The following is a 144,179-nucleotide window of genomic DNA, read 5'->3' as shown; positions in this document are numbered from 1 at the left end:
CACCACAGGTGCGGCTTATCCGAATGAAGGGTTGAACACCGACAGACACCAACCACCCTTACCGACTTCTCAGGATCCTGTGCTCCAGAAGCAGCCACTCTGAGCTCTAAATCTTTTTCTCTAGAAACAAAGAAAGGAAGTAAAAAAAAACTTAAATTTATATATTAAAAAGTTACAATAATAGCTATCAAAATTATCATCATCAATAAGAAAAACTCACAAACTCTATAAAGGCATCTCCAAATATGATTAATTCCTCTAACTGATATGGAAGACGCGAACAATACCAAAAAACAAATTTTCTAGCTTGATGCAAATCAAACTAAATTCATACACCTAATCAATGTAGACTAAGAATCTCTAAAGCAAAACCTAGAGGACTGAAGTAATGAAGTCCACAGAGACTAAAAGAAGAAAATAAAACAATCAAAGTCTCTTTTAGGGTACCTGCATATTTTCACTTTAAACGGGTAGTGATTTAAATATAACTACATATTTCTAAGAGCATTGAATAAAATGAGGCTCACGATGGATAAAGTCACAATTAACAGCTTCAAAACAAAAGGGAAAGGCACAACTCAACAATGACAGTCTCAAAATTCTGCCAAAGCTAGATACCTATTCCTAATTTAAACTGTAACATGAGGAGTACTTCTCCAAGGAAGATTATAAATACTGAGACTAGTATGCATCATAAACGCCTATGATTTACAATGGTTACTTTTTTCATGTACGTATGTTATTCCGATTCCAGCTTTAAAACGATACAAAAGTTTATGTGATACCATATACAGGATAGTCCAACTGGCATGTTGATAAAATTAAATGCTATTCAAAAGTGAGGAAGTCAGTACAGCAAAAGGCCTGTTATAGGAAAATGGAATGAAAACACAAATTTATTTTGCTGTAAAAAGCAAATAAACCCAAACACACAAACAGCTGTCAAAAAACTCATGAAATAAACTATGAAAAACCAACTATATATTTCCCAATTTTTACAGCCAAATAAAATATTCTCTAATTTTTAAAAAATATTTATGTGAAAGGCAGAGTTACCAAGAGAAAAGAGAAAGAGACAGAGAGAGATCTTCCATTCACTGACTCATAGAGTTCGGTGAGACCATATACAGAAGAATGGAAGTCTACTGGGTCATGCACTTGAATGGCAAGAGCCCAGATACTTGAGCCACCTCCACTGCTTTGCAGGGTGCATTAGCAGTGAACTGATTCAGAAGCAGAGAAGCAGAGACTGGCACACTGTTCATACGGGATGCTGGTGTGCAGACAGCAAGTTAACCCACAGCACCACATTGCCAGACCCTAAACTTACTTTCATTCCCTCTTTCCACAAATTTCATGTAGTTTCACCCACCACCTACTACAAGTAAACACTTCCATAGTATTTATTTTCCCTGTTTCATAATGTTGAAACCAAAATATAAATAATTCATAAATCAAAATCATGGGAGAAAAAAATAATCACTCATGATATTTTTATATAGGTGTACTTTAAATTCCAATTCCAGAAAACTGAAAACCTTTCATTACCGTTTCTTATTCTTCTGTTGCTCAGCCATTTGCTCCAACAGCTCCAGTCTATATTTCTCTTTTCTTTTCTGAATAACTTCTCGATCTTCACCTCCTACATAGTGATTAAGTTAAAAAAAAAAAAACTCTGAAATTTTAAGTATCATATGAAGGTAGAAACTCAAGAAAAGTTTAAGATTCATTTTTATTGGAAAGTCAGATATACGGAGAGGAGGAGAGACAGGGAGAAAGACCTTCCATTCGATTATTCACCCCTCAAGTAGTTGCAACGGCCATAACTGAGCCAGTCTGAAGACAGGAACCTGGAGTTTCCTCTAGATTTCCCATATGGGTGCAGGGTCCCAAGGCTTTGGGCTGTCCTCGACTGCTTTCCAATGCCACAAGTAGGAAGCTGGACAGGAAGTGGGGCTGTGGGATATGGGTGAGGCCAAAGCCAAGCTAGCCTGGAACTCAATGCAGGTTTCCCACTTGGATGCCAGGGGCCCAAGGACTTAAGCTATCTTATGCTGATTTCCCATGTACATTAGCCAAAGAGCTAGATGGAACACTCAGGACTTGAACCAACAGTCAGATGGGATGCCAGCATTGCAGGCTATGGCTTAACTTGCTGTTGTCACAAAACTCACCCCAGAATTCCATTTTCAACTTTATCAAAAAGTAATTACTGAACACACAAAGAAATACAGATTTAAAAAAATTCACATGCGGGCCTGGCACAATAGCCTAGTGGCCAAAGTCTTCTGCTTGCTTGTTCCAGGATTCCATATGGGCACCCATTCATATTCCAGCTGCCCCACTTCCCATCCAGCTCCCTGCTTGTGGCCTGGGAAAGAAGTAGAAGAAGGCCCAAATCCTTGGGACCTTGCACCCATTATTTTTTTAATGTAATTGAGACAGTATTTTCTCCACAACCTAAATAACTGGTCTCCCAACCATCAATGGCTATACAGCTGATCAGGTGGGCACGAAGGCAACACAAATTATATAAAACAGTGTTTTTTAGAATCAATGTAGCTATCTCAACTCCACTTCTAACCATGTAATACCAAGACATAATGTTTCATAATGAGCAAAACACACAAAATAACTGTTTTCTAGATAGTGCAAATTTACAAGGCATAAAGAAGGCAAACTCAAACACAGTCAAGAATCTAGCCTAAATTGAACAAATAGAAAAACAACAGTTTCCTCAGGTCAGTGCAGAGGTATAGTGGATAAAGCTACCACCTGAAACACCAGCATTCCTTCTGGGCACCCAGTCTGAGATCTGGCTGCTACACTTCTGATCCATCTCCCAGCTAATGTGCCGGAGAAAGCATCAAGTGATGACCCAAGGATTTGGGTCCCTGCACCCACATGGGAGACATCAAGAAGGTCATGCTTCCCGGCCTCTATCTAGTCCATTTCTAGTCAATGTAGTCATTTTGGAGAATAAACCAGTATATGGAAAATTTCTCTCTCTCTCATTGCAAGTCTACCTTTCAAGTAAATAAATTTTTTTTAAGATATATTTATTTTTATTGCAGAGTCAGATATATACAAAGACGAGGAGAGACAGAAACAAATATCTAACATCCGATGATCCACTCCCCAAGTGACCACAATGGCTGGTGCAGCGCCAATCCGAAGCCAGGAGCCCAGATCCTCTTCCGGGTCTCCCTTACAGGTGCAGAGTCCCAAAGCTCTGGGCCATCTTCGACTGCCTTCCCAGGCCACAAACAGGGAGTTGGATGGGAAGTAGAGCTGGCGGGACCAGAACCGGCGTCCATATGGGATCCTGGGGCTTTCAAGGCGAGGACTTTAGCTGCTAGGTCACGCTGCCATTTTAATCTTACAGAATTTTTACTTCTATCTGCTCAAGAAAACATTTTTAAAGATTTATTCATTTTTGGGCCCAGTGTCGTGGCCTAGTGGCTTAAGTCCTTGCCTTGAACGTGCCAGGATTCCATATGGACGCTGGTTCTAATCCCGGCAACCCTGCTTCCCATCCAGCTCCCTGCTTGTGGCCTGGGAAAGCAGTTGAGGACGGCCCAATGCATTGGGACCCTGCACCCGCGTGGGAGACCTGGAGGAGGTTCCGGGTTCCTGGCTTCGGATCGGCGCGCATTGGCCCGTTGTGGCTCACTTGGGGAGTGAATTATCGGACGGAAGATCTTCCTCTCTGTCTCTCCTCCTCTGTGTATATCTGGCTGTAATGAAATGAATAAATCTTTAAAAAAAAAAAAAAATTAAAATGGCTGAAAGTTAGAAAAGCATAAAAAATTTTGGAAATCCAGAGAGATCCCACTATACTTTACTGTGCACAAGTCAATGCATTCACAGAGAAAAGTCCATTCAGCAAACTAAGCAGGAAAGGTAACAATTGAAAATATAACTAAAGGCATCATATAAATTAACTGAATTAATCAAAATGGGGATTATTTTGAATAGGTCTATAGAATCAGATGAAAACTCTTGGAAAAAGAGCTTGTCCTCTGTGATTCTGGATTCTCTTGGCTGGAACTATAAAACAAGCAGATGAGAAAGTCTACACAGCAAGAGATGGCAGAGAGCCTCTAGGAGCTGTGGGTAGCTTCCACTCAGCATCCAGTAAGTCAGGGCCTCGATCACACAGTCAAAAATGCATCAACTAAGACGGGCAAGGCTGAGCCATGCCAACATGCATGAAAACCCGGGCCTGGGGGTGGGCACAGTGGAGGTTATTCGAGGTTGCCCTGTCTAGATGATGATATCTTCTGGTGTATGTGAGGCCTGAGCCTGTGGCGAGCTGGGCTGATCTAAGCAGCAATATCACCTGTCAGTTTGCATGAGCTATGGGCAGGGAGTAGAAATGACCAGGCAGCTGTATCAACTGTTATACATTTTGGACGGTACAAGTGACAAAACAAACCTGACCTTGTACTGGCTAGAGTCACGTCTGAGGTCACCCCAAGCAAGATTTCTTGGGAGATACCCCAAGGGGACACCCAAATTACAGCACTGGACTTAAAACCTGGCCACAGGGGAAACCCACGATATGTGGTCCAATCTGAAGTGCATGTACTGGGACTGGGCCTCCACAGTTACTGATGCCTGTGCAGTGGCCAGCATGCCCAGATGCTCACAGGACATATGACAGCCAGCTCATCTAGACCAGTAAGTGACATCAACCGCCTTGTCAGAAGATGGAAAGCAAAACAGGTTGGACAATTCTCCTGGCCAAGCTTGGTAGCAAATGTCTGGATCTGTGGATGCACTAAGATGGACTCTGTTAACCAACGGACCTTGGAAAGATTTTTCTCAACCCTGGAATAAGGAAACCAACAACTTCCCTCGGCTATCAACACTACTCAAGCGACACCACCACAACATTCCTCATCACATTAGGGTCTCTAAGGAGTTACCACATGACCATCCTCTATACCTGAGTGCCGATGCATTTAGACAGCAAGAAGCAGTCCTCTTCTCCTCCCCTGTAGACACAGGAGAAGAAGAAGAAGGAAAAAAAAAAAAACAGAAACAGAAACATCCGTCCCACCCACTTTCCTAGGTACCTGAACCTTCCCACCCTAATCACAGACCCACACAGACATGCATCCATCTCAACTATGTATATAATATTTTAAAAAGAACACTACTTGGGACAGAGACATTTCATACTCGAGTGCCTGATTTGAAACCCAGACACTCCATTTCAGATCTAACTTCATGGTAAAATGCAACCAAGGAGGCAGCAAGTAATGGTTCAAGTACCTGAGTCTCTATTATACACTTGAGACCCAAATTAAATTCTGGGCTCCTGGCTTCAGCCTGACCCAACTGAGGTTTTCGCAGGAATTTGGGAAGTGAACCAATGGAAAGAAAAATCTATCTCTGTCTCTCTGTTGGCTTTAAAATAAAATGAAAATAAATTTTTAAAAGCTCTTTAAAAAGCATCCAGGCCCAGAACCATAGCCTAGTGGCTTAAGTCCTCACACTGCACATGCCAGTGTCCCATATGGGCGCTAGTTCTAATCCCTGCAGCCCTGCTTCCCATCCAGCTCCCTGCTTGTGGCCTGGGAAGGCAGTCGAAGATGGCCCAAAGCTTTGGGACTCTGCACCTGTAAAGGAGACCTGGAACAAACTCCTGGCTTCGGATCAGCTCAGCTCCAGCTGGTCCGGCCACTTGGGGAATGAACCAGTGGACGGAAGATCTCTGTCTCTGTCTCTCCTTCTCTCTGTGTGTCTGCCTTTCCAGCAAATATAAATCTTAAAAAAAAAAAGTAACCATCCAGTAAGTGTTTAGTGTTTTCTACTAGCATTAAAAGAGGTAATAATTAAAACTCAGTTCTCATTGAAGGCTTTTATAAGACATTCTGCAAAAATTCAATAGAGTACTCTAAAAACAAAAATTCTGCCACAATGTGTTCAAATTGCTTACATACCAAACAGCATCCCCGCAAAAGGACTACAGATCTCTCGATTGGATTTGGATGGTGCATTATCTTGAGCACTAAAATCAAAGACAGAGACAGAGTCAACAAATCACATCATTTTCTGGAAGCAAAACTTAAATAGTTAAATGTAGATTTGAGTTATAGGACTTCAAAAGTTCTATGGACTCCATTATTCCTATATTAATATACATTAAGACTAGCAGCATATTCAAGACTACAAAAACCACAGCTTTAGAGCAGGCAGTCGGGGGTGAGGCAGCTGGGACAGTCCCGTCACAGGACCTGAGATGAAGTTCCACCTCCACTTTGTCAGCTTCCGGCTAATGCACCTGGCAAGGCACAGATATGAACTCAGTAACTGGGGTCTCGGCCTACTCAAATGGAGTCTCTGACACCAGCTTCAGGCTAACCCGGCCCCAGCTTCTATAGCAACTGGAGTGAGTGAGACAGAGAGGGAGAGAGAGAGGAAAAGAAAGAGGGAGAGACGGCCTTTGTGTCTCATTTGGCTCTTCAAGTTCTCTCGATTCTCAAAACTCCTTTTCAAATATGTAAGTCCAGTAAGGAAAACAAATTTAGAAAACATATTCTCTTATTTAAGCACTGTTTATACAATATCAAAGAAAACGAATTCTTTTCTTGACAAATAACAATATTATCATTACTTTATACTATAGATTCAGAAATTTTTATCATGAAATGTAAGTTACCAAATGATAAAAACTATAAAAAGGAACATTCAAAATAAAATATATGCAATTCCTATTTGACAGAAATACCAATGAGCACTAATTTTTCAAGTAAGCATAAGAATTATCCAAATAATAATGAATAACAAATAAGCCAAAATTTAAGAAGTTCTGAGAGAAAAAAAAATTGTAACAAGCGAGGCATAATGGCTCAATTGGCTAATCCTCTGCCTCCGAGTGCTGGGAACCTTAACGGGCGCCAGTTCATGTCCCAGCTCTTCCACTTCCCATCCAGCTCCCTGCTTATGACCAAGGAAAGTACCAGAGGATGGTCCAAAGCCTTGGGACCCTGCTCCTGCTTGGGAGACCGGAAGAGGCTCCTGGTTTGACTCAGCTCAACTCTGACCATTGTGGCCCTTTGGGCAGTGAACCAGCAGGTGGAACTTTCTGTCTGTTCTCTCTGTAAATCTGACTTTCCATTAAAAATAAAATGTTTTCAAAAATTCACATCACATGCCTATTTTTTGTTTATTTCCAGTCAAGGTATATCACAGTGACACCAAATATCCTGAAAACTATTTAAAGTCCATTAAACTGATTGAATTTCCTTTCCTTGTTTCAAATACATTTACATTCTTTATATAATAGGGACTTGCTGAGATCCTTTTAGCACACATCATAATCAAAAAAATGTCTTCAAAAGAATGCCATGAACTAAAGTTCTAAATTTTCATTTACCACTACTGCATTTTTTTAACATTTATTTTATTGGAAAGTCAGATATCAGAGAGGAGGAGAGACAGAGAGAAAGATCTTCCATCTGATGATTCACTCCCCAAGTGGTTGTAGCAAATGATGCTAAATTAGTCTAAAGCCAGGAGCCAAAGCTTCTTCCAGGTGCAGAGTTCCAAGGCTTTGAGCCATTCCCTACTGCTGTCCGAGGTCACAAGCAGGGATCTGGATGGGAAGTGGAGCAGCCAGAATTAGAACCGGCGCCCATATGGGATCCCAGCAGATGCAAGGCAAGAATTTAAGCCACCAGGCTATGGCACTAGACCCTACATTTTTATCTCATTTCTCACTAATAAGGAAAGCTGTTAATATGGCCTTTCTTCTTTCCAGTAAACCAGTTTTAGGCAGGTGCATAACTCACACAACATACTATACCTTTTATTGCCAGCAGATGAAATGCGTGTGTTTAACTGTTTTGTGACATCACCGTCATACTCCACAGGTGACCCAGTCCCTCGTCTGCTCCCGTGCATCCTTAAAAACACATCAGCTTATAGAGCCTGCCCCCCACACAGCAGACCCTCTCACAACAGTGCTGGGATTTTAACATTCCAGGTCAGAATATTAAAGAGAAAAAAGCATTGTAATGAGGTTATATAAATGCATTCAAAAACTAAAACGAGAGGTTCCAAATGTATGTGACTTGCTGGCTACAACAAATAAAAGTATGATTTCATTTTTTTCCCATTTTTTCCAAAACTTCTGAAAACTACGGAATTTCAAAATTTCAAAGTTGAAACATTTAAAAATGAAAGCAAGTTAATGAAATACATTTTATCATTCACTTAATAAGTGAATAATTGAACACTTACTATATGTCAAGGAATATTTTAAGCACTGATTATTCAAGCATCATCTTAAGTACTCACAAGTATTATAGCTGAAATTAAAAATTCATGGATAAACTTATGCAATTATCCCACTTTACAGATCAACATTTTTAACCATCAAATGAAATATAATATCATAACATTTGCTATATCACAAATAATTATCAACAGATGAATGGGAAACCTTTTAAACACCCTGTTAACATGAATATAAATTAATTCACTTTACTCACAAAATTATAAAAAACAATAATGAAGATTAAAGCAGCTCTTTAAAAAAAAAATTTTTTTTTAGAAAACAATGGCCAAAATGTTTCACTACACTGACCTTTCTTTTCCATTTGGCAAACATTGATTTTTTTTTTTTAATCTTAATTTCTCACACAGGCAAAACCAACATGACTTTCACACCAGCATTTATTAGCATCCACGAATATCAGCATTTCAAAAGTCAAATTTCTTTACATGGTTAACAGACTATATTGTTTTTCTCAAAAGAAAGTTACCAGGAAAAAAAAAAACTGCTGTTAAAGTACTATTGAATATTTTAGGTGAATCTCATCGTCAGATTAACAAATTGGTAATTTTTAGCTTTACAAGCAAAGGAATTTTTCACTCCTCATAAACAGGAACATAAAATTCTTTCTTGTTTCCACCACTTAAGGCACTGACAATAAAAACTGTCAAAAAAATTTTACCTGATTTTCATCGTAATAACAAGGACTTGCTATGACAAATAACATTTATACTTTTAAGGTCTTTTAAATAGAACTTTCAAATTTATTTCATCATAAAGCAGCGTGTTTTAACTTACCTGAAACCTACGTGTTCAGATTTCCCTTTAAGTGACATACTGGGTACCAGCACTGTGGCAAACCGGTAAAGCTGCCACCTATAACACTGGCATCCCATTCAGACATCAGCTCATGCCCTACCTGCCTAATGTCTCACCCAGCCAACAACATGGGAAAAGCAGTGGAAAATAATTCAAGTGTTTAGGCCCTGCTATGCATATGGGAGACTTGGATAAAGTTGTTGGCTCACAACTTCAGCCTGATCCAGCCCTAGCCATCTTGGCATATGGGAAGTGAACCTGCAGACAGATCTGTCTCTCCCTCCCTATTAACTCTTACAAACAAATCTGCAAAAAAAAAGTGGGGTTGGAACTATGGAATAGCAAGCTAAGTCGGCCTGTGATGTGGGCATCCTATATGGTCACCAATTCAAGTCCTAGCATCTCCACTTGAACTCCACCAGTTCAAGTTCTGGCTTACGGCCTGCAAAAGAAGCAGAGGATAGCCCAAGTCCTTGCAGCCCTACACTCACATGGAAGACCAGAGGCTACTAGCTCCTGGTTTGTGGTTTCAGACCAGTTTCAGCCCTGGCTGTTGCAGTCATTTGGGGAGCAAATCAGAAGATGAAAGCTCTCTCTCCCTCTTTCTCTGCAACTCTGCCTTCCAAATACAATTTTTTAAATGACATAAGTTCAGTGTCATTCTCTATTTCTACTACTGAAAAAAAGTTAAATATAAACTCAAATGCAAATCTGCAACTAACCATGATGGTATTCTGACACAGAAGGTTGAGCCACTTCCTGTGATGCCAACATCTCACGAGGCATGGTTAGAACGCCAGCTGGTGGCACAGCAAGCTATTCTTATTCCTGTGGTGCCAACATCCCATATGAGTGCTGGTTCATGTCCTGCTGGCTCCACTTTTGATTCTACTACCTGTTTATCACCTGGGAAGGCAGCAGATGACGGCCCAAGTCCTTGCACCTCTGCAGTCACCAGGGAGACCCACAAGAGAAGCTCCTGGCTTCAGACAGACTCGGCTCCAGCCACTGCATCCACTTAGAAAGTGAACATGAAATGGAGGACCGCTCTCTATAAATATCTGCCTTTCAAGTAAAAAATAGGTTTAAATTAAAAAAAAAATTGTGGTTTGCTTAGGACTTTGCCCCATAAACTTTTTCCTTTGCTGATTCTGCACTGGACTCTTCTTCTGTAAGAAATCACAGCTATGAATACAAACACACAGTGCTCTGAGCCCTCCCAGTGAATTACCAACTTGGGAATGATCCTGTGAACCCATCCATAACACAACATACAAAACCTAAATCTGCTAATGTAGTAAACAGGTATTTATATAAATGAAAATTTTAACAAGACAGACATTCCAGGTTACAACTTCATAAAAGCATAACTTGGATACTAGAAGTAAATTTAACATTGACAAAAATTTGTTTTAAAATTTACCCAAGACCTTGTAGCTTCCTGCATTTTCAGTTAGTTGTCAGAGGATAATACCTAAATTCTTTTTCATCTTTCTTTAGTTGTACCTCAAGTACCCACATTAAAAGGTTTTTAGGCTCTGTAAATAACTTAATAAAGCAAAGTTCACTCTAAATTTTTCAAAGTTCACTCTAGAGTTTAAAAATTTAGGTTATTTTTGTATAATATGAAGGTCTAAAATCTACAGTAAAACTACAGGTTTCCTATGAAAAGCCAATATGAAATATATTCTACGGTACATCTTCTACTGAGGAAAAAAAAAGTTATAAAGGTCTCCTATAACTGATAATTACAACAGAATCATGACTAACAAGATGTTCAAAAAGTTACAGAAAACCAGAGATATGCATCACACCAAAACATTTTTTAGAAACAGGAAGGCATCATCTTTAGTCTGATGAAATGACTGACATGATTAGGTTTACCTCCATGAAATGAGAATTACTGTTTACAAGTTCAGATTTCATAGGTATTTTTTCAAAAGTATTTTCTTTTTTGCATTAGTAAATTCAAGACCTACGGGCCAAGCACAACGGCTCAACTGGCTAATCCTGCAGAGGGCCTCTAGTACCATGGCAGAGGATGGAGTGCAGGACAAATTGGACAACCCTCCTGGCCAAGCTTTGACAAGCGAGTATCTCGGCAAATGGAGACTCTAAGGTGGAATACACCAGCCAATGGACCTTGGAAGGATTTCCTCAACCTTTGAGTAACAAAATCAACAGCATCTCAGAACTATCAAAACCACTTAAGCCCTGCCTTTGGAACAAGCTGGACATTCAGGATCCTAGCAGTACCTCACCCCCAGGTACTGAAGCCAACAGGCTGCTGGGACCATTCCTCTCCCTGCCTCCCTCTCCTCCCCCAGACAACGGAAGGAAAAAAGAAAAGTGGAAGCAACTGCCTCATCCACTTACCCCTATCCCTCAACCTTCCCACCCTAATCAGTGGTCCACATGGTCGTGCTATTATTCTCCCCTATGTAAACATCAAAATAAAATTTTTTTCAAAATAAATGGTATAAGAAAAAAATATATTTTTTTGCATTGGTAAATGCAAGACCTGAGTCCAGCATTATGGTTCAATTGCTAGTCCTCAACTTCGCAAGGATCCTAAATGGGCACCAGCTCCTGTCCCTGCTGATCCTCTTCCCATCTAGCTTCCTGCTTCCAGCCTAGGAAAGCAGTAAACACAATGTGTTTTAGAAACCTCTACTGGGGCAAATGAGCCTTCCCTGAAGAAAGGCACTGCAGAATGCAACAGTTTAATTATTGCTACTTCTCTCTTCACTCCCTTCAATGTTAAGGGAAACTGACAGAAAATACTACCCAGAAGAAATGTGCTCACTGAACATCTAAGAACAACCCAATTGTAATCAAATCCCAGGAGTTCAGTTGCGGTCCAGTTCATACCTGGGAAGTCCCTTCTCTAACTGTGGTTTTAGAGTCGATCTCAGCTTAAGCCTATTCCTGTGATCCAGAGCAGTCTAAACATTCCATGGTTTGAATATGTATGTACACTCACCACACTTCAACATACTCAGTTTTATGTGAAAGAGAATTTGCTTCCTTGACATGCAAATCATGTATGACTAAAGGAATAAATGTTTAAGTAATGTTAGTACTTATTATAGAAAAAGGTTACACAACATGTAAAAATGTTTTCCCTGCTTAGTTCCTTGAACACATTGATCAAGAGCCCCAACTGATTAGATATATATATACTTAAAATTGTGTATGTAAAATTTACATGTTTATACATTTATATGTGGATATATTAAAAACTGTATTTATCTGAAAGGTAGATTTACAAAGACAGAAACAGAAAGAGCTTTTCTATCTGCTAATTCACTCCCCCAAAATAGTCACAATGCCTAGACCTAGGGCAGTGGGAGGAGCTTCTTTCAAGGTCTCCCGCATGAGTGCAGGGAGTACTTGGGTGCCAGATCAGAAGTGGAACAGCCAGGAGTTGAACCAGTGCCCATAAAAGATGCCAGCCCCACAGCGGTTACCAGCTATGCCACAGTGACATCCTCCAGGTAAAAACCTTAATGGAGAGACACTAGAGGTCAAGTTTACACAACAAGCACATTACTCTTCAAAAGAAAAAAAAAAGGCAATTGTTTAAAAGCAGATATTCCCAGGTAATTTAAATGCACAATTTTTGAATGATAAATGAATAACCTCTCCTTAAGTGAGTCACAGAAGCAAACTATCTCAGAAATAATTTACAAAGTCTATATTATCAATAACACCACATTATAAAAATACGTTAACCATCTATTAGTCCTTACTTAAAAGAAATCACCGGAGCCAGCAATAAGATGCAGAAGGCTAAGCGGCAACATGTAGTGTCAGCATCCTATTTGGGTGCTAGTTCGCATCCCAGCTGCTCCATTTATAATCCAGCTATCTGCTAACATGCCTGAGAAAGCAGCAGAGAACGTCCAAGTGCTTGTGTCCCTGCCACCTGTGTGGGAGACCTGAAACTCATAGCTCCTTACTGACCTGGCCCAGCCATGGCCACTGCAGCTCTTGAAGGAGTGTATCAGCAGATGGAAGACCCCTCCTCTTTTTCAACATCTCTCTTTCTGTAACTCCGCCTTTCAAATAAATAAGTCTTTAAGAGAAAAAAAGAAACCACCTAATTTATAATAATGATATTTCACACTGTTTCATATCCAGAATTCCTCTCTTGTGAATGAACTGACCTATTCAGGAAAGGATCACTACCGAAAGTGACAAAAGAGCCCAACACTATGGCACAGAGGGGTTAAGCAACTACCTTTAATCTCAGCAACCTATATGGGCAGTGATTCAATTCCTGGCTTCCTAGCTTTTCATTTTTCATTTCTTTCCTAATTTTTATATTTGCCTTAACCTTATCTTCTACCGTCAACTCCCATCTTTTAAGGTGGGACAATTAAGTGTTAAAATGGTGCTTATAAAAACAAATGAAACAAATGAAGCTGCTAAAACCAAAAAAAAAAAAAAAAAAATCAATGTCAAACTAATCAACTTAATGTTCTAATAGGTCATTTCCCTTCATATGTCTCTTCAACATTAAACATGCATAACTGTTAGAAAGTATTCTAGAGGGCCCGGCACAGCAGCCTAGTGGCTAAAGTCCCCGCCTTGCATACTCCAGAATCCCATATGGGCATCAGTTCGTATCCTGGCTAGACCACTTCCCATTCAGCTCCCTGCTTGTGGCCTAGGAAAGCAGTAGAGGATGGCCCAAAAACTCAGGGCCCTGCACCTGTGTAGGAGACCCAGAAGAAGCTCCTGGCTCCTGGCTTTGGATCAGCTCAGCTTCAGCCATTTGTCGAGTGAATCAACAAATGGGAAGACTTTTGTCTCTCCTTCTCTCTGTAAATCTGACATTCCAATAAAATTAATATTTAAAAATTACTCTAGAATGCATCCTACATTAAGAAAGTACTTGATCTATGTGGCTAATATATGTTCTAATTTTGTATATAGCGATACATTAGAATATTAAATGATTACTAATTACAAACTACCAAATGCAACATTTAAGTGCAATGAGTGATAAATAGATCACAAAAACTAGAAAACAGCCATTTTTCATGTCAAGAAAGTTTTACTCATTAACTTCGATTAAAACATAATAAGCTGTATTAACCATTAACTTCTAAAATTAGGTTAATGAGTAATAAAGAACAGGTTGACTATGTTTAAAAGATCTGGTCAATTTCCAAATACCTAAGAATTATTATCACTCAACTTTAGAAAGCTCTTGAACATTCGCAATTTTCTCACCTTGATATATATGTATAAATACAAACACATATACACAGAGAGAATGCAGCAGTCTCATAGCTAATCACCTCAAGTATTTAAGAACACTGCCGGTGGTTCATGATATGAGTTTGGGAAAGTAAAATCATTTCCTAGGGAAATTTTAACTTTCCCCTTTCAAAGTGGACAAAATATTGCATTAATACACTGTGGGGCCTGGAGTTGTAGTGCAGAGGGTTAAGCTACTACCTGCACCCGGATCCCAAATCAAGCGCCAAGTAGATAGAGTCTTGGCTGCTTTGTTTCCAGCCCAGCTTCCTGTCAGTGCACCATGGAAGAAGCTAATGATAGCTCAACTGCTTGGAGCCCTGCCACCCACATGGAGCCCCAGAAGATGTCGCAGGCTCCTGGCTTCAACGTAGCCCAGCCCCAGCCGCTGTAGGCATTTAGGGAGTAAATGAGCAGATGGAAGATCTTTAGGTCTCTTCCTCTAATGCTAATTTCCAAATAAATAAAATAAATCTTCAAACACATAAATACACTCTAGCATATGAGGAGGTTTATAGAGTAATTAAACAGGAGCTAAGATCACAATTATAAAAAGAGGGGCAGACACTTGCAGTAGTAGCTAGAATGCTGCTTGGGATGCCTGTATTGAATCTCTGAGTTCCTGGGTTTCAGTCCCCACTTCATTCCCAATTCCAGCTTCGTACTAAAGCACTCTGCGAGGCAGTACATGACTGCTCAAGTAGCTGGGTCCCTGACACCCACAGGGGAGACCTGGCTTGGGTTTCTACTTCCAGAAGCATCTGCAGGCACTTAGGGATTATGTCAACAGATTAAGCCAATCTCTCTCTCAAATAAATACAGATACTACAATTTATCACACACCGATTTTAAAGAGAGAAAAATTAGAGAAATTTAGAAAAATGAAAGAAAATTAATTTTGTACTTCTCACAATATTTTACAATTATTTTGTCAAGAATTTATGTCTAAAGGTTAAATTAAAAAAGCAATATGTTGATAAAGGTATTTGAGCATATTTGAATAATAAAATAAATCATTTAATCTATTTGAAGAAGCCCTTTTTTCCCATATTTTAACATCTGAAACTGCCGTCTTTCACCTACCTAGGGACACAATGAATCAGTTAACTTTATAATGTCTTCTCTCCGGGGTTTTCTGAAACCTGTTAGCAAGCAGTAAAAACTCCGACTGTGAACCTTCGTAAGCACTAGCTGCTGCTTCATTCTCAGTGAGACGTTTTTACTGCCTTCACTCGGTGCCAACATTGAGACACGAGAGTCGTTCCCTTCTGTGGCTGTGTTCACTTACCACTTACTTTGACATGAACAGTACAACCTTTCAGTTCCACTTCCACAACACAGTACCTTCAAGTATTTTAGTTTTTCCCTCAGTGGCAACTTAAAAAATGATGCATCAGAAAATTCATAGCATTTTAAAAGTCATCAAATTTAGTGAATCAAATGAAATCGTTTCTCCCAATATAATCATAAAAGTAACAGTCATATTATACAAAGAAAACAGAAATGAAGTTATAAATACCTGTCATCTGGATACACTCTCAAAAGTCTTCTATCAAAATCACTCTCAAATCTAAACCTCTCATCCATTTCTTCACTTACTTCCGGATCTTGGTGTGGTCTATAATAGTGTCTATCAAATAAGTGATTGTCATTAAACCTGCGAAGACTTCTGACTGGAACGTCAGCCTTCTTAGACAAACTTGGGTGCTCTGTGTTACGGATGCCCACTTCTTCACGTGTTTTTTTTATATTTCTTCTATTCCTTAATTCAATTTCATCATCTAGTTGCCGATATCTGTCCTCTTCCAGTCGTCTTTGGTTTAGAAGTTGTTCATATGCCTCTGAAGGAATTAAAACATCTGTTGCGGGACCCTCTGAATTTTCGTAAGATGTGTGTAGCTGTGAAGGTGTATCAGGCTTAACTTGACTAAAAGCTTTTTTAATCCCTTCACTGTTGGGCTATTTAAAGAGAAAAAAGAAAATCTTAGACACTATCTCTTAAAAGGTAGCTAAATCCTCAAATTGTGCTTAGTTTATCACTGTTTACAATTACTTGTAGTAACTTTCTTTAAAAGAAAAACAAAGCAAATTTTATCTTGCAAAAAACTTACTAACTATATACACAGATAGCAATAACACCTGGCTATAAAAGAATAAGCTAAACTCAAATTCCTACCCAAGAGGTTCTAGGTACATTTTGACAACTAAGAATTTCTTCAAAATATTACAAATTAAATTCTTCTCAACAAAAAGAATTGAGAGGCGGTAAATATTTTGGTCCCAGAAATACCGTCTATCCTTAAGTTTCAGAAAGAAATGTTACTAGAAATAGTCAACATTTTTAAAAAAAAACATTAAAAAATAAACACTTAACAAAACAATTATCCAACACCCTATCACCCCAGTAAGGATACATTTTTCTTGGCTTGCTGGTTTGAAATGCAGAGTTAGAGAGAAGGTGAGACAGAGACGTCTTCCCCCCACTGGTTCACTCCCCAAGATGACAGCAACAGCCACGGTTGAGCCGACCTGCCAGGAGCCAGGAGCTTCTTTCAGTTCTCGCGCTTGGGTGGGCAGGGGCCCAAGGACCTGAGACATCCTCCACCACCCTCCCCGACATAAGAAGGGAGGTGGAACAGAAGTAGACCAGCTGGGACTACAATCGTGCCCTTATGGAATGCTGGTGTAATAAGCAGTGAATAAGACCACTATGCCACAGCCCCAGTCCCAAGGATATGTTTTTTAAAAGCAGGGTAAGTTCTTTTCAAAAATAACGTATTAAAATTCTTGTGTTTTGCTAATTAAGGTTTAATTTTTTGGCTGTCTTGGTGGCTCAACAGGCTAATCCTCCACCTACAAACACCAATATCCCATTTGGGCAATGGTTCATGTCCTGGCTGCTCCACCTCTAATGGGAAAGCAGGAAGAGCACGGCCCAAGTCCTTGTGTCCCTGCACTCACATGGGAGGCAGGAAGAAGGTCCTGGCTTCAAACAGGATCAGCTCGGTCACTGCAACCAGTGGGTGGGAGACCTTTCTCTCTTTCTCTCCTCCTCTATGTAAATCTGCCTTCCAAATAACAAAAAAATTTTTTTTTTTAAAAGTTCATTTTCCAAATATTTATATAACAAAGTAATACATCTAAAACACAAAAATGTTCATGTAAGTAAAAAATATATATATTCATCCTACATATTTACTTGCCTCAGTACTCTTTTCAATGTGCCTGGACTTCTCACTGGATTCTTCCTTAACCCTGAGAAACTGATTGTATTCTCTGTTGCGCTCAAGTTTCAATCTTTCCTTAAAGTAGAAATCAAAAGGCAATGTTAAAATCAACTACAGTAAAAAGTACCTTAACCTAAAGTCAAAATCACACAAGTCAGAGCTTTTTACCCAGAATCAAGCCATCACTAACAAAGAAGTCGTTGTCAGGAATGGGAGAAGCAGGAAAGCTTTGACAATGCCAACGTATCTCCCGGGTCTTTTTGCCACGAGAGGGTATACAAATCTACGTGCACTGGTCCATTACTACATCAAGGGTCTAACAGGAGTGAGCTGCTCGGGTAGGAAACATTTCCATTCCATACCACAGTAGCTGCAGAACTTAGACAGCATTTTCCAAAGAGCCACACCCAGTACATCTATCCAGGTCTGTTTGCCAACAGCAATCCTAAACAAACCAGGTGCATTCTGGCAAAAGCATCCATAGTTAAATCTCGCCAATTCATAAACATTACAGGTTTGCCAGATCTGTTACTCATGTTTCCCAAGAGAAATGACTGGACTGTGTTTCTTCTGGCTTTCAGGAACATCCCTCATCTCTAATGAACACCCCCAAACACTTGATGCTTATCATTTCCCTTCTGAGGTGAAAGAACAATCTTCACTATTCTTTTTAAACATCAAAAATTATCATAAATACTGCATATGTAAAAATATGATTAATAAAATACTGCAACATAAATGGTCCATTGAAACACACATTAGGAAATATTCTTAAATCTAATAGCTTCAATGTCACTGAAACAATACAATCTACAAAAGTATGTCTTTTGAAACACACAAACTGTCTCTTATCTTTATAAGAAGTGGATGGCACTTTACTGCTCTTCCTCTAATGAGTAAGGAAATTAGAACTGACAAAAACATACAGTCACACCCTCATTCTACGTAAGACCTCAGATCCACTCAGTTCACTGGTAACTTCATGACACAGCATAAACTTTACAGCTCAGAAACCAGTGCTAAAAAATGCAATTGTGCTGGACTCTATGTTTGGTATACGCTTGCAATGGGGGAATCTCAACTGAACTTGAACTGTGGTTATGCAACAAGGTGGAGGAATCCACCATGGGGGGAAGGTCTGGGGAGGGGTGGGGAGAATCCAAGTACCTATGGGACTATGTCACATGGTACATTGTAATTAATAAAATAAAAAAATATATATAAAAAAAATTCAATTGTGAACTATTCAGCTATGTGCAACCAAACACAGCAAAAGAATCAAAACATTAAAGAAAAGGATATTATGTGGCTACAAAGTAATGGTTGGAATTTTGTTAAGCAACACAGACTTCACAGATTTTTTTTTTTTTTTAAGAAATAGTTACGGGTAAAACAACGTAATCTTGTTCATTGTTAAATCAAGACTGTGTTCTTTCACGATTTTGATGCCTCAGAAAAACATTACCCAAAACAAGTACTCCTGTCCACCTACCTTGGCAGACAGCCTCTCACCAATAGGAAGAGAAACTCCCAGAGTAGCTGGATCTGGTTCACCCGTGGATAGAAAATTTTTCTGCATGTATACACATTTTAAAAAACAGATTATCTGATTGCCCTTAAAAATGTTTCATAAATGTGTTTTTACAATCTATAGCCTGAATTTTCACTTTATGAAGAGTAAAGATAATGAAGACAAAACTTCAAAAGGACAGGGACCTTAGCAAAAACCATCAAAGAAAGGAGAATTTTCTTCTGCTTAACGACTCCGTAAAAGGGAGAATCAAGTCTTAATATTCATTTGTAATTCATAATCAACAATATTTCCAAAACCCCATGGAAAGTGTAATTCAAAGAGGTTTCAAAAATTTGAAATTCACACAAAACTTTTTTAATAAATATTAACTTTTTTAAAGACCTCTCATAAGACAAGTAAAGACATAGTGAAAAAGAAACATCCCCAATTTATATTCTTCTCGGCATGTATTCTTTATTCTCAGTGCTGTCCTGTTCTTTCTGTTCATCAAATACATTTAAACTTCCTCCCTGGAGGCAGTATCATGCCACAGTGGGTAAAGCTGCTGCCTGAGAAGCCAACATCCCAGACTGGTGCAGGTTTGTGTCCTGGTTGCTCCACTTCTTATCCAGCTCCCCATCAATGCCTGGGAAAGTAATGAATGATGGCCCAAGACTTTGGGCACAAGCTCTACGACTGCCCCCCAAGACTTAAACAATTGTGTAACATGGAGCAATAATTTAGCACTGCTGGAATTAGAACTGGCACCCATATGGGATCCTGGCGCACGCAAGGTGAGCACTTTACCACTATACTGCTGCGCTGGGCCCAAAAGGCTGTATTTTAATTATTCTTTGGTAAAATTGGAGAATCTATTATATATCCAAACTCTATGACAGATGTGGGACTCATTAGTGAAGAAAACAGATAAAGTCCCTACCCTTCTAAAGCTTATTAAAGCAGTAGAAACTGCTAGGAAAACAGTTTCCTGTGGATATTTTATATAATATTTTTAACATGTGCGATATCAGTTAGATTCATAAATAAGAATACATGACAAGAAGCCATCAGAAAACTTTGAGGTTCAATACAGAGGTCTGGCCTAGAGATAATCATTTACTAATTCAAATGAAAAACTATTTTTGGAAACATGTGCTTTTGACAATATATCATTGTTGGGAAACCTTTATTCCTTTTTGTCGTAATTGTTGAATATTTACTTATTTGAAAGGCAGAGTTAAAGAGAGAAAGATCTTCCTTCCACTGGTTCACTCCCTAGATGGTCACAACAGTCAGGGCCAGTCTTGGTCACAGCAAGGAATAAGGAGCCATAAGCCTCCTCTGGGTCTCCCATATGGGTGCAGGTGCCCAAGGACCTAGGCCATGTTATGCATTTCCAGGTGAACTACCAGGGAGCTGGTTTCAAAGTGGAGCAGACTGCAGCTTAACTTGCAACACCAGAGCATCAGCCTCTTTCTTTAGTCTTAAAAACTACAGGGAGGGCTCGGCAGCGTGGCCTAGTGGCTAAGGTCCTCGCCTTGATCCCATATGGCCGCTGGTTCTAATCCCGGCAGCTCCACTTCCTCTCTATCTCTCCTCCTCTCAGTATATCTGACTTTGTAATAAAAATAAATCTTTTAAAAAAAAACTATAGGGAATAGTTTGTCTCAAGAGTCTTCTTTGAAAAAAAAAAAAAATCAAGATGTAAGTATCCTGGTAATCCAACAGTCTAAAAGACACAAAAAATCCAGGAGTGAATTTTAGAAACAATACATAATGTAGGGACCCAGGAAGCTGCAGACAACTCCCCACATTCCATATCATTTTCTTTTCTCTTTGCTTTTTTCTTGATAATCCATCACAAGTTAGTTCTTTTATATGCCTTTAAATATTTATGCTCCTTGATCCAATGAATTTTCACAGAAACAATTTCTGTTTGTGATCATCCACCATTACACCTTTAAAGTAATGCAAAGTGGCAAATATCTGTTATCAGAGGAAAATTCTGTATCAGAGGAAAATGCCAAACACAATGAGGAACAAGGCCAGAAATTCAGAACAGAACACAAGACAGTTGTACTCAAGGCTTCATCACTGCCTATCACACACAAATTAAGAATCCACTTCTGCCTAATCTGGCATCATTCTACATAATTATATCTCACTAATCTCAGAAAGAATCGTACTCTGGTCTAGTTCTGGGAGCTAAATGTCTCATACAAAGAGCTTATCCTAACCTCCAAGTCCTTCTTCATTCTGTGTTCCCCACCTTTTCCTTCTGATCTTCCTCTAGATTATCCAGATTTTACCTATTACATAGAATGCCTTACAAAATAACACCTCCAACTAGGAAAGCCTTCCCTCATCATTACATCCTTCTTGCTGCATTTGCCTCTTTCTGAACTATATAAAATGAGATTCAAAGCTCCCTGGAAGCAGAAGTTATGCCGAATCCATCTCCATCTGAAGTCTTTAAAAACCACCAATTTAACAGTTAAGAAATATGCAACATTTTTTTAAAAAAACAGTTTTGTAGAAGTGCAAAAAAATTTATTTGCCAATAAGTTAACAAATACAATCCACAACCTTGGTACAAAAAATATCAAAAAAATCCAAATTCTAACAAAATGCATTTCACACATCTTCAAATATCTTGAATGTTATATTACTGCATTAATTTCATTATGATTAGCAAAATATAAAACAAAAACTAGCATGCCAAAAGCAAGGATGCAGAATATTCATAGAGCATACGAAAGCAACATAAACAAGTACAAAGCAGAAACCAAAATCAATGATTGCATTAACGGAAAATTTTCATGTGTCAACTGTCATCCTATTAAAAACAATACAAAATGGTACAACTCAAAAGTTTCAATCACAAATGAAGACATTTTTTCTAATTGGTTTAAATCTCATAAATGCAAATGATTGCAAGCAGTTAGATTTTCATTAAAAATAAAAGTAGAACAGGCAACCCTACCTTTCTTTTTGCTTGTGTAATACCCTAAAGTCAAGGAAAGAAATCATTGATAAAATGTATTCAGTCAAAGTCCATTTTCTCCATATGCAAGCAGGAAAAAACTAAAGAATATCTCAGGATGACTTATGAACACAACACCTGTTTAAAATGCCTTTATAAAGCAAAAGCAAATGATTTTAAAAGTTAGCTCAACCTTTAGTTGTAAGTTGACAGCAGTGCTCTGCTAAACAAAACAAATTACAAAGCAAAGACTTAGGTGGTCAAATAAATTCATTAAATGAATCTGATAAGCTTAGTTCAGAGGAAAATAACTGGCAACTAGAACTCTATATGCCTTTATAATTCATGGCTGAAGAGAGTGGAGGAATAGGAAATCATAACTGGGTTACTTTAAATCACGATAAATTCACAGCAACATGAATCAACAGAAATTATTATGCCAATTATAATGAGAACCCAAGCCCCAAAGGTCAGGAGCCTGTGCTACTCAATGGCACTAATGCTCAGCATATGATGCTGTTATCAACATCACACATGCCACTTAACTTTACTACTCAAAACTAACACATAACACTTCTCAAAAAAACCAAAATAACAAATTCTGCAGCATAAGATCCAACTCATTCATTGAACTCCTTACCTGAGTAAGATAGCGCCTGTAATCTTGTCGCAACTCTTCCTTTAGTTTATGTTTCTTCCGTTCATACTCTTCCCCAAGTGGTAAACTTAATCCATAATCTATTCCTAGAAAGAACACAACTTAAGTCACAGTTCAAATAAGTTCTAACTCCAGAAACAAAACACAGTAGGAGAAAAACACAATTATACTGATTGTGAGAGTAGGATTTCAAGTTTCTTAATGTTTAGATGTTTCAGTGAGTGACATACACACATTGGGAAAGTAATCATTCCCACCTCTCCATTCTCCTGTCCAGAACAACTAATACTGCTGTCTTTCTTCTTTATCTTTGTGGAACTCTTACTATGCATCTGTACATAAGTATCTTTATATCATTACCACATATATGTTTATATACGTGAGTATTTTTGGAGGAATTTTATGGTTATGAAAGGTACTTTCTGTTTTAAATAGTTCTTTTATTTGAAACAGAATGATACAGAAACAAGGATCTTCCATTTGCTGAACGCCTCCCCAAAGGGCTGTGATGTTTTGGGTTGGGAACCCCTCAGAGCCGTCCGTTAGCCTTGAACTCCATCTGGGTCTCTGACAACAGTGGCAGAGCACTCAAAGTATCTTTGTGGAACCTACCCAGGATGCAATCCCAGGAAGCTGGAAAGCAAGCAGAAAAGCTGTGGTTCAAACCTGTACTTCATGTAGGCTCCAGGAGGCCCAGGCAGTGACTTCCCACTGAGTAACACATCCCAGCATGCACATTATATCTGTTGTTTCCTATTTACATGGGCCTTCGTCAGACAGCATCTTGCTTTTTTAAGGACAGCAAAATTAAAGCAAACAAAAAGTCACTACTGCTCCTTCACTTAACTTTCCCTTAGCTTCTATAAAAATACATAAAATATTTTAATGTTTTATCTTAGAAAATGTAATGATATAAAATATCTTCCCTATAAAACATGTTTCTGAGAAAAAAAATATTAGGTTTGTGTGTTTAAGATGAAATTTCCAAAACATTTAAGAAATAAGCCACCAATTCTGCTTCCATATAATTTATATCGAAAACATACATAAAATTTAGCATTTCAACCATTTTGAGTGTACAATTAAGAAGCTTTACATACACATTAACAATGTTGTGTAACCATCACCACTACCCATCTCCAGAATCGTGTCAACATTCCAGAGAAACTCTACAAAAGGATATTAACTTTTAGAGAGAAACTTCAATTTTGAATAGTGTTTCTTACACAAGGACAACAGTAGTGACCCTAAAATTTGAAATAAACAAAAATATCACCTGACTTCACACTGCAAATGGGTAAACATGGGTTAAGCCACCACTTTTAACACCAGCATCACATATTACAGTGCCAGTTCAAGCTTTGACTGCTCAAATTCTGACCCAGATTCCTGGGTCCCTACTACACTTGTGGGAGACCAGAATGGAAATCCTGGCTCCTGGCTTCATCTTGATCCAGTCCCAGGCACTGTGGTCATTTGGAGAGTAAATTACCACTTTCACTCTTTCAGATGAAAAAAAAAATTGCTTAAAAAATTGAGTAAACTTTATGGTATATAAACTGTACCTCAATAAAGTTTAATACTTTTCAAATATTTAACAATAAAATGACAAAAAGATATGGGACTTCTTGTGACATAGTAGTTAAAACCACCAACTGTGATGCCAGCATCCCATGTAGATACTAGTTATATGTCAGGGCTTGTTTCAACCCAACTCCCTGTTAATGAGCTGCAGCACCCGAGGACCGGCCCAAGTGGCTGGGCCCGTTACCCACATAGGAGACCTGAACAAAGCTCTGAACTCCTGACTTGCCTGGTCAGTCCCTGATCTTTGCAGCCAGCTGGGGAGTTAACAACAGATGGAAGATCTCGCTACCTCCCATTTCCCGCCTCCTCCCTCCAACTCTTACTTTCAAATGAAACTCCATTTTTTAGTCCTAATATATATTTTAGTCCTAATATACATATGTTAAATATATAGTATGTAACACACATAATGTATGAGAACAGCTTTAAAAAATTATTTCTGAACACAATGAAAATTTACCTTAGATTCAGCTACAAACTGAAATAATTGACTGCCATTTGTAAATTACCAGGAAAAATCACCATTTTTGTGTTTTCTTACACAGCTAAATGATGTAAACTTACGAATGGTCATGTTATTGCTTTATTACATCACTGAACTAATTCAGAGCAGAAAAGGGCAAAGCAGAAGAACATAAAGAGATATTTACTGTTGATTTTTTGTTTTCTTTTGTTTTGTTTTCACAACACATGAAATTCAACCTTCCACTATGAATGAGCATTGTGGGATTCCTTCATAAACACTTCTGGACTGTTTAATTCCTTGAGGATAAAAGGTATAATAGAGGAGTCACAGGGACATCTCTTCACACAAGCCACCAATTCCCTTCAAAGACCTTAAGTACTGCATAAACCTACAATTTTATGTCTCCCAGAAAGGAACTTTTTCATCACAAAGAAATCTAAATCTTAGGTTAGACACAGTATTTAAGCCTAAAAATAAAACAGTTTGGATTCTCACATTCGGAATGGAGGCTAACATGAAACTCAACCATAAAATCAATGAAGGAAAGTCTCATGCTTTACTCAATTTTGTAACATAATTTGTACCTGGGCCCGGCGGCGTGGCCTAGCGGCTAAAGTCCTCGCCTTGAACACACCAGGATCCCATATGGGCGCCGGTTCTAATCCCGGCAGCTCCACTTCCCATCCAGCTCCCTGCTTGTGGCCTGGGAAAGCAGTCGAAGATGGCCCAATGCATTGGGACCCTGCACCCATGTGGGAGACCAGGAAGAGGTTTCAGGTTCCCGGCTTCGGATCGGCGCGCATCGGCCCGTTGCGGCTCACTTGGGGATTGAAACATCGGACAGAGGATCTTCCTCTCTGTCTCTCCTCCTCTCTGTGTATCTGACTTTGTAATAAAATAAATAAATCTTAAAAAAAAAAAAAAAGCATAATTTGTACCCAAGACACATTTATGGGAAAATGCTGCAAAAAACCCACAAAGCCCTGAAGAAATGGAAGGAGTAAGAAGAAGGAAATGGAGGGTATATTTTTAGCAGGCTGATTATATAAAGGAGGTAACTGGTAACAGCTACATATTTAGTTATACATGGTCACAATGGAGGTTCTATTGTGTCAAACAGGAAGAGATAATAATGCTGCGAGGATGACACATCCCAAGAGACTCAGCTTTCCCAGGCAGAGGAAAAGCTCTGCACCGCTTTCTGAAAACCTATATATTTAAGCGCTTTTCTCGGTGTGTTTCAATTCTATCAGTGAGTTTATGCATAAAAATGTGAATAAAGGCACAATTTACTTTCATTTATAAATATTCGAATTAGTTTAATTTTATTTAGCAAGTTACTTTTTTTTCACTATTGATTCAATGCTTTTAATAATTTTCTTAGTAGATTAATAATATTGACTTTCTAAATAATTAAGGCTTACTCAATGACTAATTTTTCACCTTATAACAATATTTTATGACATTAAAGATTAAGCCACAGAAATAAAACTAAGAACCACACAGAGCAATTTTAAAAATATATTCATTTTTGAGCCTGGCACAATAACCTAGTGGCTAAATCCTCGCCTTCATCTGCTGGGATCTCATATAGGCGTCAGTTCGTATCCTGGGTGCTCCACTTCCCATCAAGCTCCCTACTTGTGGCCCAGGAAGGCAGTAGAGAATGACCCAAAGCCTTGGGACCCTGCACCCACACAGGAGACCCAGAAGGAGCTCCTGGCTTCTGATCAGCTCAGCTCCGGCCACTGCAGCCACTTGGGGAGTTACCCAGCAGTTGGAAGATCTGTATCTCCTTCTCTCTAAATCTTTTCAATAAAAATAAATAGATCTTTTTTAAAAAATCTATTTTTTTTTAAAGATTTATTTTATTTTTATTACAAAGTCAGATACACTGAGAGGAGGAGAGACAGAGAGGAAGTGGAGCTGCCGGGATTAGAACCAGCGGCCATATGGGATCAAGGCAAAGACCTTAGCCACTAGGCCACGCTGCCAATCCCAAAAAATCTATTCATTTTTAATGATGTATTAGCAATGGCACTTGGATTAACAAACACCTAAGAAACATGGTGAGACTGACTTACTCAGCTGATGTCTTCTGATGGTTCTAGTAGCAAGTAAAACTCTAGAGTCATTTAGGGTCATTTGAAGTGATGTCACTTCATCAAGCACAACATCAGTGACCCTAAGATAATTAACAGTATGCTTCCATAACAACTGAAGTATTTGGTTTTTATGGCAGCTGGGGTCAAATGAAATAATTACCACCAAAAGCACACAATCTCTAAAATCAATTCACTTTTAACAAAGCACTGATAAACAATATAAAATAAATTACCATGATTTACTTTTCTCTTCATTATCATAAAGCAGTGTATAAAAATAATAAAGACAGCAGTTATAATAAATACACCTCCTGTAAACCAACAATTTATAGATTTGTGATTAATTTAGAAGCCTTGTGCTCTTAATTATCAACCTTAGGGGCCAGGGTTGTGGCACAGTGAGTAAAGCCACAGCCTGAGATGACATCATCATCAATGAAACGTCTACCAGCTAAGACCAGACTGTGGTTCCTGGCTCCCGACCTCACCTGACCCAGCACTGGCTGTTGCAGGCATTTAGGGAGTGAGCCGGTGAGTGAAAGGTAAATTTCGGTGTGTCTCTCCCTCTCTTCCACATGGATAAATTATTTTGTAAAAATAAAACTACAGCTACATTAGAACTGTTACTGCCCTTAATCTTTGCGGGCATACACTATAAATGGGTGAACAAAGTTGAAGTGGGATAATCTAGAGACATTAAATACAGACAACTCCTTTAAATCATTTTTCTACAAAGAATAACCAATACAGTAGTAACTTGAGGAACGTAAGAGATTTATTTTACTTTTTATAAAATAGGGAGACAACATTTCTACTGATGTAACCAGTTTTACCAGCAAACAGAAAAAATCTTACACTCAAATGGGAAGAATTTTGATAAAGTGGTATCTGATTCAAAATATATGAAATTGTTGTATAAGTGTCAGATAAAAACAATTCACCTACGCTAGCAACACAAGTCAGAATACACAGGCAAAAGAAAGACAGAAGTTGGTAGAAAGATTCAGGAACAGGCAAGTTGCAATGTCGTCCAACTTTCAGTAAAACAGAAAGCAAAACCATTAACGGAAGGGGGTATTGTAGGTTTGAGGAGTTAAAAAAAAATGAAATAGAAAAGTCAATTACCGAACAGTACAAAGATTGGAGAAAGGCAGCAGAATCACCAGCAGCATTATGGCTCACATGAGGCTGGTCTTCAATGCTACGGTGTAACCAAAGCGCAGGAGAGCACAACTGCTGTATCCCCAGAAAACGATGTCGTTTCTTTAGTCTGATATGCCAACTTCCCAAAATGCACCTGGCACATCCAGAACCAAGGCACATGTTAAGACCCTATCTCTCACTTACAAAGCCAACTGGGGTGGCAACCCCTTACCCCCACTCAGTGCACTAGGACACATGACTCTCATCTACCATTTGTGGATTTTCCTTTCTCTCTGGTTGACAGGTAACTCCTTGGCTCCTCACACTGTATGTTTCACTTGTGGGGCAGCCCACATTCACACAAGACAGTAACTTTATTCCCTCATTGCCAAATAAACTCTGTTCCTATTTGCACACAACACCAGTCTCTGCTTAGTATTTCCATTTCTGTGGGAGAAAAGACCATGAATTAAAAATTAATACATTCATGGGCCCGGCAAAGCAGCCTAGCAGTTCAAGTCCTCACCTTGACCATACTGGGACCCCGTATGGGCACCAGTTCGTATCCTAGCGGCCCCACTTCCCATCCAGCTCCCTGCTTGTGGCCTGGGAAAGCAGTCAAGGACAGCCCAAAGCCTTGGGATCCTGCACCTGCATGGGAGACCCGGAAGAGGCTCCTGGCTTTGGCTCAGCTCAGCTACGGCCATTGCAGCCGCTTGGGGAGTAAATCATCGGACAGAAGATCTTCTCTGTCTCTCCTCCTGCGTATCTGACCACACAATAAAAATAAATATTTAAAAAATTAATATATTAAGTAGTAGCACAATTCAAGTCCTGCCTGCTGTACTTCCAATCCAGCTCCCTGCTATTGGCTTGGGAAAAGCAATGGTAGCCAGCACAAGCATTTGGGCCCCTGCCACTCACATGGGAGACCCAGATGAAGCTCCTGGATTCCATCTGGCCCAGTGCTGGCCATTATGGCCATGTGAATGGTGAACCAGTTTAGGTAAAACCTCCCTTATTTCTCCCTCTCCCACTCCCTCTGCAATGCCTCCCAAACTTAAAAAAAAAAAAGCTTCAAAATTTATATATCCATTGCCCATGTCTCAAATGCTTTGACATGATAGTTACATATTTTCTCCAAAGTCAGCTACACAATTGCAGTCAGAGAAAAGCCACAGAATGGGATTATTAGAGGTAGGTGAAACACAAGCAAAAAAGACAAGAAAGCACAGGGATTAGATACAATACTGGATTGTGAAATTTAGGCTGCTGAAAAAAAGAAAGAGGATAAAATGTCACTGGAAAAGGTACAGACTCAATAAACAGCAGGTCCTAGTAGGGTCAATTTCTTCTCAAAGACTTCACGGATTTGCATGTTATACTTGTACAGAGGCCATGCCAATCTGCTCTGCAAGCACAGGTCAACTATTTAGAATAAAATATTTGATGAAGACAAGGTTCAAGAAAAAATTAAATAGAAATCCATAAACAATGAAATACCTGGAACTGCAATTCAGTTATCAGTATCAGAGGTCTAGGATAGGACAATTGGAGTGGGTGAGTAGCTGACAGAGTGGTGGTCAATACTGAGAAGTTGTTAGGAACTGAAGAGCTAAAGATTTCTTTTTTTAAAGATTCATTTATTTGAGCCCGGCAGCGTGGCCTAGCAGCTTAAGTCCTCACCTTGAACGCCCCGGGATCACATATGGCACTGGTTCTAATTCCGGCAGCTCCACTTCCCATCCAGCTCCCTGCTTGTGGCCTGGGAAAGCAGCCGAGGACGGCCCAATGCATTGGGACCTTGCACCCATGTGGGAGACCTGGAAGAGGCTCCTGGTTCCAGGTTCCCGGCTTCGGATCGGCGCAGCACCAGCCATTGCGCTCACTTGGGGAGTGAATCATCAGACGGAAGATCTTCCTCTCTGTCTCCTCTCTGTATATCTGACTTTGTAATAAAATAAATAAATCTTTAGAAAAAAAAAAGATTCATTTATTTTTATTTCAAAGGCAAATTTGATGGAGTTAGAAGGGGAGACAGAAAAAAGACATCTTCCTTCCACTGGTTAACTCTTCCAATGGCCACAATGGCTGGAAGTGAGCTGATCCAAAGCCGAGAAGGGGAGCTTCTTCCAGGTCTCAGACAGGGTTTAGGGCCCCAAGGCCTCAGGCCATCCTCCAATACCTTCCTAGGTCCTAAGTGGGGAGCTGGATCAGAAGCAGAGCAACCAGGACTCAAACCCACCTGTGTGACTGCCCAACGGGATGCCAGCCACTGCAGGTGGAGGACTAGGTGGCTATACCACCACAAAGGCCCCAAGATTTTAAGTAATTAGAGAAATGTCTTTAAAATTTGTGAATCACCATAAATAGGAAATGGGTAGAAGAATCTAAAACTAGTTTCAAAACTGTTAGACTGTAAGAAGGAAGGAAATGTTTGATAACCTTCAAGTGACAAAGGGGACTAAAGCATGATATCTATTCCACACCAGGTTAAATACAAGAACTTACCACAGAACCTGGCACATAGTAAACTTTAGACATTTTAGTTGGTAGTAACAGCAAAAGCAGCAGAACAGTGGATAAAATCGCTTTTCAAAGAAGCATGAAAGGAAACAGCCCAGAACAGGCCATGGAAAGTTTCCCACTGGCATAGTTTCCCCCCATCCATTTGGCATGGATCGGGGGAAGACCAGGCTGAATCAGTTCATGTCATTCATTGGCAAATCCAAGCACCAGAACAGATTGTGGGTCGAGCCAGGTTCGGTGTGGCTGGGCTGAAACACCCAACAGTAAGAACCGGAAAGGGTATGGGCCAATTGGGCAGGACACTGTTCTGCCAGGACAAGAAGTGGGCCAAGTTGGACTGGGCCAAGGACCTACTGGTGTATGCCAGATCTGCCACTGGGAGGAGACCCAATAGAGGAGCTTGGGGAATGCCTCTGACAGGACACAGTTCCTACAGGTGAATGCAAGAACCAAGGCAGAGAGCAGCCCAAACCAAGCCAGGTTACAGTACCCACTAGCATCATGTGGGTCAGGTCTGGGGGCAGGCCAGGCTAGACCAGTTCATAACACCCACTGGCACATCTGAGAACCAGGATGGGGTGCAGGAGCCAGGTCAGCCAGGACTGGGGGCAGGCTGGACTGAGCCAGGCTGAAGCACCCGCCAGTGGATGCCGAGGTGAGATAAGCCATGCCAGTCTGGGGGCAGTAGGTGCTGGGTCCATGAGATCCAGGGGAGGGGGAGATCTGGTGGAATCTTCAACCTGCCTATGAGGGAGGAGCTGGGTCAGTGAGTCCCAGGGATAGGGGCTCCAGCGGAGCCCAGGTCATAAGTCCTGGGTCCTTTGGCCAGCCTCCAAGGTGGGTGCTGAATCCATAAGCCCCAGAGGCAGGGTGTCTGGTAGGGCCCCGGTCACATTGCCTGGGTCCTTGGGCCCACCTGCACAGTGGGTGTTGGGTCCTTGAGTTCCAGGGCTGAGGCATGTGGCAGGACCTGCGTGGTACAGGACCTTCGGCCTGCCTGCAAGATGGGTGCTGGATCCTTAAGCCAGCCCAAATCACCTGGCCCAGGTCCTTGAGCCCACCTGTGCACTAGGTGCTGGAGCCGTGAACTCCAGGGGTGGGGGCTCCAACAAGGCCCAGACCACCTGGCCCAGGCCCTTAAGCCCACCTACACAGTGGGTGTCGGTTCCATGAGCCCTAGGGGTGGGGGTTCTGGTGGGGCCTGGGTCATCTGGCCCGGGACCTCCAGCCCACCTGCAAGGTGGGTGCTGAATCCATGAGCCCCAGTTGTGGCGGAGCCGGTGGGGCTCGGGTCACCTGGCGCAGGGCCTTGGGCCTAACAATGTGGTGCATGCCCAGTCTGTGGGATCCAGGGACTGGGAGGGCTAGCAAGTCGCCTGACCTGGGTGCATGAGCCCACCTGTGAGAACTAATCCTCTTCAGTGTAAAGGACACAGTGGTGAACGGCAGGTCTTGGTGCACACAGAGCATATGGTAGTTCATTGGGGCCTACAGAGCATATCTGGTACCATAGCAGAAAATGGAGAACAGAACATATTGGACAACTATCCCAGCCAAATGCTGACAGCAAATATCTCAGCGAATGGAGACTGTAAGGTTGACACAGTCAGCCAACGGACACTGGAAGAGATCCCTCATCTATAGATTGGTGAAATCGACAGCATTTCAGAATTATCACATCCACCTGGGCAAAACCCTCAACGTGCATGTCACATCAGGACCCTGGGTTGATATGGGGGTGTTCCCCCCACCCTGGGTACTGGGGTGGTTGGACGGCTGGGTACAGCTTCTCCCTTTTTCTTCCCCCTCCCTCAAGAAATGGGAAGAAATAGAAAGTTTGGCAACAATGATCACACCCCTTTTCCCTAACCCTGGATCTTTCCCACCCTGATCAACTATGAAATCATCTAAAAAATTTTTTTAAAGTAATAAAAATTTTCAAATCAAGCCATACAATTACAATTCTAATACGGTCATCAACAACTAAAAGACAGTCTTCAACCAAACATCACTTGTTCATACTTTAATTTCCTTGATTTTTAAATAAAGCAAGTTCACCATTTTCATTCAACAAATAATACTTCTCTTTCTCCCTCTCACTCTCTGATACACACATGCACAATTAGTTCTTGGCTATCTTACATATGTAGCTATGACTGTCACCAACAGTAACCAAAACAGTAGCATATAAAACAGGATGAGGTTCCCAGTAAAAGTTGTATCTTAAATCTAGCACATTTAATAAGATTCCAAGAAGGAAAGTTGTTGGGATTCTGAAGAAATATTTTTCTGACAGATAAGTCTCTTTCACAACAGCCTATTAAGAAATATCTCAAAACCAGTTTAGCAACTATAGTGACGTACCTAAGGAACCCTTGGTTTGACTATTCGGTGGTATGTTTTCCTTAGCCATGGAGATTAGTATCTTACTGTTTTCAGAAAGCTTTTCTGATGCCTTTCCCTGTAAGAGACATAATTTTGTAAGAGCACAGGCAAGAAAAACCACAAAACATATAATTCATCTCAAAATTTTTACTCAAAAATCTTGACAAAATTATATGATACATCAGAAGAAATTCATGTGTTAACATTGAGGAATTAAACAAAGGTATTTAAACACTATAATAACTACTCTAAAATTCACTTACCAATTGTTCACTGAGTTTCTAACAAGCATCAGACATCATTCTTAGGCATTACAAAAACATGAATGTTTTAAAAATAAAAATTTCTGCTATCACGGTGTTTATGAACTACTGGCGAAACAAATAATAAACATAACTAGATTATGTAATGTGTAAAAAATGACATGCAAGGATTATGAAGAAAAAACAGAGCAAGGTATGAAGCACAGAGCAAGTCTAGAGATCGCTATTTAAAGCAAGAGATTATAGGGGCTGACGTTGTGACTACCACTTTCTATGCTTTCTATGCAAACATCCCGCGTGAGTAGCAATTTGAGTCCTAGCTGCTCCAATTCTGATCCAGTTTCCTAATGTACCTGGGAAAGCAGCAGGCGATGTTTCTAGCACTTAGGCCACTGCAACCCACAGAGGTGCTCTGGGTTCCTGTTTTTGGCCTGGCCTAGTTAGGGGCAACAGCAGCCTTTGGGGGGAAGGAACCAGCATATGAAAGATCCCTCCATCTCTCTAGCAAAATAATTAAAACCAAAAGTAATGACATAAAACCTTATTTAAATTTATGTTTTCCCACTTACATAACTCCAAACAGTGTAGACTGGCACAAAGATTAGACAGTAACTAATAGCACAGACTTTGGAACTGGTGGAACTGGATGGAGGTTCCACTTTCAAATCTACCATTACGTGAACATTAAGAAATTACTTAAATTCATTTGAGACTCACTTTCCTGATCTGTGAAACAAAAATTCTACCTACTTCATAAGATTATGGTAAAAAGAGAACACATGCCAAGTCCTTGGTTACCCAGGAAGGTAACCTAGACCAGTGATTCAGAACAAGCACTGGAATCACATCAGAACGCCAAGGATCAAAGACCAGTTTGTCCAACTTAGACTCCACACTTGACTTCCTCATGCCTTAGTTCATTCATCTGGAAAATTACAGTAACTTGTTACCCCACAGTTCACAAGGAAACATAACTTAAGATTATGCCTTGTTTCTAGTTTACACTCAAAACTAGCTATGCAAGTAAAATAACTTTATATTTAAGGTGACCATATCATTTATCTTCTCAACCAGGATAAATCAGCCCAGGACAAATGTTAATAAACTAGATGAAAACACTGAGACAACAGGTAAAACAAACTATACCGAGAAAACCAATACATATGGTTATTCTCATTATGACGGACCATATGGCAGACACACTGACACGCAATACCTCACACATACGAAGCCTATGACAGGTGACACATGTCAAGATCAGTGCTGTTCTCTGACAAACTAGCACAATTTTAATAAAGTATTTGCTAAGAGAGAACCACTATTTCAACAGAATTTAAAACTTTTCCAAACACTGTTTCAGAGACAATCATTTCTAACAAATTCACATTTTAAAAGGGTAAACAACTTCAACCTCGTAGAATTTTGAATCACTCAACCATTTAATACAACATGAACACTTGATATTTTGCTTTATATTCCAGACCTTTGTACTAGAATAAGTCCTTTAAAAAGATTCTCACTCACAGAACAGGATCATTTGCATTTATATACGAGTAATTTTCAGAGATGTAATGTAATGAAACGAAAGTCAGGAACGTTACCTTCATTTCCATATAAGGTGGATCATGTTCCAACTCAGCTTTGTCTCTAGCCAATTTGGCTTTTCGCTCTTGGATAAATTCATCCAACTTATCAGCCATTTTGTAAATTCTAAAGGAAAAAATAATTCTTCAGTGAACACAATGTATTTCAGTATTTTTGGTCAAATTCTTAACACGCATTTAACCTACTTAATCTCACGTGTCAATTTGAGAATTTCAAAACTAATTAAGCTTGGGCCCGGCGGCGTGGCCTAGCGGCTGAAGTCCTCGCCTTGAACACCCGGGGATCCAATATGGGCACCAGTTCTACTCCCGGCAGCTCCACTTCCCATCCAGCTCCCTGCTTGTGGCCTGGGAAAGCAGCCGAGGACGGCCCAAATCCTTGGGACCTTGCACCCATGTGGGAGACCTGGAAGAGGCTCCTGGTTCCAGGTTCCCGGCTTCGGATCGGCGTGCATGGGCCCGTTGCGGCTCACTTGGGGAGTGAATCATTGGACAGAAGATCTTCCTCTCTGTCTCTCCTCCTCTGTGTATATCTGGCTGTAATAAAATGAATAAATCTTTTAAAAAAAAAACTAATTAAGCTTAATCAACAGTGTGTGAACCTGCAGCAGGTGTTGTGACACTGTGGTCAAGTTGTCATCTGCCTACTCTATGAGCATTGATTCAGGTCCCAGATGCTCTACCTTCTAATCAGGTTCCCTGCTAATGGTCTGGGAAAAGCAGTACCAGGTGGCCAACGCCATTTGAGCCTCTGCCACCCATGTGGCAGACCCAAATCAATCTCCTGGCTTTGACCTGCACCAAGTCAAACACTGTGGCCATCTGGGGAAAGAACCAACGTGTGACAGCTCATGCTTTCTTTCTCTCTCCCTATCTTTCCCTCTCTTCCTAACTCTTTCAAAATAAATTAATCTTGTGAAAACTTAAAAAAAATATATGAATTGCCTGCCTGCTTCCTAAAGTCTGCTCTAAAGTTTACAACAAACTTTAAAAAAATCTCGAGAGGGCCTGGCATGGTAGCCTAGTGGCTAAAGTCCTCACCTTGCACGCGCTGGGATCCCATATAGGAGCCTGTTCTAATCCCTGCAGACCCACTTCCCATCCAGCTCCATGCTTGTAGCCTGGGAAAGCAGTAGATACGGCCCAAAGCCTTGGGACCCTGCACCCACGTGGGAGACCCAGAAGAAGCGAGTATGCTGCAGATGAGGAATGACCTCTGGGGGACTTCTGCTGACAAGACCACTGTACTGGCAGGTAAGCAAAGTGGCTGAGGCCAAGTAGTTTGGAGGAAGGAAGCTGGAGGTCCTTTCTGGGTCAGAACAATGGAAGACCTGAGCTGGGCTAGTTAGTACTGACAGCCACCCACTGATGCACACTAAAGTTAGGGCTGGGGGTCTACCTGGCAGGGCCAGATCACAGTACTCTCCAGTGAGTGTCAGAACAAGGGACTGTCTCAACAAGGGACAGGTAGTGTCACGCTGGGCCATGACACTAACAAGCAGGCAAGAAAACCAGATCTGGGGGCAGATTCTGTGGGGGAGATTTGAGCTCACCCTTGTGGAACTATAATATCTGCTGGTTTGCTCAACGGCCGGGGTGGGTAACAGGCATGACCATGGAACCACACACACGCTCATGTGAACTGGAGTTAGAAACAGGCCGGGCTGGTCCAGACTGCAGCACCCGTAGGCACACCCAGGGATAGCTGTGGAATGAGTCAGGCCACAAGATTCTCCAGCACACACAGAAGCCAAGCCAGACGGAGCTAACTATGTTGGGCTAAGGGTCTAGCACCCACTGGCACACATTCTCATCCTCAGCAGCATCAGTACTCGGATGAAACTGTATACCTGAATACACCAGACCCATTATTTTTAAGACTTATTTATTTTTATTGCAAAGTCAGATATACAGAGAGGAGGAGAGACAGAGAGGAACATATTCCATCCATGGATTCACTCCCCACGCAGCCACAATGGCTGGAGATGCGTGGATCCAAAGGAGCCAAGAGCTTCTTCTAGGTCTCCCACATCCCAAGGCCTTGACCTGTCCTCGACTGCCTCCCCAGGCCACAAGCAGGGAGGTAGACGGGAAGTGGGGCCACAGGGATTAAAACTGGCACCCATATAGGATCGCAGCACATGCTACCGCACTGGGCCTACCGGACCCATTTGGTACTTCTTTATCACCTGGTCAGAATGCTAGCTGACTGCTGCACTACAGTTCCCTCCAAATAAGTAATTTGTAAGGAAATTTTAATTTAGGTTTATTTATTTGAAATAAATGGCAGAGATCTCCTAGCCACTGAATACCTCAAATACTTCAGACAGCAGGATTTCCATCAGACTGAAAAGCTGAGAATACAACCCAGGTTTCACACTCATGGCAGGGACCCAACTACTGGAATGATCGATATGCAGCCCTCCAGGATGCACACTGTAGGCAGGCGGAATGGGGAACAGGGTTAATGCTAGGACACAGATGGGGCATTTCACATTGTATCTTAAACATTCAGAGATGTCAATCTGAGATACTTTTAGACCTGTAAATTTCCTATCCTCATGAAAATCTCCCAATAGAGTAAGCAATGATTGCTGATTCTTCATCAAATTCCTGACTCTAAATGACTGCGAAATGTTAATTTTTTTTTTTTTAAAGATTTATTCATTTTTTTATTACAGCCAGATATACACAGAGGAGGAGAGACAGAGAGGAAGATCTTCTTTCCGATGATTCACTCCCCAAGTGAGCCGCAACGGGCCGGTGTGCGCCGATCCGATGCCGGGAACCTGGAACCTCTTCCGGGTCTCCCAAGCGGGTGCAGTGTCCCAAAGCATTGGGCCGTCCTCAACTGCTTTCCCAGGCCACAAGCAGGGAGCTGGATGGGAAGTGGAGCTGACGGGATTAGAACCGGCGCCCATATGGGATCCCGGGGCTTTCAAGGCGAGAACTTTAGCCGCTAGGCCACGCCGCCGGGCCCGAAATGTTAATTTTCAATTCTACACATTTTTTCAAAATTCAGCATCTTTCTATAAACGAGATCCCTTCCTTCATCTTTATTTATTCACTGGCTTATTATCAACTGTTCACTGGTGTTCACTATGAAGAGTGGGACCTGAGACTGCTTTTAACTCCACATGCTTTAATCGAAGAACACCCAATAAAGTTTACTTTAATGAGCTGTGCAAACCATCAACACCATTGTATTTCACAATGCTTCAGCCCTTGACAGTCACTTCCCCTCCCACTTTTGACTCAGGCAACCACCAATCTGTTTTCTGCTAATTTATCTAACATGGAAAATTTCATAAAATGTATCACACAATATGAAACCTTTTATGCATGGTTTTCTTTATATCTAACAATGTTCCTGAGTCATCTTTGTAGTTATAGCTGCTAGTAAGTAGTGGCTGCTCTTTCAATAAGAAGTAGCAGTTCATTGTATGGAAATATCATTGTGTTTACCTAGCCACCTGCCACTGGACATAAGCATTCACCTGGTGTTTCCACTTTTTGGCTATTAATATTGCTATTAATAACACTATGAATCCTGGCTTTTTCTTGCTGGCTATTAATGCTGCTATGAATATCAAGCACAGATTTCTTAGTGGACATATGATGATACTTCAGAATGTCATGGAAGGGCCTGGCGTGACAGCCTAGCGGCTAAAGTCCTCATTTTGCACACACCAGGATCCTATATGGGCACTAGTTCTAGTCTCGGCAGCCCCACTTCCCATCCAGCTCCCTGCTTGTGGCCTGGGAAAGCAGACGAGCACGGCCCAAAGTCTTGGGACCCTGCACCCGTGTGGGAGACCTGGAGGAAGTTCCTGGCTCCTGGCTTTGGATCAGCCATTGTGGTCGCTTGGGGAATGAATCATCTGACGGAATGAATCATCTCTGTCTCTCCTCCTCTCTGACTTTCCAGTAAAAATAAATATTTTTTTTAAATGTTAAAGAAAATGGAGATAACCCTGAGAGAGACATCTGGGTTAGCAATTTAAAACAGAGGCAAGTCCCACCTTTGCTAGAAATTCCAGCTTCCTGCTAATACAAACTGAGGATGAGGAGATGATGGTTCAGGCAGCTAGGTCCCTGATCTGGATTCCGTTAACAGCTCCTAGCTTCAGCATGCGCATAACATAACTGTGGTGGGCACTCACAAGTAAATCAGAGGGTGGGCCCTGGGCTACTACCTCTCTCTCCTCCTCTCCCTCCATCCCTATCAAATAAAAATAAATTATTAAAGACAGACTGATTTAGTAAAAAGAAAGAAAATTCCAAGAGCTGGAGTTGTGGCATAGCAAGTAAAGCTGCCTCCTCAAACACCAGCATCCCTTATGGGCACCAGTTCGTGTCCCAGATGCTCCACTTACAGTTCCCTGCTAATGATCTGGGGCGGTGTAGAGGGGCTGAAAAATGGTCCAAGTATTGGAGGGACCACTGCCACCCATGTGGTGCCACTTGGAGTAGCAGCTCTGCTTGCCATCCAGCTCTCTGCTACTGTACACCCTGGGAGGCAGCAGACAATAGCCCGGCTGCTTGGAGGCTCTGCCACCTGTCTGGGATACTCAAACTAACTCCAAATTCCAACTTCTACGGGCTTCTGAAAGTGAGCCAGAGAATGGAAGAGCTCTTAAATTTAAAAAAAAAAAAGTGTCTATGACATGGTATATTCCAATTAGCAGTGTATTAAGGTTATAATTTCTATATATCCTTGACGAGGCTTGATATTTTCAGTCTCACTGATCTTAATCATTGATATAGAGCAATACCTCTTTTGTTTTAATTTGCATCTCATCAATTACTACATGGTAAGACATCTTTTCATGTGTTCATTTATCCACTCACAATCATTTGCAAGTGTCAATCCAGATCTTCTGCCTATTTTTTACAATTAGGTTGCTTTCTCATTATCAAGTTTCTAACATTTTGCTACATATACAAGCCCTTTACCAAAAAAAGTTTAGTAAGTATGTTTTCCCAGTCCTTTATAAATGTTCTTAATGATGTATTTTTTAAACTTTATTTTTATTGCAAAGGCAGATAAACAGAAGGAGAGACAGGAAGATCTTCCATCCACTGCTTCACTCCCCAAGTGGCCACAACAGGCAGAGTTGAGCTGATCCTGGAGCTTCGTTCCCAGGCCACAAGCAGGGAGCTGGATGGGAGTGGAGCAGTAAGGATATGAACCAGCACCCACTTGGGATCCTAGGCGTGCAAGGCGAGGAGACAGCCACTATCGCACCAGGCTCAGTGATATATTCTTACCAGCAAAGTTTTTCACTTTTGTGAAATGCAATTCAAATTTTTTTCAGCAACTTTTAACCAAATTTTGTTTTCAGTGTCCTAAAAAATCTTTTCCTAAGACAATTTCTTCTTTTTATTTTTATTTTCTTTTAGAAGTAATATTTATAGTTCAAATGTTGGAAGGAAAAGGTCAAGTTTCAGGATTTTTGCATATAAATACAGAAAATCCCCTTTTCTTCCCTCATTCAACTTAAGGAAACTCCTAAAAGTACATTTTCGCAAACCTATCCAAGGTAGGGACTAAGTATATTTGTCTCAAGAAAAAAGGAGTCACTAATAACCAAAGCTTATTTTCTTTTTTTATTTTATGGCCAACATTTTAAGGTCTGGGCACTAAATAATGATGGAATCCTGGAGAGACCGAAATCAGAATTTGGCTGATTTGGAAAGGTTTGATACACATAAACATAACAAGTTCCAACTAGCAAAAGTGCCAACAGAAACTTCCAGCAGAGAGTTAAAAATCCAAGACTCAAATCCAAGGAAATGAAACTTTAGAGATGTGTAAGAGTTAACTATTTTGCCCGACTGGAATCCATCATGCTAAGAGAAATGAACCAATCCCAAAAGGTTAAATACCACATTTGCCCTAATCTAAGATGAAAAGATGACAATTTGGAAGATAGTACCTATATATTGTAATATTATTGCAATCTCTAACAACCTGTATCCAATGCAATAAGATAATACGATATAATCTATAAACCAACAATTAATGTCAGACTACTTAAGATCTGCATCGAAAAACTGTAAAACCTAATACACCCTCAATACGCTATGTTAATCCTTAATGGGGAGGGAGTGCAGGGAAGTCTTTCAAAACCATAAAAAGAGTGAGGAAAAAAGTACAATATAGCCTATCGAGATCAAATCTGGTAATTCATAGACAACAGACTCAAAGCGGCACTAGACAATAGTAAAACTACTATGCCAATGCATGAGGGGGGAATCGGGTGCGATCCTGACAACCTCTTAACAGGAGGTCATGTGCGTGGAGCAGGAGGGGCACTCCAGAGTGGAGCAGGTGGTAAGGAGGAAGCTTGGATCCCAACCATGAAGACTCCCAGACCTTCACCACAATTAATACGAGCAACAAGGACTATATCCCAACTGCCAAGGAGGCCACAGGGAATTGGATACCCTCGGAGGCCGAGAACTCTGAGGTCATCCACCCCCAACCGGAGCTTCCGCAGGGGATGGAAGAAGTCCAAACACTACCTTGCAGAAACCAACGTCATCGGAAAGACAACCAGAAGCCCTGAGCAGTCCGCAGAAACAGAAGAACAATAAACGTACCCCGGGACCAGGGAGGAGAGCTATCTCTGGTCCGAGCCTGGCTCCACCTCTGGACCCCCGCCCTCCCTCACAGTGACCATGGGGATCGCTTCGAAAACCCCTCACAGCAAACAAACAATCATACAAACTAAAAAAACCTAAAATAAATAGACAAACAACGAAAAGTAGAGCTTGAAATCTGACAGGAAAGAGCTGGCGTGGAATCTGCTCATGCCTCACTGGGTGGGACACAAAGATTAGTCACTCCTCACCATGGTGTTGAGGATTTTCCTGCACACCCCCACCCCCCCAAAAAAATGTTCTGCACCTTAATTGTCGACAAATGTCTTGTTAGAGTTACAAGCCAGTCTAGATTATCCTAAAATCTGCCAAGATCAGCAAATCATACTTCAACACAACAAATGGCTAAATACTAAAATGAAATTGACACGAGACAGCTTAATAGTACCCTATAGCCATTTTAAGGTATATAGCAGCCGGTCCTGTATATATGTCAATGAGCTAATCATAGGATGTGGTTAAGAACTTGCATTTTTTTTTTTTTTAACATACTGGTTACTCAAAACCATGTCAATTCCATAATGTTGCAAATTGCTGTTGATGTTATTTTGGGACTCTTAATTGACTGGGATGATATCCTACCAGCTCTAACTTCGGACAAGAAATAGTCTCCCCAAGAAACTGTTCAACCCATCTGGACAATAAGTAGCTGGACTCTATGCTTGGTATATGTTTGCAAAGAAAGAATCTTGATTGAATTTGAACTGTAATACTGCAACAAGGTGGAGGAATCCACCAGAGGGAAAGGGTGTGGGGAGGGGTGAGAGGATTCCCAGAGCCTATGAAACTGTCACATAATGCAAAATAATTAATAAAAAAAAAAAAAGAGTTAACTATTTTAAGGAAAACAGTTAAAACCCTGGTTTTTTCTACCCCTGAGCACAGGTAGAAAATGGAAGAGACGAGACAGAACTAAATGCTAGGCAATGCTGACTGGAGAAGGGGACAGAGAATTGACACTGGTAAAAAGTAAGTGGGCCGGCATGTTGGCTCAACTGGCTGATCCGCCACAATATCCCACATGGGCACCGGTTGGTGCCCTGGCTGCTGCACTTCCCAGCCAGTGTTGCTTGTGGCCCTGGAGAGCAGCAGAGGACGGCCCTAAGACTTGGGACCCTGCATCCTGGTAGGAGACTTGGAAGAAGCCTTTGGCTTCAGAATGGCTGAAACACTGTGGCCACTTGAAGAGTGAACCAGCAGATGGAGATCTGTCTCTCCTTTCTGTAAATCTGTCTTTCCAATAAAAATAAATCTTTAAAAAATCTTTAAAAAAAAAAAGTGGGTGGATGTTGGTCCAGCGATTAAGATGCCCACATCCCTATAAGAGTGCCTAAATTCAAGTCCTGGCTCAACACAACTTCAATTTCCTGCTGATGGACATTCTGATAAGTAGTAAACCATAGCTCGTGTCTGGGCTCCTGAAACCCACATGGAGACCAGGAAGAAACTCCAGGAACCTAGCTTCCGGGTCAGCTCAGCTCCCGCCACTGTGGCAATTTGGGGAGTGAACCAGTGGATGGAACATCTTTCCATCTTTCTTTCTCTCCATAAATCTGATCTGCCTTTCCAGTAAAGATAAATAAATCTTAAACTATCACATTAGCAAAACATATTCTAAACCAATAAAATATATTTGCCATTTTAACTTTTCAATTATCATAAATGATAAATAGTGAAAATTCAGAGCAGTCCTACGAGTTTAAAAAAAATCACTTAAAATAGTTTCCCTAGAAGTTTTATTTCTGATAGAAATAAAAAAACACAAATATTTTACTGCAGGATTTACACAGAATTTGAGCAAAAATGTTATTAATCTTATATTAAAAAAAGAAAGAAAAAGGCAAACAACAAACAAACCACCCTCAGAAGCTGCTTCTAGGAGCCAGGACAGTGTGACCAGGGCTGAGTCTGGCTGTGAAGCCAGCAGTCCATAGGAATGACATGCTCCTCCACTCTCAGGCCAGCTCCCAGGAAAAGCAGCAAAACACGGCCCAGGTGCTTTGGCCCCTGCCACCCTACTCGACAGGACTGGATGAAGTTCCTAGCACAGACTGAGTCACTGCGACCATTTAGGAAGCGAACCAACCAATAGAAGATCTCTTTCTGTGTCTCTAACTCTGACTTTCACATAGATAAATCCTTTAAAATTAAATAAAGCCTCTTTAACACTGAAGTAACAGTCATCAACATGTTCATTTTAATGTTTAGCCACTATCACAGCATTCACTCTTACAAGCAGATACTTGCATTTCTCTTTAATACCAAAATTTAGCATCAGTTATCATAATTCTAAAAGTATTAACTGTAACCATGGTAATAAAACATTTTAAGCAATGGTAGTGACAACAGAGTATCTGCCAAAATGTAATATTTATCAGAGACAGATTTTTTTTTTAAGGATTTATTTATTTTTACTTGAAAGGCAGTTAGAGAGGAACAGACAGAGAGAGATCATCCATCCACTGCTTTACTCTCCAAATGGTTGCGACAGCAAGTGCTGGACCAGTGTGAAGCCAGGAGCTTCTTTTACATCTCCCACGGGGGGGGGGGGGGGGTTGCAGGAGCCCAAGCACTTGGGCAGTCTTCCTGGGCTTTCCCAGGCCCACCAGCAGAAAGCTGAATGGAGGACAGGAACTCAGACCAGTGCCCACATGGAACGCTGGCACGCAGGTGCGCCTATGACACCACAACGCCAGCCCCAGAGATGAATGCTTTCATCACATCTAAGTTTGTCCTGCTGCCTATTCTGATAACACTGTTCATGTTAAATTCAGGATGGGCGTTTCACACAGTGTCAATATACTACCTAAGACACTGAAATCCCATATAGTCCTAGCTCCCCTCCCCATTCCAGGGTCCAGAAGCAGACGGAGTCTCTGACACCCATGTGAGAGATTGGCATTAGGTTCCTAGCTTGAAAGCCACTAATAAACTTCCTCTTGCTAATAATCTCCAATCAACAACCAGTGGAAACACTAAACAAGTTGGATTTAGCACTCACTGCATTGAGGGATGCACTGAGAACACATACCATGTAGAAAATGTTAGAAGAGATGTTAGAAAAGATTTACATGATTGGGTGATCTGTACTCTTGTGTTAGATGACTTGGGACAATGCTTAATAAATTAGAATTTGGGGCCTAATATGATGGCTCGATGGCTAACTTCTCACCTTACTAGTGCCAGCAACCCATATGGTGCCAGTTTATGCCCAAGCTGCTCCACTTCCCATCCAGCTATCCAATTCCAGCTTGGGAAAGCAACAGAGGACAGCCCAAAGCCTTGGGACCTTGTACCTGTGTGCGAGACCAAGAAGCAGCTCCTGGCTCCTGGCTTTGGATCAGCTCAGTTCCAATCACTGAAGTCACTGCAACCATTTGGGGAGTGAATCAGCAGATGGAAGATTTTTATCTTTCTTTCCCTCTGTAAATCTATCTGCCTTTCCAATGAAAATAAATAAATCCATTTTTAAACACAGATTTTTGCTCAGGATTGAATGCTATCAGGAAGCCAGAGTAACTGTGGTCCAGGTCATAGGGCCCTACATAGAGGCTGTTGGGTACATGAGCCCCAGGGGTGGAAGTTCCAGTGGGACCTGGGTCTCCTGGCCCCGGGTGCTTGGGCCCACCTGTGTGGTGAATGCTAGCTCTGTGAGCCTCAGAGGTGGGGGGCCTGGGTCTCCTAGTCCAGATCACTGAGCCCATTTGCATGGTGAGGGTCAGGTCCGTGAGCCCTGGGTGTGGGGGATCCTGCAGTACTTGGGTCTCCTGACCCAGATCCTTTGGCCCACTTTGCAGTGGGTGCTGGATCTGTGAGTCCCAGGGGTGGAGGATCCCGCATGGTCCAGGTCACCTGGCTAGGTCCATGATCCCACCTAAGAGAACTGGTCCTCCACAAAGTAGAAGATATAGTTCTGCACAACAGACCATGGTGCACATGGAGGACATAGTAGCTTATTTGGGCCTGCAGAGGACATCTGGTACCATAGCAGAGAATGGAGAACAGAACATATTGGACAACACCCCAGCCAAACCATGACAGCAAGTATCTGGGCGAATGGAGACCATAAGGTCAATGATGTCAGCCAGTGGACATTAGAAGGGATTTCTCATCCATAGACCAATGAGATCAACAGCATTTTGAAACTATCGCATCCACCTGGGCACAATCTTCACAACATGCGCCATTATGACCCTGGGTTGATTTTGGGTGGCCTTTCCCCACCCTTGGGTACGGGGACAGTAGGGAGGTTAGGTATGACCTTTCCCCTTATTTCTCCCCTCCCTCAGAAATGAGATGATGAAACAATGATCACACCCACTTCTCTCTAACTCTAGAATCTTCCCTAATCAACTACGTATACATCATCTAAAACAAAAACAAAAAAATTTTTTGAAAGTAAATTTTTGCTCAGGACTGAATGCTATCAGGAAGCTAGGGTAATTACGTGATCTGACACTTTAATAAACAACCTGTAGTTTGAAGCTTAAGCTGCAACTGGTAAAGCAACAGTTGTCAATATCATCAGCTGAAAAAAGTTCGGTATTTTGTAGCTTAGACAACATTTATGTTTTGTCTGTGTTTGATGACCAATCACGGACACAGACTGGCCTTGTCCTGACGTTGCTCTTCTTTCTATATAAATGTTTATTTTCAAGAGAACACCAAGTTACTGTAATGTAGTCAGTGCCTAGCAACACTTAGGCCAACTTCTAGCTGTCACAGCAATTCTTCTCCTTCTCACCCCTAAACTCCTAAAATGTAAAACTCCTAAATACAAAACATGAAGAAATTAGCAAATTGTTCAATAAATACTGATTGTTTAAGAGACTGGGTTGCTGGGTATGCCTTGCTTACAATGAAATTTTCAACATAAAACATTAAGTTGCACACAAATCAGTTGAAATTTACATAGGATTGTTTATCTTCCTGAAACTCTACAAGGTAAAATTATGACATTTTTCAGGACATTATATTAACAAGTTCTTCCTCCCAACAGCTGTATACACAGACTGTAGAAGGTAACTGGAAAAGCTGGATTTGAAACCCATCTCCATCACTGGCCAACTGACATCAAATGTCTGTTAGCCTCTTTCTATGCTGCAGATTCCCCATCCGTACAATGGGTTACAATAATTTATACAAAAGGCATAAAATAGAACCGGACACCCAGAAACTAACAAATTAGGCATTTCACCAAGTATTGTATTTTCAGTCTTTGTATATATAAATATGTACCTTTTAAGAAGAAAGTCTCCAGACTTCAGCATGATAGGATGTAGATCACCAATAATTGACTCTCTAAAACAAAGTATTCATTTGAAAGTTCCAAACCCAGAAAGACAAGAGATCTTCCATCTGCTGGTTCACTCAAAATGCCCACAAAGTCTAGTTCTGAGCCAAACCAAAGCCAGGAGCCGGGAGTTACCCCTACACGGTGAAGGGAGATCAGGCACTTGGTCCACCTTCCACTCCTTTTTCCAAGGAGCTGGATCTGAAGTGGATCAGGCAGGACCCTCACAGAAAGGATGCCAGCAGCACAGGAAGCAGCTTCACCCACTATACCACAGCACAGGTAACAACTGACTCTTAGCATAATGGCAACCAACATCTCTTGGGTCCTTTACACTTACATATATTTGTAAGTGTGAGCAGATCACAACATACAGAGTTAACAAATTCAGAAAGCAGAGAGGACCTAAATGGTGAATATGAGTGATTCTCTCCCACATTTATAAATCACAAAGAAATGATGCTCCCATCCTTTTCCCTCTCAGAGTGTAAATTTATTTCACACCACCGAAGCATGAGAAGGAAAATGCTTCCTCTCTCAAAGCACAACACCATGCTAGATACTCAAAAAGCAAACAGAAGATGACCTTTGCCTCCAAATCTAGTTAGAATGGGTTTTTAGGAGCTGAATGTGAAAAAAAAAAAAAAGTAATTTGAATATCCAGAATTCAAAACAAAACCTAAGAAGGATATGAAAATGTCTTTTAATTCTAAAAATTTAAGATTTATTTTTATTGGAAAGACAGATTTACAGAAAGAGGGAGAGAGATTTTCCATCTTTTCCCAGTTTCCATTTGGTTCACTCCCCAAATAGCCGCAGTGGCTGGATCTGAGCTGTCTGAAGCCAGGAGCCAGGAGACTCTTCCGGGTCTCCCACACAGATACTGGGTCCCAAAGTCTTGGGACATTCCCCCACTGATTTCCCAGGCCATAAGCAGAGCGCTGAGCCAAAACTGGAAACAGCCAAAATAAAAACTGTCACCCATATGTGCTGCCAGCACGTGCAGATTAGCCAGGTAAGCCATCACACCAGTCCCAGGATACAAAGATTTAACAGTGATTAAAAGTCATTAAGGGAGCAGGCATCTTGGTGTAGCAGCTAACATGCTGCTCAGGACAGCTGCAGCGCATATTACAGGGTCTGGGTTCAAAGCTGTTTCCTGCTAGTGCACAACGCAGCAGCAGATGAAGGTTCAAGAAGTCGAGTCCTTGTCATCAACATGGAAGACAGACCAAGTCCCAGGCGCCCCGCTTTAACACGGCCCACCCCAGCTGTTACAGATACTTGGTAAGTGAACCAACACAGAAGATCTGTGTACCTGTGAGCACACACTTCTCAAATAACGATATGTTTAGAAGTCATTAAAACTGAGAGAAGAGGCCATCTGGAAAAAGGGACCCTAGATCAGAACAGAAACTAATTAATTTAAGAAGTCAGGTATATAATATATAGTCCTGGGAAAGAGCCTTAGAAGACAGGGGAGGGATGAGGCAACCAGCACAAGGTTTCTGACGCCAGTAACAGCAACTTATTCCCAAGGGTAGATGCAAATACCCACAGATACCCCTAATAAGCACTATGCTGCTGGCAGGCAGAGAACAAAGTCAGAAGACAGGATAAACTGAATGAATAAATACAGAAAATCTTTTCAAGTCTCTCAGCAGCTACTAAGAATGCCCATATGGGATCCAAAAAAGAAATATATATATATATATCTTTTCATTAAATACATCTGAAACTCCACACCCAGGGGACCCAGATTTACCAGTGATTACAATAATTAAGGAGTGCACAGGTGGCCTGGCCGTTACAATCTTGCCCGCAGCTCCTGGGAGTGCCTGGGACCAAGCTCTGGCTCCATTGGGGCCCCGGTTCTGTTAACACACACCCTGAGACGCAGCCAGCGACAGCAGCCCTCCATGCTGGGAGTTCAAAACTCGCAGCTTCCACCCCCCACGGCACACTTCTTCCTGGCGGAGTATTCCTATAGATATTTTATGAGAAAGCAAAAAAGTGGTTCTAGGAAACAGAATAATAGAAAGAAAGCATTTTGCTGACTTCCATGGGATTTTTTTTTCTTTTGCTTGCTTGACAACAAGCCACTCTTTGCTATAAACTACAACCTCCCAGCGGGTTTAACTGGCATTCATGAACAGCTAAGGTCGCTTGTAGGTCCTTGAACCTTCTCAGGTGCTTGGAAACTAGATGGCAGCTCACTTCAGAATCCAGCCTTCCCTCAAAGCCTAATTAAGCTTCTTACTCATATACTCTCGACAACCAACCTCTCTCAAACGATGAAACAGTCCCAACGTTTACTGCAGACTGGTTTTAAACTCCAAATAATCATCCTAAAATCAGAAAATTAAGAAAAGGTTCAAGCTCAAGAAAAACAGGATTAACAGCACTGATCTCACAGCGCTGCAATCAAGATTAAACAATTCCACTTGAAAAGCAAATCGCTGCAAGCACTCCCAAGTTAAGCATTACCCAGGCGCTGGGGGACGCAGACCGGCCTTGGGGGAGTGCAGGCCCAGGGGAGCCGGGCGCCCGGGGTACCTGGCCGGGAAGCGTCCAGCCGTTGTCAGGCAACCAGCTCGCCACAACTTCCGGGGAGACCGAGGCTGCGGCGGCGTCCCGGGAGCCCAGCCCGCGTCCGCGGAGCACCGCCGACCCACCACAAGTCCCGTCCCTGCAACCCAGGCAGCGCCCTGAGAACCCCGACCTGGACCCCACTCCCGCCTCCGGGAGACCCCACTGGCAGGGAACCCTGTAACCTCGACAGCGCCCCTCGTCCGACGGGTCCACGGGCGCAGCCCCGACACCCGCACCCCACGCAGGCTCCCCACCTGCGGCCCGCTGCCTTCCTCGCAGCAGCAAGCCCCGTCCAGGGAGACGCCCGGTCCTGAGAGCGGCGGCGGCCTCGCGGTGCGGGGACACGCTCACCAGCGGCAACCCGGCCCGGACTCCGCCTCTCGGCCGGACTCCGCCTCTCAGCCGGGCCCCTCCGCCCGCCCGGCGCCTCCCGGCTCAGGGCGCCCCCTGCCGCCCCGGAGGCCGCCGGGCGGAGGCGACTGAGACCCTTCCCACTGGATCCCAGGACGGAGGGGAGGAGGAGAGACGAGGGGAGAAACATCCACGCACTCGGCGAGGCTCTACTCAGCCGGGAGTCTGGTCACCCCAATAAAGAGCAATCAGATGCTCCCACGGAGGATTACTGAGCTTGCAAAAGTGGAACCAGGATACTGATGTCCCCTAGCGGTTCTAGTTTATGCAGTCTCATTTTGCAAGGAGATTTTATTGCTATTCAACTATCTGTCACGCACCATCTAGAAGTGGCGCCCACAGAAGCTTACTGTAAGGGGGGGGAGGGGATTTGCATGTGCAGCGATGCTCGTAGTTAATTACAATGCCATGTGACGGGGACACCGTGGATGAAGGAATGATTCTGGAGAGACAAGATTGGAGAGACCTCAGCGCTGTGCTGCTAGGTTTATATGAGCTTCCAGCCCCTCCCCCCAAAATGTGATGCTGACCGCAACCGAGCACTGCACTGTTAAGTCAAAGTAGGGGTATCGGCGACGCTGGGATGAAGTTTCAAAGGGAACTGCACAGAGACGGCACGAGAGAGGTGCGTAGAGACTAGGCTACAATAAACTGGGTGGTGTTTTCCTTTTTCCCGCAAAATAAAAAAAAACTTTTTTTTCCCTAACACCCACATAGTTAGATCTGAAATAATGAACAGACCTGGTCCCTGCGTCTTGAAACGTAAAGCCTAGTGAGGTCGGATGGATGGGGGAAGAGAGGGGAGACTACGCGTGAGCCAGCAAGCGGGATGAGCTGAGGTCAGCGGGCGGACCTGCCTCCTGCACGCCGTCCTCACCACACTGGCGGCCCGCGGGACGGCTCGTCGGAGGCCGGGAAGGCTCGTCCGAGGCCGGGGTCGCTCGCCGGAGGCCGGGGCCGCTCGCCGGAGGCCGGGGCGGCTCGTCCGAGGCCGGGGCAGCTCGCCGGCTTCTCCTCCTCCCCGGGCGAGAAAACGCCCGCCCGGAATCCACGCGCCCCGAGCCGCGGCTCCACGCGCGTGCAAGGAAAACAAGAGGCCACGTTTAACTCCCTCTCAAGCGGCTTCCAGCACTTACATTTCAATTTCCCCCGCAATCTTTTCTTTTTCTTTTTCCTAGGTTTTTCGAAGTAACTTTCCATCCCAAATAGCTACCCCAGCCCGCCAACACGTCACTCTCTCAGCTCCACCCACATTTAATATGGCGGGATGCGCCTGCGCATTGCCAACAACGAGACCACGCCAGTTTCAGGCATAACGTTTACATGCCCTTTTTCCGGTGGGCAAGGCTATACCATTACCATTCCAAATCACTGTGTTTGCCCTGTTTCGTACATACACTTTTCCGAGATGATACGTTCTCATTTAAGTCACATTAATATTCCTCTCTCCGCAGCTATTCCAGTAGCTACCAGTTTCTGGCCACTTCCGCGGGCGGCCCCCTCCACCCGCGAATGGTCTGTACCAACTTCACCTCCGGTGTTGGGTGTCATGGCTGCCAGGAGAGTGCAGTGAGAGTTTGCACCTGAGGTTGGAAAGCTCCAAGCGCTTACCCGGAGACCTAGCGAAGTCAAGCTGCGTCTCGGTCGCGGAGGCGACAGCTTTTCTGATTCCTCGGCGATGGCGGCGTCCGGGAGCGGAATGGCCCAGAAGACCTGGGAATTGGCCAACAACATGCAGGAAACACAAAGTATCGATGAAATCTACAAATACGACAAGAAACAGCAGCAAGAAATCTTGGCGGCGAAGCCCTGGACTAAGGAGTGAGGAGGTCCCTGGAGACGCTCAGGGGAGGGTCGGGGAGCGGTCGGAGGCTTGGAGACCCCAGGGTGGGAGAGTGCGAGTTGGAACGGGGGAGGAGAAGGGGGAGGAGGGGAGGTAGTGCACCGGAGAGAGATTTGGATCCACTTTTATCCCCCCACGTACTGTGTAAACTCCTCCGGGAGGCCTGCTGTGACTGCCTATTCTGCCTAACTCGTTTGCCTCCGGAGGATGCAAGGGACAACCCCCGAGCAGTGACTCGCTTTGCACCATCCTTTACCATCCTGTCTGCCTGTCTCTGCCTCGACTCTGTGGACCCTGACGGGGGCTTCAGCTGGTCCCTCGCAAGGACGGCAGCTGCTTTCAGAGGTTGAGTGTGGAGCTCAAGTGTCTTAAAAAAGCTCTGAACCATCCTTTTATGATCTAGCATGATGATTTGATTGCTGGTCATTAACTCCGAGGCACACTCAGCCTCTTAACAGATCTCTAAAATATTACTCCAGAAGTTCCCCATAAGCCTGAAATTACAAAAATAGAGCTGGAGGCTCTTTGCAAAAAATCCATGTTTCCCTGGGAGTAAAACCAAGTCAGGAGTACTGTATCCATAGCATTTATCCTTTACCAACAGCAGACTTTTAATAGGGAGAGATTAAAGAGAAAACAAAAGAAAATTGTCTTAAGTAAAACCAAGCTGTGTGCACAAGCAAAACATATTTTATCTGCCACAAAGTTTGTTTTTTTTTTTTTCAACAAGGTTAGCTTTAACTGTCAGTTGGGGTCGGCAATATTTATTGATAACTCAGTATGGGCCAAGCTGAGTTAAGGATTTCCATGTCATTTAATTTTCATGACAATCTAATACTGTACTGTGATTCCTTTTTGTAATAAGAAAAAAAAGAAGAAAACAAATACATATGATTACTGTGGCAGTAAACATAAGACCAAGTCTCACAATTATCACTAACTGATTGACCTTAGAAAAACGTATTTGTCCATCTTCACTCATCTGTAAAATAGAACTAAGACCTTCCTGTTTTTGGTGATTAGATGAGATGTTGCATAAAAATGACTCTAGAAAGTATCTCCTAGGAGCACAATAACAGTTATTCTTTTCCCAGTCGAAGTATGAGCCTCACTTTTGTCATCATGACTTCTAACACCAGACCTCCATATTTTCAGCTTGTGGTTGAAATCTGGCCAGGGTGGGAATGAAATTCATGGGCTTTTCCAGTGGCAGGAAGCTGACTCAGCAGCACTGGCCAGCGGACCACTGCGCCCAGGCTTGTTAGCTTGCCTGGTTGCCTACTTCTACAGCAGGCTGCACATTTTAGGGTGAGCTTATCTGCTGAAGGCTTGGAGGCCATCAGTTTGCCACACTGTCTAGTTGCAGCTTTGAGTACATATTCTATGGGCTGCATCAGACTTCAAAGTTTACTTGCAACCACCATTGATAGTAGAATCAGAAGTAGTGATCACAGGAGAACTAAAGATACGAGAGATACTGTTGCATTTTGAGGCTGCTATCATAGCGGGAAGCCACACCCTTCAAAATATTGTTGTTTGAGAGTGCTGAGAATACTGTAAGAAACACTAATAATGCTGAATAGTTATTATGGTTTTAGGATGGGTCAGGCACTAAAGCTAAACATTTCATGCCGCCCTAAGAACTGTGAAATAGCCCTTCTTATGCTGAAACATTTTAATGTCAGACAGACAGACATGAAGTGGCTATCCTGTGGTCACAACTAAGGAGTGCGGAGATTGAAACGTAGGCATGCAGATGTCAGAGCCCGCATTCTAGACCATTAGTCCAAAAAGTTAGGCCCAAGCAGAGTTAGATACAACTATCAGAGATTTAATCATTAGAAATTCATAGAGAAAAAGTCTGTAGGACTGATTGTGTTATTTCCTCCTGTGAATAGCGTGTTGGGGGTATAGGGACAATTAGTTGTACCTTTTCCTTTCCCAAGGGGGAATATTTTACAGGATGGTTACGTGATTGTTATTTCCAGACCCATGCAGGTGGTCTGTCCTTTACTACTTCCGTTTTCTTCCCACATTCCACTCACCCCTTACACCCATGTAAATTCTTGCAATAATTATTATGGGGGGGAATGGACATTTTACTTCACATAAGAAATATAATTATGCCGTGGTTTTATTTTGTAGTCACCATTACTTTAAGTACTGCAAAATCTCAGCGTTGGCTCTACTGAAAATGGTGATGCATGCCAGGTCGGGAGGCAACTTGGAAGTGATGGGCCTGATGCTGGGGAAGGTGGATGGTGAAACCATGATCATTATGGACAGTTTTGCTTTGCCTGTAGAGGGCACTGAAACCCGAGTAAATGCTCAGGCTGCTGCGTATGAGTACATGGCTGCATACATAGAAAATGCCAAACAGGTAAAAATCTTGTTTCTTAAAATGTGGTCACAGTGGGTAAATTAATGAGATTCTGAACTCAAAGCTGTCCTCTCAGTGTTAGATTTTATATTTTGTAATGTAATATCTATATAAAATATAAGTGAGCATAAGCCTCGTAAAAGGCGTGTTTCTTCTCCCAACTCTCAAATTCATGATCAGATTTGTTTAAACTCAGAAATTTGGACACAATCATTTCTTAAAATAAAACCAGTTGAATAAATTATTATATAGTCATCAGAGCCTTTCAAAAAAAAAGTAGCAGGGGCCTGGCATAGTAGCTTAGCGGCTAAAAGTCTTCACCTTGCACGCACTGGGATCCCATATAGGCGCCAATTCTAGTCTCGGCAGCCCCGCTATCCATCTAGCTCCCTGCTTGTGGCCTGGGAAAGCAGTCGAGGACAGCCCAAAGCCTTAGGACCCTGCAGCCGCATGAAGACCCCAGAAGAGGCTCTGGGTTCCTGGCTTCGATTGGTACAGCTCCAGCCATTGTGGCCATTTGGGGAATGAATCATCATACGTAAGATCTTCCTCTCTGTCTCCCCTCCTCTCTGTGTATCTGACTTTCCAATAAAAATAAGTAAATCTTTAAAAAAACAAAAAAAGTAGCAGGCCCAGCATCATGGCTTAGTGGCTAAATCCTCACTATGCACACACCAGGATCCCATACAGGCACCAGTTCATATCCCGGCTACTCCACTTCCCATCCAACTCCCTGCTTGTGGCCTGGGAAAGCAGTAAAGGATGGCCCAGAGCTTTAGGGCCCTGCACCCGCGTGGGTGACCCAGAAGAAGCTCTTGACCCGTAGCTTCAGATTCGCTCAGCTTAGCTCCAGTTATTGTGGCCACTTGGGAGTGAGCCAATGTAAATCTGTAGATGTGACTTTCCAGTAAAAATGAACCTTTAATAAAATAAAACAAATGGTAGCTACCTGCATATTTACTAATCTGAAGCAAAATCCAGAATACTTTGAAAAAGCAAATTATAAAACTGTGTAACATGCTGTTATGTGTGTGTGTTTATATTGTTAATCCACACGTATATTAAGATTATCTGTTGGGGTAGGTAAGTAACTGACTGTAGATATAAATCCTGAGCTGAGAAATTAGATCGTAGAGGAAAAATAATAGAAACATAACTAAATACTCTTCCTGAACTTGTACTTTAAATTTGTGGTTTTCACATGTATTTCTTCTCAAAATCAAAACTTGAAAGCAACATATGCTATTAAACTAGTTTGCGTACTGTTAGTTTACCATACTGTGTAAACAGACAAATGACAAGAGAACCCCAAGCACTATTGCGATCTCTGTTTACAGGTGGGCCGCCTTGAAAATGCAATTGGCTGGTACCACAGCCACCCGGGCTACGGCTGCTGGCTTTCTGGGATTGATGTCAGCACTCAGATGCTCAACCAGCAGTTCCAGGAGCCATTCGTAGCAGTGGTAGTAAGTATCCCGACAACCGGTTTTCTTCGTGTAGTTACTGCAGCAGGTGTACTGAGACATACAAACAGTGGGATAAAGAGCACAGCTGTATTCAGTCTGCCTAGTTTTAAGTCTGAATTCTGCCCTTTTCAAGCTGGGTCGATGAGCACCTCCCTCCTGGCTTCCCTGCATTAAATGAAAATCATCAAAGCACTGTGTCTCCCTTCAGTGTTGACTGAAGTCAGGAAGCACAAGTGTTAAAGCGCCTCTTGCTGTACCCACGGTGTCTCAGATACAATCCAGGTCCCAACGAGGAAGGCATTATCGTTAAAGAACACTTGAAAAGAAAACGTTTTTTAAAAGATGAGGCACTTGGGCCTGGCGCAAAAACCTAGCGACTGAAGTCCTCGCTTTGAACACACTAGGATCTCATATGGGCACCAGTTCTAATTCCAGGGGCCCTGCTTCCCATCCAGCTCCCTGCTGTGGCCTGGAAAAACAGTAAAGGACAGGCCAAAGCCTTGGGATCCTACACCTGTGTGAGAGATTCAGAAAAGGCTCCAGGCTCCTGGCTTCAGATCAATGCAGCTCTAGCCAATGTGGCCGCTTAGGGAGTGAATCAATGGACAGACAGTCTTCCTCTCTGTCTCTCCTCCTCTCTGTATATCTGCCTTTCCAATTAAAAAAAAAAAGAAAAAGTTGAGGCACTGTCAAAAAATATTCTCAAATGATATAATAAACTAAATGTAAGCTGTGAGAAAATTTAGTTCTTAGTCATTTTATTGAATGCAGTAGTTTTTTGACTTGGCAGTTTTTTACGATTACTATTGAGTTACTGTGTGTGCAGTGTTATATGGAGGTACTTCAAAAAGAGTTCATGTAAAAATAGGATTAAAAGATAAGTTTCTTTTGTTGCAAACAATTCTGGAATTTCCATGAATTTTTTTGAAGGGCATTTATATGTATTTCTAGGTTTGTAATGTTTAAATGACTGGAAGCATATAGTGGTTTTCTGTCAGCAGATGTTAAGTATGCCTTTCCTTTAGATTGACCCAACAAGGACAATATCTGCAGGGAAAGTGAATCTTGGCGCCTTTAGAACATACCCAAAGGTAATTTTTAAATTATAAACTTTTCAAATTCCAAACATTTGACTTTTTAAATAAATTAATACTGTTAAGATTAGTATTTAATTTTATTCTGAAACAATTTAACAGTACTTTTAGAGTTATAATCAAACTGCCACAAACTGTTCATAGCAAAAAATAATGCCTGTTACATATTGTTAATTTAACCAGAAAAGCAAACTTTGTTTGCTACTAAGTATTTGTGTGCCCAAAGCGTTCTAACATTGACTGAAGAAACAACAAGCTGAATATCTATTTCCTTTCCTGGTAGCATCCTGCAATCTGAAATTAGCCCAGGTGCATATCATGTAAGGGTGAGATAAATGAATCATTCGGTCAAATGCATCCTATAAAAATGGGGCTAGAGAAGATAGAGACAACATACTTTATCTTACAATGTTTATATTGAATAATTGGCTCCTGAAAATTAAGGTTCTATAAACAGAAAGCTGCATAGCACAATATATTTTCTTGTTTTGTTGTCTATAATGTTTTGGTTTTGTTTAGGGCTACAAACCTCCTGATGAAGGACCTTCTGAGTACCAGACCATCCCGCTTAATAAAATCGAAGACTTTGGTGTGCACTGCAAACAGTAAGTGATCCAAAACATATATCTGATACCAGAATCATCAGGAAAAGGCCCAAGAGAGACAGTCAAAGCCCTTTATTTTACGAATGAGAAAAAAAAAAAGCTTTGAAAAACTGCATTTCATAACATCTGTTGAATTGACAGTATAAATGTATGAATTCAGAATAAAGTTCAGATTTTGTATTACTGTTTTGATCTAGCCTAGGAATTGCCTTTCAAACAGTCCCAAGATGTAAGATACTTGCCAATATAAAATTAGCAACTGAGGGATGTATTCAGAGCCAGCCTGATGATAGCATGTCTGCAGCCCTTAGAATACCCAGTTTCCTCCTAGCAAAGATTACGTTTGTTTTTTTGTTTGTTTTTTTAAGATTTATTTCATTTGAGAGCGCTACAGAGAAAAGGGGAAAGCTAGATCTTCCATCTGCTGGTTCACTCTCCAAATGGCTGTAACTGTCAGGGCAGGTCCAGGCCAAAGCTACAAGCTTCATCCAGATCTCCCACATGGGCAGAAGGGGCCCAAGCACATCAAAGACTTTTTCCCAGGCCATTAGCAAAGAGTTGGATAATATGTTTCTTCAGTTACTCAAAAAAAAAAAAAAGCCAGCCGGGAAGGGGAGGGCTCTCTGCCAAGGAATCCAGAGCAAGCTTGCATCAGATTGCCACAGCTCTGTGTTTTGCTTCATGATCCTTCCTTGCATTCAGCAAAAATGGCAAGGCAGAGCCACCAAAAACGTACACATGATTTTCATGACAAATATGGTAGCGCATTAGCATGTAGAACTACATTCTGTATTACCATGGAACCTGTCCTGTGTTTGCAGTTACCCCAAAGAATTGAAAGATCAGTAATTTTTTTCAAGCTGATGTAATACTGAATCATTCAAAACCAATTCATAATTAAAAGCAATAAGAACACCATGTCAAACTACTGCATACTTAAAGGAATAAAGTACATTTCAAACCTCAACAATGAAGTGAAAATAGGCAGTAAGTCTCAGTTCGAGAGTTAGGAAAGGTAACTCACATTTTGTTTTCAGTATTTTTTTATTTTTTTTATTTTTAAAGATTTATTCATTTTTATTGGAAAGCCGGATATACAGAGAGGAGAGACAGGGAGGAAGATCCTCCGTCTGATGATTCACTCCCCAAGTGAGCCACAACGGCTGGTGCTGTGCCAATCCGAAGCCGGGAACCTGGAACCTCTTCCGGGTCTCCCATGCACATGCAGGGTCCCAAGGCTTTGGGCCGTCCTCGACTGCTTTCCCAGGCCACAAGCAGGGAGCTGGATGGGAAGTGGAGCAGCCGGGATTAGAACCGGCGCCCATATGGGATCCCGGAGCGTTCAAGGCGAGAACTTTAGCCACTAGGCCACGGCGCCGGGCCCTTCAGTATTTTTTTAAATGCTAACAATAAGTATAGCTGACCTCAGTGGCATGAATACAAATACCTTTTCAGAGTTCTGATTTTTGTTAATCACTCCTTTGGAATTTCTGGGCCTTTATTGAAGGAAAAATATAACTTAGAAACGAGATTTGAAATCACAGGCCCTGAAGGAAACCATGGTTACTTCTCTGTTTTCTAAAAACTAAAGCATGACTATCTAAATAAGAAATGCAGTTTTGCTTAAATTTGCCCATAACTTACAGAGCTGAATCGTTTTTCACTTACTAAATCTGTGCTTTTGTTTCATAGATATTATGCCTTAGAAGTCTCATATTTCAAATCCTCTTTGGATCGCAAGTTACTTGAGCTTTTGTGGAATAAGTACTGGGTGAATACGCTGAGTTCCTCTAGTTTGCTTACTGTAAGTATCACACTTGCAAGGGAAGCATTTAAATTTTACCTAAATTGTATTAATTGTTTAATATCTGAAATCTAGGGTGATATAAAGGCATTACCTCACTTGGTCAAAATACCAGAACTAAATTCCAGCATATCTGGTTCAAGATTAAAAAGAACAATTCAAGATCTTGTGTCATATGCAGGAGATACCAAGTCTAATTGGCAAATAAGAGTTGCCAGATGAGGATGAGATCTGCCACTGCCGTCAAGAGACCTGTAGAGGAAAAGATCCAAGTTTTGCTTTTTCATTGTGGCAAATGTCTCTGGCAGGGTTATGGTCACAAGTGGCAGCATAGCAAAAAAAAAAAAAAAAAAAAGGGTTTAAACAAGAAAGGCAGAAAGATAAAATGTAAGGTCTAGGAGTGTGGTTTACCTTGGACATGGCTAAGTTTGCCTTTCAACAATATTATAAGGTTTTCGTTTTTTTGCTCTCAACTTTGATTTCATCTCAACTACAATTTCAGTGTTAACATGAAATCAAGGTGATAACTTGAACTTCAGGCTTTAGTTCATGTTCAACAGAAAATCTTTACGCATGCATATATCCCAGCATTTTTTCTAGGCATAGCCTTACGGTATCTTGCTGGCTTTACTTGGGGCATTTGGACATTCTTGGATGTGCTGTTGTCCGAGGGAGTTAATTGGCCGAGTGGCTGGTGGAAATCAAGTGCTTCACAGCTGAGCTGGAGTGAAGACAACTCCTCCAGGAGTGTGAGAACTACGGAGAAGTCACAGAGGGAGATGAGATGATCATTGTCTTAAAGCAGTAGGCTCTGGGTAGCAAGAGAAACAAAAAGATAGTCACTGAATATTGTTGCCAAATTATTAAAACCCACTGTATTTAGAAGAAAATTTATCTAACAACCTGCTCTATATTTAGAACTTTAGGAAGGGCATTTTAAAAAGTAGGCCACTCCACATATTGCATTATGTATAGTGATTAATACCATGGAATTTAGAATAAAAGAATTCAGATTTGAAAAGAACTCTGCTATTTCACTAGTTCTGAGTGACCATTAGAAAGTTATTTAATGCAAGGGAGCCTTTTTAGACTTAATGATGTAATTTTTTGTTTTTGGTTTTTTTAAGTATACTGTGAAAACTAAAAGAGATACTTCATATAAAGCATTTAGTGAAGTGCCTGGCATATAATAAGCCTCAATAAATAACTATTATTATTTGTGTTTGATCCATTGCATTCTTGGAAGCTGACCCCAGCTGAGCCCCTTTGCTGTGATTTTAAACACAGTTCTGAGGAGGTTTCTGTCATTATCCTCAGTCAAGGTCAGAAGTAGCAGGGTAGAAGGAAGGGAAGTGAGCATGGTAGCAACATTTAGTAAGTGCTTCCTGTGTCCTGGCCACTGCTAAGTGGTTAATATGTGCTGTTTCCTTAGAGGCAAGTATGCTGATGGCAACCAGAAGTGACACCTGATGGCAAGGGGGGAAAACACTGTACACTCTGAACCTTTGCACAGAGACAAGCAGATCTACCTACTAAGCCCTATGGCCATCCTTGTATTCTAGCACTGCATGTATGGGGACAGTAAAAATCAGAAGGTTCAATCACATTTTCTCCCTTTCTGTGGTTTTACATACTCATTTAGGACAATACTGCATTTTTTAAAAAACATAAATTATGTTCACTTTATCTTTCCCCAACTAACACAGTTAGTTATAACAACCTAAAAGCTACCAGAGGAGAGAAGAAAAATTGTAAGAAATGTGTTTCCTGTGATCATTCTCTGTGCATTTGAAATATGATTGGATATATTTTACTGTCAGTTTACTGGTGTAACTGCTTCTACTACCTTATATTTTTACGGCTTCTCTAGCTAATCTTCTAAATGTAGAAAGACCTATAAACCTTAGGCTTTTGTCCCAGTCTACAGAGTAAATGTATATTGATTTCCTAAACCATTTAGATCCCTTTAAACAAAATGAATATAATCGGGCTCGGCGCCGTGGCCTAGTGGCTAAAGTCCTCGCCTTGAACGCCCTGGGATCTCATATGGGCGCCGGTTCTAATCCCGGCTGCTCCACTTCCCATCCAGCTCCCTGCTTGTGGCCTGGGAAAGCAGTCGGGGCAGGGCCCAAAGCTTTGGGACACTGCAAGCACATGGGAGACCTGGAAGAGGTTCCAGGTTCCCAGCTTCGGATTGGCACAGCACCAGCCGTTGCAGCTCACTTGGGGAGTGAATTATCGGATGGAAGATCTTCCTCTGTCTCTCCTCTCTGTATATCTGACTTTGTAATAAAATTAATAAATCTTTAAAAAAATACTGAATATAATCATATCTTTTTAAAAGTACCATAATTTTGAACAATTGTTAGAAGAATGGGTAGCATTTTAAAGGACCCTCAGTGGTAGGTATGATGACAGGCATAACACTTTGTGTTTAGTAAAGCTGTATTTCCTGTAGGCTGTCTTTCAAATTGAGCAAATAGAATAGCATGTTGAGGGCCCAGGGCGGTAGCCTAGCAGCATGCACCGGAATCTCATGTGAGTGCTGGTTCATATCCCAGCAGACCCATTTCCCATCCAGCTCCTTGCTTGTGGCCCGGGTAAGCAGTCGAGGATGGCCCAAAACCTTGGGACCCTGCACCCGTGTGGGAGACCTGGAGGAGGCTCCTGGCTTCAGATTGGCTCAGCTCTGGCCGTTGTGGCCAGTTAGGAAGTAATCAGTGGATGAAGATCTTCCTCTCTGTCTCCTCCTCTCTGTATATCTGACTTTCCAATAAAAATAAGTAAATCTTAAAAAAGAAAAAAAGAAAGATGCTACAAAAAACCAAAAAAAAAAAAAAAATAGCATGTTGATTTTTGCCAAATTTACTCTTCTGTTGAAGATGAAGGAAAGATACATAATATAAACTTGGCAACTTACCTTTGTGATTTTTTTTAATTTTAGACTGAAAGTAAAAATGTCTTTGAAATATTAGTTAATGTGCACATACAACATATTTTTTTAAAAGTATGTAATATAAGATACAATATAACATTCCTGTTTCCCAAGTGAAGATGTTCATGTGTGTGAGGTGAAAGGCTGAAAGCTGTCTCTGTTCTTCCTTACATTGCTCTACATTTTCCAGATTTTCTGTCTTAACTTATTATCCAGAAAAGTGGAAACAAATGTTATTTTTAAAAATATTCTAAACACGAATTATAGCAGGTCGAGAGCAATAACAAAATTAATTAGCAGTAATTAAGCCTGTTTAGATGCCATGCACCAGCCTAAGAGCTTGTACACATTATTTCATTTTTTTCACAAAAGCCTTAAGGTAAAAATTTCCACTTTCTCCCATTTTCTGAAGAGGTCTGCAGGCATGTCCCAGGCCTCCCCACTAAGCTGCGACAGGTGAAGACCTGGGTTGGTGTGTGTAGACCAAGGCCTCTTATGTTAACAATTATTGTGAGACATAAAGACTCAAACATCCAAGATTGAATCTTAAAATTATACAAGAAGAAACATTTGCATTTAAACCACTTCACAAGTTGAAAAGCTTGTTTTTACATAAATTGCTTGATTTTTTACTTCAGTAATATTATGCTCAGATCTTACAGAATAATTCTTTGAAAGCAAAATGTCTGTAAATAGTAAATTAGTTTACATAACAGGGTTTTTGTTTTTTGTTTTCTTTGATTGGTAGACACATGTACTGACATTATACCATTTTCTCCACAGAATGCAGACTATACCACTGGTCAGGTCTTTGATTTATCTGAAAAGTTAGAGCAGTCAGAAGCCCAGCTGGGACGAGGGAGTTTCATGTTGGGTTTAGAAACACATGACCGGAAATCAGAAGACAAACTTGCTAAAGCCACAAGGGACAGGTAAGAGTAAATCTGTATGATTCCTGCCAATAATTCTTTTTGAGTTTTTAAATAACAGTAAGTCCAAATTACTTAGAGTTCAACTTACTTATAGCCTAGTCAGAGTGATATTTGAATATTAAATATCTTTGGACTTTTAAAAGTTGTTAAATGCAGATTTTGAACTTTGGAAATTTAGAAGATCATTAAAAGCTTCAGTCAAAGATGTTGATAGTGGTATTGAACAACCCCACTCACCTCTTCCAGTTAAAAGAAAAAAAAAATAGTCTTCTAATGGATCTTTTAATTAAAAGAAAAAGAGCCTTTGCCAGAAGGATCTCCTGATTTGTAGTCATTTAGCATCTGTGTAAGTAAAATTGGAGATGATGTTCATTTAATTTATCGAATTTCAATTTTGGTAATGAAGTTTTGAATCCTAAGATATCACAGGAATGAATGCATTTCTTAGATTATGCTTCTGAAACTACCCCTCATACAGTAACTTAATATCCAGATTTTCCCAAAGAATTTGTTGTTAGCAAACTTTAGACGGGTTCTCTTATCACCTATGAAACAATCCTCTGGCTCCTCAGCTGCATAGACAACACAGAGTTGAGAAGACCATCTAAATAAGTTACTTTTCACAACACACTTGAGTTTAAAAGTAGTATGGGGGCAGAAAGGAAAGGGTAGCCATACCCAAGTCTATATAAACTGATACATTATTATCTATTTTAAGAAAAACTAGATAGGTCTATAGGAAAAAGAGAAGGGGAGATAAAGTGTATTCTGCTTGTAGAAGTCATCTTGAATTAAATTCTGTCTCATCTTTATAATGGATTTGAGAAAGTATAGCCAGTCACAGGATAAAATGTATACTTGTTTTGGCATTTGGTCTCATTTTCAGTATTTGTTTTAAAGGTATGTGGTTTTACTCAACTGTCTTTTTGGCTATAACTTGCAGTGTTATCTGCATTTACATCCCAACCTCTAATGAAGAAAAAATGTCATTGTGGAAATTTCTTCAGTTATATATAAAAAAAAGATAAAAGTCCTGATATAAAAGGAGAATGTTCCCTTTGGAGATGGCTTTAGAAGAAAAGGTTCCCTTTTTGAGTATTGATTCCTTTGTTGTTGTTTTTTAAATGTTTATTTACTTGGAAGGCAGAGACTCGTGGTTCACTTGCCACGTGTCCAAAAGGGCCAGGGCAAGCAGGCAGAAGGCAGGAGCCAGGAGCTCCTTGCAGGTCTCCCACTAGGTGGCAGGGCCCCAGCTGCTCAAGCCATCACTTGGCTCCCCTCCCCAGGTGTGCACTAGCAAGAAGCTGAAATGGAGAACAGGACTGAGGCTCAGACCCAACCACTCAGATGTGGGATGTGGGTGCCGCAAATGACTGTTTAACTGCAAATGCCCTTCCTTGCTTTTAACTTTTTCATTTCTGAAAGGTAAGTACTTACTTACCTAACTTTGACTTAAAATTATTTGAATTATTTGTGATTGCTTTTTAAAAAAATTGAAGATTCTCTGAAATTATTTAATATTCTAAGCAATAAAGATGAGTAGGGCCTGGCATGATGGCATATCAAATTAACCCTTTACCTACCATTGCCAGCATCCTACACGGGTGCCAGTTCATATACTGGCTGCTCCACTCTCTGATCCAGCTCCCTGCTAGTGGCCTGAGAAAGCAGCAGAGGATGGCCCAGCCCCTTGGGTGCTTGCCACCATGTGAGAGACCTGAAAAAGGAAGCTACTCGTTCCCAGCTCCAGACCCCCCCGGTGCTGGCCACTGCAGCTCTATAGGGAAAGAATCAGCAGATGGAAGGCTCTCTCCCCTCTCTTCTCCCTCCTGCCCTTTCTTTAATTCTGACTTTCCAAGTAAAATAAATATTTTTTTAAATGAGCAACAGAATTTATTGTCATATTAGAAGCATACTATAATTATGGAATATGTATATCTGATGAAGTATATCAAAATTTACATTTTCATTCCATTGTAAAAGTTCTAATAAGTGAATGGCAAAAATACTTGCAGAAGGCTAAAGATCAGATTGCTGTGGCTCAGAGAGTATGAATAAAAGTGAAAAATCATTGATGGGGGGAACGTAGGGAAATTTGCATGCTTGAAAGTTTCAGTTTGTGACATTATGTCATGTGTTTTTTTTCTTTCCAGCTGCAAAACTACCATAGAAGCCATCCATGGATTGATGTCTCAGGTTATTAAGGATAAACTGTTTAATCAAATTAACATCTCTTAAGCAGTCAGAATAATACTTTTGCCTGAAAGTTAGTATGAGAAAATACTCAGTTACCAAAAATGTGTTTTAGAAGTATAAGGTGCTGTGAAGCATCCTGAAATAAAACTCTAAAATTAAGTTGTCCTTTCATTGTTTTGTGGATGGGATCACACTGTTTCTCTTTTAATGTTCTTATATATGAGAGAAAAAAATATCTTTTGAATTAGTAGTTGTCACAGAATTTTAACATTTTACTTGCCATACTGATGATCAACTGTTAAGTTTGCCTGCACTTTCTTTTAACAGTTATTAAAAAATTAATTTCCATATCACCCTCTTCATGGGTTTCTAGAAAGTAGAGCTAGTGACTAAATAAAAACTGCCCTAACAGAGCCAGAGAAAATGATTCACAAGTAAGGTGTTCTCCACCCCTGCCAACAGAATAAAGCACAAGAAGATAGATCTGGATTGAATTTTGGAAATAATTTTAAATGAGCAGAGGAAAGGGAGAGACCACAAGAGCAAAAGAGTAAGAACTTTTGAAAAGAATCACATTACACGCTGCCAAGATGTCAAGGAAAATAAAGCCTAAACATTTTCTAATAGATCTAGCAATAAGGTGGTTAAGGTGAGAAAGCAAGTTAACATTAATATCCAAATAACTTTTTTAGGCACTTAATGCTTGTAATATATTGGTCTTGCTTTTTAGATCTTTAAGTAGGGCCTCCCCACCCCATGCAATATCAGTTGACTTAAACTGACTTCTGTTTTTATACTGTTAAAAGATGGCTCCCCTCAAAGAACAGCCAAAACCCATTCTCTCCTGTGACACCAACACCATATCGTGTCATTCTGTTAGGAAAACTGACAAACTGATATGGATTTCTGATAGACACAACAGAATGGCTAAGATTTTGGTAAAAACAGGGCCTGGCGCCGTGGCCTAGCGGCTAAAGTCCTCACCTTGAACGCCTTGGGATCCCATATGGGCGCCGGTTCTAATCCCGGCAGCTCCACTTCCCATCCAGCTCCTTGCTTGTGGCCTGGGAAAGCAGTGGAGGACGGCCTAAAGCCTTGGGACCCCGCATTCGCGTGGGAGACCTGGAAGAAGTTCCTGGTTCTTGGCTTCGGATCGGCGCAGGACCGGCCGTTGTGGGTCACTTGGGGGAGTGAATCATTGGACGGAAGATCTTCCTCATCTGTGTATATCTGACTTTGTAATAAATAAATAAATCTAAAAAAAAAAGTTATCTGAGTGAAGTAGGGTCACTGATACCAAATTAACTGTGGTTAATTGTTTTTAGGCCTTACAGTGAAAACTGTTAGTATATTTTCGTGGTGGTTTTAATGGCTTATTTGTTTTTATCAAAATCTTTTTTTTCCTTTTTCCTCTGTCCGATAATTCACTCCCCAAGTGAGCCGCAACGGCTGGTTCTGTGCCGATCCGAAGCCGGGAACCAGGAACCTCTTCCGGGTCTCCCACGCAGGTGCAGGGTCCCAAAGCATTGGGCCGTCCTCAACTGCTTTCCCAGGCCACAAGCAGGGAGCTGGAGGGGAAGTGGAGCAGCCAGGATTAGAACCGGCGCCCATATGGGATCCCGGGGCTTTCAAGGTGAGGACTTTAGGCGCTAGGCCATGGCGGCGGGCCCTCATTCAGATATCTTTATATGGTGGAAAATACCTAGGGCTCACAGCAGAGTTACCAAGAAAAGAGCTTTTCAGTCCTAACTTTATTGGACCCATTTTGGGAAGTCATGATGTTTTGGTGATGATGCAGTTGAAAATAGCCAAAACAGTTACTTTAAATGAACTGGTAGGCTCTGAGTCCAAAATCCTGCCTGTTTTAGACACAGGTACACATTCTGTTAGCGTTTTCAGCTCTGTTCCCTATATGTTGACCTAAACCTCAAGCTGGTTTTCCCCATATAGGCTGGCACAACCTGCCACCTAGTTCAGGTAACAGCTGCTTACCAGTGTCCTATGAATAAGAGTGACTTCACTGTGATTAATCTTGCATGGGTCACTAGTCCTACACCGGAATTTTATGTAATAATTGATGTGCAGAATGCTTAAAAAGGAACCACTAAACAGTAGCTTAAATGGATGCTACAGAGACAACCAACAGGGTCCCCTCAGTGAACAATCGGGCACCAGTAAACAGCCCCAGAAAGGAGCATTTGGATTTTATTTGGAGTTGTTAACTGAATTAGTAAAATTCAGTATAGTTTACATATGAGTTCAAAGAATACACTGATAATCCCTTCCTCCTGTTCTTCCACTGACCCCTGCCTTTTTCTGTTTAATTTTGAGATCTTTAACATTTAATGTATTTTTATGATAGAAGTGCTACAATTGATAACAATGAGCTATTAGGAAATCAAGTTTGGTTTGCTGCCATTATTCAGAAAATTATAGTTGGGGTTGCTTTCTCCTGCAAAAAATCATTACAGACTTGAGCTATTCAGGAACTGAAAAGACCATAAGTGAGGTCTGCTTTTTGTTCAGTTTCAAATTTTTCAGAGATAATGTCTAAAGCACTTTGGCAACTATATACAGGAAATGTGTCATTTAAAACACTTAATGCCTAAGTAATAAAATGAGCCCAGAAGGGCTAGTTGCCAGGCTGGAGCAGAAATAGAGATGTCTGAAAATGAAAAGGAATTTGACTGGAACCAGTTAAGGGGTACAGCAAGATGCCAGAAACAACAGTGCTACAGGATTTCCCTGCCCATCTTAATATTTTGTGTCCCTATTTCCAACAGTTAAATAAAGTTTAAAGAGTTTAGACTTCATGCATTTATATCATTTTTATGATATACTGTCCAGTTGAATGGGTACTTCAATCTACATGTTTTGTCTATTGATTAAATCTACATGTTTCATCTATTGATTAAGGTAACACCACACAAGTTGTCATTTTGAAATCAATAGTCCTGCTAAGAACAAAGGAACCAGTGGAAAGAAAAGCTATTTATACTCCATTGTTCCTGAATTTGGAAAATCGGCTCTGAGACCAGACATCACTGGCTTCCTTTAAGGGACTAATTCTAAATATCACTCTCATAAATTAGTATGACTACTTGGTATTCAGGACTTTGAAAACATCACTTCATTGCTCAATAGAATAATAAACTACCTAACAGTGCAGCCACTTGAAAATAAACACAGTTCAGGAGCATAAGTAACTTTACAGTGAATGAGAGAAACCATGGGGTTTGGAGTGTTGCATATTGCAGGGGTTCAGTTTCCAAAAACTTGTCCTGTGAGTGATGAGGTACAGATGCGTAAGTCATGCCTATAGAGAAGAGTTCATTTATATTACTAAGTCTGTGCTGTATCCACATGAGCTGAATAAACTCAACACAGACATCAGTTCCAAGGTTTCTTTATGTTTTCCTGGATTGTTTTAACCATAACCCAAGACATATTAGTGAGCAGTGTGATGTTTTGTTTGTTTTTAGAGACAGAAATACACTCAGAAAGATGGCTTTTACTTTTCCTCATTCTTGTGAGAGCTAACAATTATGTTCAAGTTATGATGTGGTTATTATGTCATTTACTGTTTAACAACTGATAGGGCCTGTGTCAGTGTTTGCAAAATATTAGTTAGAAAATTAAAAATATGTTTTCACTTTGGCCTATTCTCAATGCAAATTGTAATAGTGAATACATTTACATTCATGTTAGTTTAAGAACAAGAAATTTCTGAGATAACGAGTCCAGAGTTTCTAAAAGTTTCTAAATATTTTTATCAAAACATTGGTGGAAGAAATACCATTTATCTTTACAAACATTAAGTCATAAATCACTTATTTTAGTGATTTAGTTCTTTTAGAAAACTAATAACATGAAACTCAGGTCAACTGTGATTAGATTGGCATACTTAAACTTTTGATTACAGGAATCAGAATATTACAAAAATAAAATCAGGAACTCTCATTTTGAGTTCAAATTTGGGAGGAAACAGCTAAAATCATAGCTTGATAACTAACACCAATGATTAATTGCTTTTTCAACATGTGGATTATCTTGGTGCCAAAAATTATGGAACAATTACCTAACAAATTGGAGAGTCCCTAAAGTCAGCACTCATATTTTCTTTGGATTATGCTAAGTAATCATGTTAAACTCTAATGAAGGAGTAAAATAGTATTGTGCCTTGGGGCACATTTTGATGAACTACAGTTATATTTTTCAAACCTTAAAAGGATATACATAAAGAAATAAACTGTGCAATGTTTGGTTTGACCTTTACGTTAGATTTTAGAAGGCTATAAGTGTCTCAAAAAACCATAAATATGTTTACCATTCATACATATTATTTAATATCCTGGAAAATTAATTTGTATAAACTCACCCCCAAATAAATATAGCTTTTCTGCCACAACTGAGAAACAGAGAGCTATCATCCACAGATCAGTTCTCCAAACGCTGCCATGGTCATGGCTTTACAGGCCCAAGCTGGGAGCTGAGAACCCAACACAGGTTTCTAATGGAGGTGACAGGGATCCAATTACTTCAGTCATCACCTGCTTGCTTCCCAGGGTATGAAATAGCAAGGTGAGTCAGGAGCAAGAACCATGTACTGAACAAACCGTAGTGTGGGATATGAGCATCTTACACAGCATTTTAACTGCTAAGCCTAACCTCCAGGCCTTAAACATTTAAATAATTCAATTTTGTTCCTGTAAGTTGCAACTTACACTCCACCATCATATTTGTTTTAATTATTATTTTGCTTTTGTTGATGCTACATAAATCCTTTTAAACATATTTAATTTTACTTCAACTTCTATGTAATGTCTCATTTCTTGCACATCTTTTCTTAGTATGTAACTCGGGCTACTGATACTCTGTATAGAACAAAGGAACACAAGTTAGACTAAATGAGACAAACTGCGGCTAGGGATAGGACACACATGTTGAGTAATTATAGCTATTTGATGAAATGTTCTATGTTTTCAGGGAAGTTAACCAGATATACCACTAATGTCAGAATTGCACACGAATACCTCTTTTTAGGAAAGACCTTTTAAACTTGTAACTAGTTTCAAAATTTAAGGTAAACACTGCATCACTTAAAACAAAGGAACTATGAACTTCTGACCCCAAAAAGCTTTATTTACCAATCAAGCACGTCTGTTATACCAGTTAAAAAAAAAAAAAATGAAAGTAGACAGGAGCCAGAACCAGAAAGAGAGAGGAGAGAAGGCAATTAAATAGTTAAAGAGCTACACAGATACATAGGATATTTTTAGTATTTTAACAAATTATTCTGAAAGATATGAGGACAGAGTAGATTATATCACTGAGTTTCACTGTTAGTCTCAATCCATCACCAAATAATTAAACTTTTGCTGAACTTATTATTGGCTTGATAAACTTAAGCAGAGTCTTGGATCTCTTTTAGAAGAGATATTGCATCTCTGGCACAAAAGATAATTTTTAAAAGAAAATTCATAAAATCAAGGAACTAGACCTGAAACCTAACAAACTTTTTCAAAAATAACTCCCTTTTCTGCAATGCTCAAAAAAGCTCAAAATAACATTCTAAACTGAGGGCAAATTTTGACTTTGTGATTCAAGATGCCTGTTGGGATGCTCCTATCCCATATCAGAGTGTCCAGGTTCAAGTTCCATCTCCCAACCTGGGCATCAGGATGTAATGGAGACAGTAAGTAATGACTCAAGTACTTGGGTCCCTGCCACCCACTTGGGGGAGCCACACTGATTTCTCATCTTCTTGTTTTACCCTGAGGAAACCCATCAGTTGTGGGCCTTTGGGAAGTGAATCAGCAGATGGGATGAACTCTCTCACTCTAATATAAATTAAAAAGAACTTCAATTTTTTAATTAAATAAATTATTAGGCTCTAATTGACCATTTCAGAAAAAAAAATTCTTTTCCATCCACTCCTAGGTAGTAACAGTGGCAATGAAGATTTAAAGTAATTTCTGAGATAAAGTGGGCTTGATTTGGTGACTAAATGAAACATGGCTGTGAAACATGGTTGGTTAACTATGGGCCTCTACTTTGTACAGGAGGCAGGCTGAGGGGAAGACAGAAATTAGAGGAAATCTATAGCTTAGCATCGGGAAGAAATGAGTTCAAGTTTTTGAGAGATTTCATTTCCAATCACTTTGGCACATTCATATCCAAGTGGAATGAGCATTTAGAAATTATTTCTGTACATAGATCTGGAATTCAGAATTGTTTTTGCAATAATCCCAATAAATCATTTATACTTAAATAATATAGCATATAAACACAACACAAAAGTGCTAGTATTTGTTTTTTAAAAAAACATTGTTCATTATTGGAGCCCACAATGTGTTCTCCATGGTACTAGAAGCCTCTTAATATCTTCAGAAGCTCCCAGTTAAATGATCTACATGTTGCAGAAATGAGAAGTAACAATCTTGGATGGAAACTGCCTTACCCATAACCAAAAGGCTGTATTAGTGTTAATTCTGCAGCTCACTGCTTCCATATGTAATTACTTGGTAACTGGCCTTCCATTCCAGGTCAGCTACCACTGCCTGCAGGCACTCTTTTCAGAGCTTTCATTCAGCATGTCTTATGAAAATGGGAATCATGTCCCAAGTTTTGAATAACCCTTCTCTCCTTAAAGGAATTTTCTATTGCTCCCCCTGTGAGTTATTCATAACTGTATAACAAATTATCTTAAAAATGCAGTGGATTAAAACAATACATTTATTCTGTCATAGATTTTCTGAGTCAAGAATCTGTGTCCTGGGTCCAGCTCGAAGGTTCTGTTGCTAAATCCATGCATGGCCACCCCAGGAACCCATATGGGCACCAGTTCATGCCGTACTGTTCCACTTCCCATCCAGTCCATGCTTGTGGCCTGGAAGGGCAGTAGAAACCTTGAGACCCAAAACCTTGAGACCCTGCATCCTTGTAGGAGAACCGGAAGTTTCTGGCTTAAGATTGGCTCAGCTCCAGCTGTTGCAAACACTTGGAGCCAGCAGACAAAAGATCTTTCTGTATCTCCATCTTTTTGTAAATTTGTCTTTAAAGAAAAAAAAAAATCTGTGTCCTTTGCTACAGAGTCTCCCACAAGATAAAGTCAAGGCGTTGACAAGGGCTCTCATTTGAAAATTCAACTGGGAAATAATCAGCTTCCCAGTTCAAATGTCCAATGATAGTGGGCATTTAACTTCTAATTCGACTGAGCATCTCACTAGCTGTTGACTAGGAGCCACACTCAAATCCTTGCCAGATGGGAACTCTAAATGACAGCCTGCTTTAAAAGAATATGAGCCAAAGATACAAAAAGAATTTGCTTGCAAGATGGACCCAATCTTTTGAAACCTAATCACAAAAATGACATGCCATCAACTTTTCTTTATCAGCTACAACTAGCCCACTCTGAAAAAGAAATCACACAAGGATTTAGATATCAGGAATCATCTCTGAAGCCTTTTAGAAATCTATCCACCATGTCAAAAATATTTATCAAATGACAAGATTAAGAGGCATTAAACTAAATAAATACTAATTATTCTGTTTGAACTTATGTGATGATATAAATGTCTTGGGCTTTTAATTTCTTTTTTTCTCCATGAAAAGTAATCATTAAAGAGATGGCTTACTGCTTCATCCAGTTCATGTTGTAAGTGCTCTAGAATGTTAGGCAGGGAGTATATACTGAATGAGACAGACAATATAGGAAAATAAAGCATATTTCTCTCTAAAGTTACTTAGAAACTTCAGCTGAGGCTTTTAAAAATCTCCCAAAAGTACTTTTTAAATTATTCTCAAGATTTGTCATTTTCCCCCCAACAAATTTCCCAACATCTGTGAAAGTGTAAATCGAAGAATATTTTATGCTGAACTCACAAATGTGGTACAAAAGACAAGTCTTTCTTGTAGTCTGCCAAACTTCTGCCATTCTGGAAAATGCACAGATGATTATTTAACACTGTGTGCCACTAGACAGGAATTATATTTCACATCTTAAAAAAATACCTTCTCTTAAACTTACTGCACTCAAGAATTAATTAGTATTTGAGCCATTTTAACTGCCAACAGTCACAGGAAGAGCAGAATCCAAAATGAGATCTCAGAAAATAATTTTAACATACATTTTAAAAACCTAATTTATCGGGCCCGGCGGCCTGGCCTAGCGGCTTAAGTCCTCGCCTTGAATACCCCGAGATCCCATGTGGGCGCCGGTTCTAATCCCGGCAGCTCCACTTCCCATCCAGCTCCCTGCTTGTGGCCTGGGAAAGCAGTTGAGGATGGCCCAAAGCCTTGGGACCCTGCACCCGTGTGGGAGACCCAGAGGAGGTTCCTGGTTCCCAACTTCGGCTCGGCACAGAACTGGCCGTTGTGGTCACTTGGGGAGTGAATCATCGGACGGAAGATCTTCCTCTCTCTCTCTCCTCTCTGTATATCTGACTTTGTAATAAAAATAAATAAATCTTTAAAAAAAAGTTCACTTATAAAACAAACAAACAAAAACCACATTGTGGAGCAGCAAGCTAAGCTGCTTTGTGGAATGCCTGCATCCCATATCAGAGTGCCAATTCCAATCACAGCCACTCTACTTCTGATCCAGCTTCCTGATAAAGTGCCTAGAAGGCAGTAGATGATGATCCAAGTACTTGGGTTCAACGTGAGAGACCTGGATGACACTGCTGGCTCTTAGCTTCAGCTTAGCCCTTCCCAGTCTACTGTGGGCATTTGTGGAATGACCCAGCAAATGGATGAGCTCTCTCTCTACCTCTGCCCCATAGGTAAAAATAATAAAAATAAATACATCTTTAAAAAGAAAACCATACTGGATGGCATTGTGGTGGAGTGGGTTAAGCTAATGCCTGTCATACTGACATCTTATATAAGTGCCTGTTTCAGTTACTGCTTGCTCTGCTTCTGATTAAGCTCCCTGCTAATATGCTCACTGGGAAAGTGCAGGAAGGTGATTCAAGTTCTTGGACCCTTCCCACTCATATATGGAAATCCAAATGCAGATCCTGCCTCATGACTTCAGCCTAGACTAGCTCAGGCTGTTACAACCATTTGAAGAGTGAATCAAGAAACAGAAATCTTTATCAGGACACAGTGGCTCAACAGCATACTTCTAGCTGCAAGTGCCAGCATCACATATGGTTGCCAGTTTGTGTTCCAGGCGCTCCATTGGCAATCCAACTCTCTGTCTGTGGTCTGGGGAAAGCAGCTAACAATGGGCCAAGTCCTTGGGACCCTGCACCTATGTGGGAGACATGGAAGAGGCTCCTGGCTCCCAGCTTTGGCCATTGTAGCCATTTGAGAAGTGACCCAAAGAATGGAAGATCTTTCTTTCTCCTCTCTATAAACCTGCCTTTCCAATAAAAATGAATAAATCTCCCTTTTAATTTTCTTTTTAATATTGTCTACATAGTTGAGAGGGGTGCAGACCCATGAAGGCCTCTGACGTAGAGTGGAGAATGTCAGCTATGGAGAAAGGTGTGTGGGACAAATGTTTAATTTTTCTTAAATCTCTGCTGTGCCCACAGTGGAAGAGACGGAGGAGACTCTCTTTGCTGGGGGAATTTGGGATAGTCATTTGATGATGCTCTGGAAAACCCAATGTGAGGTAGAATGCTCCGAAGATGCCAGTTCTGAGATGTTATCAGATTCATTACTCCAGGCTTGAGACTATCCTTGAGGATCTGATGGCTGATCAAGGCCACCTTAGTGCATCCACAGACTCAAGAACATGCTATAAAGCTTGGCCAGGACAATTATCAACCTGTTCTGCCCTCCATCCTCTGATGAGGCAGTCAACACCTGCTGGCCTAGATGAGCTGGCTGTCATGTACTCCATGTGCATCTGGGCATGCCATCCACTGAACAGGCAGCAGCCACTGAGGAGACCCATTCTTGATGGATGCACTCCAAAGTCAGACAACACATTTGTGATTTTCCCTGTGGCTAGGGTGTGAGTTCAGCAATCTAATTGGGAAGTCCCCCAAGAAACCTTGCGTAAGGTGGACCTCAGATTTGACTCGCATTGCCAGCCAGTATAGGTGATGGTTGCTGAGGTGACCGGAGGAGGGCGGAGTTTGCTTCAAGCCCATTACCTCACTCTGACCTCAGGCTGCAACCTAAAAGGGAAGGATGCTTATGTTCTACATCAAAGAATTGTAAAAACCTCATATACTTTTAAGACCCTAAGCTACTCGGAAAAGGGGTGGAAGAACAGGGAAATCTTCCATCTCCTTAGAATGTGTTAGGAAGACGTAAAGTATAACCTATCAGAAACATAACAGGTAATTCATAGACAACAGACTCAAATCAGCATTAAACAATAGTTAAATCACAAAGACATATAGGGGGAATCAAGAGCGATCCTGACAATCTCTTAACAGGAGGTCATATGCAAGAGCAGGAGGGGACCCCAGAGTGGAGCAGGTGGTCAGGAGGAGGCTTGTATCTCAAACCTGAAGACTTGGATCCTCACCAAGGACTACCAGTATGGGCACCAAGGACTACATCACAACAGACAAGAACACAGGGAATTGGAGTGCCTTCGGAGGCCGAGAACTCCGAGGTCACCCAGCCCTGTTTGGATCTACCACATAGGATGGAAGAGGCCCAAATCCTTCCTCACAGGACCCAAGGTCATCGGAACAACAGCCAGGAGCCCTGAGAGATCTGCAGAAACGGAAGAACAGCAAACTTCCTTCGGGATTAGGGAGAGGAGCTTCTTCTGGTCCTTACTTAGTTCCAGCTTTGAATCCCCATTCTTTCCTGCAATGACCATCAGGATCGCTCCGGAACCCCCCCCCCAAAAAAAAATAGAATAGATAGAGAAATACAAGGAAAGCTTAGAACCAAACAGGAAACGATCAGCGTGGATCCACATATGCCTTACTAGGTAGGACACAAAGATTAGTTACTCCTCACTAGGGTATTGAAGATTTCTCCACACACCCCTCCTAAAACTGTTCTGCACCTCAACTGTAGACAAAGGCCTGGTTAGATTTATAAGCCAGTTTAAGGCTATCCTAAAATCTACCAAGTTCAGCAAAATTATGCGTCAACACAATAAACAGCTAAATACTAAAATGAGGATAGACACGAGACAGCTGAATAGTACCTTATAGCCACTTTAAGGTGTATAGCAGCCGAGCCGATGCTGAGTACAAACAAAAACTGAAGGGTCAATGAAGTAATCACAGGAGGTGGTTAAGAACTTGCACTGTCATAACGTATTGATTACTCAATACTATGTCAATTAATTCTATAATGTTGTAAATTGTTGTTGATGTTGTGCTGGGGCTTCTAATTGATAGGGAAGATATTCTGCCAGCTCTACCTTCAGACCAGTTTCCCTAAGAAACTGTTGAATTTATCTGGACAATAAGATGCTGGACTCTATGCTTGGTATATGATTGCAATAAAAGAATCTTGACTTAATTTGAACTGTAATACTGCAACTAGGTGGAGGAATCCACCAAGGGGGGAGAGCACGGGGAGGGGATGGGGGAATCCCAGGGCCTATGAATCTGTGTCACATAATGCAATGTAATTAATAAAAAAAAAAAAAGGGAAGGATGGAATTCTGGCATGTGCCCCAGGCAATGGGGTCACAGCTACACCAATGCCTAGGAGTAGAGTTCCCCAAGTTTCCTCACCAGACATGTCCCTAGCAATGGATTTTACATGTGCTTGTGGGTGACTGTTCCCAGACTGACATGGCTGGCCCCCAGTCCTGGCACTCACCCATGGGTACTTCAGACTAGCCCAATTGGCCTACACCTATTCCAGCTCCCACCAATGGATGCTACAGCCTAGGCCAGCCTGGCCCACCTCTAGATTCAGCTCTCATGTGATCCAGCAGGTGTTACAGCCTAGCTTGGTATCAGGTGCCAGCAAGTGTTGGAGCCTAGCCCAATCTGGTCTGCTCACATGCATGCTGATGAGTGCTAGAGCCTTGCCCATCCTGACCTGCTGCCAGTCTCTGCTCTCCCATTCAGTAGTGGGAGCTGCAGCCTATCAGGGAGTACCCAAAGTTGCCCTACTGGACCTGTTCCCAGGTCTGGGTCTTGCACGTCCTGGCAGGTGCTTAAACCCAGCCTGGCATGGCCCTCTCTCAGTCTCAGCTCTCACTGGCAAGTGTTTTGTAGCCTAGCCCAGCCTGGCATGACTCACACCCTGTCCTGGCCTTGTGCATGCTAACAGGTACTATGGCCAGGCCAAACTAGGCATGGCCCCAGACCTGGCTCACACAAATGAATAATGTAGCCCTGCCTGGCCTAGCCCACCCCCAGCCCAGGCTCTTGTGCTCCCTAGTGAAAACTTTGAACTTCTTGAAGGTCCCCTACCAAGCCTGCTCCCAGTCTTGGATCTCATGTGTGCTAGTGGATGCAGCACCCATGCTTGGTATGGTCGGCTCTCAGATCTAGCCTTTGCATGTGTCAACAGGTACTACAACCTGACCCTGCCTGACATCCTCCCAGCCCTAGTTCCCAAGAGTGTCAAATGGGTTCCTTTCAGGTGAGTTCTACGGTCCAGACTATCTTGGCCCATCACCACCCTACGTTTTCCAGGCAAACCTGCAGTCCCACAGAGGTGAGCCCACAAGTCCCCTGCAGAATCTGCCACCAGATAGGCTCTCTCACATTCTGATGGGTGCTGTAGCCCAATGTCACATGGCGCACCTTCTCCAACACTCAAAGGCAGGGGGCAGGGTGGTGTGTGCAGGCCTGGTATTCCCTGCCTTCTCCACATAACTTAAAAAAAAAAAAAAAAAGAAGAATTGGCAACTATGCTGGCACACTGGTATAATTATCATGAATTTGGAACTAACTAGGTCCAGAGTGGCCACCAGCTATTGGCTGCTTTTCTCCTAGAAGTGTAACACTTGCATAGCTACAAGGCAACTTAACTAGATGCCTACATCTGGGGATTTTTTTTTTTTTTAATAAAGAGGATGAAGTCTTGGGCCAGTACAATGTCTCAGTTGGCACCTCATATGGGTGTCCCCGCTGCTCTGCTCCTGATCTAGCTCCCTGTTTATGGCCTGGGAAAGCAGCAGAAGATGGCCCAACGCCTTGGATCCACACACCCACAGGGGAGATCTCAATGAAGCTCCTGGCTCCAGGCTTCAGACTGGCTGAGCTCTGGCCATTGTAGCTATTTGGGGATTCAACCAGCAGATGGAAGATCTTTCTCTCTGTCTCTCCTTCTCTCTGTAAGTTTGCCTTTCAACAAAACTTAGTTAATTAATTAACTTATACAAAAGTCTCTCAGGGCCCAGGATGGTAGCCTAGCATCTAAAGTTCTTGCCTTGTACATGCTGGGATCCCATTATGGGCACCAGTTCTCCCATGTGGGAGATCCAGAAGAAGCTCCTGGCTCCTGGTTTTGGATCAGCTTGCCCTGGCCATTTGGGCACAGGAGGGGTGAACCAGTGAACGAAAGACTTTGTCTTTCCTCCTCTCTGTATATCTGCCTTTCCAATAAAAATAAACAAATCTTTAAAAAATAAATAAATAAATCTTTTTTCTCTTTCTCCCTCCCTTTCTTTCTGTTTCCCTTTTAAATAAAATCTTTGGGGCTAGCACCGTGGTGTAATGAGTTTAGTCACTGCCTGCAACTCTAGCATCCCTTATGGGCACTGGTTGACATCCTGCTGCCCCATTTCTAATCCACTACCCTGCTGATATTCCTGAGGATAGCTCAAAGATGTGGGATCTTAAACCCACATGGGATACCCAGAGGAGGTTCCTGGCTCCTGGCTTCAAATCAGCTCAGCTCTGACCCTTGTGTGTATTTGGACAGTGAACCAGCAGATGGAAGATCTGTCTCTTTTCTCCCTGTAACTCTGCCTTTTGAAATAAAATAAAAAACAAAATAAAACAAAATAATAAAATAAAATAAAATCTTTTTCCTGTAAGAAGTTACCAGTTTGCTGGCAATAGCTGATGTTACAAACATACATGTATGTGATATAAGTGCTATGCTAAAGAACCGAATGCATCCCAGTTGTTTTGAGGGCCAAACGGGGCATCACTTACAAACAATGCACTAAGCTCCCACCTGAATCTATGAATCTCATAAGGAAAAATACGAAAAAGTCAGAGGAGGGAAGATTTTTGTTTTTAAGAATGGGCATAAATCCTCAAATTTAGAGAGCAGGTAGGTGGCAAGGGGCGAGGTCACCAATGATGAGTTAACCTGAATTATCGCCTTAATTTGTTCGAGTTTTATTGGTGGGAAGGATCAAGTTCTGGCTATACTTTCGTTCAAGCAATTCTTCCTGGTTGGGGGCTGAGCAAAGGTAAGCTTGGAGGAGCTGTATGGTCAAAGTTAATGGCAGGATAACCCAGCAGGGGGAAATGAGGGGCTGACAAAGACTGGTCGTACGGTTTGGTTCACTAACACAGGGGTAACGGATACCTCTTCCAGCTAACCGACTTCCACTCCAGCTGGCTGCTGCGTCACAAACAGCGGGACACACCAGGGACCTCAGGGAAAGGCGCTCCAGCATCCTCGCGAGATTATCTGTAAGCCTAGAGTGTCTGGTTGCCTAGCAGCCTCGCCGGCACTGGAGGAAACCGACTCTGGCAACACTTAACCAAACTCGCGTTACTGAGCCGACTGGTCGCTTGAGCGGTGAGGTGCCCTCTGGGAAGGTGGGGCAAAAACCCAGACTAGGATTAGGCAAGATTGCAATCAACTGGAAGAGAAGGGCGGCGCAGGGCTGAGTGAGGGAGTGGGAACTGAGTTTGGAAGGGTTCAGAAAAGCCTCTGGGCTGGAGCTGGCGCTTTAAAAGAGCATCTGGGTTGGGACGTGCCGGGAACTGTAGACAAAAACTTAAGAATAGCCTGTGGAAGCCCCCGGGAGTCGAGGATTCTCACAGTGCCTGTAGAGCAAGCTCTAAACTGTGGCCACTGGGGGGAACCGGAGATAAACAGAGAACCCTGTAGGGGAAATGCTTTGCAAGTCGTTTCTCAAATTTTAAAAACAATGCAAATCTTTTAAAAACAAAAGATCAACTCACAAATGTTGACATAATTCTTAAAATACTTTTAAAAATGTATCCAGATCCACACTAGGTTTGTTTTAAACTCTCGTAAACTTATAACTTCTCTCAAAAATACAAAAGCAATGAGATTTAAATTGGCATCTTAATACGATGAATGTTTATGTTTTGGTGAAATTTCTCTGTTGGGGACTACGACAATACAGATTTTTTGAATTAGCAGCCTTATTTGGGGTTGTATGTTGATTCATTCCTCACTCTTTCCCATCTTTAAGCCCCTTTAAGCTATCCTATAGCTTGCTGATGATGTGCATCGGCATTACAATAAGTACTTCATTTACGTATTTAGTTTGCTTCTTTCCTTTCCTATTTATCCGAGATAATTTTTTTAACACTAACACCAATTTGTACAGTAGAGCCATACTACATTTACAGTGAATGAGTTAGGAAATATACCTCAAAATATGACTCTGATAAACTATTTTAAGTTAAAGGCGCTTGAAAAACAGCGAGAACACAAAAAAAATCACCCTGACTTTCATTCTGGTTTTAAAAGCCTCATATGAAATCTGCATGTAAAAGATTTCCTCCCTATTCGGAAAGAAAAGTATCATTTATACTGTCAAGGATGGGCAGTTGAGGAAAAGGAATTCTATACAATGATAGTAATAATAATAACTTTAGACTAATCCTTATCTTCTCGACCATTCAGCTACACTGGCCCACGCCTCTCTGCTTTGTCACCTTTTCATAATTTACCATTCTTCGTTTAATTCAGCACATAAGAGTTCAACTCTTCATAAAACGAAGACTCCCATACTAGCATGAAATAAGTTTGTATGCTTCTTGCCTATTGAGCTTATGTTAATTTAATTCTCAGGTATAGCTTGAAAACAAACCAAAAAAAGAGGTTAAGCAGGATTCAGATAATCTAAAATTTCTGTTTTAGCCAAGTTAGAAAGCAGAGTCTCAGACAAAAACTTCTCTGATGACACAGGTTACCGTCCCAGGGCAATGGGAATGAAGGAAGAAAAGACTTAGAGGTGAAGAGCAAATATAAGAGATGTGTATAATCTGTGAAGTGTATATTTTGTCTATCAATAATCTGGAGGATTGCAGCAACAGAGAGGACAGAATAAGTCACTTGTTGCTTCTGTGTCCCCTTGTCTGGGCAAATCCTCCTTTAAGACATGGTTGCTACAGTTTAGACACCTGTTCAGCTAAATCTCTCTCAGCTACAAAGGGGAAGCCATGAGGCAGATAACAGCTTTGAAAAGTGTGTAAGGAAGGGAGAGAAAGAGAGTAAAAGAGAGAGCCCGAGAGAGAAAGGGATAGAGAGCAAGAAAGAGAAAGAAGAGAGAAACAAAGGAAAGTAGAAAGAACAGAAAGAAATGTGAGAGAATGGGCATTAGCCATCAAGATGCTCACATGGCATATCTGTATTCAGTGTCTGTCTCCTGACTCTAGACTCCTGCCATTGCAGATCCTGGGAGGCAGCGGTGATGGCTGTGATCACTGCATTTTTTTTGAATTTTTTAAAAATTTATTTATTAATTACATTGTATTATGTGACACAGTTTTATAGGTGATCATTGCATTTTTGCAACCAGACAGGAGACTTAGACTTGAATTTCCAGCTGAAATAAATAAAAATGTTAAACATACCCCCTGCCAGATTTTCTAAAGTTCTAAAATTTGGCTCAAATAAATGATAAATGGGTATTGCAAAAGGAGCAGACAATTGGCAAAGCAGTTAAGACACCACTTGGAATGCCCACATCTCATATCAAAGTTCCTGGGTCCAAGTCCCAGCTCCACTTCCAGTTCCTGCTTCCTGCTGGTATGCCTCCTGGAAAACAGCAGGTGATAGCTGGGGTTCTTGACTCCATTTGTAACCCACATAGAAGACCCACATTGCATTCCAGGCACCAGTCACAGTTTCAGCTATTGCAAGCATATGGGAGAATGAGCCTCAGCAGATGGAAGACCTCTCTCTTTCTGTAATTCAGAGGGAGAGAGAGAGAGAAGGAAGGAGGGAGGAAGGGAGGAAGAAAGAAAGGAAGAAAGAAAGAAAGAAAAAGAAAGACTGACCCTGGGTCCCAATTACAAGAGATCAACAAAGGAAAATTAAACATCTATAATAAAAATGCCACCTCTGGTGAAATCAGCTAAATGTAAAATATCTGAATCTTAAATATATGACTCACATCTGTAGTAGAAGAGAAAACTGGACATTAATTTGACTTGCAATATTAATAATTTCTTCCCTTATTTTTTTAGTTTTAGGCGCTGGGAGAAAAAAAACTAAAAAAATATGGAAAGTAGTTATTAAAAGATAAAAACAGAAATTAGTGAAATTGAAACAATACATAACAGCAATGAGCAACAAGGCTGCCCTTAGTGTTCTTTGAAGGGAAGCAACAAGACAAGCCTGTTCAAGATAAAACTGGCAAAATAGATTTTAAAAATAGAGAAAATGCAAAAAAGGAATATAAGGCATTTATCTTTTTTATTTTTAGAAGTATAAAGTGACAAATTTCATGTATTTCATAGGTTCAGTTCTAAGAAAAAAATCATACTTCCCTCTCTCCTTTTCTCTCCTCTCTGAAACCCATCCTTCCTTAATTTTTTTCCTTGAATTTTTGCAGACATAAATTCATTCCCAATAAGCTCAATTCACCGTTAACCATAATATTCAATAAGTATAAATTAGAAAGACCACAATTCCATGGGAGTATAAACAATGGCTAAAAACAACAACCATATCACAAAATGTCCCTTCCATCCCTATGTTTTTTTAATATTCTGTATTAACTGTCATGTATCATAATTTGCCACATATCACAAACATTTTTCTTTGGGGGATTGGCTTATTTCAGTAAGCATAAGAGTTTCTAGTTGCCTACATTTTATTGCAGTAGACAGGATTTCATCTTTTTTTATGGCTGAGGAGTAGCCCAAGGTGTTTACATACCGTTTTCTTTATCCGGTCATCTGTTGATGGATATCTAGGTTGATTCCATATCTTAGCTATTATAAATTGCACTACAATAAGCATGGGGATACAGATAATTCTTTCATGTGCTGATTTAATTTTGCTTGGGTAAATGTCCAGCAGTAGAATGGCTGGGTCATATGGTAAAATCATTTCCATATATCTAAGGAATCTCCATACTGTCTTCCATAATATATGTATTAGTTTACATTCCCACCAACTGCATATTAAAGTATTTTTTCCTTTGCATCCTCATCAGCATCTATTGTTTTATGATTCAATCACTTCTTGGCGTGTGGGCTAAGATCAAGTGTAGTATTGTTTGCTGGTTCTTAGATAGTAGCCATTCTAACTAGGGTGAGGTGAAAATCTCAATTGTGCTTTTCATTTGCATTTCCCTACTGGTTGATGAACCTGAGCATTTTTTTTTCACCTGTTAGCCCTTTGTACTTCATTTTTTGAAAATTGTCAGTTTATGTCCTTTGCCATTTCTTAATTGGATTGTTTGCCTTATTGCTGTTGGATTTCTTGAACTCTTTGCATATCCTGAATGTTAATCCTCTATCGGTTATATATTTTGCAAATATCTTCTTCCATTATGTCAGTTGCGTCTTCGCTTTGATGAATGTTTCCTTTGCAATGCAGAATCTTCTTAGTTTGATATAATCTTTCCTATTTTTGCTTTTATTGCCTATGTTTCTGGAGTCTCTTCTAAGAAGTTTTTCTTATGCCAATGTCTTGCAGTTTCCTTGCTATTTTCATCTAGTAATTTGATGATCTTAGGTCACAGATTTAGAGCCTTCACCCATTTAGAGTTTATTTTTGTAGAAAGTGTAAGACAGTCTGGTTTCATACTTCTACATGCATAGATCCGATTTTGCAGCACCATTTGTTTAAGAGACTGTCCTTTCTCCAGGGACTGACTTTAGCTTATCTGTCAAAGATTAGTTGGTTGTAATTGATGGACTGATTTCTGGAGTTTCTATTTTGTCCCATTGGTCCACATGTCTATTTTTGTGCTAGTATCAGGCCGTTTTGATTATAACCGCCCTGTAGTGTATCCTCAGATCTGGTATTGTGAGACCTCCAGATTTGTTTTTGTTGTTAAAGATTGTTTTAGCTTTGGGGGTAATTTCTTGTGTTTCCGTATCATTTTAGCATTGAATTTTCTAGATCTGAGTAGAACGTTGGTGTTTTCATTGGAATCAGACTGAATCTGTATATTACTATGGATAATATGGACAAATCTTTCATGTTTTTATGTCTTCTGTTTCTTTAACGTTTTGTCACATACTTAGAGACATGCTTAGTTAAATTTATTCCAAGGTATTTACATTTTTTGTAGCTATTGTGAATAGGACTAACCTTAAAAGTTCTTTCTCAGGCATGGCATTGTTTGTATATATTTATTAGTTTTTGTGTGTGGTTTTATATCCTGTAACTATGCCAAAGTGTTTCATGAATTCCAATAGTCTCTTTTAGCTCCTCTATATAGGACCATGCCATCTGCAAACAAAAACTGTCATTTTCATAAAGGTTGTAGTTTAGATATAATTTGGCTGTCTACAATTTGGTTGTTTTATACATTATTAAAATTAATGTGTAATTATCAATGTTGCTGGATATAAGTAATATTTTTAAAATATCATGCTTCTTTTTTTAAAGATTCACTATTTTTTTATTTATTGGAAAGTCAGATATACAGAGAGAAGGAAATACAGAGAGAAAGATCTTCCCTCTGCTGGTTCATTCCCTAAGTGGCCACAACAGCCAGAGCTAGAGATGATCCAAAGCCAGGAACCAGGAGTTTCCTCCAGGATCCCATGTGGGTACAGGATCCCAAGACTTTGGTCCATCCTCTACTGCTTTCCCAGGCCACAAGCAGGGAGCTGGAAGGGAGATGGGGCTCCCAGGATTAGAACCAGTATGCATATGGGATTCCAGTGCATGCAAGATGAGGACGTTAGCCCTAGACTACCGCACCAGGCCTGGTGATTTAAATTTATTTATGAAAATGTTTGTCTATAAAATTAGAAAGTAATTTAATATTTCTAAAAGTTCTACGAACTAGCTTAACAAATCATTTTATGTAAGAAAAAGTATATCAAATAACGTCTCAAGTTTCTATGTGATCTCATAATGCTCCTTTTTTTTCTTTAACCTTTTAGGAAGTTGGAAAAAAAAATACCTAAGCCTCCCTGACATGGTATCAAAACAGAGCTGCTGCTGAGAGTCTGATTTATAGTGAAATTATGGTTCGACTGACCTTGGATTTAATTGCCAAAACCAACCATTTCAAAGGGCGAAAAGAAGGAACATTTTCACAGTACCTGAAGAAAATAACTCATATAAATTTTTCAGACAAAAATATAGATGCAATTGTAAGAATTCTTAAATTGCCTTTATATTATTAACATTATAAAGTAAAAATTGGTTTGACCTAATATATTAGCTATATTTTGCATATGCTCAATAACTATATATTATCAAGAAACTTTATATTATTTAATTTTAATTAAAAATGCTTGTGAAATTCACTTATTAAATTTTATTTACATTTGATGCTTATGATATTACACTTACTAAAACTGTCTATAAAATATGCCATTGTGATTTTAAATATGTATATATATATATATAACTGTTTCTGGACTATGCTGTAAGGTGTAGCAAGATAGCTTTGATGACATATAACAGGAAATAATCACAAAGACAATTTTCCATGCCAGAATTTTAAAAAATATGTATGAATACCATATTTGAAGCTTAATGATGAAATCCTTTTTGCACATAGTTGAACTGGTTATGAAGATTTATGTTATATTGGGTCAGTTATATCAGACAAGATTATGTTCCTTTGAATATAATGTAAAACTACATTTTCTTTGTATGAGATAATTCCCTGCTTTAATTTGGGAAACTGAAAGCCACACCAATCTAGTTAGGCCATTTGTAATGTTATCCATTATCTAAAATAAATGCCAAAGACTAGAACTGAGATAATTTTCTTAGAAACGTTGAAATTATTGAGGACAAGGATCATGTTTATTTTGCTGGCATCAGTATAAATACTCCATCTAATACAATGCCTGATTCACATTAATTGCTTAATAAATATCGAATGAATATATGAAACAATTGCCAATCTGTTAAGAAACACTTGAGGTTTTTTTTATTGTTCTTGTCATTTTTATTACTCTCCTAACCTCTCCTCTCCTTCTCTTCTCCCCTGCCCTCCCTCTACCCTCCCTTCTCCTCCCCTCTTCTCTCTTGTCTCTCCATCCCACCCTCCCCTGTTTTGCTTTCTCCCCGCTTCCCTCCCTCCTCTCCTCCCCTCCTCTCTGCTCTCCCCTCCTCTGCTCCCTTTTGCAGCTCCCATTCTGGATTCCTGGTGATCTTTCTCACCAAGAATCCAATTGCCCAAGCTTCAAGTTTGTCTTTTGTTGCCCAGAGCTCTCTACCTCATCATACCATATCTAGACTGCTTTCTCTGGAAAGCCCCCATTTACTGATCTTTTTCTCAGTCAATTTTCCTCCAGTGTGAATGACCTTGGTTTGGAGGAAAGCACTGGTTGAAGCAATTCACACTTTATGAAATCTATAAGACATTACTACGGAAACTAACCTACATTTAGTGGTTTTCCAACATTCTTTGCAAGGGTATTATTAGGCTTTTTAAAAATAATTTTTATTATAACTTCTAATTTAGTCATTATTCTTAAATATATAAATTATTTTCCATTTTCAGTGCTATAACCATACAAATTTACTTTAAAATCCTTCAAAATTATAAAGCCCTGATTTATATTGTTGGGATAATAATTTTGTCACTGCTTCAGCTTCTGGAGGAGCCTGTTTCCAAGGAAAACTGCTTGCACTAGGAAAAAAATTCAACAAGTATCATTACTATAATTTCAGAATTCAAAGTCTAGAGCACATGTTGCAATCATCCTAGCCTTGTTTTGACGGTACTAACAGAGACACTGTTTCGTTGTATTAATCTTAAGGAAATCTGCACATTGATCAAGTGAAAGATTTTCTTAAAAACAGACTTAAGAGTTTTCAGCAAAAACTAAATACAGTTTTTTTTTCTCCTTTTAGGAAGACCTCTCTCTTTGCAAAAATCTTAGTGTTTTATATTTATATGATAACCGTATTAATCAGATCACTAACCTGAATCATTCCACAAATCTGACCCACTTGTACCTACAAAACAACTGTATTTCATGTATAGATAACCTGAGGTCATTAAAGAAACTAGAAAAACTGTAAGTGCTTTTATTTTTGAGTAATGTAACTGCCATTTATATGGAACTATATACATTTTATGCATGTGTTTCCTTTTTTAGTTAAAAATAAAATATGAAATTGATTCTTAATGCTTTTCAGAATATATCTCAATTTTTATTATATTTACTATTATTAATACTAACTTAGTTGATTCATAGGCATTACTTAATAATTTTATATCCTATTAAGCCTGCTATAGTTTTATTTGGTAGTGGTTGTGTTATAATGTTTTAAGAACTTAGAGATACCTAAAGCATTCTCATGAATGGTTCAACTGGCAAAAAAAAAAAAAAAGTTATCATGGCACCCAAATTCTGTGCCTTTCAGAATCACAAATCTTAATAAGTCATAGAATTTATGTCAGATTTGATTGTAATAAAGCATTTACTCCTACAATGATGATAATTAAGTAATAAAGACCAATGGATCCAGTTTCCCCAAATGGAATAATTATAATGCTTCTCAGAAATTGGGTGAAGATTCTCAGATTGAGACAAAGATTAGAGTGGGAAACGCTTATTAAAAATGCACTTAGGGACCTAGCATTGCAGTTTAGTTGGTAAATCCCCACCTGGTAAAATCTCAACCCAGCTCCCAGCTAATGGGTGACAGTTTGAGAAAGTGAACCAGTACATTCTCTCTCTCCCTCCCTCCCTCCCACTCACCCTCACATTCTCTCTCCTCTCTTCTTGAGTCACTTTGCTTTTCAAAAAAAAATTTTAAAGCATATCGTCAGGGGCTGGGTCAGTGGGTCAACTGACTAATCCTCTGTCTGCAAGTGCCAGAATACCATATGAGCATTGGTTCATGTCTCAGATGCTCAATTCCCACCTAGTTCCCTGCTTATGACCTAGGAAGGCAGCAGAGGATGACCCAAATCAATGTCATCCTGTACCTGCATGGAAGATCTTAAAGAAGCTCTTGGCACCTGACTTCAGATCAGCTCAACTCTGGCTGTTATAGCCATCTGGGGAATGAAGCTCTTTCTCTCTGTCCTTCTCTCTGTAAATCTGCCTTTCCAATATAAATACATACAAACATACATTCATACTTTTTTTAAAAAGGCATTTGTGTGTTGTGCCTATGTTGCAATCCTGGCTCTTCTCCTTATAGGTTCCTGCTAATATGCACCCTGCCAACCACACGGGAGACCCAGATTTACCTCTAGGCTCCTGACTTCGGGCTGGTCTAGGCTCACTTTTTGGGGCATTTTTGGGAAATGAAGCAGAAAATGGAAGATCTCCCTTTGCTTCCCAGGGGCAGGCCTTTGGCATTTTGATTATGATACCACCTAGCATGCTCACATACCATGTCAAAGTGACTGGGTTGAGTCCCACCTATGCTCCAGACTCTGGCTTTCTGCCAGTGAAGACCCTGGGAGGCAGTAGAGGGTAGCTCAGGTGGTTCTGCTGCTGTTACCCAAAACTGGCCCTGGCCCAATTCTGGTCCTGGCCCAATTCAGCTGTTGGTAAGCGATTTGGTCAGTGACTCAGGAAAATGGAAAACTGTCTCTCTCCATCTACCTTTCAAACAAACAAAAATAAAAATGCTTAAATATGCATATTACTAGGACCTAACATAGATATCCAAATCTGTATCTCTAGGTTCAGAAATGGTCTTTCTTAAGTTTTTTTTTTTTTAAGGCAGAGTTTCAGTATGGCGGGGGTTGCAAGGGGGAAGGAACAGAATGAATCTTCCATCTGCTGATTTACTCCCCAAATGGCCACAATGACTGGGGATGGGCCAGGCCAAAACCAGGAGTCTGGAGCTCTATCCTAGTCTCCCACATGGGTGCAGAGGCCCAAGCATTTGGGCCATCTTCTGATTTCCAAGGTGCACTATCAGGGAACTGGATCAGAACTGGAGTAGCCAGTACTTACACGTAATACCAGCATTGCAGGGGCCCAGTGTGATGACCTAGCGGCTAAAGTCCTCAGCTTGAATGCACCATGATCCCATATGGGCACAGGTTCTAATCCCAGCAGCCCTGCATCCCATCCAGCTCCCTGCTTGTGGCCTGGGAAAGCAGTAGAAGACAGCCCAAAGCCTTGGGTTCCTGCACCCGTGTGGGAGACCTGGGGGAAGCTCCAGGCTCCTAGCTTCAGATCAGCTCAGCTCTGGCTGCAGTCACTTGGGCAGTGACTCATCGGATGGAAGATCTTCCTCTCTGTCTCTCCTCCTTTCTATATATATCTGACTTTGCAATAAAAAAATAAAATAAATCTTAAAAAATACTAGCATTACAGGTCATGGCTTAATCCATTGTGCCATAACAGTGGGCCCTCAAATCTTTATCTTTAAAACTATAAACCAGATGATTTAGAAGCAAGATAACTTTCAAACAAATATTGTATTTATTTGAAAGGTAGAATTACAGAGAAACAGAATAAGAGATAGAGATCTTGGACCTGGTGCAGTAGCATAGTAACTAAAAGTCCTCGTCTTGCACGTGCCAGGATCCCATACAGGCACCCGTTCTAATTCCTGGCAGCCCTGCTTCCCATCCAGCTCCCTGCTTGTGGCCTGGGAAAGTAATGGAGGACAGCCCAAATCCTTGGGAACCTGCACCCACGTGGGAAACCCTGAAGAGGTTCCTGGCTTCAGATCAGCTTAGTTTCAGTCATTTCAGCCACTTGGGGAGTGAACCAGAGGGTGGAAGATTTTCCTCTCTTGTCTCCTCCTGTCTGTATATCTGGCTTTCCAATAAAAACAAAAATAAATCTTTTGAAATACATAGAGAGATAGAGATCTTACATTCATTGTCTGACTTCCCAAATAGCCATAATGTCTGTGGCTGGTCCTGGCTGAAACCAGGAGACAGGCCTCCCAAGTGGATACAGGGGCCAAGCACTTAGGCCATCCTCTGCTGCTTTTCAGGTTCATTAGTAGGGAGCTGGATTGAGAGTGGAGCAGCCAAAGCAGTGCCAATATGGGATGATAATATTGAAGGTGGTGGCTTAACCCATTACACCACAGTGCTGGCCCCCAAATATTTTTGAAAGCATTATTTCAATTACCTCACTTAAAAAATAATTTGGACTAAATTAAGCATAGCAATAATTTCATTTAGATGAACCACTCATAGTCAATATAAATACAAATTTGCATGGGTAATTTTCACACAATTCAATGATTTTCTTACCTGCTTTATCACGTTTAAGAACTATGGCATTCTCAGCATGTCCACACAGAGTCGTGTCTGTTTTTCAGGTATCTGGGAGGCAACTACATTGCTGTCATAGAAGGTTTGGAAGGACTAGAAGAACTGCGAGAGCTTCATGTTGAGAGTCAAAGACTTCCCCTTGGAGAAAAGCTGCTTTTTGATCCAAGAACTCTCCGTTCCCTGGCAGTAAGAACACATTAAAATACTCCGACAAGGAATGTAGTGATTAGCAAGTTAAATTGAACAGCAGGATAGTGAAGGTATAGTTGGACGTGGTACTTACACTGCCTGTTTATATGGTCATTGGGAGTTTATCAGGGAACTGATGCTGCTTTTTCTACATATATCTCAGAAACTCGCATCTGTACACTAGGATACCTGCCATTCAGGGTAATTGGAAGGATCAAAAGAAGGATATGAACATGTTATGTAAGCTGAAGTTCTAACATAAATGTTAATTCATTTGTTGTCTGGGCTTTTATTATTTTCATGGGTCAAAATTTTAGTAGAAAAATGGGCCCGGCGTGGCCTAGCGGCTAAAGTCCTCGCCTTGAAAGCCCCGGGATCCCATATGGGCACCGGTTCTAATCCCGGCAGCTTCACTTCCCATCCAGCTCTCTGCTTGTGGCCTGGGAAAGCAGTCGAGGACTGCCCAATGCCTCGGGACCCTGCACCCGTGTGGGAGACCCGGAAGAGATTCCTGGTTCCCAGCTTCGGATCAGCACAGCACTGGCCATTGCGGTCTTTAGATTTATTTATTTTATTAAATTTATTAAATCTTTAGATTTCATTTATTAAATCTTTAGATTTATTTATTTTATTGCAAAGTCAGATATACAGAAAGGAGGAGAGACAGAGAGGAAGATCTTCCGTCCGATGATTCACTCCCCAAGTGACTGCAATGGCCGGTGCTGCGCCGATCCGAAGCCGGGAACCAGGAACCTCTTCCGGGTCTCCCACACGGGTGCAGGGTCCCAAGGCTTTGGGCCGTCCTCGACTGCTTTCCCAGGCCACAAGCAGGGAGCTGGATGGGAAGTGGAGCTGCCGGGATTAGAACCGGCGTCCGCATGGGATCTCGGCATGTTCAAGGCGAGGACTTAAGCCGCTAGGCCACGCCGCCGGGCCCAAAATAAATAAATCTTTAAAAAAAAATTTTAGTAGAAAAAACAAACCTAAAGAGGCATGAAAAATAACTTAGCAAAGTCTAAACAACCTAGAGTACCACAGCAATGTTTAATCACTTTCTCCATAGTTCTCAATTTAATTTGTAGGTTCACTGCATATGGATTTTCCTCTTCTGATCTGTGTAGTTTGAGTGCTCCAGACACCAACTAGTCATATCACATGGAGACACCCCAATAAGTTAAAAGGCAAGAAGGTGCCATTAAGGTTCATGCTACCTGAAAACAGGACTTTGTAACACAATGAGATAAAGTTGTATCTGTTTTTTATACAGATATCATCAATGTTATTTTAGAGGGTACAAAAATGCAAGGCAAAAACTAGTAATTGTACCAAGTTCATAAAATTTGAGGTAGTTTTTCTGAATTAAAAGAAAGTGATCTCATTTCTATTCTAGCCCATCCTCACAGTACCAACTGTCACCAACCTCTTCTCAATTACAACTGAGCCAATTCACTGGCCTTCTTGTGGGTATGACTACTTTTATTTTATTATTTTATTTTCATATTATTTATCCTTATTGGAAAGGCAAATCTACAGAGAGAAGGAGAGACACAGAGATATTCCATTGCTATTTTACTCCCCAAATGGCTGCAATAACTAGAGCTGAGTCAATCTGAAACCAGGAGTAAGGAGCTCCTTCCAGGTCTCCAATGCCAGTGCAAGGGCCCAAGGCCTTAGGCCATCCTTTGCTGCCTTCACATGCTATAAGCAGGGATCTGGATCGTGAGGTAGAGCAGCTGGGACCCAAATCACTGCCCATATAGGATACTGACACTTGCAGGTGGAGGATTAGCCAATTGAGCCATTGTACCAGCCCCTCCCCAGCTTTTAAGATTTATTATTTTTATTGGAAAGGCAGATCTACAGAGGGGAGAGACAGAGAAAAAGTAGTTTTTATATATATATATATTTTTATTAATATTTTGCATTATGTGACAGTTTCATAGGCTCTGGGAATCCCCCCACCCCTCCCCCTCCCCTCCCCCTGGTGGATTCCTCCACCTTGATGCAGCATTACAGTTCAAATTTAATCAAGATTCTTTCCTTGCATACATATACCAAACATAGAGTCCAGCTACTTATTGTCCAGATGGGTTGAACAGTTTCTTGGGGAGACCATTTCTGGTCCGAAGTTAGAGCTGGTATAATATCATCACAGTCAATTAAGAGTCCCAATATAACATCAACAGCAATTTGCAATATTATGGAATTGACATGGTTTTGAGTAACCAGTATGTTAAAAAAAAAAAAAAGTCCTAACCACAACCTATGATTAGCTCATTGACATCTCAATTTTAGTTTATATACAGGACCGGACCAGCTGCTATATACCTTAAAATGGCTATAGGGTATCATTCAGCTGTCTCGTGTCTATTTCATTTTAGTATTTAGCCATTTGTTGTGTTGAAGTATAATTTTGTTGATCTTGGCGGATTTTGGGATAATCTAGACTGGCTTGTAACTCTAACAAGACATTTGTCGACATTTAAGGTGCAGAACATTTTTTTTTTGGGGGGGGGAGTGCAGGAAAATCCTCAACACCATGGTGAGGAGTGACTAATCTTTGTGTCCCACCCAGCAAGGCATGAGCCAATCCACGCCAGCTCTTTCCTGTCAGATTTCAAGCTCTACTTTCTGTTGTTTGTCTATTTATTTTATGTTTTTTTTTTTAGTTTGTATGATTGTTTGCTGTGAGGGGTTTTCGAAGCGATCCCGATGGTCACTGTGAGGGAGGGTGGGGGTCCAGAGGTGGAGCCAGGCTCGGACCAGAGAAAGCTCTCCTCCCTGGTCCCGAAGGACATTTATTGTTCTTCTGTTTCTGCGGACCGCTCAGGGCTTCTGGTTGTCTTTCCGATGACGTTGGTTTCTGCGCGGTAGTGTTTGGACTTCGAAAGTAGTTTTATTTTAAAACACCACTGAAGGCACCAGCATGATGGCAAGAAAACAAATCTGCCTGCAAGCACCGGCAGCGCATATGGGTACCAGTATCCCATTTTAGCATCGATTCGTGTCCTGGCTGCTCTACTTTTTGATCCAAATCCCTGCCTATGGCCTGGGAAAGCAGCAGAGGATGGTCCAAAGCCTTGGAACCCTGCAACTATATGGGAGACCCAGAGGAGTCTCCTGGCTCCCCAGCTGCAGATCAGTTCAGCTTTGACCTTTGGGGCCATCTGGGGAGTCAGTCAGCAGATGGAAGATCTGTCTCTCTGTAAACTTGGCCTTCCCTATAAAAATAAATAAATCTTAAAAAAAAAAGAATGCTCTGTTGCTATTGCTTAAAAAAAAAACCACTGAAAACAGCTGTACTGTACTATTCAATGTTTGTGTGAAATATGAAACTAAATATAAAGCATATTTTTTTCATTTATTAAAATGTATCATAAAATATTTTCTCTGAAGGATGCTGTGAAAGTATGCCTTAGGGAGTAGACTTCATTTTAGCAGATTCCTGGGCCTGATTTTTTTTATTGTTTTTTTATATACATTTTATTATTCTTCTTATTATTTTATAGTACAGTTTCATATTCCCTTATCCCCTCTCCAGTTCCCTCCCCCCCACAGTTCCCCTATATCATTACTAACATATAGTTCTTCATACTCAGTCATATGTCCATCATTGCGGGCCTGGACAATGGCAGAGAGTCCAGAATCCTATTGTCAAGATATAATAAACAGTTTCATTGTAAATCCATTTTTGTCTGGAAGCAGAAATGCATACCACACTACATCCTCACATCTGAATGTTAGTCTCCATTTCACAGCTACTGTACATCCCCTTAAATGAAAAGTCATGTTTCAAAATCAACAATAGAAAGAGGAAATTTACAATGCCATGAAGTTAAATGACATGTTACTAGATATGACAGTCTCCATTACACAACTACTGTACATCCCCTTAAATGAAAAGTCAGAATACAAAATCAACAAATAGAAATTTACAATGCCTGAAGTTAAATGACATGTTACTAGATATGACAGTCTCCATTACACAGCTACTATACATCCCCTTAAATGAAGAGCTGGGCCTCAGATTTTAAAATAACTCTGAGTTAGTGTTGCGAATAAATACACTTAAATCTTTGTGATATTTAACACAAAATGATAAAAGGCTTAAGTTGCAACAAACATTTTTTGTGTTGTGTTACTCAATTATTGGAGAATTGTTTTTTGCTTTTTGATTCTTACCCTAAAAAGTTAAAGCAGGTTGTATTGAAGAATTATAGACAAAAGGAGTACGTCACAGTTATACCATAATTCTAAAAGTCTCACGAAAAAAGTTGCTTAAAATCAAAATCTGCATGACTTTTATAATAAGCCAAAAAGTCTAAACTGGCAAGTCTTAAACTTTCCAAGTATTAGAATTTCTGATTTTTACATATAGTATTCACATTATTTACTAAGTCTAATTTTTATTGCCTTTCTTATTATAGAAATCCCTCTCTATATTGAATATTGGAAACAATAATATTGATGACATAAGAGACTTAGAAATATTGGAGAATCTTAATCACCTCATAGCAGTTGACAACCAACTTCTGCATGTGAAGGTATAGTATAAAATTTTTAATATGTTTATTGGAGATTACAACTGAAAAAACATTTTGTAGAAGGCATTTTGGCACAGTGAGTTAAGCTGCCAGTTACGATGACAGCAGCCCATATCAGAGCACCAATTCAAGCCCCAGCTACTCTTTCTTATCCAGCTCCCTGCTAATGTGCCTGGGAAAGGAACAGAAGATAACCAAAGTACTTGGACCCCCACATGACTCACATGGGAGACCCAGACGGAGTCTCAGGCTCCCAGCAGCTCCTACCATTATGGCTATTTGAAAGTGAGACTACAGATGGAAGACCTCTATCACACTGTCAAATATATTCTGAAAGAAAAAGAAATTTTTAAAAATTTGTTAAAAGAAAAAATGTATTTTGAAATAGTCATAAAATGTGTCACTTGAGTATAGCATTTAAAAATTATTCTTAAAAAAAAACTATTCTGGATTTGTTCTAAAAAAATTTTTGACTCTAAAATTTTTTAATGTATTTAGGTGATTCTGCCCTCTTATCTGGTTTCTCTCCCAAACACCAATGCCTCCATCTCTTATTAATTCAACAAAAGTCCCTTCTGAGAAGGAAGTATATGCCTTTTATTCTCTGCATTATTTTTTTCCATGAAATGTTTCTTTCTATAGATTAGATTTCCCACTTCATAAATCATATCACCTAGTTTTTAGTAACTATGACTATATCAGTCCTCTTTCCTGGCTGTTCCCATTTGCAAGTGTGCCCTGGATTTTCCATTTATTCTAATTTTTACTAGCTATATTAAATCTATATAATATTATACTACACTCATTCAATTATTCATTCAAATATATATTGGTCACATATTTGTCAGACACTATACAGGCACAGTATAGAATAAAGAAAGGAAGGATGTACTTCCTGGCCTCAAGAAACTTATTATCAACATTGAAAACACAAAGCAATTCTATTTTTTGAAAGATTTATTTATTTTTATTGGAAAGGCAGATCAGATTTACAGAGAGAAGAGACAGAGACCTTCCATCTACTGACTCACTCCCAAAATGGCTGCAACAGCTGGAGCTAAGCCAATCTGAAGCCGAGAGCCAAGAGTTTCTCCCAGGTCTCCCACATGGGTGGAGGGTCCCAAGGCTTTAGGCAATCCTCGATTTATTCCCCAGGCACATTAGCAGAGAGCTGGATTGAAGTAGAGAAGCTAGGCCTAGAAGCTGGTGTCCATAAGGGATGTCAGCTCCACAGTTTGTAGCTTAACTCACTTTACCAGAAGTGCTAGCCCCACGTCTCTGTTTTCATAAATATTGTAGTAACTCTAACTCAGCTTGGGGTTAAGGAAGACATTCTGGAAAGGGTTTTCCAAGAGCTTAGCTATTACTACAACCTCATATTTTCTAGTTTGGCAATGGAATGGGCTTCTTTCTCCATAAACTGAGCTCTTATTTTTAAAAATGTCTATTTACTTATTTTAAAGTCAGAGGGAAGTGAGGGAGTGAAGAGGGAGGGAGAAGGAAGAGAGAGAGAACAAGCCCATGTGTTCATTCACTCTCCAAATGCCTACAAGTGCCCTAGTCTAGAGCTTGAAGGTAGCCACTGGGAACTCAACCCAGGTCTCCCACGTGGTGGCCATGCTCCAGCCACTGAGCTGTCCTCCTGTCTGCTAGAGTATGCATTAATATTAGCAGGTGGCTGGAATTGGGAGTGGAGCTGGCATATGAATCCAGGCCCTCAGATATGGCCTGTGGGCATTTTAAGCAGAATCTTAACTCCTACACCAAAAGCCCAACCCAGAGCTCCTGCTTTTTTTTTTTTTTTTTTTTTTTTTAATTACCAGGCACAACTAGCAGAAACTAGACTGGTAGCACGCAATAGCCAAGACCTGAACTGGCGCTTATATGGAAGGCAGACATTTCAAGGGGGTAGCTTAACCTGTTGTACCACAGCGCTGGGTCCAGAGCTATTGCTTCTAGAATTACTTCCAGTTATCTGATGATTCTAAAAGTTACTTTTTTTTTTTAGATTTATTTTATTTTTATTACAAAGTCAGATGTACTGAGAGGAGGAGAGATAGAGAGGAAGTGGAGCTGCCGGGATTAGAACCAGCAGCCATATGGGATCAAGGCGAGGACCTTAGCCACTAGGCCACGCTGCCGAGCCCAAAAGTTACTTTTTAAGAATATTTTATTTTATTCTTTTTATTGGAAAGTCAGATATACAGAGGAGGAGAGACAGAGAGGAAGGTCTTCCAATTATTCACCCCCCCAAGTGACCAAAATGGCTGGAGCTAAGCCAATTTGAAGCCAGGAGTCAGGAGCCTCTTCCGGGTTTCTCACCTGGGTCCAGAGTCCCAAGGCTTTGGGCTGTCCTCGACTGCTTTCCCAGGCCACAAGCAGGGAGCTGGATGAAAAGCAGGGCTCCCAGGACACGAACTGGCAGCCATATGGAATCCTAGCACATACAAGGCAAGGACTTTAGCTGCTAGGCTACCATGTTGGGCCCTGATTAACTTTTAAAGTATATCTGGGGACAAAGAGATGAGCAGAGAGACACACAGAGGAAAAGAGAGAGAGAGAGAGAGAAACTCCCATTCTACTCGTTCCCTCTCCAAAAGCTAAGAGCTAGAAACCCAATCTAGGTCCCCAACACAGATAACAGGGACCCTAGTATGTGACCCATTATGTATTGCCACCTAGGATACACATTAACAGGAAGCTGGAATCAGAGTGAAATTCTGGTGGCAGGCACCCAAGTGTTTAAGCTAAGATTCACCGCTTTCCCATGTAATTGGCAGGGAGCTGGATCAGAAGCAGAGCAGCTAAGATTCAAAACAGCCATGTGATATGAGATGCTGGTCTTGAAGCAGTGACTTACCCCACTGTCCCACAGCAACAGCCCCTAGTTTTTAATTATCATAATTATCAAGATTAATTTTAAGTACTGTTATTACTTCCAAAGTCTTATTTCATTATGATTTTAACTCAGGACAGAGGAATTTGATCACTACTAGCCTCCAAATGATCCCAAAAGTTCTACTGATATAGGCTGGACAGGGAAGTGGGAGGAGGAAGTAAGAAACTTTCAGTAATCTCTGAGCTTTAGCCACACACTGCTAAATTCCATCCCCTTTCAAGCCAACCCAACATGGCTACAGGCCCAGCACACCCCCTTCCCTCAGTGCACCTGAACCTTTTTCTCCCATCTTGTACAAGATGCCATAATGACCATGTGTTTGTGTCTTCCCACATGGAAATGCCATGAACTTCCAGATATCACCAAGTACTGAACCCTGCCCAAATTGCTACCTATTTGTATATTCAATTGGGGTGCTATTCCCTATAGCACAAAAGGGTCTTCCTGTGGGTACAACATCTGGCAGCAACAGGGCAGAAGCAGCAGGTACCATTTCATGGAGGGGGGTTGTTACCATTCACTACCGAATGTGTATCATCTCTATCTCTTTAAACAAATCCTGCTCACACTGTTTTGCTAACAATAATTAGTCCTAGGCCATGTTACTACATAGCCAGAATAAAAGCATAACCAAAATAAAAACCTTCATCACTGCTGATTATTTCATGTAATGATCAGCATTTAAGTAGCCAATTCTTCATTCTTAAAGACTAAATTTAATACATCTCTTCTGTATAACTTTTCCTTCTCATCAAAATGATCTATTCAGAGTACAATCTTTGAGCCAGGTAGTGTTCTAGGCCCTTAGGGAAACACATCCTAGCCATGGGGTCTCGACACTTAAAGAAAGATTATATTACAATGGGGCAGAGGAGGAAATATTCAGAAAATACATAGAAGAGAAGAAATGAAAAGTTCAATGGAGGAATAAATAGGATGATGTAATAGAAAAGAAGTTCACATCATTTAAAAAAAAGATCTTCAAGGAAATAACATTTGCATTGACATTTCGAAGATGAGAAATGCTAGGGAAACATGTCAGCCTAGGAAACAGCAAATACAGGGGGTCTAAGGCCAAAGAGTACTTAGAGTTATTGGAACCAAAAAGGCCAAATCACTGTTCAGGTATGAAGAGAAAACATAATAACATGAGATTAGAAAGGAAAACATAGGACATTTCTTTTTTTTTTTTTAAAGATTTATTCAGTTTATTACGAAGTCAGATATACAGAGAGGAGGAGAGACAGAGAGGAAGATCTTCCGTTCGATGATTCACTCTCCAAGTGAGCCGCAACGGGCTGGTGCGTGCCGATCCGAAGCCAGGAACCAGGAACCTCTTCCGGGTCTCCCATGTGGGTGCAGTGTCCCAATGCATTGGGCCGTCCTCAGCTGCTTTCCCAGGCCACAAGCAGGGAGCTGGATGGGAAGTGGAGCTGCCGGGATTAGAACCGGCACCCATATGGGATCCTGGTGCGTTCAAGGCAAGGACTTTAGCCGCTAGGTCACACTGCCGGGCCCAACATAGGACATTTCTTAAGAGACTGTTTAGAACAGGATCACAACTTTTCACTTTATTGTAAGTGCAACAAAAAGTCACAGAAAGGATTACATTTATTTAAAAAGTTTTTCTCTCTGCTATGTAAAGAATGGTGTTTAAAGAATGACATCAAGGAGATTGCTGCAGAAACGAGGTTGGTTGCTTGGATGTGAGTAGGAGTGGGTGGCTTAGAAATATATTTTTAGCCGGAACCCATGGAAATTGATGAGTAGGATGTAAGAATACAGGAAAAGGAGGAAACTGGATGGCTTTGTGAGAGGAACTATGAAGACATGACAGCCTTGATGAGTTTGGGGATAACAGAGAAAGGACAGAAGAACTTCTTCTATTGTAATACCCACTGGACACTGAAACGGACATGTCAAACAGGCATCTGTAATTCAAAGGAGATCAGAATGTTTGAGAATCAACATCATTTATGTATTTGGAGCCATGGACAAAACATTGTTAAAACAAAGTAAATGAGATCAAACCTAAGCAAAGAAACATTCCAAAATGTAAAGATCAGTTAGAAGGCTCCAGAAAGAGTCATGTTGGAGAAGAGAAAAGGGAACAGTAAGAAGTGTGTGTGGCCTCTTTCAATGGTTAACATGAGGGCAGATAAGAAGTTATAAGAAATGCACTGGATTTGGCAATCGTGAGATTATGCTTGGCCCATCCAGCTTTTTGCATGCTTCAGCACTGAATGCTTAGCAGGGGTCACATTGCTTCTCTGTCTCTCTTTCTCTCTCTATCCCCCTCTCTGTCTCCTAAAGATAGATTTATTTATTTGAAAGGAACAGAGTTACAGAGAAGCAAAGGCAGAAAAGATATTCCATCTGTTGGCTCATTTGCTAAATAACCATAGCAAACATGGCTGAGCCAAGACCAAGCTAGGAGCCAGGAGCTTCCTCTAGGGATCGAAGCACTTGGTCATCTTCTATTACTTTCCCAGGACATTAGCAAGGAGCTGGATTGAAAATGGAGAAGCTGGGACTTGAACTGGTATCCATATGTGATGCTGGCATTGCATTTAAAAGCTTAATGTACTGTGCCACAACCAGGCTCCACATTATTTTTCTTCTAACCAAAGCCACTGACCCTGATAGAAATATCTTTTCATATTACAATTGAGAACCATCTTTCAGGCTTTGCATGAAATACTCATACTACCTGGTATTTCAATGTATGAATTAAAGGGTAAGTGTAAATAAAATTAAAAGACTAACTGGAGAGAACATCAGACAAACCAACTTAGAGAGGACCAGTTTAATGTATGAAGTCAAAACAGAGACTGTGGGTCAAAAACAGCAGTACAGGATAATGCTGGTAAAAGATGGCTTTAGTGAAAAGACTGACTAGTGAAATGTTAGGGAGTCAACACTTTTCTCCCCCTAATGCACTCATCCCAGGTGCTACTCCTAAAACTGCCAGAGTGTCCTAAAACAACTGGTGAAAAGTTGGAAGATTCTTCTCTACGAAAACTGAACCAGCCCAAGAGATGTACTGGAAGAAAAAGACAAATTCTTAGATACACATGCATTAGGAAGACTGAGTCATGAAGACATACCCAGATAGAATACTGACAAGTAGCATGATGGAGTCATCAGTAAGTCTCACCAAAGCAAAGGTCAGAACCAGAGGCTTCACTGTTGAATTCTACAAAGTACCTAAAGAGGAAATAATACCAGTTCTTAAATTGCTCCAAAACATAGAAGAGGAAGGAATTATTCTTTTTAAGATTTGTTTTATTTTTATTGGAAAGGCAGACTTAAAGAGAGAAGGAAAGACAGAGAGTAAGATCTTCTGTCTACTGGTTCACTCCCTAAGTGGCCACAGTGGTCAGAGATGAGCCAATCCAGAGTCAGAAGCTTCTTCTGGGTCTCCCACATGGGTGCAGAGTCCAAAGATTTTGGGCCATCCGGGACAAGAATCGACACCATATGGAAACCCAGCTCATGCAAGGTGAGGATTTAGCTACTGAGCCATCGTGCCAAGACCTCTAAACTCATTCTATGACAACAATATTATTAGAATACTAAAACATGATAAATGAAATAGCAAAAACAGCTATAAGCCAATATCCTGGATGGACATTGATATAAAAATCCTCAACAAAATACTTATAAGCTAAATCCAATACCACATATGAATCACCACCATCAGTGGGTATCATGCCAGAGATCTAAGGATGATTCAATGTACACAAATCAATAAATATGATTGATCTTATCACATCAACAGAATAAAGGACCAGTATCATATGATCATTTCAGTTGATACAGAAAAGGTATTTAATAGCACCCAAAATACTTTCGTGATAAAAATTCTGAACAATTTAGTTACAGAAGGAACATAACTAGACTTAATAAAAGCCATATATAACAAGCTAATACATAACATCAGACGAATGGAGAAAAGCTTAAGACTTTCTCTGTAAGATTTGGAGCAAGAAAGAATGTCAACTTTTATTTTTTGTCAACATAGTACTGGAAATCCTCCCCATAGCAATGAGACAAGAGAGAGAAATAACAGGCATTCAAACTGAAAAGAGAAAAGTCAAAGTATCATTGTTAGCAGGTGAAATGATCTTATTTTAAATTTTTTTCTGGATTTATTTTTCATTTTTTAAAAATTTCTAAATTTTATTTTATTTGGGATCCCCCCCCAAATTCCCACCCCCGACAGGTTTTCCCTATGTTGTCACAATAGTATAGTCCTTCATAAGGAGTCATAATTCCATCAGTCTCTCTTATTTAAGTGTGCCCTGACATTGCTGGTACAGACAGTGTCATGCAGTTTGGCATCCCATTGTCTACACATTTCCAACAGTTTCATTGGGAATCCATCTTTTGTTTGGAAGCAGGAATGCATGTTGCATTGTACCCCCACATCTGGATAGGGTAGACCCCAGTACTCCATCACTATACATTTCCATAAATGAGAAGCCATGAGGTGAAATGATCTTATACAGAGAAAAGCCCAAAGGCTGCATTGAGAAAACATCAGAACTTACAAACAAATCCAGCAAAGTTTACAGAAACAAGGTCAACATACAATCATCAGTAGCAATGCAAATTATCTGAAAAAGAAATTTTACAAAGCAATCTCATTTTCAGTAACTACAAAAATAAAATACCATTGAATAAATTTAAAGAGATGAAAGACATCTACATTAAATTCTGTTAAACATGTTGAAAGAAATTAGAAGACACATAGAAATTTAAAGATATCCTGTGTACATGGACTGGAAGAATACATATTGAAAAAATGCTCATACTACTCCAATAATTTACAGATTCTGTGCAATCCCTATCAAATTACCAATACCATTTTTTAACAGAACTAGAAGAAGAAGCACTACTAAAACTTGTGTGGAACCACAAAGCACCAAAGTAATCTGGGGTTAAAAGAACAAAGAGGAAATACCACATTACTTGATTACAAAATATATAACAAAGTTATAGTAATTAACATAGCCTAGCAGAGGCATAAAAAGATGCAAAGATCAGTGAAATGGAACAGAGACCCAAGACCCTCAGAGTAAACCCATATAACTACAGTCAACTGCTCTTTGGCAGAGGGTCTGAGAACACGCACTTGAGCAAGGACAGTATTTTTGATAAATGGTGCTAGGATATCCACATGTAAAAGATAAAACTAAACCCATATCTCTCACATTACACAAAACAAAACACACACACATCAAAAGAAAACCTCAAAAATAGAACTGAAAACTAGGAAACTATTAAAAACAACATGAAAATATTTTAGGACACTGGAAAAAGCAAATATTTATTACATCAACCACAAATACAGGGAGAAAAAGTAAAAATAGACATAGATTTTTATGAAATTGAAGAGCTGCTCAGCAAAAGAAACATCAACATAGTAAAGAATCAATCTACATAATGGGAGAAAATATGTCAGCATACCTGAGTATGGTTTAATAACCAGAATATTTAAGGAACTCAAACAACTCAGTACAAAAAAATCCAATTTCAAACGGGCAGTAGATCTAAGTAGCTCTCAAAAAAAAAAAAAAGACATACAAATGACCAATTGATACATAAGATATGCAATATCTCTAGTCATCAGAGAACTGCAAATCAAAACTACAATGAGGTATTACATCCCTCCAGTAGAATTGCATATTATCAAAAAGACAAAAGATTACAAGTGCAGCAGTGAGAAGTGAGAATCTTCTGACACTGATATTGGGAAAGCAAATTACTGCAGCCATGTAGAAAACATTTTGAAAATTCCTTTAAAAACTAAAATTTGAACTACTGTAGGATATAGTCTTTTCACAGTTGGGTATATATTTAAGGTAAATGAAATCATCCTGTGAAGACATTATGTTTATTACTGAACTATTCACAATAGCCAAGAATTGGCATCTAGAAATCAGGAGAAAGGCTAGGAAAATTCACACAAGACCCTGAAGGAAGGTAACCATCCCAATGCTACAGCAGGCTGCATGAGTAGTAAGAAAATAAGCAAATAAACAAGTAACTTTTAACTCTAGGGAAAAATAAGAAGCAGTAACATAATATATTATGTAGTCTAGCTGTGAACAATTTTGTTAGGTTAGTAATTAGTCACTCAATGGTGATGTAATTAATAATCTTAGTATATCTATTGACAGTATGAGAGGAGAGAAGTGCTGTAGGGATTGAAAGTATTTTTAAGAGTTAACTCATCATCTTCCATAGTAGGAAATTAGTTGACAAATATTTTAAAAATAAAACTAAAATGAGACATTGTTATTTAGACATGGCAGAAAAATGTATGTTGAAACAAGTGAAACTGAAAGTAGCTTTGCTGTTTTGTAATAAATACTATGCTTTGTTTTTTTGTAAAGATATGTTAATTATATCACTGTTTTTAGTCTAAAAGAGTGAATAAATAATTCTGGTGAATATGACTGTTATTGTATAACCACTGTATACTCCCCTAGACTCACTGTCTTTGAGAGCAATGAATTTTGATTTATTGACTTAAGGATTATTCAGAGCCAAGCTCAGTGCTTGGCACATAATAGGCACTTAATACAGAATGAATAAATAATGGAACAAAGATTATCAAACTATTATGGGAAGAAACACAAACCATCTGATAAGTTCCAGTGGTTGGGATATGCTGAGGATCAATGTTTCTTCTTAGAGAGAGAAGATATCCAGGGAGTAAGAACGAAATTCTAAGTTCTTTTTCTTTCAACCTCAGAATACAAGCAATTAAAAATAGACGCACACAGTTTCTTGGGAGTTTGAACCTAGACATTTCTCAGGATACACTACAAATACGTTTTTGAGGTTCATTTTAAATCATCTTCTGAAGGTTTAATCAGAAAGCATTTGAAGTCTAATATCAGAATATTAAGGTATCTGTTTTGCTGCATGTATTTCTGGGGCTCAGTGTGTCTAGTTTTTGCTTTAATTTTGACAGTCTTTATCCTGTTTAAGTTCCCCAAAAGCTAATGGCATCAAACCCTGTAGCACTGGTGAGAAATCTCAGCTATAAAGAAGGTTGCTGACATCCATCCTAAGAGTTGTCAGAAACAGACAGCTTTACCATGGGGAAAAGAAGGTGGACATCATTAGAGAATCCTAACAAAACCACTATAATTATCTGAGATTTTTAGCACTGAAAACAGCTGCTTTTATATGAATATCAGCAGGTTCCTCAATGATTGCTTTTGCTAATAATCTACCATTGACTTTAACCATCCAGAAACAATCGTATATATACATATGTATATTATATATGATATTACGTATAATCATATATATGTCATATATATGATATTATGTATAATCATATATATATTTGATATATATATCAAAAAGAGGGGTTAGTCACATACTAAGTATTATAAATATTTTCAAAGATGACCCAGTACTATAAAGTCTTTGTTAATTCTACCTATACAAAGATTTTTGTGAAGTGTTAGAAATTAACAAATGCTAATGATTTATATTTAACAATGTCTTTTGTGTAGAAAACTCTTTGGCTTTAAGAAAATAATACCCCATGGCAGGCATAGGCTCTGGGGCTGAGAATGAGACTAGTAGGGGAACTGGGAGCACTCCCCTGCTGAGCTGCAGCTCCCACTGGTGAGCATGAGAGCCAGGGCTGGGGGCAGTCTAGGCTGGTCAAGGTGGCAGCACCCACTGGCATACCAAATAGGACTGTGTCTGGAGGTGGATCAGGCCGAGCTAAGCTGCAGGACCTATGGGTGTGCACAAGAGCCAGAATGGAATGCAGGATGAACTAGGCTAGGCCTGCAGCACAGGCCAACACACATGAAAACTGGGGCTGGGGGTGGATCTAATCGGGGTTACTGGGGATTAGCCCAATTAGGCCGAGAAACTCACTGGTGTGCGTGAAGACTAGGCCTATGGTAGGTTGGGCTAGGCTAGAGTGCATATTCATCACTATGCATGAGAGATGGGGGTAGGGGCTGAACTAACCATGCAGCTGCATCCACCAGTATGTGTGTTGGAATGGTGCAGGTGACAGACTGCATCTGACCCTTCACTGGCTGGCTCCCAGAAGAGTCAAGTCTGAGGTCACAAGTGAGGTTTCTTGGAGGACTACCCAACTAAAGGGCTGAACTCAAACCCTGTCCTAAGGGAAACCCCAAGATATGTGGTCTGGCCTTGGATGCAGTGGACAGCATGCCCAGTTGAACATGGCGGACATGAAATCCCATTCATCTAAGCCATCAGAGGGCCTGGAGTTCCTAATCAGAGAATGGAAAGCAGAACAGGTTGGACAGTTCTCCTGCCCAAGTTTTGCATAAGTGTTTGGGTCTGTGGATGACTAAGGTGGACCTTGTCAGACAACAGACCTTGGAAATATTTTCTCAACCCTGGTGCAACAAAAACTGATGATGTCTCAGAACTATCAAAATCACTCAACTAACATCCTCAGAATACACACTGGGGTCTCTGAGGGGTCACCCCCCATCTGTAGATGCTAATGTAGTTTCACAACAAAGAGCAACCCCTTTCTCCTCCTCTCCTACAGACAGATGCAGGAGAAAAAAAAAATTGAAACATTTGTCCTACCCACTTTCCTGCATACCTGACCCTCTCCACTCTGATCAGAGGCTCACATGGGAATGCATCCTTCTCAATGATGTAAGCAATGTCCAATAAAAATTGAAAAATAAATAAATGGGGATAAGTGAATACATCTTTAGGGGAAAAAGATGATAACCTAAGCAATAAGAAACACATTTAAGAAAAATTTAAAGGAACACAGGTAGCAAAGAAAAGTCCTATCAGTGTGAGTACAATCTTTAAGCTCTGTAAACACAATGAAGAAAGTTCCAACTTATTTCTCCCTAATAAGTCTTATCCTGCTTCTAACCTCAGGCGCTGTTCCCCTCTCCTATCCACGCATGCATTCATCCCTTTCTTCATTCATTGAAAAAACCTGTTGCTCTTGGCAGCAGTTGATAAACAGTGTAGGCAACAGTAAGTATTAAGCAGATACATCTTTGCCTTGAGGCACCTCTCTGCTTTAAGGGGAACAGAAACATGAGCACATAACCACCTTAAAACAAGAACCACAAGGAGAAGCCGTAGCTCTCCGGTCCTAAAGCAAGAGGATGGCTTCAGTTAGGAAGGTTATTAAAGGCTTCCAGAGGAGGCTTAGCTGAGCTGAGCTCAAAGGATAACTTAACAGGATTCAGAGCCCTGCACAACCACCAATCGGCTAATCCTCCCCTTGCTAGCGTCAGCATCCCATTTGGGTGCTGGTTTGTGTCCCCGCAGTTCCACTTCCCATCACGCTCCCTACATGTGGCCTAAGAAAGCAGTGGAGGATTCCCAAAGCCTTGGGACCCTGCACCCTCATGGGAGACCTGGAAGAAGCTCCTGGCTCCTGGCTTGGGATCAGCTCAGCTCTGGCCATTACAGCTTTTTGGGAAGTAAACTAATGGATGGAAGATCTCTGTCTCTCCTTCTCTCCTTAAATCTGCTTTTTAGATAAAAATAAATCTTCATTTAAACAAAGATCAGGACTTAGCAGGCAAAGGAGATAGTATGTTAAGAACCTGGGGCAAATAGAACATGGGAATTATGAGAATGGTAAGTTAAGGCAGTAGAGGTAGGATATAATACAAGCAGGGGCTGACAAGTTGATGGGATATACAGGTCATGACAGTTTTATTTCACCCTGAGAGCAGTGGGAAACCACTTGAAGATGTATAGTATCAGCAGAAGCAGTGCCAGAGAATCTCGACTTCTGCCCCAGACCTAAAAATTAGAACCTGGATTTAAATATAAAGCCTTGATGGAAGTTTGAAAATCACTGGGCTGGACACTCTGTGAAGTATTTTGTCAATAACAGGTAAAAGAAAGAATAAAAGCCAGAAGAGGAGAGATTGGAAATAGAAATGCAAGAGAGAGAATCCTAAAGGGAAGAGGCCAGAATCAAGAGACCTGATTAACCTAGGGAAAGAGTTGGGTGTCTTTTTTCAGAAAAATGGAGAAGAGGAATAGAAGAAAAAAAAATAACAAATTTGGACAGGTGATACACTTTTTCTAGATAAAATTGGTGGCAAGTTCAACCATTATTAAGAAAAGGCTTTAGGTTAAACAGTACTCCATAGCTTAGAAATTCTGTAACTTGTAGTGCTGTAGCTTAAATGGTATTTTAAGCTACATTTCTTTTTCTTTTTCTGTAACTTCTTTACACATATATGTATATAAATATTAAGTATTTTCATGATGACTTACAAAGACTTCTATATTTATGAAAATAGTAAGTGTAAGTTGAATCATAAACTTCACTGGTACCAAATTATATAGTTTACTAGCAGTATAAAGTAAAATAAATTATTTGCAAAAATCTGTAAAAACTTGAAAGAATTAAAAAAAACCCTTAACACCTCTAGTTTTTATGCCTGCAAAGTTTTCTAAATCAATAAAATGATCTGAAAAGTTAATGTCATAGTCAGATATATTAGTGATTTACTTCATTGGTTTTCTGATGACCATTTATCATGAGGTATACAATCTTCAAAACTTGACATGTTTGCCTCTTATATAAACTAAATATTTGATTTATAAGACACAATGAACAAAATACAATGGGGCTGTCATGTTTTCTCAGTTTCTAATTTATTCAACCTCTGCTCAGTATTGATCCTGACCAGCAGAGTGACCCAAAGATAAATTTATTCATCCCACAGTTTAGTCAGGAACAAGCCAAAATTTATAGATTTTTCTAAGGCAGACGATGACAGGCAGTCAGAGGGATGACAAATGACTGTCTTTAGATTTAGTAAGGACACTTGGGCCAGACGTTTCCAATAAAGATTGGACCATGCTGGTCAAACAGAGGTTCATCAGTGGCCATCATTAATCGTGGCGAGAGCGCAGACGGCTGCGCAGGAGCTTACCAGCCCTGCAGGGGACACAGAATTAGCTCCCCAGTATTTTGCAGCACTGCTTTACACGATAGCATGACATGATCATTTATCAAACAGAGACTGTCCAGAAAAGTGTCTGCTTCCTTTAGTAACTTAATGAAGAACCAGGAAAGTGAAGGCATTTTATTAAAGACAGGAAGGCAATGAGCAACCAGAGCGTATCCAAAGGGTAATCGTGTTTCAGCAGGGGATTAGGTCAGTCTTGAGTAAACATACACTGGAGGGAGTATGTTGAGGGTCATTTATCAAATGAGAAACAATTAGCAAAACGCTTAACCACTCTTTTTATCTGTATCAATTTAGAGTTTTCTTATACAATGGCTTAACTTTTAGATCATAGGCATTATATCAACACTGTAGGAAATGTAATGCACATTCCCTTGCCTAAAAGTTTTTAGAGTAAGGGAAATAACAGTATAACTCACTTATAAGATGATTACAGCGCAGTAACGCTTTTGGACAAATGTGGCGAGGTTACACTTCAGGGCTCAGAATGAAGGGCTAGAGTTACTGTTTGTGAAGATAGCTTTCCTAGAAGACATCAACGATTTGTTTGTTAGTAGGTTACAAGCTTCTTTTTTCTTATAAATTTTTAAAATTTATGTTGACAAGAATGAAAGTAAGGAGCATTAGCTAAGGAGTGGAAGAAGAGAACTAGCACAATTACTACTCGTCTGTTTTGCACCAAGCACTTCACATGCCACGGCAACTAATCCCAATTACTCTCACTTCATAAATGGAGACATAGACTTGTCTAAAGTTACACAACAGGCAGCAGCATTGACAACTTTAGGATTACCCCATAATTCCTTAGGTTTTCTTTTTTCAAAAAAGACTTATTTATTTTTCTTGGAATTCGGATTTACAGAGAGGCAGAGAAAAAGATCTTCCATCCACTGGTTCATTCCCCAAGTGGCCACAATGGCTGGAACTGAGTCATTCTGAAGACAGGAGCCAGGAGCTTGTTTCTGAGTCTCCACACAGATTCAGAGTTCCAAGGCTTTGGGCTGTCCTCTACTGCTTTCTCAGGCTACAAGCAGGGAGCTGGATGGGAAGTAGAGCAGCCAGGATACAAACTGGTGCCCATATGGGATCCTGACACACACAAGGTGAGGACTTTAACCACTAGGCTACTGCGCTGGGCTCCTGCCTTTTTTTTTTTTTACATGTTATTTATTCAGATTTTTCAGAATCTAGCAAAGACCAAATTCTGGGTAGATATACAAAGTAAATCACTATTTTGGAGTGATGTATTCACTTCTCTATTTATTCAGCATTTTTCACAATAGGCAAGATATGAAAACATCCCAAATAGATTAATTATTTTGAGTAATTTATTAAATATTAAATTTATCTCATTTTAAAATGTAAAACTTTTGGTAACATTTAAGACATTCTCAATGTGTACTTCACTTCCATTAAATACTAGTTAAAATAAAATATAGTTCTTAAAAAGAGGTGAGAAAGAAAGCAAAAAAAGGAGTTGGAGAGAGAGTGAGGAAAAGTTGAGAAAAACTCGAATAGGGATAAACAGGAGAGAAGAGGGTAAGCTGGGAGAGCTGATTCATAAGTGCTATTAATTTGTTTTTCTTACTTTCGTTTGGGTTATGGACCACGAAACAGTCTAATTATTCCTTGAAATATCAATTAGCTACTTTATGAGCTATAAAAGCACACAAGTGTTTATGATATAATTGTAAAACAAAATTATGCCACAGTATGGTGAAATTTCAATAGAATTCCCTATGTTCAAAAAGGACTGGATTGTCAGGAGTTTGGGCTCACATTTAAGATGTCAGTTAGAGGGCCCACCAAGATTCCTTCATCCAGCACTGGAGTACCTGGATTCAGTACCTGAATCCCAAATCGTGGTAACATAGCTCCTGGGAGAGAGCAGACCTGGTTGCTCAGGTGACGGGGTTCCTGCCACCACATGGCAGTCTGGATTAAGTTCTAACTCCTATTTTCAGTCCTAGGCATTGAGGGGTTGGGAGAGAGAGTTGGGAGTGTGTGGGCAGTGAAACAGGAGATGGGGGTGCTCTATTTCTCAAATAAAAACTTTAAAAGACTAGAAGGATATACAGTAGAATATTAAATGTGATCTTTTTGTATGATTTGGGTTTTTTTCTCCTACTTTCTTTTTTCTCTTGCACATTTTTGAAAATGAATACTGATTTTCAACTAAAAAAACAACATATATATCTTGCAATGGCGGTGGACGGCTGACTCACTACTCCTTAATTGCTTTAATCTGTAAACATCCATAACTCTTCCTAAGAACAGTGCATCTTCTGCAGCAAGTTTTTTTCCTGAGCTACTGACTGGGTTCATTTAAAGAAGTATGACAGCGGACACTTCTGTCAGCTGCAACCCAGGATCTCTCTTCTCTATTATCAGTGCAGACCATTTTATGCTAAATAGGTGGCGCTGAGCTAGAACTCTATAAAAGTGACCATTAAAAATAGTCAACTGGATTGGATATTTGGCATAAGGGTCAAGATCCCATATAGGATCCCTACATCCTACATCTCAGTGCCTGGGTTTTGGTCTTAACTAATTCCTGCTTCTTGCTAACGCATAGCCTGAGAGGAAGCAGATGATAAAACCGAGTGGTTGGGTCCCTGCCACCCACATTGGAGACCCAGATTGAGTCCCTAGCTCCAGGCTTCAGCTTGTTCAGGTCAATTTCCAGGGATTTAATAAGTGAGTTGGCAGATGGAAAATTTCTCTCTCTCCCTACATGCCTTACAAGTAATAAATAAATAAATAAATACATTTTAAAACAAAAAAATTCCTATGTGCTAGAAGAACTGATAATTGTTAAATACCTATGTCTTGATTTTTCTTCTCCAATTACAGGATTTGGAGTTTTTGCTGCCCAAGCTGATGAAACTGTGGAAAATGGATTTAAGTGGAAATCCGGTTTGTCACAAGCCAAAATACAGGGACAGGCTGATTTTGGTGTCTAAATCACTGGGTATATGTTTTATATTAATATATTTTTCTTAGAGAAAGGTATCTGCTTCGCTAGTTACCAGCAAGCTTTCAGAAATATAAATACAACATCTTGATCTGAACTTTAAATTTGGTATTTTGAAAATAGCAAAAGTTAAAATTTGAAAATACTCATGAAACATGAAAAGTATATGCTTTCTGAAATAATTAAAGAGAAAATATAGCTATAACCACACACACACACATACAAATAGTTACATATGTGTAGAACAAGTTGACCTTTTGCCAAACTTTCATTGGTACAGATTTGCTGATGATCCCAAGAGACTCCTGAGTAGATAACATTGATCAATGTTTTCACTGCTTGACATTTGCCAAATAGTACCGTAGGAACACATAGGAGTCCCTTTCATTTGAAAGTGGATAGGGTAGGGAGCCCCTGAATGAAACCCTTGCAAATATGAATATGCGCTATCGTTGGGGGGAAACGGATAACTACACGTGGTCAGTAATGACAACATTACACAGCATCAGGGAAATGCGAAAATACTCTCTTGTGAAACACTTGTGAGAGAGTTTCCCGTATCCAAACTTCTATGACGTGCTGTTCTGGAGGCTAAAACTAGCATGACAAAACTGCTTCAAAGCTCCTCACTGTCATAAAGCCTCACCAATCACAACACTAGTGCAGCAGTTCTCTGCACTGAGGAACAAGGCATATTACGAAATGAAATATTTTTTTTCCAAAAATGCATATTTAAAGACCACGCAGTGCCCTTATGGGTAAGAAACAGAAAATAAAAATGCATTGTGCATGCATTTTTAACAGCTCTACAGATGATTCTGCTATACAACCCCACACCTCAATATTTCATCCACTCCCATCTCTGCCCACCCCTCTTTCCTCAGCAAGCAGAATAAAATTAATAATATCTGATGATGAAGAACTTCAGTATTGAGACCATTTCTGTATGTACTTCTTGTGAAACAGTATCATGATAAAATTGCAAAACTTACAAAGATAAACATATTTCCAAATAAAGAGATTTAGTTTTGGGTAAATATTATATTTTATAATTACAAAACATTTTTAAAAATATATGAAAACCAAATGTAACTTACAATACCACTGTGAATCTGCTGACATATCAGGAAACATCCTTCCGTCTTTTTTTTTTTTGCTTCTAAAGATTTATTTCATTTGGAAGGCAGAGCCAGAGAGAAAGAATCTTTCATTCACTGGTTCACTCCCCTAAATGATCACAATGGCCACAGCTGACTAAGTGGAAGCCAAGAGCTCCCACTGACTGGGTCTCCCACGTGGGTGAAGGAGCACACTAACAGAACGAGTGGAAATGGAGCAGATAGAACTCAAACCAGCACCCATTTGGGATGCCAGCACTTCAGGTGGTAGCTCAACCTGATATGCCACATTGCTGGCCCCTAGTCTTTTTTTCCATGCCCATATATTAAACTGCTTTTTAAATTTTAAATTTGTCCTACCTACTCTCATTTCTTAGAATGTAAAGCCAAAAAACACAGGATTTAGGATCTGGTTTAAAAGTAACCACCTAAGACAGTCCATATAACTGGTTTACTTAGCATGAGTGGAAGTGAAATTTTGTGTTGACAGCAACTCATTAAAATGAAATAAATCTCACAGGATCTAATGCCTTTTACCTTGCTTCCCCTCCTAAACCACTTCCACATGTAAATGTCAATTAAGATCAGTTGGGGAAAAGAGGATAGAATCAGGTTAACTGAGGCAGTTTCCTTGTCATTATTCAGCTTTGTCTGGGATACTACATCAGGAAAAGGGAATTGTAGCCAAAAAAAAATGGGGATTTTCATTCTATGTCTTTACAACAAATGTTTTAAAATGTGTTGGTTACGAATAATCCACTCAAAAATAGTGAAAATTACACAACTGTTAATAAAATCATGTCTATAAAGACCTCAAAAAAATACAAGTTGAAAGAATTCAATATAAAGACCTCAATGTAAAATTATAAATCTTGAGATGTTTAATGATTAAACTCTTAGCAAATTTCTCAAATTACACTTTAGTTAGGGCTACTCTTCAGTCGCAATGACATATATGGAGACAGCTATATCTCTACGATTCTGGTTTATAGAGTATCCTCCCCCTATCCGTCATTGTCAGCTTCTCGAGGTTTCAGTTACTCACAGTCAACTGAGGTTTGAAAATAAAGAAATGGAATATTTTGAGAGACAGAGACCACATTTACATAAACTCTTTTAATAGCATTTTGTTACAATGTTTTATATTTTATTATTATTTATGTTGTTCATCTCTTATTTTCCTAAGTTATAAATCAAATTTATGGTAGGTATCTATATATAGGAACACACACATATATTTATACATATATATATATTTGTACTATAACTGATATATATATATGACATTTTATATATATATATACACACACACGCAGGGTATAATAGTCCACATTTTTAACCATTTACTGGGGATCTTGGAATCTATTCCACTTGGATAAGCAACATTAATTATATCCTACTTTCATCACTTTATTTTGTGCTTTGGGTATAATACAATATCATATTAAACGGCAGTGCTAATATTTTCAGTAGTACCACTAATATCTTGTCAGGAAATTATCACTTTTCCCTGAAAGAATATAATCTAATACATTTTAATATGTCCTTTTTACATTCTGGGACCCAGGGTAAAAAATCACATGGATGATGAAAAAGAATTGCTTAAGTTCTTTATTTGAAAGAGAGAGTTATAGAGAAAGTGAGAGACACAGAAAGCTCATCTATCTGCTGGTTCACTCCCCAAAATAACAACAGCAGATGTTGGATCAGTCCGAAACCAGAAGCATCTTCTGGGTCTCCCATTTGGTTTCAGGGGCCCAAGCACTTGGGCCATCCTCTGCTGCCTTCCCAGGCACAGTAGCAGAGAGCTGGCTAGGAATTAGAGCAGCCAAGACTAGAATCAGAACTCACAGGGGTTGTTGGACTCTCAGGCAAAAGCTTTACCTGCCATGTTACAGCACTGACCACAAAATTGCGTGACTTAAAAAATCTATTATATAAAGCTTTATTGGAAAATACAATCTTTTTATTAATTAGAAGCCATTTGTATTTATGTTTACAAGATAACATAAAAATATTCTCTAATAAGGGAATTGTTCAATATTTTTATTTATGTCCCATACAAACAATGTGACCAGCCACTGAAAATTGTGTTGATGGGCAGGTATTGGCATGGTGATTAAGATACCAGATGGGACACTCACAACCCATTTTAAAGTAAGCAGAGTCCTGGTTCCACTCCTGATTGCCGTTTCCTCCTAATGCACATCCTGGAAGGCAGCAGGTGATAGCTCGAGTAGTTGGGTCCCTGCCATCTGTGTGGGAGTCCTGAACTGAATTCTTGATGCCAGCTTCAGCCTTGCACAACCCAGGCTGCTGCAGCTGTTGGAAAGTGAACAAGTGCATGGAAGAGGGCCCGGCGGCATGGCCTAGCGGCTAAAGTCCTTGCCTTGAACGCCCCAGGATCCCATATGGGCGCCGGTTCTAATCCCGGCAGCTCCACTTCCCATCCAGCTCCCTGCTTGTGGCCTGGGAAAGCAGTCGAGGACGGCCCAATGCTTTGGGACCCTGCACCCACGTGGGAGACCTGGAAGAGGTTCCTGGTTCCTGGCTTCGGATTGGCGTGCACCGGCCTGTTGCAGCTCACTTGGGGAGTGAATCATCGGATGGAAGATCTTCCTCTCTGTCTCTCCTTCTCTGTGTATATCTGACTTTGTAATAAAAATAAATCTTAAAAAAAAAAAAAAACAAGTGCATGGAAGATCTAAAAATAAATAACAATGAAAAGCATATGTTATATGTTTAAGGCAGTTTAAGAGAAGTTTATTTCAGCCTATGATGTAAAACTAAATCCATGTGCTCTAAACTGAACGTATGTATATTTATTTGTATCATTATGTGTATCCAATATATTTGTTAAACATATGCATTTTTCTGCAGAATTTCTTGATGGAAAAGAAATTAAAGATGTAGAAAGACAATTCCTGGTGAATTGGAAAGCATCCAAAGATGCCAGGAAAATCAGCAAGAAGAGAAGCATCAGAAATGAGGATGCCAAGAACTCTTACATAAGTAAGCACACTGCCATTACTAGCTCCCGTTCTTGCAACAAAGGCAATAATCTTACAAAGAAAGAAACAGCCAAGAAATAATTCGTGTGTATGTGTTTAGATGTTTCAGTTTAGTGCTTTTGGTTTACTTTTTTTTTTTAAAAAAAAAAGCTTATTTATTTAGTTGTGCATAAAGATAAATACAATTATAGGGAAATTATGCTTGTATTTATGTATGAAAATGGTAGCCATTATGACCAAAACTTATGTTTGGGTTATGCCTGCTATGTAAACACAGAGCTGTGAGACTTGGGAGAAAATGTGTGATTTTATATTTGGCAAAAGTGCCTAATATCAATAATGTAAATTGTAAAATAATAATCAGCTATAAAAATTTTGGAACTTGAGTCACTAGTCTATTTGATGAGCAACAGTACAGAAATCAGAATAGAAAATTTTAAAAATCATAGCTTTTTTTCACTAAGATAGAAAATAAACATGTATCACAATCACATTGGGCCTGCTCTTTGTGGCCTGTCTGGTTTTATGCATACACACTAACACTTGAATATTTGGATTATAGCATACTCGCAATGTGTTATAAAGAATACACCAACCTCTCTTGCCTGCCTAATGCAACCACATGTAATGCATACTAATGAGATTTTTCATATTAAGGAACATCCTGGAATTGACTAACAAATTTTGCAGTCTGTGACACTGAAACGATCCTCTCCCTTCCTTCTTTTCATGATAATGTTTGTCGATGATATACTTGTCTCACAGTTGTTTATCGTGAGTTGTGAGAACATAGAAAAGGGATCAGGGCAATGAAAAAGAATAGGGGAACTGGAGTAATAGACTGAGGCTGTATGTAAGTTTAGCATATCCTCAGAGCTCTGTACTCAAGGATGAGGAGGTTGACATGAGGAGAAGCTGAGGTGAAAGGCATGGAGCTCTGGTGATTTTGACATGACCCCAACTAGTAAACAAAAACAACAACAATCTTTAAAGTAGCATGTATCAACAGCAAATAAAAAAAAAACAGGAAATCACAAAAAGTCATTTGCAATATCAATCAAAAGAAGAATGATAAAGACGCAAATGAGAAGACATTCCATGTTAAAATTTCCACATTCTAAAACTGATCTACAGATTCAATCAATCCCTATCAAAATCACAGGAGCATTTTTTATTTTTAAATTTTAAAACTGAGAGGCAGGAAAACAGAAGTCTCCTTCCTACTGATCCATTCCCCAGATACCTGCAATGGCTATGGCTGTAGCTAAAAACACAGAGCCAAGATCTGGGAATTCAATCCAGATCCCCCATGGGAGATGTCAGGACCCAGCTGTTAGAACCGTCATCACTGCTGCCTCTTAGGGTTCATAAAGTTGGACTTTAAAGAAAAACTGGACTTGAGCCCAGGTACTCCAATGTGAGATGCATACATCTTAACTATTGTCCCAAACATTCATTCTCTAGTGGCATTTTTAAGGAAAAAGACAAAAAATTAAAATTTATATGAGAAAAGACCAGCAAGAGTCAAATAGATTTACCGAAAGAATAATGAGGCTATAGGTATCACAATTCCTAAATTAAACACTACCTAAACAATTGTTATAGAACTATATGACACTGCCATAAGATAGAAATATGGAACAATAGAACACAACTGAAAGCCCAGAAATAAATCCACACATATATGCTCAGCTGATCTTTAACAGGAATATGTAATGGGAAATGGACATTCTCTTTGGCAGATGGTGCTGGGAAAACTGGATATCCACATGTAAAATAATAAATCATGAATCTCATACTATGCACAAAAATCAATTCCAAATGGTTAAAGGCTCAAAACCTAAGACCCACAACTGTAAATCTCCTGAAGAAAATACAAAAGAAAAGCCCCATGACATGTATCTTGGCAGTGATTTCATAGGTGTGACATCAGACTCATGGAATAAAGCAAAAAATGGGCCTGGCGTGGTAGCCTAGTGGCTGAAGTCCTTGCCTTGCATGCACCAGGATGCCATATCGATGCCAGGTCATGTCCTGGTGGCCCTGCTTCCCATCCAGCTCCCTGACTGTGGCCTAGGAATGCAATAGAAGACAGCCCAAGGCTTTGGGACCCTGCATCCCTGTGGGAGACCCAGCAGAGGCTCAGGGCTCCTGGCTTCAGATCCACTCAGCTCCTCTCCAGCCACTGTGGCTGCTTGGGGAGTGAATCAATGGATGAAAGATCTTCTCTGTCTCTTCTCCTTTCTGAATAGCTGACTTTCCAATAAAAACAGATAATCTTTAAAAAAAAATAGGACTACATCAAACCAAAATCTTCTGCACAGCAAAGAAAACAATCAAAAGGATTAAAAAGGCAATCTACAAAATGGGAGACGATACTTGAGACCATATATCTGACAGAGGTTGATTTCTAAAACATACAAGAAATCCCTACAGCATAACAAAGAAAACCAAAACAAAAAAAACACGTAAAAAGAAACTAAGGATTTGAGTAGGCATGTCTCAAAAAAAGAAAAGAAAATTCACATACAAGTGATTAACATATATAAAAAATGCTCAGTGTCACTCATCATCAGGGAAATGTAAGTCATAGTTAGCTATTACTTCACATTCACAGGATTACTGTCATTCAAGGAAAAGACAGCAAATGTTGGTGAGGAGATGGAGAAACTGGAACCTTGCATTGTGTCAATGGCGCAGCCACTATGGGAAACACAACAGAAGTTCTTCCAAAAAATTGCAAATATAATGCCACTTCTGGGTATTCATCCAAACAAACTAGAATCCAAGAGAGTCTAAGAAATATTAGCACTCCTATGTTCACAGCAGCATAATTCACAAATGCCCTAATGTCCAAACAATAATATGCATGGGTGGAGGAATGGATTCAGAAAATTATAGCATATATGTAAACTGAAACATGGAGCACTTTTTTCCCATAAAAACAGACAAAAATTCTGCAATACGCAAAAAGAAAAACCATGAATGAACGCTGAGGACATCATAACAATTAAAAAATAATAAGCAGTCACAGGAGAGCAAATACTGTATAATTCCACTTACGTGGTGCATCTAAAGGAGCGTAATTCATAAAATTATACAGTGGGATGCTACTGGCTAGTAGCTAGGGTTGAGGAAGGAAATGAGAGTTACTAATCAATAGGTATAAAGCTTCAGTCAAGCAAGATGAATAAAGTCTGCTGTATAAACAGTAAAATAAAGTCAACAATATATTTAACACTTAAATGAGAACAGGGTCTCACACTACATATTCTTTCCACAGTAGATAGAAAAGTATATAGAATGTTACAGTGGAGGAGGTTCATTTCATATGTTGTGTTTTCTGATAAGATAATTATTATTAATTCATCTAAAACAGAAATCACAGGGCTTAGGAGACAAAGAGGAATGGGGAAAGAGAGATGAAATCTACTGTGCTAAATATTGCACATATTTATATACAATCTTTATAACCTATAAGGCACATAATTATATGAATTTGTAAATGAGAAGGCTATTTCTCATCTATCAGAAAGTTGAAATAACTTGTCTCAAGTGACAAAGCTAGCAGAACCTATGTAATAAAAGTTCTAGTGATCTGTAATTCTGACTGGCTGAACTGTGATGGTATAGAGGACAACAATGACTACTGTGGTTAGAAATCCACCTCAGCTTGGTAAGAATTTAGGAAATTTGTGGTATGGAAACAAATGCCTTCTGGAATTAAAAGTAAACTGGAAGAAAGAATGACTATTACATCATACAAGAACTTTGATTTTTAAACTATTCAAGTGGAGGGGTCAGTTTTGTGGTGCAGCATGTTAAGCTACAACTTGAGAAGCTATCATCCCATATCATAGTGCTGGTTCAAGGCCTGGCAGCTCAGTTTTCAATTCTTTCTTACTAGTGGCATTGGGAAGACAGTGCAAGACGCCAAGTGGTTTGTGACCCTGCCACCCACATGAAAGACCGGGATGCATTTCCAGGCTCCCAGCCCAGTTCTACTACTGTATCCATTTGAGAAATAAGCCACCTAATGCAATATTCTCATTCTCTCTCTCTCTCTCAACATCTCCCTCTGTTTTTTCCATGCTGTCTTTCAAATGCATAAACACATTTTGAAATATCAAGTAGATTATATAACTTACTACATAAGAAATGGACTCAAATATGCAATTAAAATAAAATTTAAAGTTAAGGCGGAATAACTATAATAGAAAATGACCTGAGAATGTCTCAATAGTATCTAGTTACTTCCCCTTGAGGAGCTGCAGATCCTGTCTCTACAAATGTGTATGTAATGTAGGATAACTCTGCTCTTGCTTATACAGCCAACTGCATTTTCTGTGCTGTGTGTGTGTGTGTGTGTGTGTGTCTACTGCTCTCTTACTGTGGAAGAGGCACGAATTAAAATCTAGAAAATGTATTTTTTAAAACAAACAATAATCCTTTGAACTAGGATGACCCTTTCAGGTACACTTATGTGCAACCAAGTGAATTATGACTAAACAGACATTCCTAGGAATATAGCAATGCTTGTACTTCCTTATCTCTTACACGTTTTTGGCAGCCTTGTAAATCTGGAGCACTATAGCAGAGATTTATCTTAAAATGATGGGTTTGTAATGTCTGCTTTCGAGGATCATTGGATAAACAAAAACATCCTAAATAGATTATGTAGTTACATAACTCAAAATTGTAAAAATTACCAAATAAAATCCATAATACACACATATCTTTCAGTGATGCCGTTCTGGCACTTCTAGGTAAGTGTGCACTGTGGATGTGTCAAGGATTAGCCTCGGCAGTAGAGATTAGAGGTGAATACAGCGATCCCTACTTAAAAGGAAATCACTTGCAGGAAGGAAGGAAGAATTAAACAGGCAAATGAGATGATATGTTATTTTCAACAAAAAGATAAGAACACACCCCCAAACTGAGCTGCTGCTATACATTATATTCTACTCCCCAGAAGTTAAATAATTGGGGGGAAAAACTTTGGGATGGCAAAATTCAAGGCAGTGGATATTTCTATTAATGTCAGCATGTCCATTTGAGCTATAAGAATTCACCATAAACTTGAAATTTTTATTTGTGAAAGTCTGTGATATTTTGCCTTAGATTTAAACTTACTGATTTTTATCATAGATCTATTTGACTTTATGTAATTCCAAAAAAATTTAGATAATCTAATACTGTTAGATGTTATTTTTAATTTAGTTAATAGTTTTAAAGCAGGATGCTTTCAATTCTTTGTGTGCTACAGGTAACTGTGAAACAATGCGTCACATAGTTCCTGTTTATTACCCACAGGTGGGTAAACCAAAAATACTCTATTTCTCTGACATACAAAGATACCTTGTAAACGGAAGTGAGTCTACAGCAAGTGTCCAAGAAGATAATACTAAAACTACAAAAGAGATGGGGTAGGTTCCTTCAGTTACTTATGTGATTTCTCTTGGGCACAGGCATACTTTCACAAGAATAAATTCTCTATTTTCAATCCTTCTTGATCAAACGTACAAGGTCACACATACACACAGAGAGAGAGAGAGACACAGAGAGAGACAGAGAGAGAGAGAGAGAGAGAGAGAGAGAGAGAGAGAGAGAGAGAGAGAGAGAGAGGTGAGGGGAGAGAGAGAGAGAGACCATTGTTTTCTACACCATCAAAAAAGTTGTAGTGGGGAGGGAGTGATTCAGGAAAGGTTGGCAGCTAATAGACACATCCAATGATGTAGACAGGTAACTCAGTGAAGTCCCAGAAGCAGGAGGCAAATTGGTCTAAATTGTTAAGATTCTATCAAAGGAAACAATGTTCTATGTAATGATGGTGAGCTGCTGCAGTAAGACCAAGTAGCTTTAGAAAGGAAGAGGAACCAGGAGATAAGATTAAGCTACTTACATCATTTCTTCAAAGATTCTTAGCCTCTTGTCTCCAAAGGAAACGTTACAAGTTTTATTAGATTCTACAAGGAGTTTATGATCCAAAAGGCAGTTTAAAATCCCTATCCTAAATTCCAAGTATATATACAATTTGGTTTCATGGGAGTCAACTTGGAATCTTCTGATAAGAAAATTGCTTTGGGTTTTAAAAAAGATGATACTTATATGATGTAAAGATAAACCATACCAGAAAATAACTTCCTATATTCATAAAGCATCCAAAATGATCCATATTGTGGCCAATACTGAAAATAAAAACTTAAATGAGACAATCATAAATCTCAAACATCTTTCAATACCCTAATTAGGAAGTCAATTGTGTAATAGTTACTATGTAATGTGATACACACTATGAACATTATAAACCAGATCTTTGTAACCTTACATATATTTCATTTAACTTATTTTCCATTTTAATCAACACAATAATTATTGAAGTTTCCAAGCACATCATACTAAGCATTTAGTATAATTAAGAGTCAATAAAATATTTCACTGAGAAAGTAATCAGAAACAGTTGACATACTTTGGAATATTTTGCCTTTCTCCAGAACATTTTACTTAAAGTGAGTTGGGTCTCTCAGGAGACCCTCTTTGTGCGGTCTCGTCCAGAGATGATGACAGTATTCTCTATCTGAGCTCAGCTAAGGAAGCCCATGGAAAATACTGGTATACTGTCTTCCCCTTAATACATGCAGTGTGGGAATAAATGGGAAAAAGGGCTTAGGAGAGAAAGAGTGTGTGAGTCTGAAAAATATTTGGAAAGAAAAGTATACATAGGCAGTCCTAGTTTTGGTCTTGCCTTTTCTCCATTAACAATAAAACGGGAATTGTGCAAGAATTTGCTACTCAATATAATTGTCGTTACCATCAAAATAATAGCTAGTTTATCCACAGCACCTGTAAAATCCTAATTCTTTATAAAACTTTTTGTTTTCATCTATTTGAAAGGCAACGACAGAAACAGACAGCAATTGTCCATCCACTTGTCTCCTCCCCAAATTCTGCAACAGCTGAGGCTGGATCAGAACGAAGCTAGGAGCCAGGAACTCAGAGTTCCCCATGCAACTATCAGGGATTTAAGTACTTGAGTCACCAGAGTCACCACGGCTGCACACCACAATAGATGTCCATCAGTAGGAAGCTGCACAGGAAGTGGAGCTCAGAGTTGAACCCAGACACTTCAATATGGGATGTGAATGTCCCAAACATTGTCCTAACCCTTGCACCACTCACTCAAGTGTTAAAATTTTACACAACTTGGGCCAGTGTTGTGTAGAGGGTTGGGTCGACACCTGTGAAGCTGGCATACCAGATGAGCATCATTTTAATTACTGACTGCTCCATATCTGGTGCCCCTGCCTGCTAGACTGTAAAAGCAGTGGAGGGTGACTCTTGTGAATGGCCCCTGCTCCCAGACGGGAGACCCGGATGAAGTTTTTGACTCCTGGCTTCAGCCTGGTCTAGCTCCAGCTATTGTGGCCATTTGCAGAGTGAACCAATATATGGAGGATCAGTCTCTCTCTGTAAATTTGCCTTTCAAAAAAAAAATAATTTAAAAGATTCACATAACTGGCAGAAGTAATCTCCACAACAATGTTCTTGAGTTTTGTTTCTTTGTCAGGTATTTTAAGCTTTGTTATTATGTCATCAGGAGAAAAATTAAAAATACACATCCTTAGAAAACAATGTCAGTGAATGATAAATATTGCTGAACACTTTTTTTTTTTCATTTTAAAATGTAAACTACTCTGTACTACAAAGGTACCTTACCCTAAAGGAAGTCAAAGAGAGAATGAGCTTGTATCAGCAGACATGTGTGTGCCTCATAGCATGTATTTATTATTCAACATGGGGGGGCTCTAAGGGAGAAAGAAACTTAGAGTACTCTTAACAACATGTATGTGCCCCACGCTACTTCAGGGGTCTACACACTGCGAGTTGTGCCTGTATGCTCCGCGGAGCACAGTGAGGCCACATCTGTCCAAAGATGAGGGAGTATTTTCCACCTCTTTCACAAATGCACCCAGTCTGTGCTCATGTATATTTACACAAGCCTACTTTTCCTACAGGGAGAACAAAGTCAGACTCCTTGACGTTGTTTTTGACCCTCAAACTGAACTTGATACTATCAATGTACACTTTAATTAAAGATTGGGTCAAAAGTATTTTTTTTAATTTAAAGGCTGGTTCTGAACAAATGCCCTCACTGTTCAATTAAAATAATACATGCAATAAAATGAAAAAGGGTACACATTATTGCTTCTTTTTGTGTTTGTCACAGTAAATACTTCTGACAGATGTTTCCTCTCTTTCTAAACACACTAGGAGGTGCCTGAGGTTTGGTAATTTAAAAATAGACATTAAATGCATTTATACATTGCCCATAAGATCCCCTGAGAATATTGTGCAGCACCACACAATGAAATAAAGCAAATTGTTACTTGATTATTTAACTATATTTCAAGTCCAAGGCAATGTTAACAGACCTGATCCATCTCTTGTTAATGTAAAATTAATAAAGTTCTAGCAGAATTAGAATGCCCTTAATTTCACATACCCTGAGGATTATGAATTTCTGTGACTCACCATTTGTAGAAAATGTTCACTGTATGTTATGTTTCTAAACAGCCTAGCATCTTCTTCCAGAACATGGAAGCATTAGGCTTCTTTGAATTAAGAGGTTAACATTAGTAACAGTTAAAGTAACATATGTTCACCTATGTTAAGGTTTCCTTTGAACAGTTGTAACAACAGATTGGTGTTTTTAAAAAATTTTAAAACCTCAGATAATATTTATAGTCACAAATTTCTAGAATAGTCTTTAAAATTGTCTTGAAAAGTTCAAAATGACTTGGCTTTTGCCTCAATAATTCTAACCTCAGTCTATTCAATTCTATACGCAAAATGAACTTCTTTGTATTGGTAGTGTAGGTATAATGTTAACATTTTGAATTTCAGTTCCCATTAAGTCTTTTGAAATTAGGATATCTCCCCCTCCCCCACCCAATAGTGGTAATCAATAAAGCTAATTTGAAAAGTCTAAGCTAATTTTTGTAATTTCTAGTCTTCACCCTGTCAGTTATTTTACTCTATAAACAAAAGAAGACCTAATTCAAAAGAAAAACACCAATTATTTTCCATTTTAAAATGTCCATATTTTGAAAGTCATAGCTTCATTACCACCACCACCCCAAATTTTAAAAACAGCAGAATCCAGGCCTGGCAGGGTAGCTTGGCGGTTGAAGTCCTCACCTTGCTTGCGCCAGGATCCCATATGGGCGCCAGCGGCCCCACTTCCCATTTGGCTCCCTGCCTGTGGACTAGAAAAGCAGTGGAGGATGGCCCAAATCCTTGGGACCCTGCACCCACGTGGGAGACATGAAGAGGTTACTGGCTTTGAATCAGCTCGGCTAGCCTCAGCTCAGCACAGCTCCGCTCCTGCAGCTGTGGCCACTTAGCGAGTGAATCATCGGACGGCAGATCTTCCTCTCTGTCTCTCCTCCTCTCTGTATATCTGGCTTTCCAATAAAAATAAATAAATCTTAGAAAAAAAGTAGAATCCACTGAAATAAAAATACAATTGGCTCCTATAGTTTGAGATACAGTTACTACATCTAGTAGTCCCACACCTAGGTATTTCCCGAAGGGAAAGTAAAAGCCACAATTACCAAAGCCTGTTCCCAGGCAGCTGTGTCTCTTTTTAATCATGAAAGCCTAAAAACAACTCAAAGTTATTTTAACTGGGGAACAAATAAATGATAGTAATCTGTATAACTGAATACTACTCACTAAGAAAAAGTTACGAACCAGTAATATATGCAATACGGCTGGATCTCAAAAACATTATGCTAAGTGAAAGAAGCCAGACTCAAAAAGTCTATATGACACCTGTATGTTTCTATTTGTATGATATTATGGGAAAGCAGAATCGTAGATAGAAAACAAATCAGCAGTTGCCAGGGACTAGGGTAGGAGATAGGGTGGACCACAAGAGAGTCTAGGGGATCAGGGAAATGTCCTCTAGTTTTATTATGGTGAACTGTCTATGTTTACCAAATCTTGCTGAATTGTACACTCAAATGGGGCAGATTTAAATGTAGATTATATCAATTTAAACAGTGAGGAAATGGTTAAAAGTAAAAACTATTATTTTATATTCATATAAAACATTTTATAGATCATAAAAAATTGATTTTCTTCATTATACGTGTGATTGTTTTTGCATTAAAAGGACAATCTTAACAAGTTAATACTGAAAATTTATTTGCCATATTTAGAAAAAAATATTTAAGGATAATTTTAAGACCTGTACCACATTACTGAAATAAAGTCCACAGCACCCTAAAGCCATGCATGTTTTAGAAGATTAAACAATTAAGAACTGGGCCCGGCGTGGTAGCCTAGCGGTTAAAGTCCTCACCTTGCATGTGCCGGGATCCCATGCGGGCACTAGTTGTCCCAGCTGCTTCACTTCCTTCCAGCTCCCTGCTTGTGACCTGGGAAAACAGTAGACCTGGAAGAAGCTCCTGGCTCCCGGCTCCGGATGTGCTCTGCTGTGGCCATTGCAGCCATGCGGGAAGTTAACCAGCAGATGGAACATCTTTGTCTCTGCCACTCCTTCTCTCTGTAAATCTTTCAATAAAAATAAATAAACCTTTAAAAAAAATTAAGAACTACAAATCTGATATGCTATTAAAATATCATTGACCTGTAAATAGGGAGTCAAATTATTTAAAGTATGCTGTTCATTGCAAATTAGCAAATATTTTACAAATGTTAATATAACATAATATAATAATGATTAATGTAATGTAATATAATATGTTAATTTACTTGGCCTGAATCCTCTCTCTTTCACTTACTGCCTATCTGATCTTGGATAAGTGACCTGTAACCCTTTGACCTTTATTAATTGTACAATGTAAAATCCTTGTAGAGATCTTGTTTAAAGAGAACAATAACAACAACAAAAATGCCTGTAAAGCACTTGGCACATACAAAGTGCCAAGTAGGCAGCAACTGTAGCTACTTACTTACAAAATGGTAGAAACTTTTTTTTTTTGTATTTTTAAATTGAACTGAAAGATACAACTTTTTATGAATCGGGACTACTGCCACTCATCACGAGAGCTTAGGACAGGCTCTTCGGCAGGGCAGCAGACAGGGTGCGCAGTGGGGTGAGGGCTAGCCGCCAGGGCTTGGTCCTGGGACAGCAGTGCCTGCTTTCCCACGTGGTAAGCAACACGGCTGTCCACTCGTGGGCCACTGTCAGCAATGACAGCCTCCTCTGTCAGTTACAGGGGACAGCACGTTCAGGAACTTCCCTTGCTTCACCCCAGTCCTTGTCCACCTCTCCGATAGTCTTAGTTCGATAATTCCCCAAGTCACAGATGCCGCACACTCTTCCCTGCCCCAGAGGAAAATCTTTATTTCTTACTTCCCTTAAAATCAGAGAAGATTCACATGTCTTGGGTAATAATCGTGAGCCTTTATAGTTACTCTATCCTGGAAACATTTGATATCTTTTTTTTTTTTGGATACTTTCATATTTAATACTTTTTTTCTCTCTATAAATACAGGAATCTCTCTTTGAAGGAGTCTGAAAGCGTGGTAACAAAGCAAGATGTACCTCAGCCTCTCGATAACTCGAAAGAAAAAGAAAACATGGTTACGGAAAACAAGTAAACTCAACCTGGAGTGGCCTCGTTTAAAAAAAAAATATCCTAGGACGAGGCAGCACGTTTTGAGAGTTTGTAGTTTTATGGCGTCTCATTACTTAAACAAAAACCTTTAAGTTCTTATTCGATTTGCTTCTTCAGAAAAAGTGAAACATTGCTTTCTAAGGAGCTATTCGCTTTATTACTCATTACGTAGAATTTACCGAGAAAATAAAAACTGTGCCTTCTCCGCAGAAGTCCGTTTTGAATCAACGGGCGGTGCGTGCGCTTCTTTTTAAAGAGTAGCTCTAATTACAGTTGTTGGCTGGGAACCAGGAGGAAAACCCGAGGGCCACGGGGATTCACTAACACGCAGCCCCTAGTGCTTTTTGAACGGGAACTTCCAAATCCGGCCCGCCGCTTGCTCCCTGCTCCGGGGTCAATCCCGGTTAGAGAGCGATCAGAAAGCTCGGCGAGGGGGCGAGCCGTGTGAGCGACACTCTGCAGCGGGCACTTGCGTTTCAACCCCAAAGGAGATGGAGTACTCCCTGATCTTTGAACTGCAGGCATTTCAGCATGTCCTGAGCAGTGGCCTCAGGACGCGCGACGCGGGGCTCCCGGACCCGAGAGCCTCCCCGCTCCTTCCCAGCACCGCCTCAAGCCCACAGGTACGAAACCGGGAAAGAAATCTACTTTCTGGAACACAAAGGCAAGGGCTTCGGGGGGAGTCCAGCCAGGGTGGTTAGCACGGAGCGATCTGGAACCTTCCTAAGGAATGGGGCGTGGGGGGCGTTCGCGCTCTGGAACAAAGTGCAGACAACTGGAAGCGGACTCCTGAGGACGGGGTGTCCCCGGCACTAGGGAAGGGACACAGCGAGGAATATTTACCTTGCGGTAGCAGGAATGGCTAGTGTAGCTGAGGTGCCACTTGACATTTCCTCACAGAAAAGAAAAAAGTCAACGCTCAGTTTAACGGCGGCGTTGCCGCCTCAGCTGGGAGTCGGACGGGACAGGCCCCGGGACCGAGGGAGACTGCGCCGGAGGCTCGGACCACAGCTTAGGGTCCACCCAAGGCTTCAGGTCCAGACTCCCAGTCCCACGGCCGCCGCCCACCCCGCGGGGAGCCCACGCGTCGCCTCAGCTTGCAGCCCCTCAGGCAACGGAGGTCAACCTGGGGCGCGGAGCCCGAGGCCAGGCGGACGCACGAGGCCCCGCCCCCGGGCGCCCGGCCCCGCCCACCCACTGCCCCGCCCCTTGACGCCAGGTCCCGCCCACCCGCGGCCCCGCCCCTGGACGGTTTGATTAATGACCCTAGGACCGCTGTCCCCGGCGAGAGCCCCTTTCGGTGGGCGCGGACCTGCGCGCGACCTGCCGTCGTGGCTCCAAGCCTATGCCAAAGCAGGAAGGCACCCGCATAAAAGGCGCAGCCAGCGGCGGCTGAAAGCGGCCGTCCACTCGGACTGTGGCTGGATGAGGATGGAGTGCCCGGTGCGGTCCTGACCAGGCAGACCCGGCCCGACGGTTTGTACAGGGGAACTCAGCTCCGCGCGTCCGCTCCAGAGAAAGGTGAGAGACGCAGTCCGGTCCCCGCCGCGGGCTTCTGGGCTGCAGGCGGCGGCGGGCGCCGTGGTCCGAGGTGAGGCTAAGGAGCCCCGCTCGCCCTGCGCGCGCGCGCGCACACACACACACACACACACACACACACGCACATCACCAGCACCACCACCACCCCATCCCCTCTGCGCCTCCGCCTGTGGCCGCAGCGCTGTCGGGATGTCATCGCCCAAACGTAAACCCTTGCAGGGCTTCCGAGCTCTGACTTCCCCAGCTGAGCAGTACTCGTGCATGCTTTTCTGCGTGAAGAGCTGGGGATGGTCCTGCGTCCTCTCTTCGTGCTTCTAGGGCGCCCAGCGACTCTGGGATCCCATACACTCACTCGGGACGCAGGAAGGCGTCGGGGGACGCCCCGGGGCGCGTCGGGCGGCCGGGACAGCGCGGGAGATCCAGGGGACTGCGCTTCCCGCGCGAGCCCGCCGCTGCCCCGGGCCTCACCGCGCCTTCGCTCACTTTGCAGCGCGCGCCGGCCTGGAAGGGGCCATGGAGCGCGGCCGCCCCGCGGGCAGCTCCCTGAGCGCCGACGCCCAACCCGTGCCTCCGGCCGCCGACCCCGGGGAGCCGAGCCCGGGGCGGGCTGGACTGGGGTCCACCGGTCCCGGGGGCGGCGTGCGCTCGGGGGGCGGCCGGCCGGCGGCGGCCAACGCGGCGCGGGAGCGCAGCCGGGTGCAGACCCTGCGGCACGCCTTCCTGGAGCTGCAGCGCACACTGCCGTCGGTGCCGCCCGACACCAAGCTGTCCAAGCTGGACGTGCTGCTGCTGGCCACCACCTACATTGCGCACCTCACCCGCAGCCTGCAGGACGACGCTGACTCGCCGGCCGACCCCGGGCTGGGCGCCTTGCGTGGCGATGGTTACTTGCACCCGGTCAAGGTAAGCGAGCTGGACGCGGCGCTGCGGGGAGGTGGCAGCGACCCGAGCGGGCTTCTTGGCTCGTCCAAGTGTCCACTCTAATTCCTCCCTCTGGCTGAGTCGGGGCGGGGGGGGGGGGGGGAACGGAGAGCGCCACCCGGGCTGCCGATGGCAAGGAGTTGCTCCCTGACAGATGCAGATAATGGGTAGAGTATGGTGGAATCTACTGTGGATTGGAGAGTTTCACTGACCCCTTGTAGATTGCACGCTGCTCCAGGATTTGTGTATCTCCCAGCGTGAGAAATGACGGGTTTGGTTCCTCTTCCTCATGATTTTTGATATCTGACTTCCGTGTATGACCCTTAGAGCGTTATTAAGTGTTTTAAATTGATGTGATCACATATCCATTGTAGTTTTTGAGATATTTGAAAGATTTCACGAATTTTAGATAATAGAATTATCTGACCCTAAAGTAGTCCTTGAAAAATACCATAAATGTTTTGATGGGATTAAAGCCAATGAGACTGTTCTGCACACTCAGTAAGCTGAATTTCAGTCCTTTGAAAAAAACAAGTGTGGTTAGATTGTACAGACTAGACAGCTACCAAGAAACATTAGGGGGAAAGCTAGACTAAAATGTTTCCATGTACTTTTCATGTGTTTGTGTGTATGTTGACTGAGCTGATTCAAATTCTATGAACTTCAAAATTAGTCAAGAGAATTAATTTTCCATGATTGTCTTAGGTATAAATTCGAATGGTCCTGGTTTTCATTTCGTACGGTATTCATGATTATGACCTTTTACCTGAATTGCAGCGTTAAGTCTCCATATCATCCTTTTCTTCTAGATTTGTTTTGAAACCTTGCATTTATCTGCTTTCTACTCAAAGATATTACTTTCTTTGAAAGATTTACGTTACACTTTGATTTTCAAATATTTGTTTCCACTATTCTAAAGCATTGCATCCCTCATCCCCCCTCACACACACACACACACACACACACACATACATTAATACATCCGCATCCTTAGGGCTTAGCCATAAGTTTATCAATGTTCAGGAAATTATGAACTAATCATTACTGAAACACGGTAGAGCACACCCACTGGCATTATCAGGACGTATAATTCTGTGGTGAGGCTTTGAAATGTTCGCTTCACAAATACAATCAACGTGATGACAGACTGAAGCCATTTCAAATATTACATATAAATGTGAAATATAATTTATTTATAATATAATAGGCTCCATCCTGTTTGGAAGTTTTATAGCAAAAATCTCAGATTAAAAGTCTCTCCCTGTAATTTTGGTGTTTTATATTACAGTGTGCACTAGATAGCTATTTAAATGTGTCATTAATGTTAGACACCTTTTGACTTGACATTTGACATATTCTGTTAAAAATGTTAAGTAGATAGATTGTAATACAAAAAGCAACTGCTGATTGCCCGTCTGGTAGGACATATAACTCAGAATCAAAGCCAGATTTTTCACCATAGTTTCTTCTAATGATTTTTTACAGGAGTAATGTTAAAAGCGTCATTTTCTTTTAACAATAAGCACAGTGAACATTTTTTGCACTTGATTTATTTAGCAAATATTTTTGTCAACAAAACTATCTTCAGAAAAATGAGATCTCAGTTGTCTCAATTACTTTGATTTTTGTCTAGAGGTGCAAGATCAAGATAATTTCCTCAGTGGTTGATGCTAGTGGCTTCTGGTTTTGAAGTCAAGCATTTGAGTTCTACGATGGGACAAAGCGTTGTTTTAGGAGAGGGAATACACTTCTGGGTCAGACTTAACTCCCTGCTCAAACGAACATACTGTAGAGTTGAAGACAGAGATACCAATAACATTTTTATAAGAGAATGTTATATTTGCTATAAAAGAGCTGTAACTATGTAGAGGAAAGAGATTTTTGTACACGATCAAAACTGGCTATTACAATATTTTACAGATCACTACCAAAATGTATAATTATTAAGATTATTTTTGGTTAAAGAGGAATTCGAATTTCTGAGCGATTGTACTGTTTTATTGAAGGTTCATTATAAATTTTTGTAGCCCTTAACAAAAAGTTTCCCGAGTTTCTCTGCCTTACAATCTAGTGTTTGTTGGTAAGTCACTCTGTGGATCAAATATCTCTTAACAAATATTTCAAGGATACAAGACTGAGTTTTGCATCATCTGCCCTTTTTATCAGTACTATTTGCACAGTGATTTTGTGTATTAAGAGTATGTCTAGGGCCTGGCACAGTAGCTTAGTAGCTAAAGTCCTCACCTTGCATGTACCAGGATTCCAAATGGGCACCGGTTCATGTCCTGTCTGCCCCACTTCCCATCCATCCCTGCTTGTGGCCTGGGAAAGCAGCTGAGGATGGTCCAAAGCCTTGGGACCCTGCACCTGCGTGGGAGACCCAGAGGAAGTTCCTGGCTCCTGGCTTTAGATCGGCTCAGCTCCAGCTGTGGGAGCCACTTGGGGAGGGAAACAATGGATGGAAGATCTTCCTCTCTGTCTCTCCCCTTCTCTCTGTATATCTGACTTTCCAATAAAAATAAATAAATCTTTTTTAAAAAATATTTATTCATTTTATTACAGCCAGATATACACAGAGGAGGAGAGACAGAGAGGAAGATCTTCCGTCCAATGATTCACTCCCCAAGTGAGCCGCAACGGGCGGTTCTGTGCCGATCCAAAGCCGGGAACCTGGAACCTCTTCCGGGTCTCCCACACGGGTGCAGTGTCCCAATGCATTGGGCCATCCTCTCCTGCTTTCCCAGGCCACAAGCAGGGAGCTGGATGGGAAGTGGAGCTGCTGGGATTAGAACCGGCGCCCATATGGGATCCCGGGGCTTTCAAGGCGAGGACTTTAGCCGCTAGGCCATGCTGCCGGGCCCAAATAAATCTTTTTTTAAAAAGTAATTTTAATTAAACTGGAGGATTTAGAAGACTAGGATCCTATAAATACAGCCTGAGCCTGCCATTTTTGTTTTTTATCCATTCCCAGAACAATGAGCTCATCAGCACCGAGTGGTAACAGAATTTTATCCTTCTGCAAAATAACAGGAGTGTGTTTCAAACCTTTACCTCCTCAGGAGAATACCACAGACGTCATTATCGATTGCACATCCCTTAAGAATCATTGTCCATAATTTATTTTTTAAAAAATCAATGCAGGGTTTTGTGATTTGGAGATCATTTAACTACACCAAAGGTTCATGTTTAACGTCTTTGGTCTAAAGTTTACCTCTGGTTAATTGTGAGTTTGCTAGATTCTTCAAAGCTTAATGAAACTACATGGTTTCAAATATACCTTGTTAGGGAAAGTGGTGTTCATGATTGTAGCAATCTGTACGTTGCTAAGAAAGACCACTGGAAAGGGAAATATAAATGAGTTAGCTGGCTTTTTCTGGCATCAGCAACCTAACCAACATTTAATTTACATTATAATTTCTGACTCTTGGAACTATGTGTCTACATTCTTTTAAATCTATCAAAATCATTGTAAGTATTTTGGAAAATGAAGGACGCAAAATTTTCTAATTTTTTATTTTATTTTTAATATTGCTTACATAGTTGAGAGGAATACATGCTCCTGTGGGCACGGATTAGGGTGGGGACAGTCAGGTATAGAGGAAGGAGGGGAGGGTAAATGTTTCAGCTCTTTTTTGTGTGTTTTTCCTTTTTTTTCTTCTGTGTCTGCAGGTAGGGAAGGGAGTGGGGCCACTCCTTACTGTCAAACTACATCAGCACCCAGGGATGGGGGGGAGGACAGTCATTTAATGATACCTTAGGGACCCTGATGTGGGAAAGAATGTTCCGAGCTGTTATTTGGATGGTTTTGATAGTTCTGAGATGTTTTCAACTCTGTTGCTCCGGAATTGAGAAAATCTGTCCAAGGTTTATTGGCTGACCAAATGCAACTTAGTTCATCCGCAGGACCAGGAACAAGTTGCATAGCTTGGTCAGGAGAGCAGGACACCAGATTCTTAAACAAAAAGTCATTTTATTAAATCTATGAGAGAAGAGGTAAAAATTCACCTGCACACGTTTAGGTTTACTTCATTAATTCTTTGTATTCTAACAGGGATCTAAAGGCTAGGTATCTTCATTTGTCTCCATGCTAGATGGAATGATTTAGAGCAATTAGCACAGTAGGTCCCAGACAGCACACGGGAGAAACACCAGGGGGGCAGTTGGTAGTACTTTGATTTTATTTTTATTCAAATGCGCTTATTTCATACAATTTTCAAATCGCATTTGAAATAAAAGCATGACATTTTTATGCTTTTGAACATGGCACGAGAGTCTCAAAGGCCAAAAGAGCTATTTTCTAACAGCACCAGAAGTCCTGGCTTGACCTTGGTTGTTTCCACCCTACACTGTCTGTTTTGGTCTGCTCAGGCTGCTGTATACCCAGACTGCCTGTCTTCAGCAACAGTATTGCATCTACCCAGCGCCTGGAGGTTGTGAAATCCAAGCAATTTCCTCAAGTCCCTCCCCAAATCCCCATCACCTCTAAAGCACCTGTAAAGCACTTCGGTTAGTGCTTTAACATACGCATTTAGGAGGACACATGCAGTTCCTAACGCCACAGTGCTGGTTTCTTTGCATACAGGAAGAAACAAGTCTGATTTCACAATGCCCATTCTGACATGTCAGAAGACCCTCAGGGCAGTTTCTAAAACACCTCCATCTCCAATTCTGCAGTCTAGGACCTCTGACTATTTAAGAATGCACTTTTGATTTTTTTTAACTGTAAAGTAGATTTTTAAGAATGAGCAGCTCAGTTTCATCTCTGACTCAGCTCCTTGTTAATGGCTTTAGGAAAAAAAAAAAAAAAAGACGTCCCAAGTATTTGGCCCCTGCCACTCACATGGGAGACCCAGATGACGACACTCCCAACTCCTGCCTTCAGCTCAGCTCAACCCTGGCTGGAAGATTCTCCCTCTCTCTCTCTCTCTCTCTCTCTCTCTCTCTCTCTGTAACTCAAGTGAACAAATCTTCAAAACAAAACAAACCTGTTTCAAATATAATATCCCCTATAATTTGTAAGCAAAATGTAGGAGTATACAATTTTAAATTCCAAGTAAAATTTTATCAGCGTTTAAAGTATAACACAGAATAATCTGAATGTAAGACTCTTTAAAAAAGATGTTTTTAGGCCTGGCACGATAGTGTAATGGTTAAAGTCCTCGCCTTGAACACACTGGGATCCCATATGGGCACCGGTTCTAATCCTGGCAGCTCTACTTCCCATCCAGCTCCCTGCTTGTGGCCTGGGAAAGCAGTGAAGGACGGCCCAGAGCATTGGGACCCTGCACCCGTGTGGGAGACCTGGAAAAAAATTCCTGGCTCCTGGCTTTGGATCGGCATAGCACCAGCCGTTGCGGCCACTTGGGGAGTGAATCATCAGACGGAAGATCTTCCTCTCTGTCTCTCCTTCTCTGTACATCAGCCTTTCCAATAAAATAAATTAATTTAAGGAAGATATATTTTTATTTTTATTGGAAAGGCAGATATACAGAGAGAAGGAGACAGCAAACCGTCCACTGGTTCACTCCCCAAACGGCCATAATGCCTGGAGCTGAGCCAATCCGAAACAAGAGTCTGGATCCTCTTCTCGGCTCACACGTGAGTGCAGGGTCCCAATGCTCTGAGCTGCCCTGGACTGCTTTCCCAGGCCACAAGCAGGGAGCTGGATGGGAAGCAGGGCTGCTGGAATTAGTACCGGCGCCCATATGGGATCCTAGCTTATACAAGGAGAGGACTTTTACCTGCTAGGCTACCACACCGGGCCTTGAGTGTAAGATTCTTAAATAATTTGAACAACATGAGAACAAATTTACTTAACACATTTGGAGACACAATAAGATGTTCTGCTGGCTGCCACAGAACAGAAACTTTCAGGTAATATCATATGCCCACATATTATGCTTTATAGTTGTGTTTGCATTTGGATTCTAAATTTAAGTGAAAATGTTCTCAGAAATACAATGAGCAGGGCCCAGCACGGTAGCCTAGTGGCTAAAGTACTTGCCTTGCATGTGCTGGGATCCCATATGGGTACCGGTTCATGTCCTGTCTGCTCCGCTTCCCATCCAGCTCCCTGCTTGTGGCCTGGGAAAACAGTCGAGGATGGCCCAGAGCCTTGGGACCTTGCACTCGCATGGGAGACCCAGAAGAAGCTCCTGGTTGCTGGCTTTGGATCAGCTCAGCTGTGGCTGTTGCAGCCAGTTAAAGTGAACCAGAGGATGAAAGATCTTTTTCTACCTCCTTCTCTCTGTAAATCTGACTTTCCAATAAAAATAAATAAATCTTAAAAAAGAAAAAGCAAACAAAAAAGAAATACAATGAGGGCTGATATTCCTCCATCTAAGATCTGACTTCACACTCTACTGCTTCTAGGTGTGACTGATCATCATAGGGCCTCTGGGTAACACGTGTACCTCTATTTGTACTAACTTTGGGATTCTTATTTACATATTCTTTTTCAGAAATGGCCCATGCGATCAAGATTATACATTGGTGCTACTGGTCAATTCCTGAAGAATTCTGTCCCTGGAGAAAAGGCGAGCCACACTGACTCTCCAACCGACTCGCAGCCTTAGCATCAGCCGTGGGGAGGCACGGGGCGGGGCTGGTGGAAGAGCACGTGTCCTTAAATGTTATGAAATAACTCTATATTTATTATATCATCCATAACAAGCACCATATCTGAAAGTTTAAATCTGAACCTGCATTTTAAACACGCACAGTGTATTTATTCATTGTGAGAGTCATTGCTGTATTGTGCAAGAGAAATTATTAGGAACAAAGATGTAAAAGTAAACAATTGTATATATATATATGTGTGTGTGTTATATGTCCTAAGAGTACACATTTTTGGCAGTGTATTTATTAAAAACAAAAGCTTGCATCTACCAATACATCGATCTTCCTATTTCAAAAAAAAAATCTGTGTCTGAGGTTTACCAGTTCCATTTTTGTGATAAGCAGTTGTATTTACAGTTTGCCTGTGAAGCCATTTCATTTAGAAGTTATGAGGACATTTATTTAGCTAAGTAAAATATTTGTCAAAAGATTAAAGTAATATAGAAATGTGGTAACTTCCATCACTGCTTCTTTTTCCCTCTTAAAAAAACTTTCTTGGAGTATCAGAAATGATGTGCTTCATACATGAGCACATGGCCACCTCCCTAGAGGTTTATTCAAGTGGTGGAAGACACCAGGGAGGTCTGCACACAAGGGTGTCACAGGACGGCAGGAGCGTCAGTCTCCTCCTTGGTCCCTCCATCTGTACGCCCACTCCCTGTGGTCCTGGGGAGTAAACAGGTTCAGCTGCAGCCGCCCTGAAGACGGTGGCACGTTCCAGGTTGGCAGGAGCCCCCAGTCCTCACAACCCTCTTCTCCAGCAGTGCTGCAGGCAGGCGCCTCCTTCCCTCACACATGTTGTCCATCCACCTACATGACCGCTGTGAAATGGAAGACATCCTGTATGGAATGGGAGTGCTGGCACTGATCCATACCGCGAAGGGTGTGCGGACACAGAATGACTGTCCTGAGACAAATCAGCTGGAGCAGAGTCTTTTCAATCTGCCCCAGTAGGAACCTCAGCTGGAGAAGCGCTGTCCAGGTTGGCTTCTCCCTGTCAAGGCAGTGGATGGACTGCCTTGGGGGTTTGGTTCTTCAACGGGAACCTAGGCATCAGAACCTTGAAGTAGAGTGTTGATTGGGACATCATGAATCCTAAAACCCTGGAGCAGAGACACCTGAGAACATCCCCAGCTGCACCTGCGGCTTTTCTCCTCCCCTTAAACTTTACTGTTGCCCTTTCCAACTGTGAAGCTCATTGATTGCTTAATAGCCCATGGTTGTAAGATTGTGGAGTTCAATCCATGATTACTGAATAGATAATGTATGTTAGCAGACTTAGCTGAGTTACTATGGCAATAGAAAAGCCATTTTATTTTATTTTCATTTCTGTTTTCTTCCAGCTTTTGACAATGAAATGAGGTAAAAAAAAAATCATTTGAAGGCAAAAACTGGCATTCAATTGAATGCAATTGTGTAATTCATATGATAGGATACATGTTTTATTATTTTAATGTGAATATACTCCTTAAAATATGAGCAAAGCTTGTCTTTTAAAATAAAATGCATATAATAAAAACTTTCTACATGCCAATAGGTAGCAAAATGCTTTTTATGTCCAGGCTCTTGGGAATAAATTTACCAGTTCACTTGATATTAACAGAAATACAGAGCAAGATAAAAATTGGATTCAACCACTCATTGGATGTTTTTCGCATTAGAAAAGTTAGAAATTATCTTAATGAATGATATCAAAATTTCTTTAAAGCTATATTAACCTGAACTATAAACAGTAGATTTGATAATGAGATTTGTTAGTGGTAATCTGTTGATATACTTTTTAAAGCATTAATTGGAGAAAAAGCTATGACTTGATGAATTATTAGACTTTTCTAAATGATTCTGTTAAATAGATGGTAGAACTTTCCCTTTGATGGTATTATTTTTTTTTCTTCTTGTGCAGTTACAAATGTTTGAATACCAAAGAAATGAATTACTTTCCTATATTTTCATAACATTTTTATTAAATTGCTAAATATTCTAACAGCTTCTGGTAGGTTGGAAAGTCTTGAAAGTTGTGTAGTTTACCCCGGACTTCCAAAGGAGCATGTGGTTTCAATTAATGGTACATGGTCAGGAGAAAATAAAGCAATGACTTGGAAATTAACTTAGCCTGATAAACTTGTATCTGTAAATTTTTTCAAGATTTATTTATTTGAGAGGCTGGGCAATAGAAAGACCCAAGAAGAGAGTTTTCCATATACTGGTTCACTCCCCAGATGACCACAACTGCCATGTCTGGGCCAGGCCAAAGGCCCAGGAGTCAGGAATGTCTTTGAGGTCTCCTACTTGGGTGGCAGGGGACCACGCACTTGGAACCAGCGTCCTCTACCTTCCCAGGCTTATCAGCAGGGAACTAGATGGGAAACAAAGGAGCCAGGGCTCAGACTGTAACTAGCGTTTGGATATGGAATGCTGCTATAACCTGCTATCCCACAATTCTGGCCCCATCATTGGATATTTAACAGAAACTGCCTTAGCTGTAAGCAACTGCCTAGGTTGCCTTGTACCTATAGGCAAGTGTCACACTACTGGGAGAAAAGCAGCCAACAGCCTGCAGGCATTCTTGCTGCTTAGTCCCAAATTTGTGTTAACTATACCAGTGTGCCAGCACAGTTGCTTTTTTTTTTTTTTAAAGATATGCAGGGAAGTTGACTCCAAGGCTCATGCCAGTCCCAGGCAGGGCCCCATGCTGTTGCTGCTGCTGCCACTACCAGCCCCTCCAGAAGACAGCCAGGGGCCTGTGCCCACAGAGCAGGGGTTTGGATGGGAGGAGAGACTGCAGATTACTGGCGATGGAGCTTGGGGATGTAAGGGAATGGAGGCCACCAAAGGAATACTTCACAGATTTGGAATGACTTCTGGGAGCTTCCAAGAATCAGGCTACTGCACTCACAGGTAAACAAGGAAGCGGAGACCACATGTTTTAGAGGGGAAACCAGAGGGCATGTCTGGATCAGGCCAATGTACCTGCCCGTGTGGGAGACAAGGCCTGGGCTAAACAGCATCATCCACTGCCCACAGTACACACAAGCTAGGTCTATCCACCAGTGTGTTGGGGTAGTGGATGGGCCACACAAGGCTGGATCATGACACCAACCAGCACACTAGAGAACTAGGCATGGGAGCTAATTCTATAGGGGATATGTGGGATCTCCCCTGTGGGTCTGCGATACCCACTGGTTTGCACAAGAGGTGGGGGTAGTTGCTGGCTAAGTTAGGCATGACCATGTAACTCACTGATACTAGAACTGGGGTTGGGAGCAGGCTGGGCAGGCCCAGACCGTAGCACCCATAGGCACACCTGAGAATTGGGTCTGGAGGTGAGCCGGACTGAAGCATACACCAGCACATGCAAAGACCAGACTGGGGGTGGACTAGGCCAGGCAGGGGCCTACCACTCAATGGTCCACATGAGAGCTGGGTCTCGGGGTGGGCCAGGGCTGTACACATGAGAACTGGGTCTGGGGGTGGGCCAGGGCTGTAGCACCCCCTGGTTAGAGGTAGAATGGGTGCAGGCTGGTCAGACAGGGCTGCAGTACCTGCTAGTGAGGCTGAGCAGAGTACCCAATGGTGCACATGAGATCAGTGCTGGGAGTTGGTCTGATAGGGTAACTTGGGAAACTCTCCTATTAGACCCCACTACTACTGCTGAATGTGAGAGTTGAGGTTGGCAGCAGCCCAGGCTAGGCAACTGTACCCATTGACATACCTGTGGGCCAGGTCTTAGTGTGAGGGCCAGGACAGGGTACAGACTGGGCCAGGTTGAGTTGCAAAACCCACAAGTTCACATGAGGGCTGGGCTAAGCTGCAACATCTACTAGCATAAGCTGGCACTGGGGACAGGTCAGGAGGAGGACCCACCAGTGATGAGACAAGGAGAGCCATTGACACATGTAAGATCCAGGACTGGGGGCAAGCCTGGTAAGGGAACTTTAGGCACTCCCCTGATAAGCCACTGTTCCCACTGGTGAGTGTGACAGCTGGGGCTGAGGGAGGACAAGACTGAGCAGGCTGCAACACCAGTTGGGCTGCATTTGAGCTGGGTTTAGGTCAGGGCCAAGCTAGGCTAGGCCATTGCATCAACTCAAATGCAAGAATCAAATAAGTGTGGACCAGCCAGGCTTTGCTGTAGCATCTGCTGACAAGTGCTGGGACTAGATGTAAGCAGTATCAGGCTGGACTATAGTACCCCCTGGAAAGCATGAGAACTGAGCTAGGAATGGACCTAGGAGTGGAATTGTGGGCAATCTGCTGGACTTCAGTTTCCACTGGTGAGCATGGGAGCCAGGGTTGTGGGTGGGCTGGGCTGGACAAGGTGACAGTATCCATCAACATATGTCTGTGCCTGTTTGGGGATGGGTTGGGCTGAGCTAAGCTGCAGCACCTATGAGTATGTATGGCAACCAGATGGGATGCTGGATGGGCTGAACTATCTTCAGCCAGAACACTGCACATGCCAGAACACTCAGGAAAGAGGGTTGGGGCAGGCCAGGTGGGGGATATTGGGGGTTTACTTGACTAGGTTGCAGTTCCTGTTAGTGTGCATAAGGGCTGGGTTTATGGCGGGCTGGGTTGAGCTAGGCTACAGCACCTATCAGCTTGCATGGGAGGTGGGGGTAGGGCAACACTGAGCAGGCAACTGTATCCACTGGAATGTGCATTCACTGGCATGTGCATAGAATGATGAGGGTGACATACTGAACCAAGTGCTGCATTAGCTGGATTACACAAGAGTCAGGTTTGGGGTCACCCTAGATGAGGTTTCTTGATGGACTCCCCAGCTATACTGCTGGACTCAAACTCCAGTCATAGGGAAAAATCACAGTATTCTGTGATTTGTGGTCCAGCCTTGGAGTGAACATATCTGGATTGGGCCTTACTAGTTATGAAGCCCGTGCAGTGGACAGCATGCTCAGAAGCACACAGGAGACATGATAGCCAGGTCATCTAGGTCAGCAGAGGACACTGAGTGCCACGTCAGAGGATGGAAAGTAGAACAGGGTGGACATCTCTCATGGTAAAGCTTTGGCAGCAAGTGTCTGGATCTGTGGATGCACTAAGATAGATTGGGTCAGCCAATAGACATTGGGAAGATTTTCTCAACCCTTGTGCAGTGAAACTAATGATGCCTCAGAACTATCAAACCAAATCAAGTAACACCCTCAGTACATTCTTCCTCACATCGAGGTATCTAAGATGATATCAAATGACTGTCTCCCATTCCTGGGTGCTGAAGTAGTTTGGAGTCATAGAGCACTCCCCCACCGCATCCCAAAGATACAGGAGAAAAAGAAAAAAATCAGAAACATTGTCCTCACCCTCCTTCCTCCATACCTCACCCTTCCCTCCCTAATCAGTGCCCTGCATGGACATACATCCTTCTCAACTATCTAAACAATATTAAAAATAAAATTAGAAAATACAGCAAAAGCACATTTGGAAAATTTTCTAGATTAACATCTATTTGGTGTTAGCTTCTTCGGCATGTTGTTCATAAAGGTGTGTGTATAATCCCAGTTAGAACTGGGGAGGGCGTATATTGCGATTATAGTGTTATCCCATAATCCACAGGGGAAATCCTCAAATTCTTTCTGTGGCCTCAGCTTTCCCAGTGATATAACACGGTTAACGTTCCTTTGTAATGGTAATTGTGGGGGCTGGGAAAATACTTTTTTTTGAAAGTATATCTACTTCTACACAGACTCAAATTTTTTCTCCTTATAAAAATAAGATGCAGTTTAGTTTGTTAGAGATCAGTAAAGCCATATTGAAAACAATGTATGTAAATAGTTGTTTTTAAAAATAAACTTTAAAAAAGAGGAGTAAAGAATGAATTAAAAAGGGGGCAGTAAAGTAAAGCCCAGTACTTGGAGATGGGTGTTTGGGAAGCAGTGAAGCAGGGGTGTCTATTGCACAAATTATTTGGTATTAAAAAAAGTGTTTTTGCATTTTGTAACACTTTTTTTTTTACCAGACTATTACAATATGTAAAGTTACAGATAACCTGAACAGTCCTTTCTGATCTATTTATGAAAACTTTATTTAAACTTAGAAGAATGTGTGCAGCGAGAACATACATATTGAATGCTCTTACTGAATTCACAGTAATTATTTTAATTGAAATTGTTTCTTATTCAATAATTTATCTTCCTCTCAAAGGACCTCATTTCAATTCATGAAAACAGCTAACCTGTTGACGATGGATTACAAAAAAGTGCTTGGGCTCTAGCAAGTTTATTTTTTTAGGAGACAGAGGAAGCAATTTTATATACATTTCAGTTTTCATACTTTAGGCCTCAGTATAGCGTAATGCCACTCTGAGGAAATACTCCGATACAACAAGACACCTCAGACAGTGGCCAACATGGTTCACTTAGGACTGAGCTCATTAGTGACTTGCATCGAGGGACAGAAGGTAAAACCATTGTCTGCAATGCTGGCACCCCATATTGGTGCTGAGCGGAGTCCCAACTCCTTCACTTCCAATCCAGCTGCCTGCTAATGTACTTGGGAAAGCAGCAGAGAATGGCCCAAGTGCTTGGAGTGCTGCACATAAGGCAAGCCTAGATGAAGCTCCTGGATTCCAGCTTTGGCCTCGCTTAGCCCTGGCCTTTGCAGCCATTTGGGAAGTTAATGAGCTGATGGAAGATCCCTTTTTCTTTCCTTATCTTTCCTCTCTGAAACTCTGCCTTTCAAGTAGAAAAAAGAAAGAAAGAAAGAAAGAAAGAAAGAAAGAAAGAAAGAAAGAAAGAAAGAAAGAAAGAAAGAAAGAAAGAAAGAAAGAAAGAAAGAAAGAAAGAAAGAAAGAATTACCTGGCTAATTGTGTTTGATGTCATAATACAAGTTTCTTGTTGTCTCTGTAAAACTATACTATTGCCCTTCCTAGGTAACAGAAGGAAGAAGGTAAAAGATTGTTAAAAACATAGATTTTTTTCAAGAAATGGCTTATTCGAAGTGTTTCTCCTTTTTTCTAAAGATGTATTTAATTTAATTGGAAAGGAAGATCAGATTTAAGGAGAGGAGGCGACAGAGAGACAAAAGATCTTCCACCTGCTGGTTCACTCCCCAAATGTCTCCAACAGCCAGAGCTGAGCTGATTCAAAGCCAGGAGCCAAGAGCTTCTTCCAGGCCTCCCATGAAGGTACAGGGTCCCAAGGCTTTGGGACATTCTACTGCTTTCCCAGATCATTACCAGGCAGCTGGA

At 40.8% G+C, this 144,179-nt stretch overlaps 4 protein-coding genes across 9 annotated transcripts in view; 3 read left to right on the top strand and 1 right to left on the bottom strand.

Annotated features, from left to right (window-relative positions):
* CSPP1 (centrosome and spindle pole associated protein 1) overlaps window positions 1–49,753 on the bottom strand; it is a 105,640-nt gene extending 55,887 nt beyond the window's left edge. For all 3 annotated transcript variants that reach the window (XM_058668710.1, XM_058668709.1, XM_058668708.1), the window contains exons 1-12: window positions 49,643–49,753; window positions 34,835–34,943; window positions 32,950–33,046; window positions 22,738–22,841; window positions 22,098–22,121; window positions 19,094–19,174; window positions 17,578–17,676; window positions 15,894–16,333; window positions 7,817–7,915; window positions 5,952–6,019; window positions 1,549–1,642; window positions 63–120 (exon numbers count right to left, since the gene is read on the bottom strand). In XM_058668710.1, coding sequence (XP_058524693.1) covers window positions 63–120; window positions 1,549–1,642; window positions 5,952–6,019; window positions 7,817–7,915; window positions 15,894–16,333; window positions 17,578–17,676; window positions 19,094–19,174; window positions 22,098–22,121; window positions 22,738–22,841; window positions 32,950–33,046; window positions 34,835–34,933 — 1,263 coding nt within the window. In that variant the 5' untranslated portion in view covers window positions 34,934–34,943; window positions 49,643–49,753. The remainder of the gene's footprint in view (window positions 1–62; window positions 121–1,548; window positions 1,643–5,951; window positions 6,020–7,816; window positions 7,916–15,893; window positions 16,334–17,577; window positions 17,677–19,093; window positions 19,175–22,097; window positions 22,122–22,737; window positions 22,842–32,949; window positions 33,047–34,834; window positions 34,944–49,642) is intronic.
* Window positions 49,754–51,151: 1,398 nt separating this feature from the next.
* COPS5 (COP9 signalosome subunit 5) lies at window positions 51,152–65,210 on the top strand. The gene is made up of 8 exons (XM_058668707.1): window positions 51,152–51,620; window positions 53,788–54,022; window positions 55,360–55,488; window positions 56,514–56,579; window positions 57,102–57,187; window positions 58,880–58,991; window positions 62,710–62,858; window positions 65,012–65,210. The coding sequence occupies exons 1-8, from the start codon at window positions 51,478–51,480 to the stop codon at window positions 65,094–65,096; spliced, it is 1,005 nt and encodes a 334-aa protein (XP_058524690.1). The 5' UTR covers window positions 51,152–51,477; the 3' UTR covers window positions 65,097–65,210.
* A 14,335-nt stretch (window positions 65,211–79,545) lies between these two features.
* Window positions 79,546–127,929, top strand: PPP1R42 (protein phosphatase 1 regulatory subunit 42). Of its 4 annotated transcripts, none has more exons than XM_058668703.1 (9): window positions 79,546–79,703; window positions 85,238–85,450; window positions 87,171–87,337; window positions 90,570–90,708; window positions 95,139–95,255; window positions 111,996–112,113; window positions 116,115–116,246; window positions 121,512–121,671; window positions 127,771–127,929. In XM_058668703.1, the coding sequence occupies exons 2-9, from the start codon at window positions 85,322–85,324 to the stop codon at window positions 127,874–127,876; spliced, it is 1,068 nt and encodes a 355-aa protein (XP_058524686.1). In that variant the 5' UTR covers window positions 79,546–79,703; window positions 85,238–85,321; the 3' UTR covers window positions 127,877–127,929. The 4 variants fall into 4 exon arrangements, with proteins under 4 accessions (XP_058524686.1, XP_058524688.1, XP_058524689.1 ...); XM_058668704.1 differs by having other exon boundaries at window positions 79,553–79,708; XM_058668705.1 differs by lacking the exon at window positions 127,771–127,929 and having other exon boundaries at window positions 121,559–121,671.
* Window positions 127,930–129,146: 1,217 nt separating this feature from the next.
* TCF24 (transcription factor 24) lies at window positions 129,147–137,618 on the top strand. The gene is made up of 3 exons (XM_058668383.1): window positions 129,147–129,414; window positions 129,923–130,335; window positions 136,815–137,618. Exons 2-3 carry the CDS (start codon window positions 129,946–129,948, stop codon window positions 136,926–136,928), a joined length of 504 nt encoding a protein of 167 aa, XP_058524366.1. The 5' UTR covers window positions 129,147–129,414; window positions 129,923–129,945; the 3' UTR covers window positions 136,929–137,618.
* The last annotated feature ends 6,561 nt before the right edge of the window (window positions 137,619–144,179 follow it).

This window comes from Ochotona princeps, chromosome 9 (assembly GCF_030435755.1).
Source record: "Ochotona princeps isolate mOchPri1 chromosome 9, mOchPri1.hap1, whole genome shotgun sequence".
NCBI classification, from domain to species: Eukaryota; Metazoa; Chordata; class Mammalia; order Lagomorpha; family Ochotonidae; genus Ochotona; species Ochotona princeps.
The sequence above is the reverse complement of the archived record's forward strand: the minus strand, read 5'-3'. Positions and strand labels throughout refer to the sequence as shown.

What these genes read in the sequence shown, in the direction of transcription:
- COPS5 (XM_058668707.1), top strand. Translation starts at nt 51,478, where the DNA reads ATGGCGGCGTCCGGGAGCGGAATGGCCCAGAAGACCTGGGAATTGGCC. An exon ending in GCGAAGCCCTGGACTAAGGA is followed by an intron (nt 51,621 to 53,787) that starts GTGAGGAGGTCC and finishes TTTATTTTGTAG; the next exon opens with TCACCATTACTTTAAGTACT. An exon ending in CCTTTAGAACATACCCAAAG is followed by an intron (nt 56,580 to 57,101) that starts GTAATTTTTAAA and finishes GGTTTTGTTTAG; the next exon opens with GGCTACAAACCTCCTGATGA.
- PPP1R42 (XM_058668703.1), top strand. Translation starts at nt 85,322, where the DNA reads ATGGTTCGACTGACCTTGGATTTAATTGCCAAAACCAACCATTTCAAA. An exon ending in ACAAAAATATAGATGCAATT is followed by an intron (nt 85,451 to 87,170) that starts GTAAGAATTCTT and finishes TTCTCCTTTTAG; the next exon opens with GAAGACCTCTCTCTTTGCAA. An exon ending in TGCCAAGAACTCTTACATAA is followed by an intron (nt 116,247 to 121,511) that starts GTAAGCACACTG and finishes TGTGTGCTACAG; the next exon opens with GTAACTGTGAAACAATGCGT.
- TCF24 (XM_058668383.1), top strand. Translation starts at nt 129,946, where the DNA reads ATGGAGCGCGGCCGCCCCGCGGGCAGCTCCCTGAGCGCCGACGCCCAA. An exon ending in GTTACTTGCACCCGGTCAAG is followed by an intron (nt 130,336 to 136,814) that starts GTAAGCGAGCTG and finishes ATTCTTTTTCAG; the next exon opens with AAATGGCCCATGCGATCAAG.